Source organism: Tetrao urogallus (assembly GCF_951394365.1).
Source record: "Tetrao urogallus genome assembly, chromosome: 1".
Taxonomy (NCBI): domain Eukaryota; kingdom Metazoa; phylum Chordata; class Aves; order Galliformes; family Phasianidae; genus Tetrao; species Tetrao urogallus.
Genome location: NC_136813.1, coordinates 18519048 through 18663226, shown reverse-complemented (window position 1 = coordinate 18663226; position 144179 = coordinate 18519048). Strand labels below are relative to the sequence as shown.

Genomic DNA, 144179 nt, shown 5'->3' with positions numbered 1-144179 from the left:
GAAGATGAACATAGTTTTTCTATTATTATTGCTAGGGATTCACAATGATGAATAGCAAAATATATATTTTTGAATGCAATATTTATGAATATATAAAAATCAAATATATAGATTATATTTTATATACTTATACTATATCTCATACATTATTTCACTATTATTTATTATAGTAATAAATCTTTTCTCCGACTGCAGAATGGAGGCAGTGTGGGCTCACTGACAGTGCAGTCTGACTCTTGCTGCTAGTTTGTCTTCAAGACCCATTTTAATACCCTTCATTTCACACGCTGCTCTGTAGTGATCTCTGGAGAACAGGTGCAAGAGAGCTATCTGATTTTTATTTTTTTTTCCCCCCACAGGTTTACTTCTGTCTGTGGAGAAGTGTGGAAATTGTTACAGGTGGGTCATTTTATCTTTCTCTCCTGAGCCTATTTCCTTGGCATTTACATTGTGCCAAATAAGTATTAAACAGGACTCCGGAAGACTGTTGAAAATCTATGCTAGCTCATTCCTATCTTGCACTCTGTGTAATTCCATGTTTAAGAAGGTATTAAGTAGCACTAGAGGAAACATCCTCATGAAAGAAATACCTTTTTGTAAATAAAGCAAGACGGGATGTGTCACAGCTCTCAGATGATTGGTGAAGAACATTCTGCAAGTTTCACTCATTCTCCGTTTTTCAAACACTTCCACAAATCCCTGCTGTGGCAAACAAAGAAAATAAGCTCATACCAGGAAAAGCTGAATCATTATTTGCATTTCTGTTCACCACAAAAGACTTCATGCTGGCATCCTTCCAGACAGAAACTACACAGAGTGGCTAACTTAAAATGAAGAATGTAGAAAAGGTTAAAAAATGAATACATGAAATGAGGAGTAAGAGTTTAATGAGGCCAAATATCTCACCTGGGCATTTTCAGTGAGAAATTCATTAAAGGGCATGAGAATTAAATGCCTGAAAGATGTGACTCCCATCTCTAAGAATGATCATAAGGAGGATCTGAGGAACTACAGGCTCATCAGCCTGACCTCAGTGCAGGAAAGGTTATGGATCATCTTGTGTGAGATCACATAGCATGTGTGGGATAACCAGGGGGTCAGGCCCAACCAGCATGGGTTCATGAAAGTTTTCAATAGTTCATAAATGTCGTCAATGCAATTTGTGCCTCTCATACATAAACATAGAGCAGCAGCATATAAAGATATTGAAAATCCTATCTGTCCTATCTGTCCAGATTCCCAAAGCGATTTTTAGTTCCTCGCCAAAGGCTTTTAAGGAAATGTATATAGTTAGGGGTAAGACTGCATGGATAACAGGATATAGATAGTTGAAAATCAGAAAGTAGCAGTAAATAGTCAATATATGCTATATACATTAATACATATTGCAGCATATAGTATCTGTATGCATATATGTGAACTCTACCATGTTCCTAAGATGCAGTGCAGATACAATGCTAAGTTTTGCACTCTGCTGAGAACTGCAGTCCCACTGCCTGCTGTGACCTGGCTTCAGCCTCCGGTATGCAGCTGCTTCTGACAGTTCATGTGGCCACTTTCCCACTGAACCTGTGCTGAGCTAACTGACTTCCACGGCCTTTTTACACTTACTGTGACATTTTGCCCATCATTGTTGCCACTTTGAATAGCAGATAAAGCCTGTCTCCTGGATTTCAATACTTAGAGCCGAAACCAGCTCTTCAGTTCAGCTCTTCCCACCTATTTCCAGGACACAGAGAGGGCTGCGTGCATGTCAGTGTTAATGCATCAAGTGCCCTCTGTAATGGGGTCAGTCAGACTGCATGGCTCCATCCGGGCTGTGTGCCATGGGCTGACAGAGCTGGCTTTTGCATTTTAGTGAGAGAGTGAATGCATCGTGATCATTGTTTTAATTTCCCTGCCTGGAGTTCTTACTTGGTGATCCAGTCTTTTTATGACTCTTCCTATTCAGATGAGATATTAATTTTTCCATTGCTGTGGCGATCCAAACACACCAAGATTTTTTTTCATATGATTCCATGAATATGTGAAATATGCATGTATATGTTTCAATTATAAAAAGTATAGTGAATGAAAAAGAAGAAAAGAAACATGTCCAGATAATCTGAGCTTACAAATACCGAGGAGCTGTACAGTTCCACAGTGTTGGTGATATTGACACTAATAGCTTGGGCTGCCCACATGCTGATTGCAGTGGCTCCAGAAGATCAGATTGGTGTTTTAATCATCCAAATGCTGATAGCTCGCCTCCACTGACATTATAGTCATTGCATAAACTGCCTGGGCAAGATGGAGTTTTAATTATCCTGGATCACAGCCTAGAAATATTAATATTTATTATTTCTTGAATTTGTGAAGTCTACCAAGAATTCTACGTTAGATATTAGATCAATTGCAAAATACAGAAAGCACTACTTTAAGAGAGTATCAGACTTGAGAGCTTGGGAGTGTTTGCACTCACTCCATTGAACATTGTCTCTTTCCCATCATTCTCTCTCTCTCTTTCTTTTAATTAAAAATTTCTTCTCCCTTCTTCCCCTTTAAACCTCATGTGAGTCACTTGGACCACACTGTGACAAAATGTTGATCTAGGCATTACAATGTTGTGTGATTTTAGTACAACAACTAACACAGCCCCAGGTATTTAACTTCATATCACAGAATTACAGAATCAGAAGGGACCTCTAGTGACCTTCATGTCCAACCTCCCAGCTAAAGCAGATTTCCCACAGCAAGTCACACAGGTAAATATGTTAGAAAACCTCTTTTTTTCACGATTCTTTCAGAAATTAATTCAGAACATCACATTTATCATTACACATCTCTCATCAGTTATCTCTTAAACACTTATTTGCTTCAACAACTTCTTCGCTTCTGCACAGTGCACATCACTGGCAGATGGAATTAGCAGGAAGGTTTAAAAGCCAAGCCACATTCTTATCCAACTTTACTTTAGTCTGGTAATGCATGGCACTGGGAAGACTGATTAAGAAGAAATTGCCAGTTAGTTCTCCTGTGACAGCTGAGAAGTGTGATCTTTCAATGCCAGAAAATCTTAATCGAATAGTTTATGAATTTGAGGAATGTGGTTAGGATATTGAATTTTGCATCATATTTCTTGTAACAGCTAGGAACCTCTTCTGAGATTTTCCATAAAGTCAAAGAAGTTACAGCTACCTTGTAACAGCTGAACTGGGTCTATCACATAAGTTAAACACATTGTGATTTGAGGAGGATTTCAGCTTATCTCAGGTGCCTGGGCTCTGTGTGGTTAATGAAACTCTGTGCTCAGCATGGAGGGCTTTACAGTGGCACAGGGGCTGAGCATGGACATGTGGTTTAGAAATCCACCTCTTCCTAAGTCATTTAGGGAGGAGGAAAATGAAATGTGAGAAGCAGAGAAGAATGGTCCTGGCTGGGTACTTTTGTGAGCCATTAGCAATGTGGGCAGTCCCTGTGAGCAACTGCCTGCACTCCATCGATGTCCAAAGTTATGCCAGATGAAGTGGCATCAGTGAGCCTTCTAATCTGATTATGATTTTCACAGCTGGGATGGTGAATTCATCAATTAAATGTCTATTGTTGCCTTTGTTTCAAAATGTCCCTGGAGAGGAAATTCAACCTCCACCTGCTTCCCACCAGGAAGCCCAGCTGCTTCTCCAGCCCCAGCTTCTAGACAGAAGGCTGCCAACAGAAGGTTCACGCTCCTCTGTAGGAAGATTCCTGATAAGAATAACAGTTCTCAGATCTTGTTTTTTAATCGTTTTTTTTCTCTTCTGTAGAAAGTGACTTTTAAAGGAGGAATGTGATTCAGAAAGGATTTAAGCAATCTGTGAGAAAGTGTTTTCTAAACGTACTCTTCTCAATGTCTTTTTCCCCCATTGCCTCCTCTCACCATCATGCTTTCCTTGGCTCAGTTCCCAGCTCCACAAGGACTCTTTTTCCTTATGGGGTCTAACACTGATGCAATGATGCCTATGATGCCACCCCACTGCCCTATGTGGCTGATGCCATCACTGACCTGAATAGCTGTGGCCTAGGTGTGTGCCCTGCTTGTAGCCAGGCCGTATGCCCAGCATACCATCACAACAGAGGCAAGGCCCTGAGCAGCTAAACTTAGGATCGAGATGACAGCTGGGTGAGATCACTGTGCTGCAGGAGCTTATCCAGCAGCGTAATGCTTTGGAGGCTGGCATGGCATGTTTTCATGGCCAAACAGTCCAGTCTGCCTGGTTACAATGCCCTTTTGTTTACTTGAACTCTGAGAGGATTTCATACAGTGGTCAGGGCGAACTTTGGTACAGCTCAGATGTGATCGCAAGGAAAATATGTTTTTCCTCATCTCTGTGAGACAAAAAGCAACAGTGTAAGGCCAATTTTTGTGTTTACGTATGCTCAGCACCTCTTGACCTTTATACACACTGCTGTATCCATGAAGATGCTTGCCTGATAAGCTGCTTGTACGTAAACTCCATGCCTAATGATAACACACATAATTTTGCTTCCTATTGGTCATACTTTTACACAAAACATTAAGGAACAGGTTTCTGTTCCTTAAGAGACTGCTATCCTGCAATAAAACACTGCAGACACTCCTTAATGTTTGCAGCATTACTTTAACCTTCAACGTGATAGAAGTCAGCCTCAGCTTCTTGGCAGGAAAACAGGTCTTTTTTAAGCAAAAGCAGCAGAGTCATAGTAAAGTCCAAGAGTTCTTTAAGGAGGAGCCCTCTGCCTGTACAAAGCTGCAATACTGTTGTTTTTGTCCTCTCAGTGGTTGTTTTCTGCACCTTTGCAGATATTACCCAGAAGACAAATGAGTTCTGGTTTATCTTGATGTGGCCAAGGACTGCAGAGGGAGTTAGAGTACCAGCTCCCTAGAAATCCCCAATTTCATACTCTTGGTGAGTCCTGAAACATTTGTGATGTGCTACATTAGTATAATATTTTAAATGGAAATGGAGATTTCTGGCAGTTTGTTGGAGTAAATGGAGAGACTGTTTTGTGGCAGTGAGTTGCTGGACCATGGGCATGGATGGCACTCTGCACTGACATGTGGAACTCCAAACAGCAGGGCTGGCAAGATTAGGATAGCTCTCAGAGTTCTCTTTGTTTCCTTTGGAGGACAATCTGATACCTTAACATGGGTGACTGGCAAGTGAGAGAATAAAAAACCTTAGAAATGCCATAAATAGTACAAACTTCATTTCCATTCAAGCTTGTGTCTGAGATCTCAGATGCTTCTGAGGTCTGCTTTATGAATTGAATAGGAATAAGAATGCAAAATACGTCAGGAGCTAAGCTTTAAAATGTGTAAATGATTCAAAATGCCCCAACTTGAGAAAGAGAGAACAAACTCAGGACGCTGCTGGTAGTACACAGACTTCTGAATCTTGATGTAATGAACACTGAAGAAACCAAATTGGGGAGTCCTAAAGAGCACAAGCATTGCACACTTCTGTTGAATGAGGGAGTCCGAAGCAGAATAGCTATGGTATTTCCTAAAATTGCTCCACATACAAGAGGTTTTCAGAAGGACAAATCGTGACCATTTTAAGTATAAACATTCTCTAACACAGCAGGATAGATCAAACATGAAATCAATAGAGAATGTGGTATTTCTACCACATAAACTGAAAAATAAAAAAAAGCAGAAAGTGGAGAAATTGAGCAGCAAAATGGCAGAAAGTAGATTAGAATGGGACAAAGGAGAACAAAACCTCAAGTCAGATCTGTTACAGGAAGTATTTGCTTCAATTACGAGGTACGCCTCGAGTGTTGTCTCTTCAAAATATGGTTGGCCTTCTGTTTCAGCATTGTTCTGTGTTAGTCAACCACCCCACGCCTGCAGTTTGCATTGTGTTGCTGAAACAGGAGGTTGGATCATATCTCTTTAAAAAAAAAAAAAAAGAAAAGAAAAACCCGGGCTGGGAAGGGGGAGCCAGAGCTCTGCTGCATTGGGCTGCTCCCATACACAGAGGCTGCAGCAGTGGTCACGCATCCCTCCACAGCTTGCTGATTTTGCAAGAGAGGAGGAAGAAGGATCATTTTGCTGTCCAGATGCTGTCAAACACAAGCAACCAGTGGAAGAAATGGCACAATGAGCAGACAAGCATGTGGAAGCAGTTTATGAAGGAATAGTTAAACACAGAGCTTAGTCCCGGCCGATGCTGTAAGTACAAGCTCAATCTCACATCCAGCGGTCTCTGTATTTGTTTGTGGGAGATGTTTTACAGGCATCCCAATGCTTTGGGAGGTATTTTACAGATACTGTGTTGCTTTTAACACTCACATAATAGTGTACCGAGCCAAATAGCAGCACTGCCTGCATCTCGATGGTTTTTGGGTGACTCACGAGCTGCAGTACCTTGGCAGGGTGGGTGAAACACAGGGCTCTGCATAGGAACATGTTCTCTGTTCTGGATGGCTCACTTGGGCTCCCCGCTGCAGCCATGCAGTGCTGCAGTACCACCCTGCTTCTGCGCCGGCCTTTGGAGCTCAGGGCTGCCTTCAGGCACAGGGGAACACGGTACGTTATTTCATGCCACAGTGGCTGACCTAATTTTTAAAAATCCAACAATTATTCCTTATGCAACCTTACTTCACACCAAGTGCCCCGTTCTTAATTTTCCTTATGTATGCAGTTGTAGAAAGCATATGAAATTCCAAGGGCTTTGCGTGCTGCCTTTGGGAGGCTGGATCCTAACATAGCTCTGAGAGTGCGCCAAGTATGATTTATTACTCACAGGAACGAACATTTTCCTGCCTTTTGTTCTCTTTCTAGCTGAGGTAGATGTATGCATTTTTAAATGTAAACATTTGTTCTTATGGAAATGCAGTGTTTTGTATTCTGGCAGATGATTTGATGCCTTTTGTTCTCCATCTGCTCCGAGGATCTAAATCAAGCTTTAGATTTGGCTTTAGGGCCAGCTTTAAAACCAAATTCAGAAAGCAAAAACTGTCAGCAAGTTTATTGCACTGTGTTTCTGAGGAAATTGGTAACCAGGCATCATTGTTGTTGTTATTATTATTATTATTATTATTTTAATTACAGCTAAAATTATCTCTGCAGCAGAGTGAAAAACTAAGTCACAAGAAATTTCTTCACTCTTTATAAGAATATTGATTCTGCTTTAATCTACCTAAGTACATGTAAGGCTATGCTAATTTGTTCTGAAGCAAAGATTTCCATCTTTTTGATGGCCTCTGCAGCTGTAGGTTGGTAGTCACCAGCTGCTGCAGGATCCCCAGGGAGTTCTCACTCCGGCATCAGGGAGGTGGCAGCAGGGGGGCTGTGCTGAGCAGCCCTGCTGGCCTCTCAGGGAGGGTGAATAGGTGATGCAAGAAGTAATCATCTTCTGTGCATCTCTTCTGGGAGCTAGCAGAGCTGCTGATGCTGGCAAGTGAATACTCTCTTCTGACCCTGTCAAGCTGGGGACATGCCACCCATACACTGAGAAACCCACAGGGATCTTTTCTCATCGTCGCTCTTGGCATTGTCCTCACTTTGTGTTCTCAGAGGTATCACAGCTCTGTGACAGTTCATTTGCAAAGCAAATTTTTATTGCTTGCTATCCAAACTTGAATTATAAGAGGCCCAGTTTAGCCCTTAATTAGCTTACATCAAAACATCATTATCTAAAGGGGTGCCTAGAAGGGAATGTGAATACTGAGGCTGTGGCACTGCCAGTGTTTGCTCTTGTCTCTTTCACTCCTATGCAAGGATTGTCACCAACACTATGCAGAATCTCTGGTTAGAAACAGAATTTTAAAAGATTAAGAGAGCAATCGTTTGCTTTGTAATGGGAGGGTTGTATGAATACAAACAGAATACAAAAAGCCAATCCCATGTAGAGAATTTCTGTTCCCACAGAAAACGTGCAGGACCATGACATAATTTAATTAGATAGAATTGTTTTATAGGCTGCTTACTGCTGTGTGAAGGCAGTGGGAAAAGTTCAGCTCCTGTGTACTTCCATTGTTTTCAACAGAATTATGCTGGGGTGGATTTGGCATTTTTGGGGCCAACTGGAAAAGCATTTCTTTCTCTGAACCTTTCACTTAATTGTTTTCCTGATTCTCAGACATGAATCTTTATGGACTTGAGGGCAACAGGCCAAGATTCATACAAAAATAAAACGAAGGACCTCAAATGCCCAAGATTGTGCTTGCCTGAGGCTCCCTGTAAAGTCAGTGGAAGCTTCTCAGAAAACTGACAGACCACATACCTAAAATGAGCCAGAGGTCATTGCGCTCACAGTGACTGGGGCTTCAAAAATACTGCATTACATTTCACACTAAAATATATGGTACCGTAGGTTTTTGTAATCCAAAAGAACATTTTCTTGTAGAATTTAAACAGTGAGTGTCTAGCTGCCCATTTTGTTTAATCTCTTAGGATTATGCACAGAAATGGAAATGCACAGGAAAGCATGCATGTCACATTTCCAAGTATTTGACCTTCTGAAAGATTTAATCTTTGTAGAAGTAAGTATTAAATAGTTCAGCAATAATTTTTGATATTTATGCAGTCCAGCAATTACTTCTGCCTCAACTAAGAAATACAAGTTGCACATTAATTTGTTGCAGCATCTTTTTTTCAGTTCTTAATATTCCAGCTTTTCTCATCAGTGTGTAATTAATGGGTATACGCACTTTTTGGCAGTCTTGAACTAAATCTTTAAACAAAGTGGTCTAATTTATTAGCATTTTTGGCCATTTCAACAGTCATTCTTTGGAATTTTTAGCCAGCATGTTGTTGTGATGGAAGCACAACAGAGCTGTGTAAGGAAGATTTCAGTCTATCTATGAAGACCTAAGTGTATTCATGCACAAAAACCCCTACAGCTGTTAAGTTGGTCCAGAAATAAATGAGGCTTAACTGTTTTCCTTAAACTTACCTGTAGAAATATTCTCCACCCAAACAAAACCAAATCAGATGGGTGATGATTTTACTCAGGACAGAGTGGAACAGCTGTTAGCTTCTCTGGTGACCTCTCAGGAGGGCATGAATATGCATATGCTCCCCTTAGATGTAAGGTTCAGCTACTTTTTCCTTACAGAGAGTATATGTAGTTTCATAACACAGAATCACAGAATTGCAGGGGGTTGGAAGGGACCTCAGGAGATTATCGAGTCCAACCCCTGCTAAAGCAGCTTCCCTACAGTAAGTCACACAGGTTCAGATGGTCTTGAATGTCTCCATAGAAGGAGTCTCCAAAACCTTTCTGGGCAGCCTGTTCCACTGCTCCATCACCCTTACTGTAAAGAAGTTCTGCATGTTAGTATGGAACTTCTGTGTTCCAGTTTTAGGCCATATCTCCTTAGGCGATATCTCACCTATCTATAATGAGATAGTTGGCAGAAAATAGCTAAGACCCGAGCTTTACCTCTGGGCTTCCCCAAAGAAGGAAATAATAATGTTAGTATTTAAATTACCAGTTTTAGTTAAAGCTTTTATTGAAGTAGCTTTCATGTCACATAATTATTTTAGGACAGACTAATATACCTGGCTGCCTATTTGCTAATTATACATGGTACACACTGAAGCTTTGTAGCGTTAACATAAAAATCACATTCGTGTTTTAACCAATGTAAGCTGAGATCCTCCAAAACATGACAGCAGGTTCAGAGTGGTTTGGTATGCTTTACAAGCAGGCACCAGCTGTCACTGAGTCTTGTTGTATAAAATCATACTATGAAAAAGTTGCAAATGTCAGGAGATGTCTGGAAACCCCATGGGACAGGAGAAGGATTGCAGCCTTGTACTTTCAATCCTTTCTTATGGGGGACTTGCACTTCCCCCATTAACTGCCCCATCTGAATCTTTCCTTTCCTTTTCAAATTTCATATTCTTTTTCTCCCTCTCAGGCCGACTGCTGCATGATCTCTGTCATTAGTTTTTCTGTAACAGCATTATCCCTGTCCTGCCTCAGTTCCCAAACAGCATCTCACATTTCTCCTACTCCCTGAGGGTGGATTTGAAGCACTGACCATACCTGGGCTGCAAAATAAGAAAGACAGGGAAGAGGAACCTGCCCAAGCCCTTAGTTGTCTCCTTTGTGCTCGGTGGTGCAGTCAAGCTCATGCCTGAACTGGGACCAGCGCAAACATGTTGAGCCATAGTCTCTGGCAAGATCTGTTCATTGACAAGAGACAGAACAGGCTATGTGCTGTAGGGTGATCTTTGCACTGTACAGTGATGCAGACCCTTTCCAGGCACTGACAAGTAATTTTGACCTTGTTATGTTCATTATGTTAGTCTGGCACTGGAAACCTGTCTCCTGTACACGCTTCTGTTAGCCCAGCAATCCTGTACCACAACAGTGCTGATCCACTAGAGCAAAGTAGACTTCAGAGCTGAAGAACTTAAAGTGATTTTCAGTTTGCCCTGGCTATATCTGTCAATGTTAAACACGTCTCTTTAAATTATATTTAAAGTATGCGTGTATGTATGTACACATAGGGACTTCCTCCAAACAACAGTCAAGTCATCAGCTTGGGACATAAACAATTGTATGCAATAAACTATTTGGCTGTATATGTTACAGCACTCTACTGCAGAAAAATGGATTATTAGGCCTTAAAGGGCTTTTTCAACTTTCCTAAAAGCCACAGAAAGTGATTTATTTCATTTTCTCATGAGCTGTGACAAGGATGATGTCAGCCAAGTTGTACGTGCTCTGTGTTATAAATAATAAATGAGAATGACCACAACTCCTCTTTCTCTAATGCATGAGTGTTATAGTTGGATGTAAAGGGCAGCTGCCTGCTTTATATGGGAAATAATGGAATTGCTCTGATGTGACTGAAAGTATTGATCTTGGGGGCTCCTGCTTGCCACCTTATGTCTTAATATGTTATCTCTTATACCATGTTGTAAAATGCTGCCTTGTTTAAGTAGGATCTTGAAGTATAAAAACAACAACAACAACAAAAGCATATGGAAATAATAGAACAAAGTTCATGTTCTTTTTGGTCATTCTAAAATTTAGAATACACAAATCTTCCAAAAACCCTTTTAGTGGATCTTCATTCCTTAATTATTAATTTAACAACTCCAATCTGAAATACACTTCTCGTTTCCTTCTTCCTTTCTCCTGCAGTACTTGCAGAGAGAGCTTTGTTGTTATAAGCTTCTCATTAATCATAATTTTCACTAATAGGGTGCTACTTAGTCAAGTAGTTCAAACCACTCTGCAAACACTCATGGATGCTTCTTTATGATACCCCTGTAGCTTAATATAGTTGTTTGTGAATAGTGCTATTTCTGTTTCATATGCTAAAAGATCCATGTTCATTTCTGTCTTTCACCTTCCTAACATTTTTAATTAGGAAAAACTGCACTGAAATGACTGCTTAGAAAATTGAATATCTAACTGGGTGTGCTGTGAAGTAACAGGAGTAATGGAAGAGATGTCAAATCTTGTGCATACCAAATCTTGGCAGAGCTGTCCTAAGAATATTTTTAAACAACAGTTGTTGTCATGAATGACAGCTGCTAAACGTGCTATATTTCCATGCTTTCATACTGATTTGCAGCATCTGCAAAGGAGTTAACTATTTTCAGCTTTGAAAAAATTTTCTCCTCACCATCTAGACATCCTGAATCCAGCCAAGCCTGTGGGTTAATCTCCTTGCTTCTGCAACATTTGGCATTCCCAGACGTAAATTTTCAGCATAGTGTGTCTCAGTTTAGAGATGAACCCTCCTGCTTACAGAGGAGACATTCATATAGACAGTTATCTCCTTAAAAGCGTACTAGTCATAGACAGAAAATGCCATGCCATTTGTCTTCAGTTTTGGCTGGCAGATAGCACAGATGTCTGCCAAACTCTGTCCACACTTCTGTAAGTATGTCGTGATCTTAAGAGCCTCTTTCTGCTGCTTTTATTTAGGAGTCAGCTTGGAGGACCAGGAGAGAAGGCAGCAAGTGTTTACTTTTGATTAATATCAGCAACTGAAAATAAAATTCAGCCTTGCAACAATTCTTCAGGGGGATGCATCAGTTGGTGTAAAAAAGACTGTGTCAGGTGGATGAGCAGCACTTAGAGTCAGTGTCTTGGAATCATCATGGTTGGAAAAGACCTCCAAGGTCTTCTTGGTGTTTTTCTCACTACTGAGTCCATTGCTGAAGAAACTCTTTTTACTCTGCAGAAACATTTTCTTGCCTGTAATGTGGAATTGTTCTGTGGAAGTAATATCACCTGCAAGCCATTCCCTGTATTTTCTTAGTGATTTGTCTTTCTCCTTGACAGGAGTTGTGGAGATATACAGCGTTAAGTCTGTGAGAGTAACTTTATGCTACAAAAGTAGGGTTTTTTGTACAACTTCACTGTCATTATTTCAGACCTTTTTCACCCAAAAAGTGCCCTTCCCCAAACTTTTCAAGACCACAGGATTGCCACATGGGGCAGAGAAGAGACCTGGGACCAGGGTTGCACACTTGGTCTGTGACCCAGATCTGGCATGGTCCTAATTTGAACACACATGAGTGAATAAGCACCGTCTAGAGAATGGACTAAGTCCTGCTTTTGGGGTACAGGGCTGTAATGGTGTAGACACAGTCAGTATGTGCTATATATATTTCCAAGATGGAAAGAAAAACATTGTCCAGGTGGTCTAAAGGCTATGCACGTTTCAGAAAATATAAATGGCTTTTTATGAACGAGATGAGAACTTTTCCCAAGTCTTTTGCCTTGCCTTATTGCTGCTTCTGACTTCACCTTTTTGCAGAAAATTTTGTCTGTCTTGGATCTGAAAGGTAATACTATCTTTTTCTATGCCTTTGTCTTTTCCTGCTGGTACTGACACAGAAGCTGTTGTGCACGATTTTACTGATTTTCCACAGCAGTAAGGTTGCCCTACTCTACACTTTTCTTTTAAGCTTGTCCTTACCTTCAAAGCCTTTGCCACTCTAATGCATGTTGTTCTCCAACACTGTGAGGCTGACATTCCTCTACAATTGGCTAATAATAACATTCTGTAACGTTCCCATGTTATGTTTTTTCAGTTGAATCTCTCAGTATTTTCTCCCACAAAAAATTCGAAGGGTGCTACATACTAATATGAGTCAGAGGAGGAGGAGGATGATGATAGACTCTACAGTTTGTGCTTGAAACCACACTGTGCAGCATGGCCATGTGTCCCTACCAACTGGTGCTAATGGGTAGGAAATTTTAGATGGCTTCATTTTCTCCTTCCCTTTCTGCATTACTGTTCTGTCAAAAACATCCTAGAGAACTCTATTTAGGTAATAAAGTATTAAGTATTGGTCTTTTAGCCATTCAAGTGTTCTGGCAAGTCTGTAACTTGTAGCAAGTATTGTACTTGTTTCTGGAATGTTTCTAGATTAGGTACTAGGTATTGTGGCTCTTGTTATCAGGGAATTGTGAATGACTGTTCTAGGAATTTTCTGAGACAACAAATAAGTCTCTACAGTTCAAGAAGGCCAGGGAACATTTTACTCTAGTACTGTAACACCTAAATATCTAAATACCAACTACTGTCTACTTGTTCTGGTCAAGCATTAGGTATATGTTATGGTAAATCTCATGCTATGTGCTTGGCCTTGATGGTTTTGTCTCTGAGGCAGCCAGACTCCAGAGCACTTCAGAGAGGGAGGATGGCACTGAAGAGGGCTTCTCCCTTGTTTCCACAAGCAGCACTGGTTATCAGTGTAGTTTATATATACTTTCTGTAGGTCAGGACCAGTCTGGTCTGAAATAAAGGTCCTCATTTTGCAGCCAAGGCCTGTTCATTTAGATGGGTTTTATGTGTTTGCAGAGTGCTGCTGATTACTTGATTCCTTTTAACAGTTCCAGGAGAAGTATCTTTATCTTAGTTTTGATAATTTTATGCAACTATAACAAGCAAATACCCATTACAAAATATTTTGCTTCCTGAGCAAAATCAGGCAGTCCTGTGCTATGTCTGGACACAGGCAAACACAACAAAATCAACATCAACATTGGAATTCCCTGCCAGCTGACTGGACAAACTTATCTATATTAGGTTGCTAGATAATGTACTGAGCCTGCAATTTGTTCTTATCATCATTCTCTAAAAGCCAGATCATCATATTACACACTGCTGTGTGAGCGATCTTCTGTTTTAGACTACACTAAAATGTTTTTGACTTAATGCAAAAAAAGTGCATCCATTTTTGCTTTATACTCACACGCTGGTAAATCTGAGATGCACGAGTGAGCTCTCTTTTAAAATAAAACTTTGTTGCCACCACTAAGGCATTCCCAAACTGCAAATGGAAGATTATTTCATTTTATCCAATTCTGATGGATAAATTAGGTATGTTTTCAGTGACCCACAGGTAAATGAACTCAGTTACCACCGGAAAAGAGGGCGGATGTAAATTTCAAAGTTGAGAGCTTTTCTTCACGCTTTCCTAAATGCCAGTTTCCAGATATTCAAATTTAGATGCTGTCAGCTTGGATGTCCCAAGTGATTTCCAGCGCTTGGCTGTGCACTGCTGGATTGGAAAAGGTCTCCAGGAACGGAGCAGTGCTCTGATGTCACAGGCTGTGAGATCCATCTTTGGATAAAAGCTGATCAGTCTCCAAAGCCATTACTCTACTCATTTCTACTCTTGGAGGCCTGCCTGGGAACCTCACTGCTTTTTTGATTCATTCATATTCTGGGGAAATTTAAACTTATGTATTTTCATACCCATGTCCTCTAATATTTTAAATAGCTCTTCTCCACTTCCTATGCTCATCCATCTATTAGATTTAAAAAAAATAATCTTACCTTTTCTGTGCTATCTTCTCTATCGTTCTGCTTGGCTGAAGAGGACAGTTTCTCTGTCTGTGCTTAAAGGGTAGGATTTTGATCCCCTTAGCTGTCCTTGTGGTATCAGTCATGTCTTTGGGAAGTGTCATTAGCTTCTTGCTGCCACCCACCATGCAGCTGGTTCTTGTAATTCTTGTATTACATGACACAATGGACACAATGGAGTTCTTGTCTCCATTCTTGTAATATTTCAATCTTTTCCTGCTTAATGAATAGTTTTCAAAGTATTTGATGTTTCTAAACTTCAGAAGGTGAGATTTATGCAGATTCCTTTCTCTGCTAAATAATTTTTGAATGGAATATGTGAGGTAGACTTTGCATGATTTTTGTACTTTAATTCACTTTGTGTTTGTTTCCATGTTTTTAATTATTATTTCCTTTCAAAAGCTTTGCACACTATTGATGTTGCACAAAGGATGTGCAATTTCCCAAATCACATCTTCCGGTCATTAAGTGGTAACATCAGTTTGATTTGTTAAAAATATTTCCTACGAAAATGGCAATTTTGTGTTCCAGAGTTCTTAGATGGAGGTGATCTGGTTTCTTCCAAGTGGAGAGGGTTAACTTCAACTCCTACCATAGTTTTGGCAATTTTTTTTACAGCTCTTTTTTTTTTTTCTACTAGCCATGTCATCTTGGGTCCCAACACTGAACTCTAACATGAGATGTTTTGGATAATCTGTAGATTGTAGGTCTGAAATTTCCTCATCAGTCTTTTGTCAGTCAAATGCAGATTTCTGAATTGTAGGTCTGACAATTCCAATCTGTTTCAAACCTTAAGAAGAAGATGCTGCAAAACATATTCATACAGTAAATAAATCACATTGATACATACATGCTACAGATCAGTGTTTCATAATTACTGATTGTCCCTGAAACCAAATACCTGTAACAGAACGGAAAACTTCCATATAGTAAGGAATACTTATTTAATGAAAGAAATAAATGCATTCACCACTTGAAATAGCTCTTCTTCTCATGGCTTTCAAACCACTGTGGCAAGCCAATCTTTCCAATTTTCATTGTAACCATTGTAATAATTATGAAAAAGACTCTGAAACTGTACCAAAAGCAGGCTGATACCTTCCTTCCTGGGCTGCTGTGTTGTAGGGTGAACAAAAAGAAAGATGCTCAGCCAGAGAAGATAGCAAGGCCAGCTTGTATTGATAGTTGAGGTTACATGATGTTCAGGAAATGGCAACACTGAGGTCAGGCATGAATTCATTTTAGGAGGATTTGAGTATAGCTACTGCTTGTACTTGAAGATGAAATCAGATTTATTTTTAAAACTGTGAGGGGATATCTTTCCTTGCATACATTGCATGTTTGAAATTTGATTGTTTTTTTCCTGCTTTAGACATTTGAATATAGACAACAACTTAATTATTTGTGAACATCCAAAACAAACAATAATATAAATGCAACATTCTAAACCAGTATCTGAAAAATGCATGTCAGAGGCACCAACAGACTTAATGCATTTGTTATAACAATCTTTTGTGTACAACACAATAAAGTGCCTTTATGTGACCACAGAGGATATCTGCTTTCCCTTGTATTTCAGCTAGGAGTAATGTTGCAAAACAAGAGTCGAGGTGAGACTAACACTTGGTGCTGAGTTTTCTGGGTTACTCCTTAAGAAAAGTGCTTGTGAAATATAGTTCATGTAGCTAAAGGAATGATTTTACTAATCCAAAAAAACCATAGTTAAAATAAAGACAAACGGAAGGAAATCCCTGAGGATACTCACTCTGCTTTGGAGAACCATGTTATCGCGACACTTGACTGACCACTTCTTATCGTGTATTGCAGCTGGTGTATTTATTCTGAATTATATTTTCTGTACTAAAGCTTTGTTCCTATCCTGTCCTTAATGTGGTTTCTCACCAGGGCCTCATGAGAAATAACTCATTGCCAGGTATTTCACAAACTCTTGTATGAACAAACCTGCACAGATCGATGTGTTGCTGCAGTCAGTGGTGCAGACAAGCTCAGGTACCAGAAATTGCGTTGCTGCTTTTAGCCCAGCAAAGCTATGAGGCTAAATGCATCCTGCTTTACAGCAAGCAGAACTTATTGATTAAGCTGGGTATCTCTAAATGGCATCAAGTTGTACAGTCAAGCCATTATCCATTTATGCTATTTTTTTTCCCCTCTGCTTAATAACTCCATTGTTCATGTGTTTGTTTGCTAATGCAGAGCTCTTCTAATTTCTGCATTGTGGTTTACAGACAGTCTCAGTTTCCTGTTTCACTGGAAAACTCATCAAATGGTTGAAAACTAACTCTCACCAGGGCTAGTTCTCCTTCTTGTCCTCCTGTGTTCAGTTCAGAGGAAAGATCCTCACACCTTCGGGTTTCTGGAGAGCTGCAGTTCTGATGAGCTTTTAAATGCCTGGCCTATTTTTGGCCAAGTAGTTTTTTCTCCAGCTGTTGTGTGTTGCTCAATAGTCACTTTGAAACATCCACTTTGGGTATGATCACTTCATCAGAACTCAGTTAAGGGATTCTTTACACATAGTTCAGCACACAGTCCCAGACAGTTACTGTGAGATTCTTTGAATACCACAGAATCTGACTGCAAGTTGGTCAAATTATTACGAGCCATATCTAGAGCTTTAGATATTGATGTATGCAATCATACTTCCTGAGTCACCTCTCCTGTAAATGAAGTATTACAATTCATATGTTAAGCACACTTACTTGTTGAGGATTGCATTTCCCTCGTGCCTTTTGAGAAGAAACAGATGAAATTAGCACAGAATGTATATATATATTTAATTTCAATGAAATTTGTATTGTTCTTGAGAATATGTATTGCAGATTTTTTTTCTGGCCCTTGAGACACATTTCCTGTACTCCATGGTTCGGAGTAATGGTTATCACAGCCTGAAGTCATTGTGTGGTATTGAGCTGTGTGGAGGTACCAGCTTTGCAGTGAGAACATGCGGCTATCAGCTCTGCTTGCTCAGCAGCTGCACTGCTGGGTTCTTGTGCTCTGATCCATCTGGTTTTGGAGTTAGCAGCTTCTCTGTCTGATCAGGTCACTCTGAACTGTTTTCCAGTATGAGCTATAGATGCACCCAAATTTTCCTCTAGAGATCATTGCCCAAGTTCACTGTCTGCTGCTGGAGGCTGCTGTCCTTCTTTCAGTAGCAAAGAAGTTTTCACAAATATGGTGCAGCTTTTATTTTCTATTAAAATGTAATTCTGAAGTCTAAACCAGCTGCAATTGATTCCAAGATTCATAAGTCATGCTTTTCTGAACTTCTCAAGAAATCACCGAGGAAATGTGAGCGTTGAACTAAAATGTTTTGGTTTCAATCTATGAGAAAACTACATAAATTAAATCATTTATCCTGGTGATCACTTCCTTTTTGCAAACAGTTCTTGATGTACTTGTTTAGATAGACATCAATACAGAACTTTCTGTATTGTAGTCTGGCTTGCTATATGTGCTTGATTTAATGCATTACAAATACTCTCCTTGGAAGATGTGGGGAGATGGGGCCTAACAACTTTCAGAAACAGTCTGGATCATTGACTGAATTCATGGACTCACAGATCATTGCCACAATGTTATTTAAGCTGCTCCTCAAACATAGGCTCTTTGGAAAAAGCCTGCTGTTTGTAACAATTATCCTAGACAAATGTGGTCCTCTGATCTCTGTGGTTTATCTTCATAAATTTTTGGCATAAAACTGAAAGACATCCTATTTGATTGGAGGAAATGGTCTCAAGTTGTGCCAGAGGAGGTTTAGATTGGATTCCTGCTATACTACTAAACTATGGTTATAGGGTTGCAGGTCCCATAGTCCCATTTAGTACACTATGGGATCTAAGACAGATAATTGCTGCTCTCTGTTGCTTGTGTAGCCTTGCAAGGAATAGGCACAAACAAGAACATTTGGATCCAAAAATCATCGCGTTCTAGATACGGAATTGCTTTTTTTTTTTTTTTTTTTTTTTTTTAAGCTACTAATGATCTGTTGTCTTCATAAAAATCAACAACAGTGCAGCATTTTTATTCTTGATAGTATCATTAGAATCACAGAATTGCAGGGCTTGGAAAAGACCTCGAGAGATTATCAAGACCAGCCACACTGCTAAAGCAGGTTCCCTACAATAGGTTGCTCTGGTAGGCATCCAGACAGGTCTTGATTATCTCCACAGGAGACTCCACAACTTCTCTGGGCAGCCTTTTGCAATGCTCTGTCACCCCTTCTGTAAATAAGTTCTTCTGCATGTTAGTACAGAACTTCCTATGTTCAAGTTTTAGGCCTTTTCTCCTTGTCCTATTACTACACACCACCAAGAGCCTGGCCTTGTTCATTTGCGTCCTACCACCAATTAGATATTTAGAAGCATGTATCATATCACCTCTCAGTTTTCTTTTCCCCAAGCTGAACAGACCCAGGTTACTCAGCCTTTCCTCATAAAGGAGATGCTCCAGGCCCTTTACCATCTTTGTAGCCCTCTGCTGGATTCCTGCTAGGAGATCCCTGTTTTTTTTCAGATGAGGAGTCCAGAATTGGACACAGAATTCTAAACGTGGCCTCATCAGGGCAGAAAAATGGGAGAAGATCACCTCCCTAGACCTGCTGGCCATGTTCTTTTTAATGTAACCCAAGATCCCATTAGCTGCCTTGGCCACAAGGACACAGTGCTGGCTCACGGCCAATCTGTTGTCCACCAGAACATCCAGTTCCTTCCCTGAAGAGTTCCTCTCCAGCAGGCCATCCCCTAACCTATACCGATGCATGCAGTTTTCCCTCCCCGGGTGCAAGACTCTACACTTGCTGTTGTTAAACCTCATCAGGTTTCTCCCTGCTTGGTCTGCCCAGGTCCTGTTGAATGGCAGCACAGCACAGCCTTCTGGTGTGTCAGCCACTCCTCCCAGCTTTGTATCATCTGCAAACTTACGGAGGGTGGACTCTAGTCCTTTATTCAGGTCATTGATGAAGTTGTTGAACAAGACCAGACCCAGCACCAACACCCCTAGGGAACACCACTAATTAGAGGCCTCCAACTAGAGGCATTAATAATTAATTAGCATTAATAATATAATACCAGCATCTATGGTGTTGATGCCATTAATAGTACTAAAGTATTGGCATTTTGGAATGCTTTTCGTTTACACTTATCTTAAAATTATATGTGATAATGAAAGAATGAATGACCACATTGTGTACAGCAATATGAATACAGAAACGTATACTTGTGTGATGGCACTGATTTATATCTACTGATGGTCTGGACTGCACATTTCAGTTAATTGGCTACACCAAAGCTGTCAGACAATAAACATATTAAGGGCACATCTATTCTACTTCTAGCATTTCTAGTTTGATGATATACTATCATATTACACTGTATCAGGTCTGTCTCAAATTTCTACAGGACAGCTATTTTTGAGGAGCAACTTAGTATATTTGTGTCATACTTGCAGTTGTGTAGTAGCCTTGAATTTAGTTTAACCATTGATAGAAATGTATTTCAAACCCAGCTATTATACTATGCATAGACAGGAACAATTTGTATTTAAGACATGTCTGTTTTCTCAGATTTTTGGATGGTCTTTTTTTTTTTCTTCAAGTCTTATCTGCTTTCTCAGGAATGCAAGCTCTGTAATAATCTATTTCAGGTTGTCTTTAACGCTTTATGAGTGAAACACTGGAGTTCAAATTTTCTGAACTCCAATTTTCTGAACAGTTACATATGCCAGCTTTCATAAAGGCTTACTTCTATATGAAATTCTGTAGGCTGTTCCACATGTTTACCTTACTCTGTCCACAGTATGCAACAGCGAGGGTTCTGAAGTTCACATTAAAGTTCACATTTATGACACAGTGTGGAAGTTGAGTAGCTGCACAAAGAACTGCCAGCCCATTTTGTGCACCTGTGCTGCAGCTAGGGATCTGGGCTCATTCAGCCCTACTGCATAGAGTAGGATTAAAACTGTGAGAATTAAATCTGTCATATGCTCTTGCCTAATAAATCCAGGAAAAGGCAGAAATTTAGTGAAACAGTGGAGCCGTTCTGTATTTACAATGGCATGTGAGAGATTACAAATTAGCTCTAAGATGACCTCATAACACTTGAGATCGGAGATTAGACCTCAGGAAAACTTGGTTTTGCCTCTGCTAGCACTGAGCCTTCACTTTTGCCAGATATCTTTGCTTTTTTTCCTTTTAAAGTGATGCTTTTTATGCTCATGAGTTTAATACACAGGAGTGTGAGTTTTTAGTATGTGTAACAGTGCCTATCTCCCTGTATTTGCTGTTAAAACTATCCTTGGTAGAATCAAGCTGGATTTCATGTTCCTGAGATATGATTGAGTTGTACATTTTTCATTCAATTTACATTTCACTAGCGAAGCATTTTTGGAGGAGAATGAAATATACTAATAAAAAAAAAAAAAGTGTTTTTCTTGCACTTCCTTTGCACGTGGACTCTTTGTGTCTGTTATGCTGCAGGCAGTATTAAGCATTTGAATAGCAGCGTGCTAGGACCTTTACCTATGTCTTCTAATCTACAACTAATCACAGGCATCCACAAAACTGAAGGTTGTTTTTACAGATTGATTACTAAACATCTTCCCTTCACCAAAATTCAAATAAAGACAGAATTCTTCAGTAGAAGTTGTTTCCTTTGAAAAGCCAATAAATTCCATCATAGAAAACTGATGTAGGCAATGTTTGTAACTGTATCTTTTTTTCTAGGAGAGGGGCATGGTTATGCTTATACTAATGAATTAAATGAAAGACAGGAGGGATGAGTATGGTGTGAAGTTACAAGGTAGCCTGTATGGGCATGGCAACCTTAGGCAGTGAAGAATAAGGTCAGGAAGTCAGTGTGCCAGGGTCTTTAGGTGCCTGGTGTCAGACAGCCAATTTGTCTCTTTCCTACCATGTGAGACAACATGGAGATGACTTTGTCAGAATCTTTCTAGGATTGTAACATGATCTGGTAGCAAAACTGATAATACCAAGTAGTCACATCCATGCAGCCAAGGCCAAGTTCCTTCAAGGACTATCAGAATGATTTGCCAAGGTAGAGATGTCAGTTCACATGATCATTTAGCTTAATCTACTGCTAATTAATTAAGCCTAAGCTTCCTCTGAGTACTTTTAGACCTATCCAAGGTATCACCATCAAATATCCTACAAGGATTTTTTATTTTTCTAAGGATGTGTCAGTACAAGTAACATGTCAACAGCAAGTCATGTATGTACTCTTTGAAACAAAGGGATACTCAGTGTCCTATGATAAATACTCATGGCAATTACTGACACTGTGATAAGAGATTTAGCTAGAGTCTCATCAGCATGCAGGTCACGCACAGTTTGGTATGTGCAAAATCATGCACAAAATCACAATGAGTTAAAAACCTTCCCACAGCAACATAATAAAGGACAATCTTTGAAAGGCCAAATCTCAAAATAGAATACTGTCTGAGAAAATGTGTCAGTCACTAATTATGGAGAGGCTGTCTCTTAAATCATAATTAGCTCTCTGTTATAAATCTATTTTTTCTTTTTTCTTCCCCTAGAGAGTTGAAGTTGTTCAAACAACTTCTAATGCTTTTTATGTATTATTTTACTAATTTTTTTTAGTGGAAATAGTATAAGCTGGCCTTCCAGCAATTGCTGCACCAGAATGCCAGAATCCCCTTGGTCTCCACTGAAACCAAAATGTTTTTTCTTTGTGCTCTCCTGCTATTGACAACTCATTAATCAGCAGAGATGCACTGGTTTCATTCATTCCAGAGGGAGTCCTTCATACCTGTGGAAATGAGGCTGGATTTCATAGAATCATAGAATCACAAGGTTGGAAAGGACCTACAAGATCATCTAGTCCAACCATTCTCCTACTACCCTTGCTACCACAAGCACTAAGCCATACCTCGTAGCTCCTCATCCAGACACCTCTTGAACACTGCCAGGGACGGCGGCTCCACCACCTCCCTGGGCAGCCATTCCAGTGCCTGACCACTCTCTGAGATAAAAAGTTTCTCCTTATGTTTAATCTAAACCTCCTCTGGTACAACTTGTGGCCATTTCCTCAGGTCCTGTTTGTTGCCTGGGAGAAGAAGCCAAACTCATCACAACCTTCCCTTCAGGAAGTTGTGGAGTGCAATGAGGTCTCCCCTGAGCGTCCTCTTCTCCAGACGAAACCATCCCCGCTCCCTCAGCTGCTCCTCATAAGACTTGTGCTCCAGACCCCTCACCAGTTTTGTTGCCCTTCTCTGGACACGCTCCAGGGCCTCAATGTCTTTCATGTAGTGAGGGGCCCAAAACTGAACACAATACTCGAGGTGCAGCCTCACCAGTGCTGAGTAGAGGGGGATGATCACCTTCCTTCTCCTGCTGGCCACACTATTTCTAATGCAGGCCAGGATGCCATTGGCCCTCATGGCTACCTGGGCACAGTCGACTCATGTTCAGCTGAGCATCAACAACACACTCAGGTCCCTTTCCTCTTCACAGTCATTCAGCCCCAAGTGCTGCATGGGGTTGCTGTGGCCAAAGTGCAGGACCTGGCACTTGGCCTTGTTGAACCTCATCCCATTCACCTCAGCCCAGCGATCCAGCTTATCTAGATCCCTCTGAAGGGCCTCCCTACCCTCAGGCGGATCAACAGTACCTGGCAGCTTGGTGTCATCTGCAAACTTACTGAGGGTACACTCAATCCTATCATCTAGGTCATCAAAGATAATAAACAAGATGGGCCCCAGTACCGACCCCTGGGGGACACCACTTGAAACGTGCTGCCAGCTGGACTTAACTACATTAAGTACTACTGTTGAGCACAGCCCTCTAGCCAGTTCCTTACCCAAAGAAGGAGGTAGGAACCCTGTGTCCAAGCCATATGCAGCCAGTTTCCCCAGTAGAATACTGTGAGAGACTGTGTCAAAGGCTTTGCTGAAGTCTAGGTACCTCTCCAGATAACCAGGAGTGCTGGTAGATGGCAGAGAGCGGGTTGGCAATCACCCTGCTAGCTCCCTCAGCACCTGAGGGTGGAGCCCATCCAGTACTATTTGCATGACTGTTGCTTAAGTCTGTATCTCTTAATCATGGAACTTTTGTTTGCCTAGCATCTTTAGAAAGAAAAAATTATATTAAAGCCATTTAGTAGCATGTTATGTCAAGCTATGTTCTCTGTGATCATGCATTCAAAATTAGTTTTCAGTCCATATACTTTGATACTTATTTATTTACTGAAGAGAGAAATTTATAAATATTGGAAAAAAACCCTCAACTCACAAATTCTACCCTCCTTTTTCCTATACCATATGTATTTCAACATCATACTTACACAATAAACTAATTTACCTTTTGCAGTTTATCCTGCTGTTTCCCTTTCTGGGTCAGGAAAGAATGGCTCTCTGCATTATTGTTTGAAGAGGGTTATACACAACTGCACATTATATAAAGACTTGCAAATACTGTCAGAGGCTCAGAGAAGGTTTACATTTGCACAGATGCTGAACATTAATGGAATGCCAATGTCTTCCTCCCAACTCTCTCACACATACTTTCCTTTGGCAATAACTTTGTACATGTATTGAATGAAATGTTTTCCGCCATCTGACAGCACATGCTTTGCCTCATTTATAAACTCTCCTATTGCTACAAAAATTTTGTGTGTCAGCTTGAAGGAAATAGCTCCTGACAGTATGGGCATCATAGGGTGAATGTTGACGTATATAGCTGGGAAGGGGGGTTAGATGGGAGGACTCTGAATTCTCTCTATGGAAATTCATTGCAAGGTCGTTAATCTCTTCATTTAGTTGCAAGCCATTTGAGTAGAAGGGTAAACTCCTTCCCCATTACTGTTCTGCCCAGCCTGCTCCTTTTTTCAATGGAATAATCTTATGTCAAAGCTATAACATATTCTAGAGTCTTTTTTAGTAGAAACCAATGCAAGGAAGAAACTGAAAAATTTCATAGTTATTCTGTGTACTCGCAGCTACATATGTTAGTTATTGTGTTGACTGCACTTACTTGTATTGGAAGAAAAGCAGAAAATCTCATTGGTTTTTTTCAGCTCTCCACGTGCTTACGAGCACTGTAATGCAGAAGGCAGCTTATAATTAGTAACATGACTCACTTAATGCTATGCCCTCAGAGGAAATGACTCTCCATACTTTTCAGTTCAGTTCTCTGTTGTACTAATGGTCCACCTCTTTTCTCTTTTGTCTGTTCTTCCAGAACTGCTGAGCTGATGTTAAGAAGTGGCTTCTAGCAGGTGTGAAGGAGAAGACAAGTCAAGATTTTGGCCTTCACAAATAATCTTCCAACTTTGTTTCCAGAAGAAAGGAAGAAAAAGCAGAAAGAGCAGCTGTGACACTTCCACCCCTTCTCCAGAAAAATTATTAGAAATCAATCGCACAAAAGCATCATCTTGAATTCAGATAAGAAAAACTAAGCAAAACCTTGCTTAAGTCTGTTCCTGATTATGAGAAAGGCAAGGTCTGTGAACAATTAACACTGAGATTTAGAAGAAAACTGGAGAAGTAGCAGATGGTGAGACATAAAGCAGTCTTTTGGAATGAAGGGATGGAATGAAAACTAAGTTAGGGTTAAAACTGAGTTAGGGCTTTCCGATGTCCAGTGAAGAGGAGGTGATAAGCCACCAAGAAAAGAAGACTGAAAAATCATTTTCTAATTTATAAATCCAGAATCTGCTTCATGTTTCTATTGAGAAGATATCAAAAGAGAACAGACAATGGAGATCAAGGATAAGGACAGGTAAATAACTTAATTCCTCTAAGAACTTTTTTGTTAGGCTGACATATTCTTGCTCAAACCCCTATGGTCTTCAGTAAGATAAGCACTGGGTTTGAAACTACCTAGAATTTGTTTTTGAAAAGTACTACTTTAAAAAAAGAGATTCATTGCTTTAGTTACAAAATCATAAGTAGGTATCAGGTTCTGATGCATTTGCATGTGAATTTACCAATGAAAACTGCTTGAAAAAAAGGAAAGTTCCTGTGAGATTCATAGTCTGACCTTCAGTTTACATGTACACTTCACTTTCACTAATGCATTTTAAAAAAACAAGTGAAACTTTTCTTCTTTATGCACTTGCCCAGCAATGAATTCAACATATAACAATATGTTACTAGGAATAGTGGATAATCTTGCTCACAGCTGAAGAACAATATGAGTTCTTTGTGTAGACAGTATCTGAACAAAACCTAGGAGATAAAAGTTTACCTGGGTCTTAAACTATCACTGGAAATGTTATTGTTACTCAGAATCAGTGCATGAAGAGATGACAGCCTCCACCTCCAGAACTGTAATCTGCAGTATCCCCACTGACATGCAACTCTGTCAGACACAGCCTCTGTATGGGTTGTCCTAGATGGAAGTGCAGGGCCAATAAACAAGTTGAGTATTGGGTATTCAGAAAAGGTGGGATTGAATAAATCAGACTTTAGAGTTACAGCAAGGGAGAGGCTTTGATTTGACAGACACTGACTGTTACATACAAATGGCTCAATCTGTTCTGCCATAGGCAGATTTCTTGCAGTGAGCACTATTCCTTCTGCTAACAATTTAAAATTCTATATTCAATATTAACATCTCAGCTACTATTTAACGATGGGTTTTCTTCCACCCAGAAGGGGATACTCTTTGCTGTTCCTTCTCACAAGGCCTTCCTTGCATCTCATGTTTTTTTTTCCTTTGTGCCATACATCTATCTCCTGTGATCTGAAGGACAATTTGTTGTTTGTCTTAGTGTTTTAAAAACTGGTAGGAAGGAGGTAGAACTGATAGAGAACTAGCAGAATCTCTTAGAATAATTTTTTACTCAGGTGATGTGCTGGCACATGTTGCCCAAAGAAGTTGTGGATGCCCTATTTCTAGAGGTACTCAAGACCAGGCTGGATGGGATTCTGGGCAGCCTGGTCTGGTGGGGCAGGGAGGTTAGATCTAGATGATCTTTAAGGTTCCCTCCAACCTAAGCCATTCTATCATTACTGAGTGCCATCCACTTATTTGATGCACAGACATACACAGACACTCTCACAGGCCCTTGAAGTTGTGTGTTGTCATAATTTATGAAAACTACATGAATCTTCTTCTGTTTGGTATTTTATCCAGATACATAGGGTTCTGTTCAGTGATGCCTACTGAAACTCTGGAGCATAAATAGATGCAGAATTCAGAAGTGATCTCTAGAACAGAGATGAGAAATACTTCTTAGAACGTGAAATCTATGTGTGATCTGGGGCTCATTTTACTGTTATTGATTGGATTTTTCTCACTTTAAGTAGAAAGATAGAAGCTTCGTTAAGTATTCTGAAATGAAAACAGGAAAACTGTCAAAGCAGCATGGAAGAAATGCCCTTGATAAACTCATTACTGTGTGTCCCATATGGAGGCCTGGACTAGATTCATTATAGTACTTTGGAACATACTTTAGTCACTGAAATTAATATGCAAATTTAAGCTCTGGTTTTTGGTGTTGCAAAGTTAAAGTGGGTGTTCTAAATCCCGTCCTTTTGTTGTCACCAAAGGCTACAAGAAAACAACTACTACTAAAAAATGTGTGTCAACAGCAGTCCTTGCAACACTGCAAGGACTCTTAAGTCCCTCTTAAGGCAGTTATCTGAAGAGTAGTTGTTACTCTGCTGTAGTTAAAAGTAAAGTTAGGTCTTTTCGTAAAGAACATAATATGAAGTCACCTCCCAGAGGTAGATCTAAGAGGAAGTTTTACTTACACATTTGAGAAGATTTTGAAATTCTTCTGTTTATTAGTGCCTTCTTGCTCTGCTCTTTATTAGCAAAGAGTATACAAATTTCATGGACTCTTAAGCACTTCTCCGTGACATTTCCTCAGTGCCATCAAAGAAGTGGCTTGAACATTAAAAGAAGTAATTGGGAGAGTAAAACTACTATATGGAAATAAATGCTGTCCTTGGCCCCTCTGCACTTAACTCTTTTGTTTGTTAGTATTTCAGAAGTGTTCAATTCGTATAGTACTTGGCCCCTGGAATGTGTGTTTAGAAATACATCAGCTTGCAAAAGAAATAAGAACACTTTCCTCTAGTTCTTGCATATTTACTAGGCCATGATCATGCAGCTATTTGACTTAGAAGCTGGCTATGATAGTTTCATATGAAGACTGAAGAGTAGGAGAACTGATTCAAACGTACTGCACCAAACTATAGAAAGACAATTTCAGCAAAATACTTCAATTTTGTAACAGATTTTTGGGTAATTTTTTAATCAAGTTTACTTTGAAGGCCAAAGTGTCTTTTGTCAATTCTACAAGATTTAATTAATGCCTGTTTAGTGATTTCAGATAAGAAAAATATAAAAAGTTGTTTTCTGTTAATGAAGTTATTCAAATAAGTAGAAACTTCCCATTCTCCAGAAAGAGGTGATTTCCCAATGAGTAGTATATGTGTCATCAGCAAATGACATCAGCCAGTGATAGGTTTATACTCAAGCTTCTTGAAAAGGTAAGCAAGGATATAAAGCAAGCTCCTGGCAGTGACTGCAGACCAATGCAATCTATATTCTCTGGCTAATGGGAAATATTTATGATGTAATGTTGAAAACGTCTGTTAGAACCACTTAAAGAACTGGGTTAAGAATGAAGCTAAGTGCTTACTGTGTCAAAGAAATCTTTGGCTTTATGTTTCCTATGTGCTGTCTCAAATAAATGTGGCTGTTGAGTCACATCTACTTGCTTGCCAGCACTGCAGAAAATTTGCTGCACTGGATGATACTGTACTGCAGTGAATTTTCTCTTATATTAGAAAGTGTATACTATTTGTCTCTCAGTATTCCTCCATCTGAAGACTCCATTCTATCTTTTTGTGCACAGTTATAAGGAAATACTGGGCTTGAATCCATCTCTTTCTGCTGCTGCACACTTATTTTAAATTGTTGTGAATATAAGATCACATTGCAACACAGATTTTTCTGTGGTAAGGGACATATTACTATGAAAATGTATTTCACTTTGTTTGATAAAATACTTCAGCACTTCAGAGACTCTTTCCATTTTTTTCTATTGCATGTCTGTTCATATATAGGTTGTATGACCTTATTCTGAACCAAACAGAACTCTTGTTTATGGACATAGGAAAATTTCTGTATGTAGTTTCAAATCCAAATGCTGTTTTGCTTGGAAATGTTGTTATAAAGATGTTACATACCTTCCTAGTTCTATTATTCAAAGGGATAAGCAAGATAAAAAATAAGAATTAAAAAAGGGGTTTTTTTTTTTTGGTCCTCAAAGTCTACAAACCAGAAATAGTACTTCTTTTTCATCAAGTAGTGTAATTTCTAAGTCGTTTTTCTATGAGATTTTTATCTAGCCATCAGGAAAAAGTTAAGTTTCTCCAAGAGTTTTCTATTCAAATTGTAGTTTCTCTTCAGTTTAAGAAGAGCTTGTTTTTTCCCATTCTTTGGATGTGGTATCAGTTTTGGTTTTTTTTTTTCTTTTTTTTTTTTTTTTCTTTTTTTTTCTTTTTTTTTTCTTTTTCCTTTGTTACTAAAATCATTGCCTTCTCTTGCTAGAAGTTTGTCATAAAATTGGCTAACTTGAAATTTTGACACCACTGGAATCAATAGGATGCTTGTTCATCAACAGCAACATCTATTCAATAAAAAATAAAAATAACAAGGGAGCAAAGCTCTAAAGTAGGTGCCAGAACTCTAAAGGTAACTGTTGTAACACAGCTCATGTCTAAAAAATTCAGCGTCCACCTAAAACCAAATATTTCTCTCTGTCTGCACGTTAGAAGTTACCCCTGGTTTATGAGCTATGGCTGTAACAGCATTTAACCCATCAATTGCAACAATAGCCACATTTATACAAATGCAGTTATATACTAGCTGACCCATTACAGCAGCACTGTCACCTCACCAGTCACCAGGAGCTCAGCAAGGCAATACCAGTGGTGACAGAGGGTACCATACTGAAGATGGTGAACAACTAACACTGGTCTACAGAACTGCCACTACTGAGCATTCATATGTGAGGCTTCTCTGCTTCAGGCGTGTAGCAAAGATGGGACCCACCTCTTCTCTCTGCTCAAAAATTAAGTCCCCAAATAGGATCTCTTCTGAAGTTTCAGAACAACTTTCCCAAGCTTGATTTGTCAAAGCTTGTGCTTATGTTGGTGCTCACTGGGATAGGCATTGTAGGTATTTCATCATTCATCTTGCCATGATATTATCAAATCATCGTCAATCTCTTGCAAAGCATACCTCTTTACTGTCAGTTTTGGCTAATGCCTGCAAGGATGACAATTAATTTCCAATCTATTTGTTTATTTATTTATTTTTAATATACCAGTCATCATGCAGCACAACAGTTAATTCATTTCTGTATCAGTCATGTTTAAGCTTGTCTTTGATAAACCTTAGGTATCAAGAGAAGGCTCTGAATGCTCCTATATAAGTGCCTTCTACAAATTTGCTTGGTGCCAATGTTGTTTCCATCTAGGCTATTGTTGGAGATGTTGAACAATATCAGGTGGTCTACTCAGTTCTGCCTGCCCGGACACTGCTTTATACAAATTCTTAATCTTAGTAGGTAACATTTCAACTCACCTTTCCATTCCAGCTGATACTTCTTCAGATTCCAGACGTGAATATTGCTGCTGGCTACAGTTTCAAAAGTCACACTAAATTGAGGTGTATTTCACTAGTTTTGTTCCATCTACATACTTGTTCATCACATCATGCAGGGTATTTAAGAGTTGATTATATCCTTGCTAATTCATGCTTTGTCTTCATTATTACATTTTTATCCTTTGAGTATTTTACACTGATTCCAAGTTGATGTTCTTTGCAGTATCTCAGATCTGAGATGAGATTTAGTGGCCTTCAATTCCTTTCAGCATCCTTTTAGACCTTCACTAAGATGGGCCTTTTTTTTCCAGCCATAAAGCTGTTCTGGTCATTGTGCTTTCTCACAGATGGCACATTCCTCAGATAGCCTTGCAGTCACATTGGTCTGCATTTGAACACTGGTGAATCCCATCTGCCTGTATGGACCTGAGTAGATAGAACTACTCCAGGCAACCCTACATGCTGGGGGAGGAGTGGCTGGAAAGCTGCCTGATGGAAAGGGACCTTGGCTGGATGGTCAACTGAATATGAGCCAGCAGTGTGCCCAGGTAGCCAAGAAGGCCAATGGCATCCTGGCTTGGACCAGGATCAGGTGAGCAGGACTAGGGAAGTCATCCTGCCCCTGTACTCGGCCCTGGTGAGGCCTCACCTCGAGTGCTGTGTTCATTTTTGGGCACCTCAGTACAGAAAGGACATGGAGGTGCTGGAGCAGGTCCAAAGAAGGGCAACAAGGCTTGCGAAGGGCTTGGAAAATATGGCCTATGAGGAGAGACTGAAGGAACTGGGGCTGTTCAGTCTGGGGAAAAGGAGGCTGAGGGGAGGCCTTACTGCTCTCTTCCAATATCTGAAAGGTGCTTACAGCTAGAGCGGGGCTGGTCTCTTCTCACTGGTGACAGGTGGCAGGACAAGGGGAAATGGCCTCAAGTTGCACCAGGGTAAGTTTAGGTTGGACATCAGGAAAAACTTATTTACAGAAAGGGCTGTTAAGCACTGGCATAGGCTGCCCAGGGAGGTGGTTGAGTCACCATCCCTGGATGTGTTTAAAAACTGTTTGGATTTGGTGCACAGGGACATGATTTGATGGAGGGTTGTTAGAGTTAGGGTGGTATGGTTAGATTGAGGTTGGACTTGATGATCATTAAGGTCTTTTCCAACAAACTTTCTGACTGTAGTTCCAAATTGTTGCTTAGTTCTCATCACTGGCAGCTCCTCTCCTTCCCAAAATGTGTCAGAGATTGGAAACAGGCTTTGCCCTTAAAGACTCATGCAGTGAGTGCTTAAGCTGTTTCTGTGCAAATGGTCATTAAGTTGTTTCCTCCATCCATCAACATCCAGCTACAGAACTTTTGCAATGAGCATATTGCAATCCCTGAGCTTTGGTACAGGCTGAGTGAAAACAACCATTGCAGACTTTGCTTCTGTACCTTGAGAGATTGGAGTAAGCTCTTCCTACCTATTTTCAGGAAAGTGTGTTTTCCACAGGTTTTGTAAGGCACAAGCCCCACGGGATAAAGTGGATGATCAATACCAGTAAGTATTCATGATTAAGCAAGCGATTCACAGAAAAAAAATGAGGTTTCCTCCTGTGTTTCTTATTCTTCAGAAACGTGGGGTTTATTAACCCTAAGACCGCTGGGCCTGGATGCTGGGCATTGCGTGAGCGAGGATGAAGTAAGGGAGAAGTGAGGAGACGCTGCTGTTTAAGGCTGGAAGCAGCAGGACCAGAACGGACTTCCACGTCCCGACGCCTCCCTGCGCGGAGCTGGGCACCCTTACAGGGGCCGCGCTGCTCGCCCCTCCCCGGCAGCCACCGCTGCTTTTAGGGCGTCTTCCCCACCAGTCCCACTTTTTCCTCCTCCTTCTTCCTCTTCCTTCACGCCGCAGAGCTCAAGGCGAGCCCCTCCCGCCCGCCGCCGCGCGGTCCCTCCCCTTCCCCGTGTGGGGAGCGGCGGCGGCAGCTAACGGTCCTTTGTGCGCTGCGGCATGTGAGTGGCGGCGGGACGGGACGGGACGGGACGGGACGAGGTTACGGGTGCAGGCGCTGCCACAGCCTCTCCTCTCGGGACCGCCACCCCACCCCGCATCCCGGCCAGGAGCTCCAGCGGCCGCCTCGGGCCTCCAGGTCGTGAGGGGCTGCGGGTGGGCGCTGGGGCAGCGCTCCTCAGGCTGTGTTTTTGTGTTGGCGCAGGCTGGCCCGGGTCACCGTCCTCCATGGCTGCCTGGGCTGCAGGACGTTCGAGCTGCCTCCGTCCGCGGATGTGGGCGACGTGAAGGCGCGGATCGACGCGGAAGCCGGCTTCCCTGCTGCCCGACAGAGGCTGTGGCACTGCGGGAGAGAGGTGAGGGAGGGGCGGAATTCGAGATGTAGGCACGTGGGAGAGGGGGATGAGCGAATGACCTTGTGCTGTGGAAAGCATCGACGGGAGGTCCCCGGCTCGGCGCTGCTTGGTGAGCTCCATCCGTGCTGCCTGGAAGTGGGGTGGGGAGGGCAAGCTGGGAACTGGGCTTCGGTGTGGCACAGGAATGCTCAAAGCCGGGTGATCAAAGATGTACTGCTCAAGGAACGCCCTCTGTTACGTGCTTTGAATTTTGAAACCAATTACCCATGTAATACGTATTTTATTTTCTAGCTTGGTTTTTCTGTCCTTGATTTTGTGCTCTTCAGGCCTTCCTGTTTTGGGAGAAAGGGGCTCTGTGTATCACTTTCTAAAACCCATCTGGAAGCCAAGATACCAGTGCTGCTCTGACACTGCCCTCTGTGTTTTGGCAAGGAGCAGTCAGTAAGCAGGCAATAGTAACTGTTCTCAGATACATGTTTCAGGTTAATATTTAGAAATATCAATGTTAGCAGGCATTCTGTACTGTGGTAATCTCAAAACTCCTTCTGAAACTTTTAAGTGCTTGTTTATTTTATGTTTAATTCTTTATTTTGTTGCTGTGTCATTTTTTCCATCACAGCTGCTACCAGACGTTAAAAAATGTCCAGTATTTCTTTCTCACACAGTGCCTTATAGGGTCACATAATCATTAAGGTTGGAAAGACCACTAAGATCATGGAGTCCAACCATCAGCCCATGCCTGTGACTGCTCTGAGCCATGTCACTGAGTGTGACATTTTCTCTTCTCTTGAAAACCTCCAGGGTCAGTGACTTCACCACCTCCCTGGGCAGCCTGTTCCAATAATGTAGTGTTGATCTATTAATTTGAACAAGTTAATTATTCTAGTTTCAGCTGGTGTTTTGGGTACAGAAATACTACCTGAGAAAAGTTGGTTATTCTCTCCTTTTAATATTTGGTGATGGATTACATCGTTTTCTAGATTATTTTTTATTTTACTGAATTGTAAGCTATCCTATTCCCAGTCTAAGTGATTTTACATCTTGAGACACGCTCAGCTGAAGTACAGCGTTTATGTAGGATCTTACAGTAAGCGTACTGTTGCTGTGAAGACTTCTTAAAACTGATGCAATTGAAAAGAAACGTGTTTCTAATTAGTGTTTTAAAATTATGGCTAAGTGGTCTGGACTGGAATATTTTGCTTATTGAATGTATTTTGATTGTAAGCATCCCTGTGTGAGCACTGATGTCTTCCTTGTGATTTGTTTTTAGCCACTGAAAAGAGAAAGTAGACCTGAACTTTACTGTAAACTGAGGCTGATGTAATATTACAACTTCACATAATGAAATTGTTTGTTTACTATAAGCTGAGACTAATTTCAATTGCTTAGTTTTCAAATTAGCTCAGTACAACTTTACAGCAATTATACATTTGTTATCCCCTTGTATCTGTGCGCTGTGTCGTATGACTGGGACTCCCGTAGTAGACTAAAACTATAACAAAACCATGATGTTTTTCCCAATGGCTGCTGAGGAGTTTGTTGCTTAGTTTGCCCCTGTTTCTCTGGAGTGTTCCCAGTGACTCCCCTGGTTTGAGGTAAAAGTGCGATGAAATTGTCAAGTTTTTGTGGGATCTTTCAATGACATACTTTTCTCTACACTTTGTCTTCCTTACTCTGAGTGATATAGCTTAGTTTAAAATTACTTGTGTATATTAATTTTCTTTATGGGCATGCACATTAGCACGGTAACTGCATGCTTCAAGAAGTTCCCAGGTAGCTTCTCAAATACAAAAAGAGGCTGTAGTTTGCACTTAGTAGGCATCTGCAGACATTTTTCTACTTGATTTATTTGCAGCCGTTTGTTGGTCTTGTTACTGTCAGACCAGTGCATCACCTGAGCGCCACCAGACAGGCATTAGGAAAAAAAGCCATACTAGACCACGAATTCTGAAGTACTGCTTGAACTGAATACTAGCTGTTGCAGAGTATTTGTGTGCTTCTAGCTAAAGCCAGGCTTCATGGTATAAGTATGCATGGAATAGAACTAAACTAGAATATGTACATTGCAGAGTGTTTTGACCAAGATCTGTTTTTCTGTTTCAGTTGTCTGATGATACCAAGATTCTAGATCTTCAAAAGTCTCAAAGTCAGATTTTTCTAAATCTTCAGTCAGAAGCATTGAAAGGAGGAGGTATGAAAAAATATATGTCTCTGTTTATGAACTAGAAGGTCCAAACATTTTCTAATCTGGAATTTTCTAGTCTGGAATTAATAGAAATTATTTTATCTTTAAATGGGAAGCAGTATTTTTTCTTGTATGTTATAAGTATCCATTTGTTATTACAAGGGAATAAAGCATGCTTATGTATGAAGAAGGAAGTCCTTCTCATGCAGTTATTTTATTTGGTGTCACAAAAAAGCTACATTTCTTAGCTTAGTAAACCACAGATTTACTGACTGGTGGTTTTCTAGTGACAGAGGAAGGTAAGGTACTTGTGTATTAGCTACAAGTTCGTGTTTTCTTGCAGTAGAACTCGTAATGGTTCAAAAACACCTGTGAAAATGGACTCTGGTTCTATGGATGAAACATTTTTCTTATTTGGTATATGGCTGTGATAGACTTCAAATAAAGAGGTTTTTCCTCTTTCTAACCTGTTTTTTTTATTTTGGTCATACAAGTATATGGGAATACATTGTAAGTAGTCCTGTGAAATCCTTCATGAAAAGGAAAAACTGTTGCAGTTTTTTGTGCTTGAATATTTGGCTGTGAGATTTTCTAAAGAGACACTGCTGTAAGGATTCCATGTTTAGAGAAAGCACTTAACTTTTCCTAGCCCTGAACACTTATGTAAATCAGTTTGAAGGATCTGAAGGCTTTAACACCAGACTTCTGTGTGCATAACTTCTGAGATTTTTTTTCTTAGAACGGGTCATTTGCAGAAAGTAGATCTTGTAGCCATCACTTTTTTTCTGCATTGAGGAGGATGCTGTGGTGGTTTTTTTGTTCCATTGCTTTTTGTCGTGTTTTTTTCCCATAGTATATGTAATGTGTGTTTGCATATGTGTACTTGATAAACAAATATATGCAGGAGGGAGAGAGATATAACCATTACATTAGTAATTTTGAAGGGAAGTGATAGGTGAAGACATTAGTAGAGCCAGTTTTCCCTGTGGGTATTACATCTACTGTTCATCTCAAGTTTGGCTTTAGGAAACTGCTCTTTAGATTGGAGGTTGAACTGGAGAAATTTGATCCTTTCATTCTGTAATAGATTATTTTTCTTAGAGCAGGGGCTGACCGTGGAGTTTGTAGAGTGCTTATTCACCAGAACTTCAAAACTTGTTAGCAGCTTTCTGTGACTTTCCCTCCTGTGCTGAGCACAGGTAGCGCCCATGCTAACACCAGGCCAGCACCACAATGTGCTACAACAGGAAGTTTACACTAGACAGAGTATGCCGTGTGAGTGCGTGTCAGAAAGGATCATCTCAGCCAGTAAAATACTTAGAGTCCTAGAATGCTGTCCTGCAGTCTAAAAAATAGTTGTCCTTTAGAAGTTGCTGCATTTGAACTTTCAGTAGTTGGGAACTGGGATATAAATGACCTGAAGCCTTAGCTATCCAGTTTGTTTCACCCAGATAGGAAATTTCATACTAACATTAACATCAACTTTTTTTTTTTTTTTTTTTTTTTTTTAAGATGTTGTAGTATCAGGTCTTAATTTAATGTAAAACAAAATTTAAAGTAATTGTTTGGTATTTTTTCTTAAACCTGAAAGTAAATGCATAGTAGAATAATGCACAGATTTGCTTGTTTGTTTGTTTGTTTCTGCTTTAGGTCGTTTTGGACAAACAACTCCACCACTTGTTGATTTTCTTAAGGATATTTTAAGAAGATACCCGGAAGGAGGACAGATTCTTAAGGTATACAATAAATGGTATTTTTAGAAGGAAATTAATGTGCATGACACACTACTATTAGTTTAATGCTTTCCAGCAAATCTCTGTGGAAGAATTGAAGTATTGAAATCTGACTTCATCAGATAATCATTCTAGTACAGTAGATAAATATTTCTATTTCTATAAAGCAAAGTGAGATGTAATTTTTTTTTTTTTTTTTGGTTTAACATAGTCTCTGAGCTTGCTTGTCACCAATGCCATTATAATTAATAAAAAAGGTAAAATGCAGATGTTAATTTATGTCATGAAATCTTAGATTTAATTGTATGTGAGTGAGCTTTATAAAATATTTATTTTTCTTGCAATTTTTTTCGTTTCTGCTGTAAACTATGAAAAAAATACATAATAGTATATGCAGTTCTGTAGGACTTAGTTTAGTATAAGATTAGGGTGAACCTGAGAAGTTAGTATTAAATTGTGCTATAGAATTTCATATTAAATAAATACGTTTTTTTTTTTCAATGACTTACTATGGTATCATAGAGTCTCATAATTAGGTTAAGTACATTTATAAAAACATCTTTGAGTAACTTTTGGGAGACTGTTTTGAAGCAGCATAAATAATAAGCTCATTGGTTTTCTATGGGCATAAAAATATTTTTATTCTAGAAATAGGTTATCATATCAAATGAATACCAGATTTTCTTCTAAACTGAAGTTAGTGTTCATTACATGCTTTATAATTTGTCTAGGAGACCTTGAAGTGTGCTGGCTCTGTGTTTGAATGCTGAGTATTATGTGTGCAAGCCAAAGGTTGAACATCACAGCACTGACCTAAAAGATAAAATTTTGCAGTTAATAAGATGGAACTGGTAGGATGGGCTTTACCTCACTTTACTCTAGACTAATGAAAACACAGATAATTCGCAGAATCATAAAATGGCCTGGGTTGAAAGGGACCACAATGATAATCTAGTTTCAACTCCCATGTTATGTGCAAGGTTGTCAACCATTAGACCAGGCTGTCCAGTTCACTCTTATTTCAATAATTTTAGCAAGAGGAAAGAGGTCTTGTTTATTGTAGCTTTCTGTGCTAACGTGTTGAAGTGCCAGTTTTACTTTTGAAGGGCATTTCATGTGACTCTTTCATGTTTGATTATTGTACTTCTTGTCCAGAATGCCTCATGGATAGTAGGGGATTTATTTCTCTAGTATGTGGGAATTCTAGGTTCTGACTAGAATGGGATTTGGTGCAGATGCATATCTGTCTATAGAAAACGCACTGATAAAGCAGGTGACAAAAGAATCTTCCAAGATTTTGTCTTGGAAGGCTTTCTTTGCAGCCATGGGACAAGAAGTGAGTTACTTTTAGCATGAATACTGAAATTACAGATGTTTTCAGTTGTTTTGGCAGCTTGTATCACAGGTATATTTTTTGAGAGTACCCATCCTACGAATGGACGCCTACCATATTTACTGTGTATTCCTGAATGCTAGTTGAATCTATAAGATTCATTTGCATCATTAAGGGTTCATGATTTCTTAAAAAGTGAAGCTCAGTTTCTCATTGCAGCTTGAAAAAAAAAAAGTAGGATAATGTCCTCAGAAATCAGGCAGGTAGATCTAATATTATAAATGTTCATCTTTTCATGTTTTTACAGTTCAGAGTTAACTGACTGTTAAGGATGGCTTGTTACTAGGTATTTTGCTGGCCTGTTAAATTAGACTTCAGTGTTAATATTCTTCTTGTACCTTGCTGTTAAAGTCAGACGTAGCAGATCCAGTGTGTCACAGAATGAATGGAAGTCCTTGGCTACTTGGAAGTTTCCCTGCTAATTTCATTTTTCTAGAGACTTCTGCAGTTTCTTGCATGATTGTTTTAGTTCTTTTATAAGAATTTATTATTATTATTATTTTAATTAAGTGCTGCATGTAGCGATTGTGTTTAAAGCATATGCTAAACTGGGTGTTTTTTTCTTGCTATCTTGTCTTGATTTTAAATGATGTAGAACTGACAATATATTTCGATTAAATTGTAATGTACCTTTTGGATCGAATGTATTGTCATACAGTAAAAAACTGAGGGCTTATTGCTTTAAAGTAAAGCTCTATGCTAGATATCTATGAGTTTGTTACTTATTTATTACTATTCATTGCTGCCAACAATATATTAGAATCCAACCTGAACACTCACCTTGCTGGCAACCCTTTTATGGTTGTGAATTACTGAAGAATATTTACGTTGTATGTTATGTTTCGGTGTGATGTACCTACCTAGACAGCTTTTCAATTCAAATGAGGGATCTTCTTGTGCAAAACTTAATTACGTATTCTCCCACACACATAGGCACATATCTGGTACATTTTTGGAGTCCTGACATGCACTGGTGATCCAGTATAAATAGAGTATTTTGCAACTGTTCATAATTATTCTGATGAGTCTATGGTAAATGTTACTAGATGGACATATTTTATCAATATAGTTTATAATTAGCATAGTAAACAACTTTACTGACATTTCAGTTATGAGATTTTTCCATGGCTCTCACTGCTACTAATGCTATTTAACAAATATTCAGTCTTAATATAAGTCTCTCTCTACTCAATGGGCTTTGACTGGTGACCTCTCTTGATTTCATTGTTTATAGAGATGCAGTTCAGAAATGTCTTGCACCTCATTGCTGTGAAATGTTGATTTAAATTGAATTTAGCTAATGCAAAGAAGTGTGCTGTATATTACCCCTTCACAACTATTGGTATCTGTCTGACAGCTGTATGGTCTTAACAATAAACTTTGACTATTCTTTTTCAATCTTCTGCTATCTTGCATTATTTTGAGATTTGTCGTATAACTCTGATTTGGGAAAATAGTTCTATAGTTCTTATAGTAACAGTTTAGTAGTTTACTTCTGAACTGCATACATACTGGTTCTGTGTGATATTTGAGCTCCAAATTTGAATCGTGGTTATAGTATTTGTCTGAATGTTCCTTTTATAGTATCTGTTTTCATTCAGGTAAGCTGGATAAAATATTTTTGATTGAAAGGTATGACAGCAGTTATACTTGAGAATATTATAGTTATTTTCTACTGCTTCAGTTGGAAGCAATATGCATAAAATTATTGCATCACACCTTATTTTTGTTTCTTTTTTTTATTCTTGTTGTCAGGAACTGATTCAGAATGCAGAAGATGCTGGTGCCACAGAGGTTAGGTTTTTATACGATGAGACTCAATATGGAACAGAAACTCTGTGGTCCAAGGACATGGCACAATATCAGGGTGAATACACTTTGTACTGATTTTGTCCATTCTTTGGTACATATGTGGTTCTATGATTTTCTTTTTTTTTCTGTATGGAGTTGACTATATTGGGATGACTCAATTGCTGCTTCAACCTTGCTAAATGCTTTATCTAAGTTATAATGTAGATAATTCTTTTCCAAAGCAAATTTTTAGTATTGAAGGCCATACTGTCCTTTAGCAAGCTGTCAGTTGCAGTTTTCCAAGTGCTTCCAGATATTCTGTTTAAGAAAGTCTTCATGTTCTTCTTTATTCTAAGTCACTTTTCCTAGAGATATATGTCTATCTCTAGGTTTATTTCTCTGGGAAATAGTACCATATGCAGTGGTAACTCTTAACTCTTGCTTCTGTTTTTTGCTACTCCTCTATTCGTACCTCCATTTCATCACCAAGGATAATCTGAAGTCAGCTTGAGTCATTGCTTCCCCATTAAATTTGCAGGCACATACTTCAAAGAAATGTTTTCTCAGTTTTGTAAAGTTGTTCTCCAGAAATTTTCAGCAGTGAATAGTTTTCTTCAGTCATCTTTTTAATGCTTGCCTATTTATTTTAGGGCCAGCATTTTATGCATACAATGATGCAGTTTTCACGCCTGAGGACTGGCATGGTATACAGGAAATTGCTAGAAGCAGGAAGAAAGATGATCCCCTGAAAGTCGGAAGATTTGGGATTGGCTTTAATTCAGTTTATCACATAACAGGTACATTCAGTAGATATTTTAAAGTACTACCATTTAAAATTTTTTAATTATGTATTCATCAAGGGTATAATACTATCTGTATGGTATGTCTTAAGTAAGGTCCTTATCTAAGTTTCCCTAAAGAGTACTGATGTTTTTCTAAAACCCTAGAAAGGCATCTTTTTTGTTTTGAAGACTTGAAGATTTGCTTTTTCAACTAACGTTATTGTGTACTTATTCCCTTATATTGAAATGAACGTTCCTCTACGTGATTATTTCAGCTATGTGCTGCAGCTCAAATTATAGAAGGCTGTAATATAGGGTGGATATACAAGTGGAAGCATCTAGTCTAAATTGGTCACTAGACCAAAACTTTTATGCAAGTTCTTTATGTAACAAGCAGTGATGTTTATTTCGTTTTAAAAAGTAATGAAGAGTTTAATATGTGTTTACAGTTGAGAAAGATTTTCCAAAAAAATCTGTGCCACACCAAACCTAGACAAAAATAAAAATAAAAATAATGAAATATGGAAATCCATTATTCTTCTGGAATGTTTTATTAATGTGTAGTGAAAAAGTAGATAAAGTAAATAGTGCCTTCAGCCTTCGTAGTAGTTACAGTAATACAGGATAAAGACAAAATTTTGCTCAAAAAACATATTTCACTTGTACCTCTTATGAAGGGAATTAATAAGGCACAGGATTTTTTCTCATCATATTTTACTTAGTACAGCATGCATAAAGTCTTAGTTAAAGTTAATACATTCAGTGATTTGGTAGCTGGGATGTTATCATTTTAAATGTGCTGGCCCTTAAGATCTGCCAAGTATGAATATAATAGGATCTATTTTTAGCAAAGTACATTTTCTTAAAGTATTTTAAAGGTCAAAGTATACAGCTGGTATTTTGGTTTTCATTTATGCAGATGTTCCTAGCATTTTCAGTGGTGACCAGATTGGAATGCTGGATCCCCATCAAACCCTCTTTGGACCTCATGAATCAGGCCAGTGTTGGAATCTAAAAGAAGACAGCAAGGAAATCAATGAACTTACAGACCAATTTGCACCATTTATTGGTGTATTTGGCAGCACTAAGGAAACTTTTAAGAATGGAAACTTTCCTGGTACATTTTTTCGCTTCCCACTTCGATTACAGCCATCCCAACTGAGCAGCAATGTTTATGACAAACAGAAGGTTTTGGAACTGTTCGAATCCTTCAGGGCAGATGCTGACACAGTGTTGCTCTTCTTAAAGAGTGTTCAGGATGTTTCATTGCATGTTAGAGAGGCTGATGGAACAGAGAAGCTGATATTTAGAGTGACTGCTAGCGAGAACAAAGCCTTGAAACATGAAAGACCCAACTCTATCAAAATCTTAGGAACAGCAATAAATCAGTATTGTAAGGGAGTTCCAAGCAATAGCATTACGTGTGTGACATACCATGTAAATATTGCTCTAGAAGATGAGAGTGTTAAGGATGCACAGAAAACGTCTTGGTTGGTATGTAACTGTGTAGGTGGCCGAGGAATGTGTACTGACCTGGATTGCTTAGCAGATGACTTGAAATTTGTTCCTACTATTGGAATAGCCATGCCTTTATCATGTAATGAGAAGGATAAAGGAGCAGTAGCAGACTTCTCAGGAAGAGCATTTTGTTTCTTGCCTTTGCCTCCAGGTGAAGAAAGCAAAACTGGTCTGCCAGTCCATGTTAGTGGTTTCTTTGGTCTCACAGACAATAGAAGGAGTATCAAATGGCGAGAGCTGGATCAATGGAGAGATCCAGCAGCTTTGTGGAATGATCTTCTTGTGGTGAATATTGTGCCAAAGGCATATAGCACCCTTATTTTGGAAGCTATCAAACGAATGGAGACTGAGGAGAATTCGGATTTTCCATTGTCAGCTGAAAGAATTTATGGTTTATGGCCTGATGAGAACAAAATCAGGGTTCCCTGGAAACCAATTGTAGTACCTCTCTTTAAAGAGCTGCTTCAGCATACAGTTATTTACTCAGTGAGTAATCAGTGGATGAAAGTGGAACAGGTGTACTTTTCTGAAATGGATGAGAGTTTGGAGTACACACAATCTGTTCTCAACTACCTCCAGAATTCAGGGAAGCAGATTGCCAAGGTACCAGCAAATATTGCTAGTGCAGTGCATTTTACTACTTGTATTGTTAAAGCTGTGAAAAAAGTGACTCCTGCAGTTGTACGGCAAGTACTAAGGAAATCTGGGCACAGTGGACCTGCTGAAGAAAAGCTTCATCTCCTTCAGTTTGTGCTTTCTGATGGAGTGTACAGTGAACTCATTGGATTGGAGCTTTTGCCACTGCAGAACGGAAATTTTATTTCTTTTTCCTCATCTGTGTCAGAACAGGATATTGTTTACATAACCTCAGAAGATTTTCCCAGGTATACTTTATATTTTAAAAATTGCTTTTTAGTTTAAATGCTAAAGAACTTCGGACTGTTACATACTTATTAGCATATAAGATGATATGTAGCAGCCTATACTGTAATGAAATATTGCATAAACATATCTTGATGTCTGGATTAGTGTAAATGTTTGTATGCATGTGTCTCATCTGAAAAGTTTGAAAGCTACTTGCTTTTATAACTTTGTAAAGAATAATGTGATCTAGGCTTTAACAGAGTGCCACAGGATACATGTCAAATTAGGAAGTACATTACATTTAAAGGCTATATTGAAGTATGAGATAACTTAGGCTTTTTTTTTTTTTTTTTTTTTTTTTTTTTTTTTTTAACCTTTAGCTGCTCCTCCTTGTCTCCCATTTGTGTGTATGGACCCACCCCTCCTTTTCCTTTCATTGATTTTCAGATCCTTGTGGGTAAGCTGAGGAGTTGTGGGGTAGATGAATGGACAGAGAGGAGGACTGAGAACTGGATGACTGGCAGAGCTCAGAGGAGAGCCTCAAGTTGGAGGCTTGTGTCTAGTGGTGTTCCCCAGGGATTAGTGCTGGGTCTGGTCTTGTTCAATATATTCATCAGTGATCTGGATAAAGGGTTAGAAAGCACCCTCATGAAGTTTGCTGATGTCATGAAGATGGGAGGAGTAGCTGACAGACCAGAAGGCTGTGCTGCTTTTCAGGACAACCTGGACAGGCTGGAGAGTTGGGTGGAGAGTGAACTTATAAGTTTCAACAGAGGCAAGTGTAGAGTTGTACATGTGGGGTGGAATAACTGCATGCATCACTACAGATTAAGGGCTGGTATACTAGAACGGAGCTCTGTGGAGAAGGTCCTGAGTGTCCTGGTGAACAACAGGCTGACCATGAACCAACAACATGCCCTGGTGGCCAATGGTGCATTAAAAGAGCATGGCCAGCTGGTTGAGGGAGGTGATCTTCCCCCTCTGCTCTGCCCTGGTGAGGCCACATCTGGACTACTTCTGGTTACAATAGTCTTAACCAACGTCTGCACACAGACCAGTGTCTGAATACATGGATTTTTGTGAAGTCCTGGAATTACATGATGTGTTTTTTCTTCTTTCTAATAATCCTTAAGGGAAATAAAACATGATGTTTTATTTATTTTTTTCTTTCTTTAGAATACAAATAGATGAAAATAATATTATGTTATTTTTTTCTATCAAGAGAAGCTTTGCTTATACTTGCTTTGAAAAGAAGAGTAGTTGGAAAATTTAGTTTCTTACTGCTCTCTTTCCTAAGTTCTTATTTCCTTTTTTATAGGAAAATATCCACTGACAGCCCAATATACAAGTGACTATTTTGCATTCAACAATTACCATGATGATTACCATTCTGGTAATTTCTGCATTGAAGCATATGTGAATTAGATGCTTTGCTGAAAACATTTATTTATTTTTTTAAATGTTATGTTAGATCACTCTTTCCTGGCCTTGAAGGGAGGTTACTTTCTGATGACCTGAAGCCTGAGGTTCTAGCTGCTTTGAAAGAAGCTGCCAAAAGCAGAGGTAATGTCTTTTGTAAACTCATACAATGAAATAGATTGCTAATTGTTGAACAGACTAGTTCTAAACTCAAGTTTTCTTTGTTGTCTTTGAAATTGAGTTCACACTGGTAAGTTAATCATCTCAAAAAACAAACAAACAAACAAAAAAAAACAAATGAAAAGCTGTAGACTGAATGAAGTGGCATAAATAAAAATTATGAATGAATAAAAAGGGGAGATCTAAAGATAGATAAAAAGCCACAATTAAAGAATTAATAGGAAATATCTCTATGCAAGTTTTTTACATATAATATTCTTTCTCTTAACATTGTCTGAGTTCTATATTACATGTCTTAAGTTATCATTATATGCAATAGCCATGTCATGTTTTTTGTTTTTTTTTTAATTATTATGGATTGTCTTTTATCTCACAACTACAAGTGATTACATCCATGCTTTCTAAAGATGCATCTATAAAAAGCCAAACAAATGAAACCATCTTAATCATCTGGCTGGATGCATGCTGTAGACCATATCATTTCATTAAATATTTCCTGAGTCTTTATTTGTAACTTTTGGTTGTGTCAAAACAGACCTACTGAAATACTTCTGATCTTTATGCAAATAGTTTGTTTACCAGAAAACTTGCTGCTTTTGTAGATATAATGCTTCTGTGTTTAATTGCTTTCACTGTTAATTTTTTGCCTTTTTTCTGGACAGTGTTAGTTGAATTTACTTTTCTGCACTTGCATCTCATCACAAGACAGTTCAAACCTGTGCTTAAATAAAGAACAACAAAAAACATAAAATCACCTGAACAAGGTTTTGGTATACTGTAAGCTTAAATACATTGTAAACAGAAACTGGAGATTAAAACGAAAGAAAAAAAAATCCAACCTGTGTATTCATAACCCAGTCACTTTGAGAGTTCTTCTAGGACATTTCTTCACTTTCTGGGTTGGTCTGTGAATCTGGTTCCTAGAAAGATTCGGGTTGCATTTGAGGCCTGACTTCCTACTATCTTCATTTAACTGTTTCTTTGACCTGCATTCTTCCAGGGACTTGTTCTTGGTTGGTGATATGCTTTTTATTGATTAGAAGGACTTACTTGTCATATTTATGTAGAAATGTAATTTTCTAAATCTAGAAATGCCTGAGGACTTTCAGGTGACCTTTTGCGAGTTTTTGTGGCCTACTTTTTATTTCCACCTCCTCCTCAATTATGTGTATTCTAGGATTTTCCATAGTTGTAAGAATCACAGAATTTTAGGAGTTGGAAGGGACCTCTAGAGATCATTGAGTCCAACCCCCTGCCAAAGCAGACTCCCTAGACCAGGTTGCACAGGTAGACATCCAGGCAGGCCTTGAACATCTCCAGAGAATGAGACTCCACGACCTCTTTCTCTGGGCTGCCTGTTCCAGTGCTCTGGCACTTTTACTGTGAAGAAGTTTATACGCATGTTTGTGCAGAACTTCCTGTGCTTCAGATTGTGGCCATTTCCTCTTTTCTTATTGCCACGCACCACTGAAATGAGTCTGGCCTTGTCTGTTTGCCTCCCGCACCTTTGATATTTATATACCTTGATCAGATCTCCTCTCAGTCTTTTTCTCTCAAGACTGAACAGACCCAGGTTGCTCAGCCTTTCCTCATAAAAGAGATGCTCCAGGCCCTTTGTAATCTTAGTGGCCTTCCACTGGACTCTTTCCAGGAGATCCCTGTCTTTTTTGTACTGGGCTGCCCAGAACTGGACACAGTACTCCAGGTGAGGCCTCACCAGGGCAGAGTAGAGTAAGGCGTACCTACAGTACAGGTTTTAAGATCTTACCTCTCAGGGATTTTACTTGTATAACTAGAAACTATATCAGAGAGATTCCCAATACAGTTGCAGAATATACATGTTTTTGCACAATTTCTTTGGGATTATAGGTTATGGGTTGTTTTTTTTTTTTTGTGTTGCACAAAAATAACCAGATCTAATTTTTTTCTCTCCCAAGATACGTACTGTATTTTTGTAGTTAATAGTTGTTTAAATATTTTGTTCTGTATGTTAATATGTAATTGACTGGATGTTTTCTAAATAAATTTGATTATATTTTAGCCCAACAGCTTCTCTGGGGATTTTCAGGTATGGTTATTAACTAAAGGTGTACTGGTTTGTATTGAAGCTTGATCTTTGTGTGAATTTGATGATTAGCTATTCTCATTTCTTCCAGCTTTTTTCTAAACAAAATCTGCAAAACAATCTGCCAAAAGATAGCTATGAAAGATAATTATGAAAAGAGCTGTAAATACGATTTGTTCTCCTAGAACATGAGGTAGAATACATATCTTTTTGGAGTGCTGAGGTGAAAGGAAACTTTTTTTATTTTGAAGGATCTTACTACTCATCTCCTTGTAAACAACTGCGCTATTTAGAAGAGAGAAAGATGTGAAACTCAGATATATTGATTTCATTTTTGTCATTTATTTTGATATCATCGGAAAGGATTGATATTTTTGTATTCTATATTCTGTTCTTAGCCACAGACATTCTTTAGTTTTTTTAAGTATAAATTGTCTTAGTGATCATTAAGATGTGTTAACATTCATTTCATTTATTTAAAGTATAGACAATAAGAATAGAAGCATATACATCTAAACTTAGTTTCAGCACTCCTTGCACAACTGAGTTTTACTTGTCAGTTTTTAGCATAAGAGCATCTGGTTTGCAATACTTAATAAATAATCCTTAAAAACTATTGGACTCTTTGCAAGTATAGGAGGAAAAATAGTGGATTAGGTTCTTACCAATAGGCAAGTAAGTAGTGTAAAGAATCAACTACACAGGAAAATACGTGGAAAATACAAAGTTTCTACCTTGACAGTAAATTCATAGTTGCTTTGTATGCCTGAAGGCTTTTCTGTCAAACTAATAAGTGCAATAACTTATTAATAATTTTGAATTTGTTTTCATTTTTATACTAACATGGAATGTATTTGCTTTTAATTAACTCCTAAAAATGAGAGTAGCTGGTCTCTGCAGTTCTATTTAGCAGTTTTTCCCAAGAGAGAAGGTTTTTTTTCTAACTTACAAAAGCACTTTGTTATGTAACTCTGCTCTGATTCTCATGGTGTTTCCCTTTTGCTGTAATTTCAGGAAGGCCATGTACTCAGCTGCAGCTTCTGAACCCAGAAAGATTTACTCGGCTGATTAAAGAAGTTATGAATAGTGTGTGGCCTGGCAGAGACATGGTGGTACAGTGGTATCCAGGTTTGGAAGACAAAAATCACCCATCAATTTCTTGGCTTAAGATGGTCTGGAAGCACCTATATATGCATTTTTCTGATGACTTGAGTGCTTTTGATGACATGCCGCTTATCCCTAAGACTCTGCTGGAAGAAAACCAATCATTGTTAGAACTGGTTAGATTTAGGAATCCGTCACCTATCATTCTGGAAGATGAATCTGAGACTCAGCTCCCAGATTACATAGCTGATATTATTGAGAAAGTTGGTGGAGTTGTGCTTAAGAAGCTGGACGTTTCAATCCAACATCCACTTATAAAAAAATATGTGCATCCACCATTACCAAGTGCTGTTTTACAAATAATGGAAAAAGTGTCTCTGCAGAAACTATGCAATCAAGTTTTGTCATTACCGTCAACACATAAGGATGCTCTTAGGGCATTCCTAGCTAGTTTGAATGATGTAAGTGAAAAAGAAAGAAGAATTATTCAGGAATTGCTGATATTTAAAAAAATGGAGAAATCACCTGATGATGGTGTTCCTGTTTATGCTGGGCTAAATGGTAGTAAGGTATTACATCACACAGCCAAAATTCCGCCTGGTCTAAGATTTTCTGTTCCAATAATTGACAGCAGTGATGAAGCTACTATTCGCTTGGCTAACCTGCTAAAAATAGAACAGCTAAAGAGCACAGATTGCTTGAAGTTTATCATACAAGACATAAGAAGTAATTTCTATTCATACGATGAAACAGCACAGATAATGCAGTGGGTTCTTGAAAATCTGACTTTTCTGAAAAACGAGAATATAGATGTGATAGATTGGCTGGCAGCGTTGAAGTTTATTAGAATTACAGAGGAAAAGATAATGACAGCAAATGAGCTCTTTGATCCTGAGGTGGAACTGCTGCAAAACTTATTCTATTCTGAGGAGGAAATTTCCTTTCCTCCTGCTATTTTCACATCCTCAGATATTCTTCATTCTCTGAGACAAATAGGCTTAAAAAGTGAAGCCAATCTTGTGGAAAGTGATATTATGAGAGTAGCAAACAAAATTGAAAGTTTGCATGCTGACTCTAACACCGATCGTGATTTATTGATAAAGAAAGCTAGAACTCTCTTGATGATTTTGAACAAAAACCATATGCTGCTTCAGTCATCTGAAGCAAAAACTGCCCTGAAAAAAATAAAATGGATTCCGGCATGTAAGGAAAGACCTCCAAATTATCCAGGATCCTTAGTTTGGAAAGGAGATCATTGCAATCTGTGTTTACCACCAGAAATGTGTGATATATCTCATGCAATTTTAGTTGGATCCTCAGTTCCTCTTGTGGAAAATGTGCAGTTTGATATAGAAAAAGCACTTGGCATCTCCACAAAACCCAGCATAAAAGCGGTTTTAAAACATTTCAAAGTGGTGGTTGATTGGCACAGTTCTAAAACTTTCAGTGATGAGGACTATTATCAGTTTCAGCATATCTTGCTTGAAATCTATGGGTTTATGCATGATCATTTAGAAGAAGGCAAAGAAGCTTTTAAAGCCTTGAAATTTCCCTGGGTTTGGACAGGTAAAACATTTTGTTCCCTCACACAAGCAGTAATAAAAACAGTACCTGACCTGGACCTCCAGCCTTACCTGCATTATGTGCCAAAAACTATGGCGAAGTTTCACCAGTTGTTTAAATGTTGTGGTTCAATTGAACAGTTAACACCAGACCATGTTTCTATGGTCATTCAGAAAATATATCTAAAAAGTGAGCAGTGTCTCTCGGAACAAGAGAGTAAACAGAATCTTCACATTATGTTGAGCATTATAAGATGGCTGTACAGTAACCAGATTCCTGCAAGTCTTCATACACCCATGCCACTGTACAGTGGCAAGCTTCCCTATAAACTTGTGATGAGGCCAATTCACGAGTGTTGTTACTGTGATATCAAAGTTGATGACTTAAATGATTTGCTTGAAGATTCTGTTGAACCAATAATCTTGGTGCATGAAGATATACCAATGAAAACTGCTGAGTGGCTAAATGTTCCATGTCTTAGCACAAGATTGATTAATCCAGAAAATATGGGATTTGAGCAGTCTGGGCAAAGAGAGCCTCTGACTGTAAGAATTAAAAACATTCTGGAAGAGTACCCTTCAATTTCAGACATCTTTAAAGAACTTCTTCAAAATGCTGATGATGCTAATGCCACAGAATGTAATTTCCTGATTGACATGAGGAGAAATATGGATATAAGAGAAAATCTTCTGGATCCAGGAATGGCAGCATGTCACGGTCCAGCTTTGTGGTCATTCAATAACTCTGAATTTTCTGACTCTGATTTTCTAAATATAACTCGATTAGGAGAGTCTTTAAAAAGGAGTGAAGTTGACAAAGTTGGAAAGTTTGGACTGGGTTTCAATTCTGTTTATCATATCACTGATGTTCCAATTATTTTGAGCCGGGAATTCATGATCATGTTTGATCCAAATGTTAATCATATCAGTAAGCATATTAGAGATAAATCTAATCCTGGAATCAAAATTAACTGGAGTAAACAACAGAAGAGGCTGCGAAAATTTCCCAATCAGTTTAAGCCATTTATAGGAGTTTTTGGTTGCCAGCTGCCACTGACTGTAGAATCACCTTACAGCTACAAAGGAACACTTTTCAGACTCTCCTTCAGAACTCAGCAGGAAGCTAAAGTGAGTGAAGTCAGCAACACATGTTATAATACAGCAGACATTTATTCTCTTGTGGACGAATTTAGCATTTGTGGTCATAGGCTGATAATATTTGCTCAGAGTGTAAATTCAATGGTTTTGAAGTACTTGAAAATTGAGGAAGAAGATCCTGGAGTGGCACAAGATGTTGTCACCATTAAAAAAAGAGTTTGTTCTTCCAAAGCATTGACTGAACCAAATGTAAGTGTTTTAAAAGAAGCAGCTAAACTAATGAAGGTCTGCAGCAGCAGTAATAAAAAGCTTCCCACTGAAACACCAAAGTCCTCCTGTATCTTACAGATAGTAGTAGAAGAATTTCACCATGTATTTAGGCGGATTGCTGATTTACAGTCTCCCCTTTTCAGAGGTGCAGAAGATGATCCAGCTGCTTTCTTTGAAATGGCTAAATCAGGACAGATAAAAAGGTCAGCTGATGAACTGCCACAGAAGACAGTAGATTCAACAACATGGCTTATATGCTCTTGCATGGACACTGGTGATGCTTTAAAATTTTCGTTACATGAAAGTGGACGAAGACTAGGTCTTGTTCCCTGTGGTGGAGTAGCGGTGTTGCTGAATGAAACCCAGGATCAAAAGTGGATTGTGAAACCTAATTGCAACAACATAGGTGAAGTATTCTGCTACTTACCTCTACGAATAAAAACAGGCTTACCTCTTCATATAAACGGCTGCTTTGCAGTTACTTCAAACCGTAAAGAGATCTGGAAAACAGACACAAAAGGGAGATGGAACACAGTATTCATGAGGCATGTTATTGTAAAAGCCTACATAGAAGCGCTTTGTGTTCTCCGTGATATGGCAATCAGTGGTGAGCTCATTGACTACAGTTACTGTGCTGTATGGCCAGATCCTGATTCAGTTCACGATGATTTTTCTATTATCTGTCAAGGGTTCTATGAAGACATAGCTCATATGAAAAGCAAAGAAGGGATAAAAGTGTTTTCTGATGGTATCTCTTGGGTTTCCATGAAGAACGTAAGGTTTCTAGATGACTCAATTCTGAAGCGGCCAGATGTTGGACCATCAGCTTTTAAGATCTTTTTGAAGTACCTTAAAAAAACTGGTTCCAAAAATCTGTGTGCTGTGGATCTCCCTTCCTGGGTTAAGACAGGATTTGAAGAAGCAGGATGCAAATATGTATTATTGGAGAACACTTTCTCTGAAAAACAGTTTTTTTCTGAGGTGTTTTTCCCTAATGTTCAAGAGATTGCTGCAGAGCTGCGAGATCCTTTGATGCGTTATGTTCTTAATGAAAAACTTGAGGAGTTTTCAGGAATTCTTCGTGTTACTCCATGTATTCCTTGTTCTTTAGACGGGCACCCATTAGTTACACCATCAAGACTGATCCATCCAGAAGGAAGAGTTGCAAAGTTATATGATGCTGAAGATGGAAGATTTCCTTATGGCACCACTCAGGATTACCTTAATCCAGTTATTTTGATTAAACTTGTTCAGTTAGGAATGGCTAAAGATGATATTTTATGGGAAGACCTGATAGAACGTGCAGAGTCAGTAGCTGAAATTAACAAGGTAGACCATGCAGCAGCTTGTCTCAGAAGCAGTATTATATTAAGTCTTATTGATGAGAAACTGAAGTGTAGGGACCCTAGAGCTAAAGAATTTGCTGAAAAATGTCAAACCATCCCTTTTCTTCCTTTCCTTAGCAAGCCAGCAGGCTTCTCACTGCACTGGAAAGGCAATGATTTTCTGCCTGATGCAATGTTTTCAGCAACTGATCTTTTCACTGCTGATCATCAAGATATAGTTTGCCTGATACAACCAATTCTTAATGAAAATTCCCATTCCTTTAAAGGTTGTGGTGCTTTGTCATTAGCTGTAAAAGAATTTCTGGGTTTGCTAAAGAAACCAGCTGTTAATTTGGTCATTAATCAGTTAGAAGAAGTTGCAAAGTCTTTTGATGGCATTACATTATATCAGGAAAATATCACCAATGCTTGCTACAAACACCTACATGAAGCAATGTTGCAAAATGAATCAACAAAAGTTATGATAATTGAACAACTGACAAATTGTAGTTTTATTCTTGTTGAGAATGTATATGTTGATCCAACAAAAGTGTCTTTTCACTTGAATTTTGAAGCAGCACCATATCTCTATCAGTTGCCTAACAAATACAAAAATAGTTTTCGTGAGCTATTTGAAAGCATGGGTGTCAGGCAGTCTTTCACAGTTGAAGACTTTGCTCTTGTTCTGGAATTAATAAATCAGGAAAGAGGGACCAAACAACTAACAGAAGAGAATTTTCAGCTTTGCAGGAGAATAATTAGTGAAGGAATATGGAGCCTCATTAGAGAGAAAAAGCAGGAATTTTGTGTGAAAAAGTATGGAGAGATTTTGTTGCCCGATACTCGTCTTGCACTTCTGCCTGCAAAATCTTTGTGTTACAATGACTGTCCATGGATTAAAGTTAAAGACACAACAGTTAAGTATTGTCATGCTGATATTCCTAGGGAAGTTGCAGTAAAGCTAGGAGCAATACCCAAACGCCATAAAGCTTTAGAAAGATACGCGTCCAACATCTGTTTTACTACCCTAGGAACAGAATTTGGCCAGAAAGAAAAATTGACAAGTAGAATTAAAAGTATTCTTAATGCCTACCCTTCAGAGAAAGAAATGCTGAAAGAGCTCCTTCAGAATGCAGATGACGCAAAAGCTACAGAGATCTGTTTTGTGTTTGATCCTAGACAGCATCCAGCTGATAGAATATTTGATGAGAAATGGGCACCACTTCAAGGGCCAGCCCTGTGTGTTTACAACAACCAGCCGTTTACAGAAGATGATATTAGAGGAATTCAGAACCTTGGAAAAGGTACTAAAGTAGGAAACCCCTGTAAAACCGGGCAATACGGTATAGGCTTCAATTCTGTTTATCACATTACTGATTGCCCTTCTTTCATATCTGGCAATGATATTCTTTGTATTTTTGATCCTCATGCTAGATACGCACCAGGTGCAACATCAACAAGTCCTGGCCGCATGTTTAGAGATTTAGATGCAGATTTCAGAACTCAGTTCTCAGATGTCCTGGACCTCTACTTAGGAGATCACTTTAAACTGGATAATTGCACAATGTTTCGGTTTCCTCTTCGAAACGGAGAAATGGCAAAAGTATCAGAAATTTCCACAGTTCCATGCTCAGATAGAATGGTCCAAAATCTTCTAGATAAACTGCGTACAGATGGAGCAGAACTCTTAATGTTTTTGAACCATATGGAAAAAATTTCTATTTGTGAGATAGAGAAAGCAACAGGAGCATTGAATGTGTTGTATTCTGTACAAGGAAAAATCACTGATGGAGACAGGCTGAAAAGAAAGCAATTCCATGCATCTGTAATTGAGAGCGTGACTAAAAAAAAGCAGTTAAGTGAAATACCTGTGCAACAGATTACTTACACAATGGATACTGAGGACTCTGAAGGAAATCTTACAACTTGGTTAATTTGTAACAGGTCAGGCTTTTCTGCTATGGAAAAGGTATCCAAAAGCGTTGTTTCAGCCCACAAGAATGAGGACATCACTCTTTTTCCTCGTGGTGGGGTAGCAGCTTGCATTACTCATAATTACAAAAAACCCCACAGAGCATTCTGTTTTCTACCTTTGTCTTTAGAAACTGGGCTACCTTTTCATGTGAATGGACACTTTGCTCTGGATTCTGCAAGAAGGAATCTGTGGCGTGATGATAATGGAGTCGGAGTAAGAAGTGACTGGAATAACAGTCTGATGACAGCGCTGATAGCACCAGCTTATGTTGAACTGCTGATTCAACTGAAGAAACGTTATTTTCCAGGCACTGATCCTACGGTGTCTGTGCTGCAAAACACGCCAGTTCATGCTGTGAAAGACACTTTAAAAAAGTTCTTATCTTTTTTTCCAGTTAATAGACTTGATGTTCAGCCAGATTGGTATTGTTTAGTGAAAGCAGTTTACAGTTGCATTTATGAGGATTTGAAGCGTCTTTTACCTGTTATGCGAGCTCCAAATGTTGATGGTTCTGATCTGCATTCTGCTGTTATCATCACATGGGTTAACATGTCTACTGTGAATAAAGGCCGGCCATTCTTTGACAATCTGCTACAAGATGAATTGCAGCATCTCAAGAACACAGAATACAACATCACAACACGGAAGTCAGTAGCTGAAAATGTTTATAGATTAAAACATTTACTCTTAGAAATAGGTTTTAATTTGGTGTACAACTGTGATGAAACTGCAAATCTTTACCACTGTTTGGTAGATGCAGATATTCCTGTCACCTATGTCACACCTGCTGATGTCCGATTATTTTTGATGACATTTTCATTTCCAGACTCGAATTGCCACATTGGAAAGTTACCCTGTCGTCTTCAGCAGACAAATTTGAAACTCTTCCATAGCCTCAAACTTCTGGTGGACTATTGTTTTAAGGATGCAGAAGAAAATGAAATCCAAATTGAGGGCTTGCCACTTCTTATTACCCTTGACAATGTTTTGCAAATTTTTGATTCAAAACGACCAAAGTTCTTAACAACTTACCATGAACTTATCCCATCTCGCAAGGACCTCTTTATGAACACTTTATATTTGAGGTACAACAATATTTTACTTAGCAGTGATGTAGCAAAAGTCTTCGATATTGCAAGTTTTGCTGAGTTGTTATCTTCTGTGCTGCCCAGAGAATATAAAACTAAAAGTTGTATGAAATGGAAAGAAAACTTTGCAAGTGAGTCTTGGCTTAAAAATGCCTGGCATTTTATTAGTGAATCTATAGCTGTTAAGGAAGAACAAGAGGATATCCAAGCAAAATTTGATGGTGTTATTGAAACTTTGAAGGACTGGACTTTGCTTCCAGGTGTAAAGTTTACTGTCTCAGCTAATCATCTTGTTGTGCCTGAGTGTGATGTTCTGCTGCCTCTCAGCATTATGCATATTGCTGTTTTTCCAAATGCCCAGAGTGATAAAGTCTTTCATGCTTTGATGAAAACAGGTTGTATTCAGCTGGCATTGAACAAAATATGCTCCAAAGATAGTGCTTTAGTGCCTTTGCTGTCAGCTTCCACAGCAAATATAGATAATCCTTCAAGCATTCTGAAAGCCATACAGTATATGGTACAAACATCATCTTTTAGAACTGAAAAGTTAGCAGAAAGTGACTTTGAGGCTCTCTTAATGTACTTCAACTGCAATTTATGTCATTTGACATCTCAAGATGACATTAAAATTTTAAAGTCTCTCCCATGTTATAAATCCATTAGTGGTCGATACATAAGCATTTCAAAATATGGGACGTGTTATGTACTCACAAAAAGCATCCCATCAGTGGAAGTGGACAGATGGACACAGTCAACGTCATCAGCTTTTCTTGAAGAGAAAATACATTTAAAAGATTTGTATACTGTGCTTGGCTGTGTCTCTGTGGATGATCTTGAAGTGTACTTGAAACATCTTCTGCCAAAAATTGAAAGTTTGTCTTATGATGCAAAGTTAGAACATTTGATCTACTTAAAGAATAGGCTAACTAGCATTGAAGAAACATCAGAAATGAAAGAACAGCTCTTTGAAAAGCTTGAAAGCATATTGATCATTCACGATGCAAGCAATAGATTAAAACCTGCAAAATATTTTTATGACAGGACTGTGAAAGTCTTTGAAGTTATGCTTCCTGAAAAATTGTTTATACCTCAAGATTTTTTTAAGAAACTAGAACAAATTACGAAACCGAAAAGCCAGGCTGCATTCCTTCCATCATGGGTAACTTTTCTACGGCATATCGGACTAAAATACATCATTTCACAGCAACAGTTAATACAGTTTGCTAAGGAGATCAGCATGCGAGCTAATACAGAAAATTGGTCTAAAGAAACATTGCAGAATGCTGTTGATGTCCTCCTTCATCACATTTTTCAGGAAAGAACTGATCTTTTGTCAGGAAACTTTCTGAAGGAATTGTCGTTAATTCCTTTTCTTTGCCCTGAACGAGCTCCAGCAGAATTTGTTAGATTTCATCCACAGTACCAAGAAGTTAATGGAACACTCCCTCTTATACGATTCAATGGGGCACAAGTGAATCCTAAATTCAAGCAGACTGATGTATTACAGTTGCTGTGGACTTCATGTCCCATTCTTCCTGAGAAAGCGACACCTTTAAGCATCAAAGAGCAAGAAGGAAGTACTCTTGATGTGCAGGAACAACTTGAGCAAGTTTTAACTATGCTGAATGTTAATCTAGACCCTCCTCTGGACAAAGTTATCAATAACTGCAGGAACATATGCAATATAACAACTGTGGATGAAGAAATGGTGAAAACTCGGGCCAAGATCCTGAGAAGCATTTATGAGTTTCTTAGTACAGAGAAAAGGGAATTTCGCTTTCAGCTTCGAGGAGTTTCTTTTGTAATGGTGGAAGAAGGCTGGAAGCTCCTGAAGCCTGAGGAGGTGGTAATAAACCTTGAGTATGAATCTGATTTTAAGCCTTATCTTTACAAACTTCCTTTAGAACTCGGTACTTTCCATCAGTTATTTAAACATTTGGGTACTGAAGATGTTATTTCAACAAAACAGTATGTTGAAGTTCTAGGACGTATATTCAAGAACTCAGAAGGAAAGCAACTGGATCCTAATGAAATGCGCACAGTTAAAAGAGTAGTTTCTGGCCTGTTCAAAAGTCTTCAGAATGATTCTGTCAAGGTTAGGAATGACCTTGACAACATGCGGGATTTTGCCCTTTACCTTCCCAGTCAAGATGGTAGGTTAGTTAAGTCAAGTATCTTAGTTTTTGATGATGCACCCCATTACAAAAGTAGAATCCAGGGTAACATTGGTGTACAAATGCTTGTTGATCTTAGCCAGTGTTACTTAGGCAAAGACCATGGTTTTCATACAAAATTGATAATGCTATTCCCTCAGAAATTGAGGCCTCGCTTGCTTAGCAGTATTCTTGAAGAGCAGTTAGATGAAGAGTCTCCCAGAACTTGTCAGTTTGGAGCTTTATGTTCTTTGCAGGGAAGATTACAATTACTGTTGTCTTCAGAACAATTCATCACAGGGCTTATTAGGATTATGAAGCATGAAAACGACAATGCTTTTTTAGCGAATGAAGAGAAAGCAATAAGGCTTTGCAAAGCTTTACGAGAAGGTTTGAAAGTTTCCTGTTTTGAGAAGTTGCAAACAACATTACGAGTTAAAGGCTTTGCTCCTATTCCACACAGTAAAAGTGAAACATTTGCTTTTCTAAAGAGATATGGAAATGCAGTAATATTGCTTTATATACAGCACTCTGACAGCAAAGACATAAATTTCCTGCTAGCATTAGCAATGTCCTTAAAATCTGCAACTGACAACCTTATTTCTGATACCTCATATTTAATTGCCATGCTGGGTTGTAATGATATTTACCGGATCAGTGAGAAGCTTGACAGTTTAGGGGTGAAGTATGACTCATCTGAGCCATCAAAACTTGAACTACCAACACCTGGCACTCCTATACCAGCTGAAATTCATTACACACTTCTTATGGATCCGATGAATGTCTTTTACCCTGGTGAATACGTTGGTTACCTTGTTGATGCTGAAGGTGGTGATATCTATGGATCATATCAACCAACTTACACGTATGCAATAATTGTACAAGAAGTAGAACGAGAAGATGGTGAAAGTCCCAGTTTCCTAGGAAAGATTTACCAGATTGATATTGGATATAGTGAGTATAAAATAGTGAGCTCTCTTGACTTGTACAGATTCTCAAGACCTGAGGAAAGTTCTCAAGGTAGGGATAGCACACCCTCTACCCCAACTAGTCCTACAGAATTTCCAGCTCATGGACTGAGAACAATTCCACCTCTCTTCACTGGTAGAGACAGCCACAAAACAACATCCTCAAAACATCACTCTCCAAAAAAGCTAAAGCCAAGCTCCTTGCCAGAAATATTAAGAGAAGTGACATCTGTGATTGAACAGGCTTGGAAGCTTCCAGAATCTGAAAGAAAGAAGATTATTAGAAGGCTTTATCTTAAATGGCATCCAGATAAAAATGCAGATAATCTTGACATAGCTAATGAAGTTTTCAAACATTTGCAGAATGAGATTAACAGGCTAGAAAAGCAGGCCTTTATGGATCAAAACACAGACAGAGCCTCAAGAAGAACGTTTTCATCCTCAGCTTCTCGATTTCAGTCAGATAAATTTTCTTTCCAAAGGTTTTATACTTCATGGAATCAAGAAGCAACAAGCCACAAATCTGAAAGGCAGCAGTATAAAGAGAAGTGTCCATCTTCCACAGGGCCATCTTTCTCACAACGCTTTTTTGTCCCACCCACATTCAGGTCTGTTGGCAATCCTGTCGAAGCACGTCGATGGCTTAGACAGGCCCGAGCTAACTTTTCAGCTGCAAGAAATGATCTTCATAAAAATGCCAATGAATGGGTGTGCTTTAAGTGTTACCTTTCTACTAAGCTAGCCTTGATTGCTGCTGACTATGCTGTGAAGGGAAAATCAGACAAAGATGTAAAACCAGCAGCCCTTGCACAGAAAATAGAAGAATATAGTCAACAACTTGAAGGGCTTGCCAACGATGTTCAAACTTTGGAAGCTTATGGAGTAGATAGCTTAAAAACTAGATATCCTGACTTGCTTCCTTTTCCACAGATTCCAAATGATAGGTTTACTTCAGAAGTTGCTATGAGAGTGATGGAATGTACTGCTTGTATCATAATAAAACTTGAAAACTTTATACAACAAAAAGTATAAGGGATTTGAAGACTATTGTCAGAGCTTAGGTATTTTATGTGATAAGACACAAATGTGATCGAGTTGATTACTAAACATCCAAGGGGTTAAATATTGCAAAGCAGTTTAGAAATATGGTGCACAGAAGTGGATGGTAGTGAAATGTTTAGAATTTAAATTTATTTAAACAAGATTTTTTTTTAAACTGAGCCTGCTGTACAAGCAAACTGTAAATCATATTTTTTAAAATTTCCAAGGAAACAGTGCAAAAATCAACTGTATGTACATTATTGTGATTAATCGGCATATTACTGAACTGCACTTTATATAACCAAAGCTTAGCTTTCTGTTAGATGGTTCTGTAGTTGTAACTCCTTATTAGATTTTATTTCATTTAATGCTGTGTTTCCAAGAAGGTAATATCGTTATTCAATGTACTAATCCCAAGACTGGACGTACTAGGGAATGTGAGGTGGGATGAAAACTAAAAAACTTTGGAGATAACGCTCCAAATCATTTCTGTTTTCTTTTGTGTTCTGTGGACATTCATGTCAGCTATAGTAATACTTTTATCAGCTGGATCTGATTATAGGTTTGCTGCAGCATCACCTTGTAAACATATAAAGAATTGTCTAGTACCTGTGAATTGGTACGCTGTTATAATCCTGAATGATGATACTTGACTTAACGTGAAACTCCATGTCATGCATTGATTGCATTTACTTTATTGTAAAATAATTATTTAATTTACATTTTTTTTTTCTAGAATCTGTCATCTTTTGTTTAATGAAAAAAAATGCATGTGGCTGATACAACATTGTGGCCATTATTATACACTGTTGTTTTATGATTATTATTATTATTATTTTTTTTCAAAACCACACACCAAACTCAGTTTTCTGATGTTGAAATGCTTGGGTTTCATTCTTTCCTGTATATGCCTTTGTGTGTGTACATATATACATATATTTTTCCACAAACATTGATAATAGTATAATTCAGTACCACATTTTTGGTGTACAGTGAACACTGATTTTTGTTTGTTTGTTTTGGTTACATATTTAAAGGTACTGAAATGTAATGCTTTCATTTTGTAGTTCACTACAGCTGTAAAAAAGCCTAGTGTTTAGTTCACACTCTTTCTTTTATGGTTTATACTACTTCTGGTAATACCATGCAGTACGTTCAGCATTAGCTATTTGTAAAAAAAGAAAAAAAGAAAAAAGAAAGAAAAAAAAAGTTAATGTTAAAATGAAGGATAACGCTAAAAAGAAGGCTTTTTCTTTGCTGGATCGGCAATATTTAACATGTTCATCACTTTCCAGTGACCTGCTGTTAGTACTGTTCACTTGGCAGCACAGTGAAACTGTAATTTAACTTAGAGAATGCAAAGAAAAATAGACAAGCGAGCTTGCAGGGCTGAGACAGCTGTTTGTTGGCAATGTTTTAAGTCAAAAGAAAAAGCCACAACAAAAGCTTCATTGCTTTTTTTTTTTTGCAAATTAAAAAGGGCTTCTTCTCTGAAAATTATGAAAAACTTGCAATTAATGGTAGCGGGAAGAAATTGGATGTTTGGAAAACGATGCTGCTTCTGGTTGGAAAGCCCTGTCATTATTTTTGCTATTCAATATTAAGTGCCGTAATTTTAATAAAAATGCAAACATACTTCAGTCTGATGTGTCTTGGTTTTATAAAGTAAATTTGCCTATTGTTTCAAGCTTTGTATTATATAATACACCATCTCTTTTAAACTAATTCTAAACAACTGTACAAATACTAATATTAAAAAGGAAAGATGCATTTTTTCTTGCAATGGCTTTAATAATTTCTCAAGAAATTGTACATTTTGCCTTTTTTCCCCCCAATAAATAGCATGTAAGTGAACCACAGACTTTTGTGTGCCGTGAAATAAATCAATCTAGTTTATACCCTACATTTTAAAAAACATTCCTTTGTGCCTTTTGTTACTTGGTATATTGAGTCGGATGAATAATTTTCAGGATAAATTTAATAATAACAAGAGGAAACAGTTCTCAGTGTGTTTTCCAGTTTACATGGACATAAAACATAAGACGGCAGAATGGTTTGGAAAAAAAAAACAACAGATGAGCTGCGTGAACACCTTTTCCATTTTTAGGTCAAGCTTTGAGAAAGGAAACCTTTAAGGTACAGGACTGTGTTTTGTAAGCTCTACCAATATTATGAGCCTTTAAAATGGCTGTGCAGAACCGCTAAGCTACTGTGTTAGTTACATTGGGTGTGTTAAGGTGCTGAAGCTGTTACAAAGAAAATCATCTCAGATCTTAGCAATCTAACTGGTCTGAATTAAGTTTAAATGTTGAAAGAAGATGAGCAAGAAAAGCTGAATAGCAGAAAAATTATTTTATTGATGGTTTGATGCCATCTGTAAGTTTCAACAAAATTTTCATATGGAAATTCATCCAGAAAGATGTGGAAGAGAGGATGACTGAATTGGAAGTTTCCAATTTCATTTGCTTTACTCATTGTGACAGCTAGTCTAAATAAAAGGGCCTTATGGAAACCCTAATGTGATAGAAGTGGGTCTCTTCAGAGCATTTTAAAAGGCAAAACAACAACCAAAAAAATTATGCTTCCTTTTGGTTCTACTGGGGAACATTGAGAAATGTGCAATAACATGCCTAAGGTTGGCTTGGATGCCTTATGCAGTATTGTGTGGTGATTCTTAGTAAGGATAGAATTAAATGTTAGCAGATATGTACATTACCCTAAGAGTAATGCTTCCTGCTTATTTTGATGGAAACCACAACAGATACAAAGAACACAAAAACACCGTTTCATAGAGCAAGTGCTCAAATACAAAACACTATTTTTCAACATAATCACCACCACGAGCTGTGCTTTTGTGCTAGTGATGAACAAGAGCCTGCATGCTGTACCATTGGCAGTGACCTGCTGTCACCACTGCTGAAATGGCACACACACAACCTCACTGTGCTCACATCCACCACTTGGTCTCCATAAATGTTCACCAAGCATCAATGAATGTCAGTGGGTGACGTTTCTAGGTGGAGGAACATCAATGACACACCTTCTCTTCATCAGAACTTCCATGTCAGATGCCATTCTGACAGACCGTCCCTTGCTGCCATCTGTCACACAGCAAATGTAATGGAATATTGGTGGGAAGGTTCAACCTGTACTGCCACACCACCAATATCCGCCTCTGATGTTGGGGGCCAACATGATACAATGAGCCATTACTTTAATGACTTTAGTATTTAAAGGGTGCTATAAGAAGGAAGCACAGACCCTTTAGCAGGGTCTTTTGTGGTAGGACCAGGGGAAATGGTTTCCAACTAAAGGAGGGGAGGTTTAGACTGGATATAAAACAAATTTTTTTACACTAAGGGTGGTGAGGCACTGGCACAGGCTGCCCAGAGAGGTGGTGGATGCCCCATCCCAGGAGACACCCTGACATAGTGGTAGGTGTCTGTGTTCATTGCAGGGGAGTTGTAATAGAAGATCTTCAATAGTCCCTTCTAACTCAAAACAATTTTCTGATTCTATGACTTTTGGAACAGCCTGTGTAGGTTTCACAAAAAATATATTCTACAAGTAATTCTGGAGGTTACACAAACTCACATGAGCCGAAAGCTATTTTCAGCCAAGTGTACACCCACATGCACCTTGTGGGCTTTTTAAAGCAGCTATAGTAGTCCTGTACTACAGGATTACAGTTTTGAGGAATAGGAAGGGTACCTTGCTACAGGAAACCAATTGAACTGTCAATCAGTAGCTTAAATCCAAGGAACTTTGGTGGTAGATTCTTGACAGATATGTTGCTATATATCTTTGTGTGAAAGTTTCAGAAATTTCTTCTCAACAGCATTAGCACCTGTTTGAAAAAGGATTTTACACTTGCATCAGTGACAAGAAAAACACTTTTAAATAAACAGATTTTTGAATATTAGTGTTCAAATCGTTATCAAAATAAAACTGCAGTGTTGCTTTGAAAAGTAGGATTTATTTAAGAAATACTTATATATTGTCTGCATTCAGTTGGTACTTGAGTTGCTTTAAGTGATATTTTAATGAAATAAATTGTAATTGTTACATTTAAAGTAAAAAAGGGCAGTACCAACTTTAAGATTTCGTATTACTGAATACTTTGAGGATGGCTGGATTGCTACTTTGGCACACTGTCAAAAGTAATAGTTTAAAAATAAACTTGACAGCCAAAGTGGATGTTTTCATTTCAGGAAGATGTTTTTGTGACTGAGTTGTTATTTTTTACCAAACCTGTTTGCCTTTCTTTGCTTTGCTTTCAAGGTGTTTTAATTCAGTAGAACTGGCACAGTATTTTGCTTACTTTTACCACTTACAGATGAAGACAAAGAAACTCCAGGTTAGGCTCAGTGAAGCCTCACTGTAAAGCATAGCCTAAATGCTGGGAAGTTGTGGTCAAGAATCACTATTCCTATTTTCAAATAGTACATTTCACATTCTTGGAGTCTTGAGAAGATAATTGTGTTTCAAAAATGCTAGCATCCATTTAAGGTGAGTTTCATCTAAACACAAAAGGAGCAGCAGATTTTTCAAAATGTATAAAGTTTATTCAAGAACTCAGTTTTCAGTTTAATGTCGCCATTTCCTTTTGCATAAAGCTTTATAAAAAGATAGACAAATGTAAATAATAAAGAATTGAAATGGAAACAAAGAGGGCTGGGTCTGGACAATTATCGGTAAGTATTCACTATCATTTGACCTTTTTAATTTTCCAACATGCAGTAATCTCAACCAGCTACAAGAACCTTCATAATTAATTCTTTTTTTCTGGGGGGTGGAAGGAAGGGGGAGGTAAGTATGGAACAATACAGTTCACGATGCTGAGTGGTATTTTTTTTTTTCTCCATTTGTTCAACACTTTTGAAAATAAATCAGAGAACTGACTAATCTTGATTTCCTGTGCTGTAATTTTCTGTTATTTACTGCAGTTTGATTCAGGTACATACAGTAATCTTGAAGTATTTAAAATTGATAGTAAGTTGTCCATATGGAGATGTGACAAATGATGATTTAGTGATGTATGAATGACACTGACTTAACAATTCAGATGATACTGTTAACCGATTACACTGCCATAGTTAGCATAAGCTTAATTTCTTCACTAACTGGAATTAGAAGAAAAAAAACCAACATGTTCTTCAGTGACAAAAAAATTGCTATCCACGCTTAAAAAAAAAACAGTAGTTTTTCTGCTTACAATTTAAAAATTGCTGTTATGTTTTCAATGTCCATTTTGTAGCTCAACAAAAAGAAGAATGAAGTCTAAAATAATGGAGAGAGACAAACATGATTTGGATAATCGCCCAGCTCAGGACACAGCAGATCTCTGCACTACTCAGAATTCACCTCTGGACTTGGGCAAGTCAGAAAGTCACAGAAAGGCATACACAGAAATACTTCAATGTTTAACTGAGGTGTCATAATGTTCATGAGTGCTATTTAGCCAGGGAATGGCATGCCAGTTTTCCTGGGTGTACACCACAGCTTTGTAAGTGTTAACTTAGAACAACTTCAATGGACAAAGTTGCAACAGAAATTGCTTCCAAACACCCAGCATTTTAGGCATTAGGTTACTGTTGTGAAACATGGAAAGGCTGGATTCAGTCCCTTCCTCTGCATTAAGTGGCAATTCATGTTTGAAAACGTGCCCACAAAGCAGAAGCTTAAAATGAATATCTCAAATTGCTATGTTTTCATGGGCAGCAGAATATGTAGATTGTGAACAACACATTTAATTTCAGTCTCTGGCTACAATTTAGAGATTAAGACTGGTAGATCAGTAGTTTGGTACCACACAGAAATGGATATATGGTCCTTACTTTAAGAATCATAGGTATGGAGAAAACTCGGATGTCTGAAACCAGATGGTGACTGAACTCTCTGAGGACTTTAGTCTCTGTTTCACTGTTGGGCTATTTACAGATATTACAGTCCTCCAATTTTTTTTCTAGCAATGGATTGCTGTCCTTTACTTATACAGATTTTCCATTCAACGGATAAACAAAGGCTACTCTTAATTTGGTCTGAAAGAACTTGTAAGTGGAGCTGTAACCACTTAAACTGACTTTAAAGAAATGCCAAAGACATGTTTCTGTTAAAGCCTGTTTCAGTTGAGGATTTAGTTGCATTATTCAGTAGTAGGGAAATATTTCCCTCTTTAGAGACAAGAGCCCTGGGCTCAATCCTGGAGACAGATCCCTGAGCCTGGGCAAAAGGAATTTCAGGCATGGAAGCTGTGTGTGGTTTCTTGCTTTGCCCTTAGGCATGATGTTAGCAGTCAGAGCACTCCCCACAGAATATGGGAGACCTTAATTCAATTGCCTTCTTGGCCCGAATGGACCCAAAATTTCAGCTCTCATGTCTCCTATCTTTTCCCATTGAAGCTCTCCTAGTTTGCATGAATTGCTGAGGATTCCACCCTGCTAATGAAAGGTAATTTTAGCACTGTACATTGCCATCATTGGACAAATGATAAAGGCAGCCCTTGAGGCAGGGACTACCCAAAGTTTTACTACAGAATGAGTGGATACTGTTAACTGAGGGCTTTTTTTTTTCAACTCAGTCTTTTCTAAGTGTCTAGGATCCTAGATCAGCATTGATTTCTCCAACTCTCCAGAAGAGCCGAAGCACCAAGTGTAAAAAATGGCACAGTTTTGGTCATTCTTTTGTTCTGATTCTCTAGCCTTAAAGATGAAGCTTCTTTTCTGTGAAGGATGGGTATTATGTGGTTTAATAATTATTATGGTTTAAAATATTTCTGTAAATAGACTCCAAGGCACTATGTGATAGCAGCTCCTTCTTGGGAGAATATTAAGTGTATACAAAACAGCATCAATGGCATTGACATACCATGAGATTATTAAATACAAATTCTGCTATCTGGAGGTGTGCAAACAATTTATTAGTGTTCAGTGCAACACTGTACAGGGGAATGAGTCTGCAGTCTCGTTTATCTCCAAGGTCAATAAATGGTTTCTCGACTCTGGTGAGCATTCACTTGATACCTAAAGTCCTAATATAAAAAAAAAAAAGAATGAAAAGTAGTTTTACTCTCCCCATTTGTGGTGGAGTCCCACTCTGACAGCATCAGAGATATCAGTCAACAGCTGCAGATGGAAATGGAATAGTCCTCATAACTGAATCCCATGGGCTGCAAAAGGATTTTTTCCCCCACCGCCCAAACGATTCCCTGCAGCAGACAACCTGGAGCCACATTAAGAATTATTTCTGTCAAGCTGGCCATTTGCCTTGTTGAATTAGCATGTGCTAAAATTAAAAAGGAGTTTTAAAAGAGTGTGATGGTACAGGCAGTACAACTATTGCTATTATAAAATATACTGACATACTTCAGTGAGAAACTTTGAAGATACGGGAAGGTAAATAACTCCTGGAACTTTTGCACTGGTTAGTGAATCTTAGTGATAAGCAAATCAGCATGTATGTTGCCAAATTAAAATAGAAAGCTATCAACAAATTAACACCCTTTACACAAGACTTATACAAATAGCACATCTTTCATATTTTGTGTTATTGCAAGAACAAAATTGCATAGACCTTTTGTTGGCACTGCCTGAATTCCCCCAAATAATGCTTTGTCTTATCAAATAGTTCAAGTAGTTCACTCAATTTAATGTAACCCACTAATGCAGTATTTACATGTAGTGAGAGAAAAAACCCACAGAGCTCAAAAATATTAGCAATTACATAGACATCCGACTGAATAATAGTTCAGCAAGAAAACACTCCTTTTATTATTCCTTACGCTGTCTGTCAGGCTGTTTTGAAAGTGTGACTGCCAGAATGTATCGTCAGGGTCAAGCTACTCCTCTGAAGCTGAAATGCCAATTGTGCTCTTCTTCCCCCATCACCCTGAAATCCAGAGTTGCAGACACAGGTTTGTTTCTTCAGTAGCAGGTTTTTTTTTTGTTTTTAAAATGCTGAAAATTCCACTGTCAATGATTCCATCAGTCGATGATCTTTAGCATTAATATAAAACTGGGAATTGCGAGGGCGTGCGCTGCCTGTTGTGGTGCTTCATTGGCAGACCCGGCTGTACTCCTGGCATGTGGAGCCCAAGCCAGCCACCGACAAGTAAAGTTTTCCATCTGGGCAAACGCAGATTTCATACAGTCCCTGGGACACACCAGGTCCTCCTCTTGTACCCTCGGGCAGCTTAGGCAGTCTCACTGTTTCTGCATCGAGCAAAAGCTGCAAGGGAGCAAGCAGGACAAATGAGTTTGTTAAAGATAAGGATGCACTAAAGCGTGCCATAAAAAGAAACTGATTTGCTGAGCCAGTCCCATGGTATCATAGAACCATTTGAGTTGGAAGGGACCCTTAAAGGCCATCTAGTCCAATACCCTGCTATGAACAGGGACAACTACAGCTATGTCAGGTGCTCAGAGCCCCATCCAGCCTGATCTTGAGTGTCTCCAGGGATGTGGCATCCACCACCTCTCTGGGCAACCTGTGCCAATGCCTTACCACCCTTATTGTAAACAACTTTGAGGAGTATACCTGAATACCTTCTGCAGAGCCTTGTACCTTGTTCAGTGGGACTGGGGCTCTGCTCTGGCCGAGAACCTCTTGGATTGCTACATCCAGGCACTATGGAGCAGCTGAGTGCAAGCAGGATCTTATTAAAAGAAATTTCTCTAATTTAATACAATATTATGCCAATTGATAGTATTATTTAATCTCAACCATCCTCTCTCCCAACACGTCGGAAACTTAATTAGCAGAACTTGAGAAAAGATTTGAAGTTATCCATTATTGCTAACCACAGCTGTAGAAACAGAAGGGCTTGCACTCACCACACCATCACTGCTGTGCAGTTTGATGTCCATCTGGGAAAGAGCTTCAATATTCCCCGCTTGTGCTTTGATGTTAATGCCTCTTGGAGCATCCATGCTCAGAGACCGAGTTGGTGACTCCAGCCTGAAAGCAGAAGGAAATCCAAAGTAGTGCATTCTCATACATCCCTTTAGCTTGAGAAGTAAGTAAGCTTTGAGCAAGCACCTCACAGATCTCATTGAGAATCACAATGAAGATGCAGCTGCTTTCTTCTTCAGGCAGACTTCAAAAAGTAGATGATTTAAAAATACTGAAGTGCTCCAAACGAAAAACATAGCTGAATTCATAATGCAGATGTAAGGCACTATTTCAGACCTCGCTTCAGATTGTTTCAGTATCATTAATTTATTAAAACTCAAACTCATTTTTACATTGAATTTGTTTTCTTTTGTGAATATAGAAAACAGTACAATTAGTGCAGCCTTTAATCAATGAGAGCTTTGACACTGCTGCCAGTCACTGATTTCACTCCTTCTGTACGTGTTACTTAACTAGATGACACCTGAAACTTAAAAAACAACAGCTTAGCTTGAAATAAGAATTACACACTGTAGAAGTTGTACCCCTCGACGCCAGCAGATGGCAGGAAAGCATCGTGTGAGCTCAGCCCTCACCTTGGCAGGGCGGCTGTGAAGGATCAGCGACAGCTGCTTGCCAAATAGCTAAGGCCTTGTTTCTTCAGAATTCTGATGTCATTTCCACAGTAGGTAGCAGGGATAGGAATAGTTATTGAAAATCATCACGAGGAAAGAAAAAGCCCAAGCTCAGCAATGAGCTGGTGACGTTGAGTGTTATGGGAATACTGTGGTGGCCCGAGTTTCCTTTACGCCTCTATTATCCCTTCTGTTCATTCCTTGCACAAATACAGAATAAGAGGAGCTGGGATGTCACAATACCTCCGTTGTGATTTGTGTACAAGAGCATGAGCACAGGTCTGTTCTGCATCAGAATTCTGTTACACAACTAGTTATGTCTATTAAGATTTGTCTTTGTGATTTAGCAAATTTTCCATGACTTCTTGCTCTAGATCCTTACATTTATACGTTTGTGAAAAGGGAACTTGGTGCATATTTTTCTGCACTGTACAATTGACTCCGTATTTTCAATATTTAAAATTTAATACATTTTCATAAATTAATGTCAAGGTAGTTGTGTACAGGAAATGTTTTCTCAGTTCCTGCATAATGCAACTATTTTCTTAGCTTGTTTTAGGAAAAAGCTCTAAACACTGACATTTCTTATGTTTTTTTGTAAAGAATTTCACCTACATAAATAGTCTATATGTAGGCATGCATTTTTCTATTTAAGCTCTGTTACATATTAGAAGGAGGTGGATTGGGATAGATTTTTGAAGAGCTTGTCAGATCAGGAAAAGCAATCAAGTGTCAGAGAAATAGATTGGCCTGCTATCAAACATAATGCTGGCAAGAAGCCTCCAGACTACAGAAGCAGTTACGGATTTATGACTTACACATCATTTAAATTACATAGCAGGCTTACATGTGGCATGTTAATCACAATCCCGGATGTCTGCTGCTTATATGGGACTTATTTCTAACTGCCTAATTAAGAAAGTCATTGGAGCTTCTTGGCAATGGAAGCTACAGTGCAACTCGAACAGCAAAGAGGAGGCTCAGGGGGATATTATCACTCTCTACAACTGCCTGGAAGGAGGTTGTGATGAGGTGGGGGTCAGTCTCTTCTCCCCAGTAACAGTGGTAGGAATGGCCTTAAGTTGCACCAGAGGACATTCAGGTTGAATGTTAGGAATGATTTCTTGTCAGAGTGGTGAGGCAGTGGCACAGGCTGCCTGGGGAGGTGGTGGAGTCACCATCCCTGGAGATGTTCAAGGAAAAGGGAGATGTCACTCTGAGTGAGTGACTGAGCTGACTTTGAATATCCCTTCGCAATGAAGGGCACAAGACTTCATCAGCCCTTAGACCTCAACTTAAAGTCACTTAAAATGGTTAGTTGGTCACAGCCTTGAGGTTCAGTGGTGCACAGGATCAGACTTCTGCTGTGAGCTTCAGGGTCTGGGGAGTGCAGCAGTGTAGGAACCCACATCGTCTTGGAAAGAGATGCTTCAATAAGCAAATATGTGAATAGAGCACTGGTAGTGTTTTAAATGGCCATTAATGGGGCAAAATGGACTTATTATTAGTAACCTTAAAACTGTTGGCAGTTGCTCTGCACTGTGTACAGTTTGGGTCAGTCAGGAAGCAGATACATAACTGTATACAGATAATGGCTGATAATAACATGTCCAGATTCTTCTCCTAGAAAATAAAAGGAAGAAGAGTGTAGAAAAGGTTGAGCAAGAGGCAGATGCGCATCCTTCAACGTTCTTGGCAAAACAGAAATTCACCTTGTTTGAAAATGTGAGAAGATGCATAGAGACTTGCAGGGCAGATGGAAGTCCTGGAGTTTGTGATCCATTGGTAGTGTTTGAATTCATGTGGCAAAATGATGAGGGAATGTATTTTTATCAATCACTTCATACTTTTTACTATTACCTTTTTATCACAGGCATATAAATCACATTTAACAGAATGGAGTGAGGATCTTTTTCATCTAGAGGAATTAATCTGTGTAATGCGCTGCTCTAAATGAGACATCTGTCACATCTGTGTCTCTTTTGGGATGACAGAATCAGGATTTAGGAGTAGCTGCTGGGAGCCACAGTAGCTGTCACAGGTACATTAGCACCCAGTGCAGTGCAGGAGAAATTGATTGGGACCATACATTATTTGATGCCAAGGACCTGATACACACTGTGTGTGTTCTGGGGTGTGCCATGGACTCGCTGTAGCCTGGCTCTGTAGTCTGAAATCCCAGAAGAATGGCTTTCAGGCTGATTTCTAAAAACCATCCTGTTCATTTGCTCCAATGAGTTCCATGATGAGGACAAAGATGTAAGGACTGTGGGCAGCTGGAAGATTTCCCTCAGAACTATCTTCCTAATTTGAGTTGAAATCCTCACGTAGATTTCGGTTTGAAGTGTGAAACAATGGGAAAAAAAGGGAGATCTTTGAATTATTAAGAAACTAACATCTCTAGGGTCAAAAAAGTAACCTACAGAGGATTCTGTGGGCTTAGTTGGCAATGGTTCTCTGCACGTGTCTGCGTTCAGCTTTGCTCTTTGATTAGTCTGAAGGCAGTCTAATTCATCAGCATTGCAGCCAGACTGTATCCAGAGCATACACTAATTACACAGGAAAAAGAAAATGTTCATATTTTCTAATGGAATTTTAAACCTTTTTCTCTTTAGGAGGAAGCAGGATTTCCATTGACATGAGCTGGGGGAAAATATTTTCTAAACTGTAGCTGGAAAGGTGGATAGCAAGCAGCACACACACACACACTAATGCCTGATGCCGAGTTCCAGCCCATTTTCACTTATCCCCTAGCAAAGTGATGTTTCAAGATCAGGCACGTGAAGAAGGCAATAAGAATGTAGGAAGAATATGACTGCCCACAGCTATGGATCTTGGTGTCCTGCCCCGTGGCTTTTGGTTGTCTGCCAGCAGGTCCAAAGGCAAAGAAGGACAAGACAGCAGGATTGAGCTCTCAGTCTCAGTGTATGCCTCACTTCTGTCTTGTTCTGTTTTGTAGAATTATTTTTGTTGGAATCCCTCCTAAAATTTCATCTCTGTGCAAACAGGAAAGATGACTTTCACAGCATCTTCCAAAAATTGCATATATAGTAAGGACATTCAACAAAAAACAGTTAGCTCTTACTGAATGTCAAAAAATACAAAATATTAATGACTCGTTAAATCTTCCCTGATCATTTTCCACACAGTAATGGAATCACAGTTGTTATTCTGTCAGGCCTTGGCACAAAATTCTGATTTGACATAACTACTGTAAATCTTTCAAATGTGGACTGACTTTTTTTTTCCCCCAAATACTCCTCACATCACATATATTGAATTTCTTCATTTAAAGGTGGAACGATTGCTTCCTACCTGAATGATGCTGTATTCCATATTGTTCCATTCACTTTGATGCTCAAAGTCTTAGTGTCACTGATTTAAACTAAATGAACTGTAATGAACAAAATTTGACTGAAAAACAGCATCCATTTTCTCCAATCAAACCCATTACTTGGTCAGTGGTTATACTGTATCATCCCAATTCTTGTAACTTAGTTCAAAGAACCCATTTTCCAAGAGTTATTGCTGCTGGGAGTTGTCTGCATTAGCACATAGATTTGTTTCAATCAGACTAATGTCAGTATCTACAGGTCCCTCATACTATATCCCAAGTTAGCCTGTCATTTACACCGCAATAAAATGTAATGTGAAAGATCAGTATGAAAATATAATTACAATTATTTAAAATAAAAAAAAAGAATTTTTGCATTGTTTTTTTTTTTTTTTTTCTTCCAGCTTCTTCCAAGTACACCTGGTTGTTTCATTTCACACTAATTCACAGGAAACATTAAGAATGCACAAAATGCAGCCTAATAGTAGGAAAACATTTCCAACTCTAGAACGCCAAAGTTAATTCTCCTCCATAAGAACATTACTGTGCACGTCATAAAAAATGGAATCACCAGTACCTTGGGAAAATACAGAAAGGATGACTGATAACATGAGCAGAAAAGGAATAGGATACAACTGGATTCCGATCAAGATACTATGAAGGTGCCTGTTTAGAGTTGTGCATTACATACACAGGAAATGTGTTAATGAAAAAATTGGCTGGAATGAATGAGCTGTACATAAATCAATTTTTTCTAGTAATTATGAAACTTTTTTTTTTTTTTTTTAAACTTCAAAATCATGGAAAAAATTGTTCTAATTTGTTTTTAAGAGTTTCTTTTTAAGAGTTTCTCTTTTCTCAAGTCTCTTCTGCTAACTGATTAAGTACATTAATGAAAACATCGTTTTGGGAGGTGCTACCATTTTATCTGCATCTACTTGGGAAAATCTCAGAACATACCAGGCTTTGCTGGCAGTTTGTAGCATCTCTAACCTGCAGAACATAAACACAAACGCACACTGTAATGCACTGAAACATCTCACATACTTTAGTTAGAGCAGGGCTACCCTGTAGTAATTACACAAGGATATAGTATGTTCTGCTCTGTCCAGAAGCTTTCTTCCTTAGGATGGCAACGTTATTATTACTTACACACACACAAACACACACACATATATTAAGAGTCCAAATGTGTGGAACATGAGCAGTTTTTGGATAATATTACTCAAGATAAGCTGTTAATAGTATAACACAGGACTTTTGCGTGGCACATGTAAAATTGCTGCAGGATTATCACTTAAAATTTGTTCAAGTTGTTGAAAATAAAACCGTCAGGTATTTATCTAAAATCAACAAGGTGTGAAAGTATGGTTACTAAGCTTAGAAATAGCCCGTTAAAGAAAAAGCAAAAACAAAAAACCCCACAACTCTCTATGTTTTTTCACCAGGTTAGAAAGAAAAGGTACTTCTTTTAGGTAAATATGATGGTGTCATAAAATTTCCCCAAAAGACAAAGTTCTAGCATGGTCAGGGCATCCTGTTGCTAATATCAAACAAGAGTCAGTAATTGGCAGCATTTACTAGTCCTAATTACAAGGCTATGTAAAAATGATTAATAATTTCAATGAGTTCCAGGAATATAGGGGTTACAAGTGGAAAAAGCTTCACTCTGGGATTTGAATATAGCCCAGGGTGGCTTGTGGTCTTGTTACATCATTGTTTCTCATGATGAATTTTCACTTCTTCAGAAGTTAACCAGACAGAGCAAGTTGGTTAAGTGCATGATACCTCTTGACAAATGCAGCTGCCTCTAGTAACAAGGACAGGCCTTCCCTTCTGCATCCTTCAAAATAAATAGAGAGAAATTGGCACTTTAGAGTTTAATTCATCAGATCTATTTTAGGTTTCTCTCTTGGGATAAAATGTGTAATTCCCTAATAATACTTGTTGCTTTCCACAAGGAGGTGATGAGATCCGGTGTCTGAAGATGCACTCAAGATATAAGAATGAGTTGAGATCAATTCAACCTGAACTATCTATCCAAGCAGTTGTAAACCACTGGAGTCATAATCCAGGAATATTAGCCCCTTTGAGAAAAGAATTTATGTGGGTTGTTCATATGTAAACCTACTGATACAAAACTATCAGAGAGCATCCAAAGGAGGGCTAAAGAGATGGGGAAAGATCTGGAGGGGAAGGGGTGTGAGGAGAAGCTGAGGACCCTTGTTTACTCAGCCCAGAGCAGAGCAGGCTGAGTGGAGGTGGCTGCAGCTGGAGTTGCAGCATGGTGGCTGCAGCTGGAGTTGAACTCTGTGGTCCTTGTGGGTCCCTTCCAACCTGGCGTATCCTGTGATAAGAACCCTTCCCACTTCAGTGAATGAACTGTGAATGAGTCTTTCTGCTTGCAGAGAGGGGAGAATTTTAAATCTGGATGAGCACCTGTGACACACCTCTTTATACTGGGCAAACAGGTTCTTTATGTTTGGATTCTGTTGTGTGAATGCAGCTTGAATATATAAATTGAACGGTAACCAGAAGCATGTGCTGAACAAACTGCATCACACAAATGAGGTATACACTTAGGATCATCCAAAGTGTTAACCAGATGCAGGTTTTTTTGTTGTTGTCGTTTTTAAATCTATTCCATACATAGAGGAAGTGTGTTCACTTTGCAAATAAATACCCATATTGATTTTTAGTTTATGTTGCTTTATGCTAAAAATTATCAAGGATAAAGGGCAGATCCCTGAGATGCTCCATTCCTTTTGGATGGCATTTTTAAATGTTGCGATTATTTGCTGTTCTTTAAGATGTCAGCTGGTATCCGGTCAGTTTCTCAGCATATTTTCCATTCCTTTAATCTAAGTGAAATTTTCCTCATGTTTTTATTTCTTGAAGTAGCTTGCGTTCCAAATTTATAATCTAAATCTGAAAGGAAAGGTGACAGATGATTCCAGCAAAGTTCAATATGAAATTTTGGATTCAAGGGAATTGTGAAGCATAAGCACAGCAGGCACCAACACTGCTTACAGCTTAGAGAGGATTTTTGTGCACAATTAGAATTACAAAGCCAGACTTGAATAACAGATGTTCCCAGTTCCTAAGGTTTTGGTTAACAGAACTTATTTTATGTAAGCAATATGAAAGAAATATTCCAGGTTTTGGAAAACGTGCACTTACGGATTTTCTTTAAAAGGGGATAAAACATTGCCAGGTTTTAATAATACTTTTAAAGCCTATAAAAGCAAGATTTTTATATTTAAATGTTTAAAACAATATTTTTAACCTACTCAAGAACATAGCAGGTGTGATTATTACAGTGTGGTTATTTCTTTATTAGTGCTCCATCCATCTTACATTCTGAGATGCGTTATTCCTATTTGTCCACTGTCACTCAATCCAGAGATATAGAAGGAATGAGAACTACAGAACTGAGATATGATTAAAATAGAAGCTTCTCTCAAGACGGACAGTTATGATAAAGAGTGGTAAGCAGGGCTAATTCAAAGAAGGTTTTCAGGATGACCTCAATTTTATGATGTGCTGACTCTCTAGGTAATTAAAGATGACCAAGACCTCAGTGAACATGATTGAATCTGGCACACCACAGAGGTTTCCAGCATGATCTTTCTCACATAACTACAACGACTTTAACTTATTCTAAAATTTTACTTTGATATAATAAGACTATTTGTATTACTGTTGTAAAAATCTGGTTAGTATTTTCATAAAATTGTCTTCCAGGCTGAAATGTGCCATGCCTTTCACTTTATATACTTCAGCTAATGTATTCTTTGCTATCTAGAAGAATAGAAAGATTTCCACTCACTTGAATTCTTCACTATGTGCTGTTCATAATGTCCACGTGTTCTTCTCAAGTGAAGAGGTCTTTGCTGACAAACTGGTCATGCCCTTTCCCTCTTCTAATTCATTAGCACGGTGACAGAATGTGCCACACTCTATATCTTCCTCACCACAAAGCCGTTGGGATAGGGGAAAGAACCTGAGTAGTGGCTGTGCACATGCACACTGTATCATGGAGATCCACTGTTGTGGAAATGCTCCCCTTTCTTCTTTCACATTTGCCACAGGCACTTACTTATGGTGGAAGACTCCTGCTTCATGCTTCCTCCAGCTCCCTTGTGTTGGCAGCTATGTAAGTGAAAAATAAGATAAGGCACTCCACCCAGTTCAGTGTTACATCTAAGACCAGTGACAGCACGATCACAGACTTAGAAATAAAGCTCCAGGTGGGCATCTGCAAGGCATCAATAACTGTGACAATTATAATGAAGTTTCTGAGGTAGCTTGCGCTCAGGTGGGGTATTCTGTAATCACTGACAGCAAGTTCCCTTTTAGCAATCTTACAGAATCATCTGACATCATCAGGCATGCAGTTCCACAGGGCAGGGGCAGAAATAGTTATACCTTTGGTCTTCGCACTACTGACATAAGCAGTCAGAACATGCAAATGGCCTTGTTTCCTACAAGCAGCAGAAGCCACTCCTATGGATTTAAATATGTTAAGTGAAATCTCTGACAAGCTGAGGCCTCAGGAAGAACATCAACCACCCCACTGGCACAAGTGAAAGTCTGTTAAAACAGCAGGTAGAAACCTGGCATCTGTTCCTAGGTAAATCTTTTCTACCAAAAGTTTACTAACACTGGTGTGTGGATCTCCTCTATTCCTTTTACTGAGGTATCACTGAAGAGTTTCAGAGGGGTTCCCAATGGTCATCCAAGGATTCTCCCACCCCAGGAGGGAAGCATCTTCTGTGAGAGCAGGAGAGAGTCCCTCTGCAGACTCAGCATTAACGGACTATGATCTGATGAGCAGAGGTAAGTCTATCTCCTATGGTCGGATGGTTCATTTGTCCTTCATCAATTTATTTTGTAAGATTTCAAAAAGCTCTTAAATCAATCAGTTGTGGGTGAAATGATGAGTGACCCAGTTTTATCTGTGTGTATTTTGAATGGAGGCTCAAACTGTTCCTGCTAGCAACGGATGGCTCTCATGAAGTGCTGAATTTAAACAGAAGTGTGTTCAAAGTGAAGCAAGACCTCTCAGCAATCAAGGCCAAACCCTCAGCTTGGAATCAGCAGATGACAGTACAGAAGAACAGGCCTGGGGGGCTTTCAGCAGAAAAGCAGCAAGGACATTATTCTGCTGCCAGCTCTGATATGTTATGCTACTACAAGCTAATCAAATTATGGTCAGATCTAATAAAAAAACAGAATCAGAAGAACAGTGAGAGAGCATGAATAACCTCATTAGGAAAGAGAGCACACTGAATAGACCACTCCCACAAGCACCAAATGAGACCATTCTGCCTGCTGTAAAACTCACCAGAAGGAATTTGAGATAACAACTATGTTGAGGTGAATGGTTAATGGCTGTGTTCTCTGGGTTGATTACTGTATGTGTATTACTGCATGTGTATTGTTTGTAGTCCATGCATATGTATGCGGGTAGCTCCAAAAGCTATGCTTCCTATTTGTTATGCTGACCCACAGCGTCAGAAACAGATGCCGGTGGTACAGCAGTGGAGGCTGAACGTTCCCACCAATATTCTCTTACATTGTGTGGCGGTGTGACAGATGGCAGCAGAGGGGCGACCTAATAGAATGGCATCTGTCATGGAAGTGACTACAAGGAAAAGGTGTGTCAATGAACTCCTTCATATATACAAAATGTCACTCACTGAAATTCATCAGTGCTTGCTGAATGTTTACAGAGACCAAAAAGGGAATGTGAGCACAGTGAGATGGTGGATAGTGCATTTCAGCAGTGATGTCAGTGGTGTGAAAGACAAATTATGTTTTAGGGAGCTATGGAGAGATTTGGGAGCATGGCATGCAGGATCTTGCTCATTGGTGGTGAAAATGCATAGCTAATAGTGGTGGCTATGCTGAAAAATAGTGTTTTTCAGCTGAGAATTTGCTCTATCAAGTGGTGTTATTGTGCTCTCTGTAGCTTTTGTAGCTTCCATGGAAATAAGTAAAAGGCATTACTTTTGGAGCAACTTACATACATGCTTACTGGAAATATGTGCTCACATATAACACAGTAAAGATGGAGTAATTAAATACTGGGGAAAGGTCACACTGACAGATGAAAACTTCAGGGTATGTGAAAAAGGGTGAATGCTTTGAAGTACATTTCCTTGAGTTCCAAGTTTGAACAGTATGTTGATACTTCTCCTGAAGGGAACACAGCTCAACAGATCACTCTTTTACTTGAAGAAAAATCAGTATGTGGGCTCTCTTTTCCCAATTATTAACTTTTTAATAACACACTAGGGACATATGACTAACATATTCAAGTAGACATTAAGTACAAATCTAAGACGTTACAAATGCAATGTCTGAAAAATAAGAAAAAATCAAACATGACCTAAACTGGCTTATAAAGAAAGGTCTCTGAAATACTGACAAAGTTTATGAGAAATGATATGAAGAACTATTGAAATTAAGGAAAAAAAAAAAAAGCACTGTAATTTGTAAACTCAATCCCAAGATGTTTCAAGAGCATGGGTCCAAAAAATAGCTTGTAAACTATGATGCAGAAAAGATATTTCACCTGGAAAATTATTTTCACTGCAAGATTCACATTTTCAAGAAAAGTCAATGTTTAAAAGATCAGATACAAAGTACTACCCAGGTCTATGCTAATGAAGTATTTTATAATATCTGAGTCAGAAATGTTTCTGAAAAGGCAATAAATATGATGTCCTGTACAATCCCATCTTTTAAACTAGTCTTTTCATAGATTTGAGTTCATCAACTGAATGAAAAAATAATCTTTTATGCTACCAAAAGAAGTATTTGACAGTGTTTTCAGTTAATGTGAATACAGCATAACATATGAATGTAAAAGGATAACTAGTAAAATAATGCCAGGGCTCATAAAATTATATTGGAATAGAAACATCTCACTAGTCAAGGAGCAGAGATGCTTTACTGACTCATAATTGTAGATTCACTTTTCCATTATGTGATTCACTCTCTTCTGATTGATTGGGCTTTTGATTTGCATAATGAATGCAAATAAAATCTCTGTTCTTCAATTAGTCAAATGCTACTTTTAGTCAATTAGCATGTGAGCATTAGTATTACAAATATGATTAAGCAATTATTTTGTGAACATTTTTACCCTGATTGGCTTTTATACATCTCCTTTTAGATTTTCTTCCTAGATCTTCCTAACAAAACCCCACAGAGTCAGTTTACACTTTTCTGTCTTTCTATCTGCTTTACCCGTAGCAAATGTATCCTTTGAGTGCAAAAGGAAACATGTTATGAATGATGAAAAGATAAAAGTAAATCTTTGTAGAGTCAAAGAGAAGCAGAAGCCATCAGAATAGTAGAACTATTGGCTGCCACAAGACATAAGTTAAAATTAAAAGGGATGTATTGATCATATTTTATTTGAATATAGATGTGAAGGTTTAGTGGCAACCAACCAGTACAGCAACTTGCCTTAACTAAATACTGAGAAGTATCTATATAAGTGAGCTGTCAAACTGTCAGTATTCTACAACATGAATATCAAAAGCTAATAAATATATGTTTTGGTGCTTTTTAAGCTTTGAACAGAGGTACTTCATCAAAATATGAAGCAACACTTTTTAAATTATTCATTTCTTTATTTTGTTATGAATATCACTATAATATATTTGTTTTAAATGAGGCCATTTCCCTAGGAAATATTGAAATGTTCTCAGAAGATTTCAGCTCATAAGCTGTTAAATACAGCCATATTCTGATAACATTATATATACATTTATAACCATGCTCTGACAAAAGCTGACTCTCACTCTCTGGAACAGTGACATCATTCCTGCTATAGTGCTTTTCAGATTCAAGAAGTGTGGAATGATGTGGGTCCTTTTCGACTTGGATGTAAAACCTCAGTTGTAGAACTGGCAAAATACCACAGATTGACTATAATAACAGTGATTTCCCATAGGACTTGTGCTCAGAATGCACAGTTGCTTGCTGTCAGACATCCATATGTGGCAAATATGTGAATAAAGCTGGTACTCATCCTTGAGCATTGTATTTATTAGGCACAGTATATGATTGGTTAATAAATGGTATCTTATCTAGACATAAAAACTTTATGGCAGCAACTAAAAAGTAGGCAATGTTATACCTAGGGATGCTTCAATTGTGAAAAGCAGAGTTTGTTACTTTATACCATTTGGAAGTAAGGGCAAGCACATCCTTTTTTCTTTACAAGTGAGTCATGAATTCAATCTATAAGACTGAAAAAGGTTTAGTGCTTCCTTTCAACTACAGAATGAAAGGACAGTTACTGACCACAGTATAATCGCATTGCTCTGTCTCCACTACTTAGCTATAAAAAGATATGTTCTAACACTTATCACTGTGTTTCCAGAAAAGCAGTCTATCTTGAAATTTGACATTTGGACTGTAAAGCCAGCAGAATGTGTAATTCAAGAAGGCCATTTGTGTCAGTGTTGTTGGTGATACTGTTCTAAATCAGAACAATAGAGAATGTGGTCCCTGTTCATACGATGCCAGCTGAAATGTTACAATCAATCACGGCTTTCCTGTCAGCACCTTGAAACGCATAACTACATCCAAAGTGGATGGGATTTCTTGAAGCAATATTCTCTGTTCCCAAAGCTGCGTGTTGTGGCCCTTGATATCACATTCATCAGTGACATGACAACGGGATCAAACGCACCCTCAGCAAGTTTATGGATGAGACCAAGATGCGGGGTGTGGCTAACGCCCAAGGGATGGGATGCCATACAGACAGACTCAGACCAGCTTGAGCAGTGGGCCCAGGAGAACCTCATGAGGTTCAATAAATGGAAGTGCAGGTCTAGCACCTGGGACCCAGCAACCCCCATTATCAATACAAGCTGGGGGATGTAATCATGGAGCACAGCCCTGCCAAAAAGTACCTGGGGGTACTGGTGGATGGGAATCTGGACATGAAGCAGCAATGTGCCCTTGCAGCCCAGAAAACCAGCCATATGGTGGGCTGCATCCAAAGCAGTGTGGCGAGCAGGGCAACAGAGTGATCCTGCTCCTCTGCTCTGTGCTGGTGAGGCCTCACCTGGAGTACTGCATCCAGATGTGGAGTCTTCAGTCTCTTCACAAGAGAGATATGGACCTGTTGGAGTGCATCCAGAAGAGGGCCACAAAAATGATCAAAGGTATGGAACATGTCTCCTGTGAAGACAGACTGAGAGAGCTGGGGCTGTTCAGCTTGGAGAAAAGAAAGCGCAAGAGAGACCTGAGAGCAGCCTTTTGGTGTATGAAGGGGGGCTGTAAGGAAGAAGGGGACAGACTCTTTATCAGGGTCTGTTGTGATAGGACAAAGAGAAAAGGTTTCCGACTAAAGGAGGGAAGTTTGGGCATAAGGAAGAAGATTTTTACAATAGGGGTGGTGAAGCAATGGAACAAGTTGCCTGGAGATGTGGTGGTCCTTGGTGACATTCAAGGTCAGGCAGGACAGGGCTCTGAGCAGCCTGATTGAGCTGTAGGTGTCCACGTTCATTGCAGGGGATTTGGACCAGATTACCTTTTAGAGTTCCTTCTTACTCAAAGATTCAGTGATTTTATGAAAATAGCAGAAGATTAATAGACGGTGAAAGTACGAAGATAGGACTTCAGATGAGCAAATAGGCTCTATTGCCTGTAACTACATAGTCACTACCTTAAACTGGAAAAGAAGCATTTTTTTCAAAATAAAAATAGAAAAGTATTACTTAAAACTACTTTGAAAAAAATCACATAGAAGTGCCTATCAATTGGCATTTAATCTATAATTAACCAACAGAATATTTACAAAGTATTACAGAATTCCTATTTACTGGATAACTTGTCTCAGCTTCTTCACAATGGAATGCATGGATCTTGTTAACACTGACATTTAAGGTTGTCCTTGAAAATAACATTTTTCCAGCATTACCTTTATCTGTCAATATCTTAGCATCTGCACTGCAGACAAATGCATTTGTTTCTTGATCCTTTTAAGGATCCCTTCACAGAATCACTGCCATTTCTGCTCTCAGACTTGACACCAGTTATGGGTGGTAGAGACAGCAACACAATTAAAAGATAGAGGCATTTAGAACTGCTTTGAGTTAGCTTCATGGTCTGCCAAAACATCAGTGAGTGTTGCATACATTACAGAGCTTTATGCTCTGATATCTGGCACTCTTCTTTGGGTTGAACTAACTTGGTTTCTAGCACAGGTGGTTAGTAGCTTTAAGGCAGACATCAGTGTTGATGCTACCATGTAGATACAACTGGTCACAGTGGTGTTCCCCACAGGTTGCTACAGGGGCTTGTCTATTTAATATTTTTATTGATGACTTGGACAAGGGGATTGAGTGCATCCTTAGTAAGTTTGTAGATGGCACCCCACTGGGAGGAAGTGTCAAACTGCTGGAGGATATGAAGGTCCTTCAGAGGGATCTGGACAGGCTGGATCACTGAGATGAGCCCAGTGGGAAGAATGGGACCAAATGCTGCATCCTGCACTTCGGCCACAACAACCCCAGGCAATGCTACAGGCTTGGGGCAGAGTGTCTGGATGACTGTGTGGAAGCAACAGACCTGGGGGTGTTGGTTGCTTGGCTGAACATAAGCCTCAAGTGCTGTGTTCAGTTTTGAGCCCCTCACTACAAGAAAGACACTTGAGGCCTTGGAGCATGTGTAGAGAAGGGCAACAAAGCTGTTGAAGAGTCTGGAACACAAGCCTTACGGAAGATGGCTAAGGGAACTGGGGTTGTTCAGTTTGGAGAAGAGGAAGATCAGGGGAGACTGTATCACTTTCTCTTTGTTAGGAAAAATTTGGAGGAAAATTTGGAAAATAGGGTGGTCAGGCACTGGAATGGGCTGCCCAGATGGGTGGTTGAGTCACCATCCCTGGAGGTCTTCAAGAAATATTTAGTTGTTTTATTGAGGGTCATGGTTTAGTGAGGATATATCTGTGGTAGGTGTATGGTTGGACTGGATGATCTTGGAGATCTTTTCCTTGGTTATTCTATGATTCCTTGACATTATAACAATTCGTGTTATATACTGTAAATATATACTGTAAATTCTGAAAGAATCAGTATTTCCAACTATTTTAAGTCAACTGAGCACAGAACTGAATGGGATTTTAACTATTAGAGTTAAGCCCTGTCAACACATAGCAACACTATAGCCCAAAATGTTCTTATCATTGACGTGTTAATATCATTGAACAGATAAGCTGCCAAACAAACTCATCCAAGAAGTAGAACATTATGAATATTTTGAATTAACCTCAATTTTTTGTTTCAAATTATACATCAAAAACACATGAGCCATTGTTAAATGTAGCTTACAACAGCGTAATTGTTTTCAAATTACATTCAAAGAAGAATTCATACTTTAAAAGTAACACAGCACAATGGCTATTGAATAAAACTATTAGCTTTAAGCCTATTGAAATATTGTTAATTGATAATCTATTTAAAGCAAAGTAACAACCACATAAAATAACCAATATGTATCCAATTAAATTTACAGAGAGCTTCTTGACGTGTAATTAAAAATTTCCATGTCAGAAGTGCTCATAAATACTTCATCAAAACAGACAATCATAGGAAATTAAAAATTTACAACATAATCCGACCACTCCCTCCAAAACCAATGTTCCTTATAATGTAGAACTCTAAATATTGGCCAAAGTCTCTCATCCAAATTCTACTACAGTAGAAGAAAGTGGAGATAAACATGCAAAAAAATTAATATCAAAGCCCATTCTGTCTCAAATGCAAGCACATGATATCTCACTGTAAATTAATGTTATATATCAAGAAGAAAATTAGAAGTGTCTTAACAAATTTTCCCTCTCATTTGCAATTCTCAATCTGAAAATTCAGTCAATAAGATATAGACAGTGCTCTTGATAGTTTAAATAATCTGCTACTCTCTAATAGTTTTTCCTATTGGAGAAAGAACTAAGAAGAGAAATCATGACAGAAAGTAGTAGACTGCCAAGGTACAAAAGGACAGAAATAAAATTACAAAGAACATTTCTTCATTTGATTTTTCTTTGAACCAACTTATAAAGTGAAATAGAAGATTTTCATGAACTGAATGTAGATTAAGTTGAGCTCATAATCAACATATTATAAACTAATTTGAGATCCTCCAAATTACACAGAGTAATGCACAAAGAAATGCCATCCCAGGATTAAGGAGTGCTGAATCATAAAAGATACTTTAGAGAGATTTTCTCACCCCAAATCATTTTTTAATTATACAGAGTTTTGCACCTTTCTAAATGTTTCTACTAATCTGGTTCCTGAGACTGATAGAAGTTTCTAGAAATCTTTATTCATCATAAGTCCACGACTGATTTCCGAAAAGCAACATTTATTTCAATATGCAGAGAAAGTCACTTATATGTTCTGAAATTGTAAAATCAAGGTATATAGAAAAAAATATATTCAGTATATTACGTAGCTTTAAATATTCACCACTGATAATAAATCATCTCATATTATACTTCAAAATTGCAGACCAATGTAATATTTTATCGAAAAGCATCAATTTGTCATATAAAATGGAATTTAGTAGGGGTTCTATACATTTTGTTAAAAATCCCTTGATATGAAAAATGTGAGCACATACAGCAAACGTGCTTATTAGACTTCTGTTTTGATGCATAAGTTCTTACCTTAGCTGTTTAAAAGCTTCTGCTTTCACGAGTGGTGTTTCTACAGAGTGTTCAAAAAGTGCTCCTTCAGGCCCTGGAAAGGAAAAACCCACTTGTACTGTAAAAGTTCAACTATTACAAATAGTGACAGGGAATTACAGCTACTTTGAGAACAGAAAAAAATACAAAAATATCTATTAACAACTGATGAAATAATTATTATATAGATACTGTTTTGCTATTACTGTATTGGCTGGAACTACAGAATACAGAGTTAATGTTAAAGTACAGGTGTAAAGAATTAAAATGATATTTAATGAGTCTGAAGACAGACAAATGTTCTACTACTTCCGACAAAAAAATGTAAATAGGATTTTTACAATGCAACTTCCATTAGAATTAATAGAGATAAGTAAAACTCTACAAAACCTTTGCAAATATGACAGACTTACATAATCACATTAATTTTAGACTATAGCTAAGGATAAAAGGTCAATTTCCATCTTGTTTTAAGCTCTATAGGAAAGGCTGGGCATTTGATACCACTGGTACTCCGGAGAGAAAGACTTATCAACTGGCTTCTTCAGTTGTCAGGAGAAGGCCTCCTCAGCTTCTTCTTAAACAGGCTTTCTGCAGTACACACCACAGTGAGGCCCAAGTTGATCTGCCCTTTAATCCTGACCCATAAGTTCCCAGCTTCTTCCTCATCCGAAGTAAAGCACCACGAATTCCCGCTGCTCTCACAAGTAAAAAGGCAGCTCCCCCCTTGCCGGGCTGTCTTTCTTGGAGAACCTTTATTCCAGTGAAGTATCAGAGTGGCACATTTGACAACAGAATCAACTAAACCACAACAGCACCTTATCTGTATTTTGTAGCATCTCATTGCTGTAGATACAATTCTCTGAAACTGCCAGAAAGCCAGTGCATATTGGAACATCTCCATGGAACCTAATGATGTGACACTGTTTCAGTGCCATTAAATATCTAGTATTCCAATTGTATTTTTATAGATTTTCCTGTTATATACATGTGCAAAAAAATCCCAAATTTCAAAAATCCCATATTCATTTGCAATAAACCAGATAGATTACATTATTATAAAAATGTACTAAGAATACAATCACTTCCATTAATATTTTGCAAAAGTACTAATAATAGGTATTCACAGAAATATGAAATAACGTATCTAGATATCAAAGTAATTATCAGGTAATAAAAGGTAAGTGGAGTTCAGCAGTTTCTTTATATGAACACGCTCTACTATGTTATGCTGACAAATTCACAGAATGACAGAATGGTAGGGGTTGGAAGGGAACTTTGGAGATCATCCAGTTCAAGTCCCTGCTAAAGCAGGTTTCCTACAGTAAGCTGCACAGGAAAGCATCCAGGTGGATTTTGAATATCTCCAGAGTAGGAGACTCTGAAGCCTCTCTGGGTAACTTGCTCAAGCACCCTGTCTCACTCAATAAATAATGACATCAAAAGGAAAATAAATGTATCTATATCTTGTGAGTTTTATTTCCACATTAGACATCACCAGCATGGATAGAGTCTGTGTTCTGCCTGCTTTACATTTAATTCATCTGTCATCTTTAGAATGCCATACAATAGCTATAGCTCATCACCAACTACCTGTAGTTTTGAAACTGATTCAAGTGGATCTAAAGGTTAAATGTATGGATGTTTCTATCACTGGCTTTGTGGAATAATATGAGAAATTCAGTTTTACTCTTTCTCATACATTCATGTGAAAGTCAAGAAGCTGAGGTACCGGAGTATGAAAAGTGAGTATGAAATACTAAGGTCCCCTAGAAGATTAATTAAACATCATCATCTGCACTCTTCTTGCACCTTTTTTGTATTCAGAAAAGCACTGGTTATGACATTATTAAATACATCCATATCTTTAAATTGCAAATGAGATGACAAGCTTGGTTGATAAAGGTAAAAGTATGGGCGTAATAAATTTCCATAGGCATTTACTTTGATGCTACATCACATTTTGATTAAGAGATTACAGCAACACAAATCAGCCTGGAATGCATTACATGGATTAAAATTGGCTGATGGGCCTTAAACGTAATTGCAAACAGAGAACCACGAGTGAAGGAATGTGTTACTAGTGGGGCCAAATGTGATGTAACATTTATTCATGGATTTATATTTTTAAAATGATGAATTCAGGTGATAAAGATACTGTATGTGTAAGAGGGAATTAGAAGATTTATTTATATATTCTAGAGCGTGCACCTCTAAGAAAAATTAAGACCTTGCCTTCCTGTGAGGAAACGTCTTCATTAAATAACAGCATTAAGTACAGCACACATACTGAAGAAAATCACCTCACAGTAATACTTTTTGGAAGATGACCTGAATTGATTTCTTGTGTGCTTTATAACTACTTTATTTATACAAAGGAAAAATTAAGCTTTAAGATATGATATGAATATTACTATATTTGGTATTTTATAGAATATAAGATCAAGATTTTTTTTAATGAGAGGATTGAAGCCAACATGTTTCATTAACACCCCCAGTACACACATGCCATCAAGCGAATGCTATCTGCCTATTTAAAGACTGACAGAATTTTTTTTTTGTCACATACTTAGCTTCTGAGCAGAAGCATTTAAATTTAACAAGAATCTTCATATCATGTTTCAGTATAGCTGTTTACACTGAAAATCCTCCCACACAGCACTAGGAAACAGAATGGTTTAAGTGTGTTAACTCGGCCACTGTATCAAAGTGACCTAAATGAGCCACTGAGCTCATCCTAAAGACCTCATTGTGGCCTTCCACCAACAGAGAGCTAATAAACAGAAGAAAGGCAGACTTTTTACATGGGCAGATTGTGATAAGACAAGGAGGAGTGTATTTAAACTAAAAGAGGGGAGATTTAGATTAGATTACTCGGCAGAGATACGCCAGCACAGGCTGCCCAGAGAGGTTGCGGATGCCTCATCTCTGGAGACATTCAAGAACAGATGGATGAGAAGGGCTTGGAACTGGGTAGGATTTAAGGTTCCTTCCAACCCCAGCCCTTCTACGATTCTATGAAGACAACTGTACTTCATCAGCAGAAGAGATATCTGCCTAGGTATCCCCTACAGATGTGAGCCAAATCATACTGCAGGTTACACTGGCTGTTGAGTGAGGGTCCAGTTCAATTGTCTGAACACATACATCTGGATCTCTGGGGTATCCAAAACCCTTTGCTGATCATCACTTTTCCCATAAAAAAAAAACTTCCCTCTTGGAAGAAATGGGAGAAACACTGCTACAATTTCATTCTACTACATGTAACAGAAAATGACTGGACTGAAATAGCACGAGGTCAAGCATACCAAACTGCTGGAAAATGACGGTTCCGGAGGTGCTGGGTTGGATTTGCTTTTTCTTAGACTTTCATTTTTTTCCCGAAATCACTGACATTGGTTCTCTGCTACACTGTATTTTAGTTTAAAACCGCAATGTTTTCTTATAATTACCGACATTTTCACAATTCACATAAATCACAGAATCATGGAATCACAGAATGGTTTGGGTTGGAAGGCTCCTTTAAGATCATCTAGTTCTAACCCCCTGCTATAGGCAGGAACAGCTCCCAATAGACCAGGTTGCTGAAAGCCCCATCCAGCCTGGCCTTGAACACCTGAGAAGTAAAACCAAACAGTTCCCCATATTGCATATAAAAAACTGCAAAATGTTCTTTGTGTATTTTAAGCCTTATAGAGTCTGTTTCTGCATAAATTTTCCAATTGATCTTCCTCTCTATCAAAAAATGTTTCAAAAAATTATCTCAGTGCACCAAGTATTACTAATTTATCCTTCATGGTAATAGTATCATTTAAATCACAATTTTAATAAATAAGTTTGAAGCATAGTAGGCATGAATCTTTCCTCACTAATGTTAATTTTACACTGAAATAATCTCACTGACTTTAATGGATTTATTTTTTACTTGTACTACAGTGTAGAAAAGAAACGAGCAATGTGTGTTTCTGCAGCATCTACTAAAGAAAACAGTTATCCTTGTAAGATTCATATTGACAAGTCAGAATACATGTTTAAGCATAACAATCTCTATTCATGTACAAATGATTTTACTTTGAGCAGAGAGAGATCTTTTCTAAATCAGTTAACAATTATGCAGTTTTTCATATCTTTGTTAAACATGTTTTTCTATTAAAGTTTAGCATCCATTGGGCAAACAATAATCATTTGATATGGTTTCCTGGTTAAACAAAGTTGTATTTTCAATTAGGTTAAAAAGTAAAAAAAAAAAAGAAAAAAAAAAGATAAAACCTTCAGGCATAAACAAAATTTATTAACACATTTATTATAACTCAACCTTTGCTTTGAAACATGAATCATGTGCTTAATATCACATCTGTGGTTCTGCACAGGGAAATAATATGAATCGATCCATCAAAATTAAGACCTCAAGATTTCAGAGGATCAATAATTAGCAAAAACGATAGTTGCAATAAAGTTAAAAATATTAAAAATGTAACTGAAAGCAAGTTACAGGATTATTTCCGTATTTTCTTTGACAGAGTCCTCCAGATAAAGGGAAATCACACACTGATGTATTTGTTTTAATGCACCCTTAATCCTGGAAAATGAAGGTTGATTTTATCAGGTCATATAAGAGGAAACAGCTTTTTGTGTGACAATTTTGACATCGTACTTTGTAAATGAGTACTTCAGTGATTTGCAGAAATAGCCCAAAGCAAACCTGTCTTTTGACAGATGACATTATAAATACACTATAAATACTATAGTGAGACATATATACTACACATAGAGCTGAAATACAGTGGCTTTTGCCTTGAAAGAAAAAACATATAAAAATGCCAGAGTCTAAAACATTTTAAGAAAAAATACAGCTGATTTTTCAAATTGAAATGTGCAAGATTTTCTTCATCGTCATTTAAAAGTATGCTCTGAAAATGTTAAATAATTTAGAAAAAATATGCAAGTACAGTTCCAATCACTAACTATGCTTGAACATGACATTAAATTAAATTGAAATACATATGTAGGCATATATGCATTCTTATATACACATATTGGTTTTCCCTTAAAGCTTTTGATTATTTATTGGAAAAGTTAGAATACTTCCAGATATGTAGTTTCCAGTAAGTTAAACCCAGTATTTTTAAACATTTTTAACATTTTTAACATGGCTCATTTTAAAATTATTTCATTATTCTCATGGTTATTAGTTGGGCATTTCTTAAGCTGCTACAAACCTGTGACTCGAAGTTTATCTGTTCCAATGACAACCTCATTTTCATCTACTGTAAAAAGTGGCTTGCCATCCTTTGAGTTGATCTGAAATTGCTGGCCGTGGAATTCTACCATTTTAGGACCTGCAAAACACAGTAGAATAATGAAATAATTACATCAGCTTTCTTCAACTTCTTATATAAGTTGCTAACCACGTTGTGGTCTTAATTTTGTGACTTATTTAACAATTAATGATCATGAAGCATTCAGATAGTGGCCCTAGAAGTACCGAAACTGAATGCGCATATTCACATTTTCCAACCTGTTGTTCAAAACTGTGCCTGGAGTCATGTTATCAAGTTGGGTTTCAAGACAAAATTTAGGAAATCCCTCTCAAATTGGTCAGGACAAACAATGCCTCATTGAACCATTTGTATTCTTGGTGTTGAAGCTGCTTTGATCTGTGTGAGCATAGCAGTTTTTCTTTTTTTTAACATAGAAAATAATTAACAAAGTAATCCCTTTTGATTAGGGAAGCTCAAATGCTTTAAAATCCAATAAAAGGGCAGGACCCTCAGCTGCCAGTATAGCTCTGTGTATTTAACAAATATTATCCCGTCATGTTCTTAGAGGATTTTCAAAAAGCTGGGAGTATTGTCAGTTGGATTTTGTGTGCAAGAGTCTTTACGTATCACAAGATCCTAAGTCCAGTAAAACATTTTGTTCTACATTTTTTTCTTGGTGAGTAAGTATAGACTTGGGCCTTTATATTTCTCATTTTAAACAATTAGATCAATTAAAAATTCACATCACATAAGTTTGAGTATCTGTTTAATAGAGTCATCATCAAATTCTATGTTCAGAATGTAAATTGTAGATAATTGTAGATAACGCTCTTCTCTAAAGCTCCTTCCAAAGCACATGCCTTCATTTCTGAAATTGCAAAAAGAGCTCAGAAAATACCAGAGCATACCAGAAAATATCAGAGAAAAGGTGTTACTCACAGGCAGGTAGGTAAATGAAACAAACATGGTTCCATATTAATGCTTTAGTAGAGAATTGCGGTTGATTTATTATTTCCGTTCCTGTCCAGAAGCAGTAAAGAGCGTGATCTTTTGTTTATCCAAACAAATAAAAAACTGGCTGTTACTGTCTTTAACTGCTACTGCAGTGGCAGTCTTTTCTTTCCTGCCTTTCATCCACCAACCATAATTACACTGTACAGCATGACTTTGGGATACACAAACCTAAGCCCCTCCTATCTGACATGACAGAGGTCAGAATGATTCAAGTATGCTGAGGATACAGTTGATTTAGGAGTGATTTTCTGTCTCTTTTATTAAAGAAGGTATATTTGGAGGTATAGAAAGGAAGGTATTATTTGGAGCTTTTATATCCTAAATAGGAATGAAACCCAAGAGACCAGCTTCCACGGTCCATAGCCAGCTGTAGAACTAATGGAGAAAAGCTGTGCTTGCCACCATGTCTTCTGATCCTGGTTATCACTGGAGCTCGTTCTAAAAATCATGCAGTAGATGAGATAGAAATGTGAATGCTAATTTCTTTCTCATGCGAAGGTTAGACATTTTTGTTTTCAGGATTCTAAGTCTTTTGGTAGGTCTGGAATGCCTAAAACAATTTTTGTTGTTGTTGTTATCTAAGAATATTTACTGTTTAAAAGAATTTATAAGGAAGCAAGGATCCTGAAGATTGACATTTCGGTCATAAGTACTTTAGAGCAAATTAGGTGTCCAAGACCTTTGACAGGCTCAGTTCTAAGTTGTGAACTCTTATAGTATGTGAAATCTTTAAAATACAAATTGGAAGCTGACATAAGTGTATCTCAATTACTGTGAAAGCTTGCAAACGATATGGAGCATTATATCTAAAATGCAACTCAGAAATGTCTATCATTAATATATATTTCATTTTTATTTATTTGTACATGATCACAGAAAAATTCTTGATAATGATGAAGACTCTGTATGTTTAGGGGGAATCTACTGATTTCTTTGGTACAAAGGGAATCAGCTTTGAAAATAAATTGCTGGGCCTAAATAGCAGAATCTCTGCTCTTTCCTTCTCAACACCTTGGTAGATACAGAAGTTTTCACTGATTATAAATCACTTGAGAAAGAAAAAAGTAAATTTGAAAGAACTGAAGAAGTGTGGCATGAGTTGCACCAGGCCTAACTTGATCTTGTCTATGAGTACATTTATCTTATTGATTTCCTAATTTGCTAAATCTATTTCACAAGCAATCTTGTCAAAAGAAGATTTTTCATGCCTCTCCTTGCAGGAAATGGAAAGAACTACCTCCAACAGAATGAATTGAATAATGTAATTCGTACACTTGCATATTGCTAGAAAATTGACATTTTTAAAAAATTAGATTATTATGGAATGTAGACTAATTCACTCTGCTTGTATATGCAGATATGCATATACATATGCTGTATAGCTTTTGCTCAAATCTTTTGCCCGAATAAACTTGGCCCAAATTCCATTTTCTTTCATCTAACCAAAGCAAATAGGAACAGCCAACACAAACACGTGTTGTGCAGACTGACTTTCTCAGCCATCCTGTCTATTTAATACCAATTCTGGCATAAAGAACATCATACTGATACAACCAGAGCTGATGTATGTATTAGTTTAATTAATCTAGCCCATGTATACACACTCAGATCTAACAGTAATTGGAGCAAGGCTGAGATTCACTCTTTCTACTCCCAGCTAATTGTTCTTAACATTAGACCACATAATCATATTTTTGGTCCCTTCTCTATTCTACTCTATTAATACCTGATTATTCCAGTCAAAGCAGTATACCTTTAACAGTAGAAATGGAAGGTGTCCTACTCTAAAATAATGAGATACAGGAAGAAAAATATACTCAGATAGAAGAGAAACACAAGGCAAAATGGTATTTATAGATAAGTGCTCATTGTAGATGAGCTCCAAGTTCTAACAAGATAATATCTATACTAATAAATTAGAGAGAGCCAAGGCAGAGGAGACAAATGCATCGCCAATTTCTATTACTCTATGTTCCTTGGCACAGCCTAGACCTGTACTACACTGAGACCTCCAGACAATGTATGGCTGGGTGCTGCTCTTCCCAGACGGGATAAATGAAGTTCTCCAGCTCTGGAGGAAAGAGGGTTTAGCTGTACAAAGAAAGTTATGATATGCCATCTGCCTCTGCAGCAAACAGTGTGTCCTGGCCTGTTCCGTTTGATGCCTTAATTTTTTTCCTCTGAGCAAGCTACAGGAATCTAAATGCTGAATTTAAGCACGCAGAGGGGCAGTTACCCAGCATCTAAGATGGGTGCATAGTGAACTACACACATTATATTTTAAAGCTATATGTAAATAAGAAAAAATGTGACAAGCAATGAAAACATTCATTCTCCACTACATGCATTCCTAAAGACTCTAGAGTGGAGGCTGTTTGAAAAACACCAACCAATGGCCTTGCTTATGGTGGATTTGCATCCAGATTTTTCTTCTGGTCCTTGCAAACTTGATTAAATCTTTAACAAAAGCCATGTTCCATAGCTTTCTCAACACAAATGCACCAGTAAAGTGGAACGAGGACTGTCCATTAGATAATCCTCATTATGAAAGAATGATATGGATAACATATTACTTACTTTAAATCTTTGAATAGTATGCTAGAGTAAGCCAAACTAAAACATACGTTTCAATCTTAGGGAAGAGACAGCTTAGTACATGTGGAACAAATTTCCCAAACCCAAAAATAGACTTTTAAAGAAATGGAAATATATTTCTTAAATTGAAAGTAGCACTGGATATATTCCAATACCATTGATTGTATTGTGATCCCCAAAGGATTAATTTTCAGCTCAAAACCAGCAACCTAATTCAACATCTGAAAGATTAATCTCTAATTTTCTAAACGTATTTTGTTTAGCAGCCTAGTATATAAACCCTAGTATGCATGTACCCTACCTGTAAGTAAAATAATGCTATTTAATTATGCTTCCTATTAAAATACTACAGTTAAAACTGTTACATGACTGAGCATAGGTTGTAGAAAGCGGTTGAACTATTTTGCCATTTCTGCCAAAGGTGCCACACGAATTTTCAGGTGAATGGGTTATTGCTGTTTAGGATGACTAATAATTGCCCGTTGTTACTTTACATTTCCTTCTTTAACACAAGCAGCTCTGATGCAGACCTCAAGTGATCATCACATCATCACGTACCTCCTGACACTGAGGATGCCAGTGCAAATGATGAAAAATGGCCCTTTAATAAATGTGTTTATTCAAAGGCATGTGACCTTCCAGTTTTTCCAGTAGTGCATTGCCATAAATCTCTGCAAATGGGCACACTGCTAAGCTGTCTTCCTTTCTGTTTCTTCTCCTCACTCCTGACCCCCCTGGCTGGTTTTCCAAAGAAGGAAAGTCTTACGCTTCATGATTCCATTTTGGTATAAAAGCATTTGAAGTACTTCCCTTTTGTTGCTACCAAACCTTTGAGTTCCAGTGCAATATAAATGTAGAAGGATCTTTTATCAAAAACAAGGCCTGCCTGCTAATACTTACTCACAAAGACTTAACATCAACAAAATTGGTAGTATGTAGGTAAATTCTTCAAAACCAGTTAGCTCTGCCTAGCATTAAGCACTTCTAGTGCATCTTCAGATTTCATGGAAGAAGAGGCTTTCAAGCACTGAGTTTTTCTAATATCAGATCTTTTCTTAGTCTCATACCATGTATAACTTTGATAATTTATGCCTGTCACCTGCTCTGTGTGCTTCATTTCCCTCCTACCACCCAGAATCATAGAAGTTTTGAACATAAGACAAAATCCCAAGTGCTTTGGGGTATTGCTATGCAATTGAATTTTTTAGTTGATTATTATATTAAAACACCTTATTTAAAATAAGATCTCATTAAAAGTGCATTAAAAATGTAATACTCCTACAGATTCAGTTCTAGTTCTGTAAGTAATAAAGTACCAATAAATGCAAAGCCATTACATTTAGAGCCATAAAATTAATCAAATTTTCATATGGAATGGTATGGAAGTGCCTGGTGATCTCTTATTGGAACAAATACATTATTACAGAGCACATGCAGCATATTGGGTATATACATTTTATCTCCGTATCGTATATCTCTTATCACCTTAGAAGCATCTCCTACAAAGGATATAAGCACACCTTACTGCTAGCACTTCTTACACTTTGTTATTCCCTACAGTTGAACAAAAGCCTTTGAAAAGATCTTTGAAAATCTGGTTCTGAATGATCAATGCAAACACTAATCATATATACACTTGCAACCCAATCTAGTATAATTTAGGTGGCAATATTTCTCCTTGTCAGTATGAGGTAACTGAATGTCTTTATACATCTGAACATTTTCATTGCTCTGTTTAAATATAAAGAAAAATAAAAACATGAAATACGTGATTGTAAAATTGATTACTGCATGTAGAAACAATGGCAGGAACAGATTACAGTGACTTGATTAAAAATATATGATGCCATCATTTCTGTTGTCATTCCTCAGCAAATCCTTGAAGTTTCTTGATAAAGATTATAGTTTAATTCTACAAAGTTCTTTATCCTTTAATACTATTAAAGAATACTTTATCTTCTGCATAATGAATAATTGCATTACCTTTTTTCCTCCAATTATACTTTTTTTTAAAAAGAAGCTGTGGGTTAATTTTCATAAGATCAACCCAATATTGTTCTTTAAGATTACTGCCTGTGTACGCCTGCTGGATCTGGGCATAAGACTCAAGGTGAGAGGACCAGTTAAACAGAAGGAGAATGACTCAGTTGCCAAAGCACAGCTGTTTAGTGCCATTATGTGTACTCTGGTATTCCCTGACCAGTTTTCAGCATATTATAGATGCCCCTGAGCACCTAAGACGAGGGCTAGGTCTGACCTGGGGTCTGTAAGTGTTCTCAGCCCTTGCAGAGTGCCAGATGAAGACAGAACCATAGATGGATGCAAGTCAGAAAGCACCTGTGCAGTTTGCTTCACCCAACTGCCAATGCACAGCAGTACCAGCTTGGCTGGAAATTAGCTCAGGGTGCTCAGGAGGAATGTTAACACCTCTAAGTAAAGGCTGTCCTCCCTGGGCAACCTGCTCCAGTGCTTAGCCATTTTAATGGTGATGTTTTCCCACACTTATGTCCAGTTATACTTTGTCTGACTGCAGCTATTGCCTCTTGCCACTGTTCAGTTCATTTTTCTGTGTGAAGAGTCTGGCTCCATCTTGCTTTTAGCCCTTCCCTGAGCAGCAGCAGGTAGCAATTAGAAGGCCATCTTCTCTGCAGATTAAAGTAAACATCACCTTCTTCAGCTTCTTATTTTTCATGTGCTCCCAGTCCCTGACCATATTAGTTATGCCCTGTGAGAGTCTCCCCAGTTTGCTGATAGCTGTGCCATGCTGGAGGAGGTGAAGTAAAACAGTATTCCAGCTGTAACCGCAGGAGGGGGATAATGCAGCCCAGAATGCTATTAGACCTCGTTGCCACAAGGGTACACTGCAGATACATGTTCAACAGTTCACTAAGGTGGGGGCTCTTCTGCAGAAGGGCTCTAGCAACTTTTTTTTTAGCTGCTAACTGCCATCCAGAGTTGAGTCACCTTTAAAAAGAAAGCACTGTTACACTTTATACCAGCGTTTCAGATATACTTAATTATCCAAATTCCATAAAAGATTTTAGTCACAATAAATTTCAGCTATTTTAAGTTAACCTTTATGAAGTCATCTAGCCTTAAACAGTGCCAATAATTCAATCTTCTTATTACTTTAAAGGAAGAAAGTACCAATTCGTCATATTTAGCATTAACTTCTATCCTGAAATTCTCCCCCAGTGACTTACATTAATGCTTACTATATGATATGAAGCAAAATATGTTGTTTGGGATTGTAACTTTATTGAAGACAGCAAAAGTGGAGAAAGATATAAAGTATTTAATAATTTGATTTTCTTCACCTATTTTGAATTCCTTATTCCCATGAAAATAAAGGAGGTAGGGAAGGAATTACTCAGTTGAGTAATTGCTCTCTGACAAGAGCTAGGTATGCACAATCTGGTTCTTTTTCCATATAATAATTCACAAAAACACAATTTCCCAAATGTTAACTTCTTTACAGAGCTAAACTGTCTTGACTTACACACAAGTTGTTTTTAATTCTTCAAGACACAAAAGAAGGGACAACACAGGACTCAAATCCCCTTGGACAGGTTAAACTTCCCCTTAACTGTGATGCTTACATATTTAAGCAACTACCTGATTGATTAACTTTTAGATCATTTTAAAGTTTGGTTTAAGTTAGCTTTGCTGACCCTGAAGATCATCACTTATTTCATCATAGAGATTATCACATTTGGGACCCAACAATCTGCTATGTTAAGCACCTTACTGCACATAGGATGTAAACACCCATGAATGATAACCTTTTTCCAGAAGGGAATATCACTGAAGCCTAGATATTAAACTGGTTGTAATGACTACATCACTATTTATATAAGTAAGCTTTTGTGGAGAAATACTTATCTAGCTTTAACTTAAATGCACACTGATTACCACTTAGTATTTTCCATGATTTCTTTTAACATTTTCCAAAATTATAACCATTTAAATAAACAGTGGTCTCACAAAAGTTTAAGAGTGTATGCATTTAATATAGAACAGAGACACATCTGTCACAAATCAAAACAGGAAATTAGGAAAAAAATTAGCAGCCACCTGCTATTCTCTAAATTTTGCCTGATCTGAGTCAACTAAGCTTTCCTTTTAAATAAAGCTAGAATGTATGCCTTTATATGATCAGATTCATTGGCAGCTAAAAGCATTATACCCTGGAGGTAAAAGTCCCTGCTTTCATCCTCTTGGAACAAATAATGTAAGCTCTTGATCATAGGAAGACTTAATCACCTCAAAAATACTTCAGTGAAGTTTGCAATTTATCTTTCTATTAATTACTCCTACGTTGTATCTTTCCTTCTTATAACCCAGCTGGACAGCAATTAAAGTTGTGCAAATAATAATCTTGCTGCAGTACAAAGATCTTCAAGAAATATTTTCTGGCTTTTATCTTAAAGATAAGAAAGAACTTATTTGGACAAGAATTAAGTTTTTAATGAAAACCTTCTGGGAAAAGTAAAGAAGGAAAAGCTAAATGATTTTACAATGCTATTAATTAAGTCAAGTTTATAAAACTGGCTTCAGGGTTTTCCCTATAAAAACACCATCAAATTCCTCTTCCACACATCATGCTTCATTAACACTGTTTTCTTCCTATTATGTCTCTAATGAAGAAAAATACCATTACTTGAGAATGAAATACCAAAACGCTGATAAGAAAAACAGTAATGATTTGACATTGGGGAGTAGCAGTTTACAGATGGCAATTAACACCAATGAAAACATATCTTAGGTACTGACAAACATCTGCTTCCTCAGAATGTTGTTCCTGCCTGAAAGAAGAGGGTGGAATGGCTAAGATTGATGTGATGTATCTGAAAAGACTCTCTAGGCAGAATTTTGACTGTAATTCTGTTTTCAGACTGTATAAACCGTTTTGAATTTTACCATATTCACATATGGTAACCACATATTTCACCACATATTTCACAGTGGTGCTGATTTCATGTTTTAAAGTGCGTAACAGCTTCATCACATAGTTATCTAAATCAATTCCCTCTAGTTTTAATAATTTAAACTGAACTCATGGCCTGAAGATACTGACATCACTGTTTCTTGGTGCACTATTTGATAGAGCAGATTCTCAGCTACAAAACACTAGTTTTGAACACAATTACCACCATTTGCTGTGCATTTTCATCAGTGATGAACAAAAGCCTCCATGATGCATTCCAAAAAATCTGCACCAGTGGAGGTAACCCACTTTTGCCAAAGCTGTCCACCATGTAACTGGGCTCACATCCACTGCTTGGTCTCCATAACCGTTCAACAAGCTTTGATGAATGTCAGCAGGCGACAGGTTTTCTGTATGAAGGAACTCAGTATTTGGTTGCTATTTATTTGTTTGTTTGTTTGTTTTTCTGACAGGCTGTCGAAAGTATTTGCATTCACTGAGGCTTCTGAAAGCAGTGTAATTACGGAACAAAGTCCAAAACATAGCAAAGTATGCAGCATTTATAAAGAGTCACAATGTCCAAATAATTTCTGCTAGAGGTATGCCATGCAGGTAAATTTAGGAGAATGTAAAAGTTTTCAAACAAGTGCTCTAAGGATAAAAGCTGCTCACATTTGAAGTGATTCATGACAGAAACCTTGTTCGTTCTAGGATAATACATGTCTATTATTTCCATGTGAAGAGTTCCATAGAAACTCTTCAAGATTAGTTTCACATCATTCTTGCGACTTCTACTGAAGACACTATTAAAATGACATTTAGTAAGTCTTTAGAATATTGAGTAGATCATCTGAATCACAATCTTCTGTAAGTTAAAAGGTATTTTTGTTATGATTTTACAGTGATATTAGATTATATTGTCATCTTTGGAATGTTCTGAAACTTATGTATAAAACTGCTTCTCTGTGGTAACTGTTCATACTGACGAGATGAAAGGAGTATTAAGAGGCAATTTCAGTATGCAGGCAATTGTTAAAGGCATTGATTCTTTAGCAAAGGCTTGTGCATATGAATTGAATTAGCTACACAACTATTTTTCAGAATTCTTATAAGGGAACATCAACTTATATACAGACATTTTGACTGGCTATGAAGAACAGCTCAAAATATCAAGCTATTTGTAGATGGTCATTTACTCTGGTAGACTGTTGCTTGCACAAGTCACTGCTGCTTGACCACATCTTTAGATACTGAGATTTCTTTACAGTATTAACTTTTTATTGGCCATCCAACACTTTTCTATCAGTCTAAAATTAGTATTATTTAATAGTAGTAATATTTGATGTCAGTATTTACAATGGTACCAATTACCCCAGTTATAATTATTTAAGACTATTTAATTAAGATTATTTAAGACTAATGAATTTGATGAATAGAATTGCTAGTAAAAAAGAGATTACTTTGACATGAATGAATTTGAAGTAATATGTAAATACATTTTCAGAACTTTCTTTAGGTATATTTTGATTTTCTCTGGTTCAGTTTGTTATTCTACTCTCTAACCTAAATATATACTGTAGCAGCTCTCAAAAGAGCAGGCCAAAGTGATGTCAGAAGTTCCCTGCTTCACTGTTGAACCTGAGATGCTTTAATAGTCAGACTTCCTTTAAGATATTTGAAATGTATGTATTGTAGCTTAAACTCTACTTTTTCCTACTTGTTGTCTAAGCCAAATACAGCATGTCTGGACAGCACCAACTATTGGGCATTCCCTTGGGAACAGGTTAAGAGGCAGAAGATCGTAAGTGAAAACAACATGACTTGTACATTACTGAGAATGTGGACAGAAGGATCAAGTAATACAAAGCAAAAAAACAGAATTAAACTATCAGTGAAGAAAGAAAATACTAAATAGAAATGGCACTTGCTATAAAATAAGTCACTCTGGCCAAGACTGCTTCTGTTCAGCAGAAGATGCCCCTCTAAATACCACAATCCCAGTATGAACATATTGACCCCTCCCAGCCTATTGGGTATTCAGCTTGTAAGCCTTCTTTGATTCAGGTATCTCTGGATATCTACTGAGCAACTAGTTTTAATTCTTCAGGTATTTAAGAAAGCACATATCCATGTTTTTTCCATCGTGCACTTTTTTAATGCTCTCAGAAGAAGCTTATGTGGTGACTTAGAAGGGAGAAAGAGGAAATGAAAACAGAAAGGTCTGAAATTAATTGTTTTCTTTGCAAAGCTTTGTTTTCTAAAGGTATGATTCATACTCAGTGGCCAGCACAATAATAAAAACACCTTTCTTTTCAGTAAAATACATCATGTATGCTACATTCAGCACTGCAGCTCTCTTTGCTAATTAGAATTATACACTACAGGTGACTATTTCAGACTGCTCACTTAAGGACTTCAATTATAGTACATATCAGTGCCTGCATTTTTTCCCCGCATTGCTTCTTAATTCTTCATGCAGAAATATCTCCATGAGAAGTGATGGATCTTCTTCCTACCAGTGGTAAGTCATGTTTTCGGATTGAAATATGGAGGAGCATTATCTCCATAGGGGCATCGTTCCCTAAGTGCATTGTGAGTATATTAAAATATGGTAACAGAACTGAGTCTGGCAGAAATCAGAGCAGCTTTTTTCACTTTTATGGAAAAGAACCTACTAATGATGGGGTCACACATTTCCCAAGTGCCTACACTCAGGTCACAATATCCACACACATATTTACAGCACAACATTTCTACCAGCAGTTACAGGTCATGCAGGCTGGACACAGCCTGTCAAAAAATTCATCAGGCTTTTGGGTTACTGTATGACAAGATTTTAATAGCAAGTTTTGCAAACTGGGCAGGGATGAAGTTGGACAAATTAGTGTGGTGTTAAATGATCTGCTCTGCAGTCAGCCCTTCCCAAAGGGCACCCTGAGAACTTCTCATCAGGCAGGCTGGGAGCCGGATCTCAGCACAGGAGAATAGCCAGTCCCATGATGTGAATCCACAAGCAGAATGGAGCAGACAAATCACCTGCATATGTTCCATATCACTGAAATTTTGACCATGTGATATGTAAAGTTTTGGTCATGAAGTCACTGTTGTTATTTATTAAGTGGTAATCAGATTATTCAAATATAGCCAAAACAATAATTAAAAAAAAAAAAGTCATGTTTAACTTTTTGTATTGTCCAAGATCCTTAGAAGTATTTATTAAAATATTTCTAAAAGTAATGATAGTAAGACTTACCCACGTTTAATCTGCCTGTGACTTCTCCATTGGAATTGCGAGCATTCACAGTCACATTGTGAGTAGACTGGAGAAGCAGTGATGAGTCCTAAAGCATGGAGAAAAAACTGTAGATTCAGCAGAATGCTTAGAAAAAGTAAGCAATTCTCAAAATACATAGTCTCATATTCATATTACAGCCATCACTGAAAGTGCTTTGCAGTTACAAAACCATCCACAAATGTTATCAAATAATTTGGACAAATATTTTTGATTATTTTAATGATATCAGATTTAAAATAAGAAAGCAATTACAGAGAATGTTTCCAGTGGCCAAAAACTACAATACTGGGCTGATGAACATGAATGCTAACGTATTATTTTTTGGAAAAAAAATTGTTTGAGTATTAAATTTACTACTTTTCCATACACGATTGAGACTTCCTGTAACATCGTGAACATTAGGGACAAAGAGGGTATTAGCAAGCTGCCTGTTTGTGACTTCAAAGGGGGTCCTCATTCCCAAATGAACAGGTGAGTTTCTAACTGCTGGAATATCGTAAACCATAGAGCATCTAGGTTGGAAGAGACCTCTAAGATCATGAAGTCCAACAGCCTCTTTCACATGTACGGTGTCTGGCAGTTCTGACTCAAGCCGGTGTCTTGAAAGGTGAATCCTTCAGTACCACTCCCAAGTCATGTTCCTGTTGTAATCTACTGCCTAGAGCATGAGTTAACCTGATAATTTTGTACACATTTTATGTGAAGTATTTTGCTATAAAAACTTACCCAGTAACACTGGTAAAAGCAATGCGTGATTTGGAGTGCAACTTAGATATTTTTATTAAAATGGATGTAGGATGATAGGCTATCTCAAAAGAAATTACTAAATGAAATATGCTTTATAAATTGTATCAGATAGCAGTTATAAATCATTATTGTTAGTTCATGAGTTATATCAGTCAACAAAGATCAGGTAAATATATTACGTTTAAGTACTGATGCTAAATCACCCAGAGTTGGTCATCTCTGTTAAACTTATCCGACTGCTGTTCATTTAAAAAACGAATTACTCATCTGTGATATTGACTTTAAGTATGAATAAAGTATACTGTAGACCTGCTACTTCCACATGTTGTTGACTAATTAAAATTTAGTAACATATTTCTAAATGCATATCTTTCATCCTGCTATGAATATGTATAAGATAAAATGAAATGCTATTGCCCACAACTCTGTGTTGCCGTAATGAAGGCATAAAGTTGTAATAGGCTCCAGAGATGATGCATAGCAAGTTGATTTTCTGCAACATATTTTCTTAGCACTTTGGAGGCCTCATTAGGTGAGAAAAGCTGTTAGAAAACTGCAAAGAGAAAACACTTAAGGCAAGAGAGAAAGCTGCTATGATAGCCCAATTCTCTAACAGATGAACTTAGTAAAAGAAGCCATAACAAATAAGCAACTTTATGATAATAAATATATAGAGTGACACTCAGGAGAGCAAGCTACAGGCAATTAAGCCTCTCTGGAGGCTTATGCTCAATTGAGTTTAAATGTTTTAAAAACAAGGAAGCAAGCTAACAAGCAAGCAAACAAACAAAATCCTGATGAACGATCAGTTCATAGGGGGCAGAGACATCCAGTAGCCTCCAGGCTATAATTAATACATGCTACTAATGATCACAATGGGTCATTAGACAGCTAAGCATATATTAGATGCTGCCACACCTCTTGCTTTCTATATTGTACTAAATCTACTAAAAGATGGAAGGAATATTAAAAGAGCACAAAGGACATCTGAACATTGCACAGCTATTTTTCTGGGCAGAGGAAATAAAGTACTAGCTATGTTGGTTTTAAAAAGTTATGTGTCTTATTGGATAAACAACCTCCGGGGAAATTCATGTAAGCACATAAGCAGTGTTCCCACTGCTTCTGAGACAGAAGAGAACACAATATAAGAAACAAAGTGAAAATACAGATTTAGTAATAGGATCTCTATGTCTAAATGAACTGTTCTTCCTACTGGAAATATTTATTGCAGAAAGAGAGAAAAAAGAAGGCTAAATAGACATAAAGTACATTGGTACCGCTGGAATTTCAGTCATGGAGCATTTCAACCAACTCATTCTAAATTCAGCATTAACCATGTTATCTGATAAATTCATTTAATTTTTCTCTTGCTGTAGTGATTCCAATGCTTTCCCCTTAGTTTCAGAAGTCTCATATCTGAATGAGACTCATACTATTTCTTTCAATGACCTGATGAGGATGGTTATGTGTCTGATGGAATAAAAGAGTCAAATTTGGCTTTTAATCTCATTGAGGAAGACTTTATTCTGTGAAACATGCCACTGGTTGATTATATTGCTCATAACTGTTTGGTGAGTTTGGATGACAGAAGATATTTCCAAAAAGTATTTCTTTTTGTTGTCAAGAAACCAATATTGCTCTCTCAGAATACCAATATACCTGTGTAAGTTTCAGTATTCATGTAAATAACTCAAAATTAATTCAGGTTCTTTCTTCTTAATCAAAATTAATTACTCCAATTGAAATCTGCCATACTACACTCAGTGTTTTAAAGTCAATCTGCTTAATAAATGCCTTCTTCGACCAAGTATGCTATTCATATTTTTCCCCAATAATAATACATTTTTCAGTCTATGTAAACAAAATGAAATCTTTCAGTTTAGTCATGTAAATTTTATAAATGTACTTATTTGAAGTGTCATACTTCTAATACTGCAGTGCAAGAATTGGCAAAAATTGAGTTTAGTAGAGAAATAATAGTTTTTCCTACGAGATCTTCTGATTTTATAGATATTTAAAGAGTTTTATGAGCTTTTAATGAATGAGTAAACAAAACATGCAGTTTCATGGGGTAGCATTTGTGAAAAATAGTCTCAGTAAAAATAATAAATTTTCTATGCACTTCTAAAATTTTAGCATCACTTGTGTGCATTGACCTTCCTAATTCATTACTGACCACTTTTTAAGCATGTACCCCCAATGATCATGCTTGCAAAATATTTATCGTATTCTTGTATCATACATTCAATACAATGTTCATATATTTCTAAAAGACTCTTATAAGCACGGAAAAATGTGTGTATATAGTATGTATTTCATAAAATGTATATATATTTTTTTAGACATTATTTTTTTCCCTGACAGGTACCTAGACTTAGCATAAATTCAACTGTTCATTACTGCATTAATTTTATTCCAGCACTATATAGAACAATTATTTGCTTACCACTCGAGAATGGATTTCTTTGGCATAAAGTGGGAATAAGAATTCAGATTCCCCTTCCAGACGAAGACCTTCTTTTGTAACACGTAGATGTCCCATTCCTGTCTGAGGAGTAGAAGGAACAATTATATGCATTTTAATATTGTTGCTCTATTTATTCATTTCTTTTCTTTTCATAAACTGAACATTTCCAGAGCTTATATCTTATATCTTTTTATATCTTTTGTATCTTCCTTCTGAACATATTGTGAACAATGAAGTTTTACACAAAAAAGCTCAAAACCAAATCGTATGGTCAGTCATAACTCATCATCTATCAGTGGTATACTTCACACAGGATGCAATACTTTTAAGCCTATTGAAAAGACAAAGGGAGATTTTTATTTGCAACTATTTTCGATAACGACTTTTTTTTTAAATTCATTTTTCTTTCTCAGATCTGTTTTTTCTCCTGTGACTGTAGGCTAAGGCTCCACCTCTCACACTATTACATTTCTTCCTGTTGCTTGCGAGTTCTTCTACCTTCCTCTTTCTCACCTAATCCCTCCCTCTCAATTTTAGCCCAGTTCCACTTTCTGCCCTTTTCAACCAATTTAAAACTTTTCTCTTTTCTCCACCATTACCACAGAATTGATAACATGAAAAATGAAGACTTCCAGATATCCCAAGGTATTTAGCTAATTTATAAAGGATTTGCCCCCTGCCCCACCAATATAAAAACTGGGAAAAATGTTGACAAAAAGTACTTCAGCCTTTACAACTCAGCCACACATAAAATTATTCCAAGTACAAATGGCCTAAATATACAAGAAGTTGGTGGGAGAGCTAGATTAAAACAAAAAATCCCAAAACAATTTCCATTCCAAAACATTTTTCTATTCCAAATATTTTATTTTATTTTATCCATTCCAAATACTTTTCTCTCCATGTAAGGAGAGATAAGGCAATATATGATAGGCCACTTAGGATATATCAGTGACCTATTAGATGATTAATTAAAAAATACTGTTTTTCATCACAAAAAAAGGCTTTAGAAGACTGTGGTTATTTTCTAGTTTTGCATGTTCTCACTGATGAAATTAATTATTTCATATGCAAAACGTTAAGTAACATAACTAACCATCATTTGGTGAAAAATATTTTGTAATTATTCCTTTATAGGCTTGAAGAGAGATGAATAGAAACAAGAATGGCTCAAACTTTGTAAGGTACGAAATGTTTGTGTTAGTAGTACATTCCACAGAAGAATACAATTGAGATTCCTATTCAGCATGGATTTATTTAAAGAAAGAGGCTTTTAAAATAGCTATTTATGGAATCTGTTATTTAGTTTCAAGTATTTTACTGCTTTGAAATACACGATGTACTGACTTTTCTCAATGGCACTAGATTCAATTTCTAAATTCTAGCCATTGCAGAGATTTTAAAGAGTAGCTAGTATAAACTAACAGATCTCATGAGACAAAACTGAAATAATATCTATGATGAGCCACCTATGGCTTTTGTAATCAATTCCTAGGCACCACTGAGTGATATAGGGATATGTTTTTCTGACTTGTAATGCAGAACAGAGATAATTTCAACACTATAAAACACAGAGGTATTAAGACAAACAATTTTGAAAAATGTGATAAGAACATATTAGAATTTTTAAAAGAAATAACATTAACAAAAGCCTTTAATTTAATGAAGTAAAGGTAGGATCTGATTATCTGCTCTCATCTCATGCCTTTTCACATTAGGTGAATGGAGATTATAATAAACTTCATAAGGTTTAAACACCGTTGCTTATTTTTCCTGGAATATAAAGAACTAAATATGCAATATTAACACAGAATCATAGTGTGATAGAATGGTTTGAGTTGGAAGGGACCTCAAAGATCATCTAATTCCAAACCCCTGCAGTGGGAAGGACTGCCAACCACTAGGTCAGACTGTCCAGGAACCCATCAAGCCTGGCTGCCCAGGGATGGGGCAGCCACAGCTTCTCTAGGCAGCCTGTGCCTGTGCCTCACCACACTGAGTAACAAATTTTTTCAAAAACAGCAAACATTTTCTAATGGCTTTAAATTTTGCTGTAATTATTATTCTAAAAATGCTATATTGGCAAAATAATGCATTTGACATAAAAAATTATATACCACGTGGCAAAATATAACATTTTAACTTACATTCAAGCTCTTTTGTTTTTCATTCAGTCACATCACTCAGGATTACTTTGTTTAGGTACTTCATGTAAGTCCTCAAGTATGTCTCTTTTTCACCAGATATTCTACTGAACCACTGTCACAATACTCATGTTCTGAAATATTTGAGTAAGAGCCTCATCACCCATTCTCATCAATTGACCATGGGAAAATTCTATTATTCCCCACTGATAACAAACTGGAGTTACACGGAATGACAAGAGAGGGATTTAGGATAAACAGCCACCCTAATGCACTGATATCCAATGATTAGTTCCATAAAAAGAAAGAATAGCAACACATCATGTTATTTCAACAACCATTCTGCTTCTCACGTGACGACTTAAGATAAGTCAGTTATTATTTACTGAGTATTGAGACTTCCTTGGTGATAAATAATCTTGCTGGTTTTGATTTCAAAGATTTGATCATGTTCTTATTCAAGTCCTTGAATGAAAATATTTCTATTGACCTGAGGAAAGAGTCCAAAGGTAAGTTAGATGCAGTCTTTAATGCAGTTATATCATATGAGAGAGAAAAAAAGAGAATGTTTCATTAAACACAGCAGATGTATGGCAAGCCTGGACTTCTGTTATCCTGATGGTGGTGACTGTCAATACCTGAGTGTGCCAGTCCTGATCTCTAATACACCACTGTGCATATCCTCCTGAGACTCCTATGTTGTTTGTTTACCCAAAGCTCTCAGCAAAGCACGTACTAAGCTATATAGGAGAATAAAATGGTATCTCTCTGTAGACACTGAGCAGATTTTGCAGTTGCTGCAAGCTTACTGATATGGGAACTGCTAGCAGCTACTAAAACCTTATACAGTAAAGACGCAGTTCAGCATTAATGTTTGCAATGGTGGAATCAGTTATTCATTTCAAAACTGGCAGATACTAACTGAAGTAACAGGATGCCTTCCAGCACAGTAGAAAACTTTTTTATTGCTTGGAAATGCTCCTGAGTACGTAAAGACTTGTAGAAAGAGAGACAAGTGATTCTATAATAAATGCAAGCTCTGAGAGTATTCAAGCCCCATAAAAGCTCCAAAGAGACCAAAAGTCTATTTGATTCAGAATCTTGGTCTAGGATATTTGACTGCTATTCAATCAATTACCTCCATAGAGGTACTCCAAGCTGTCTAAAATAAGTAGCGACCACTACTAACATCTTAGCTAAGGCCATTACACTATGGAGTATTTGCATGGGAAGACCATCTTGGATGGACTGTCATTCTCTTAGACTCTGGAACATGACCAATGTGAAATATTTTTCATCTGAAATCATAGGGAAGCAGTTGTGTGCTCCACGAGGCCAATAGAGATGTCCAGTATGTCCACAAGATGTGGAAAAGTCCTTCCATTTCTTCCAAAGGATGGTAAAGGACTGAGTCCCTCAAGACCAAAAAGATCCAAAAGACTCCTGATGGGCCTGGTGGTATGTCCCTCTTCTGCCAACAGATGTCTGCCTTTACGAAAGTGCAGAAATGACTTAATAAGGTAAATTTGGCTGGATTGGTATGGCTGGCACAAATAGGACTGTCTTCTCAAAGCATGATGCAGTCACCTTCTCTCTTTGAGTTGCTGTCATGGTAGAACCTGTTGCTCTAGCTGATGGTCACTGGTGGGTAAGGAAAGAGCAACTGATGTCCTCTACTTGGAGTTGTGCAAAGTATTTGATGCTGTCCCACATGACATCCTTATCTCTAAAATAATGAAACATGCATTTGACAGATGTATAACTTGATGAGTAAGGAATTGCAGGAGGTTGCACTCAAAGGTCTGTGGTCAATAGCTTGATGTCCAGGGAGAGATCAATTATGTGTGGTGCTCCCCATGAGTTGGTGTTGGGACCAACCCTATTTGCATCTTCCTTAGTGACGTGGACTGTGGAATTGAGTGCACCCATTTTCCACATTGAGTGGAATTGAGTGAAAACAAATCTGCAAATAATACCAAGCTGTGTATCCAGTACTCAGCATACTGGAGGGGGAGGATGCCAATCAGAGGGAACTTGACAGGTTCAAGAGGTTCAACGCCTATGTGAACCTCACGTAGCCCAATGTGCAAGGGTATATGGGTCAGGGCAATCCTAATACATGAATACAGGCTGAAAGATGAGTGGATAAAGAGCAGTCCAGTGGAGAAGGGCTTGGAGATACTGGTGGCGCAAAAGCTTGACATGAAGCAGCATTGTGCCCTTGCAGCTAGAAAGTCAGAGCTGCATCAAAAGAAGCATGACTAGCAAGGCGAGGGAGGTAATTCTCCCATATCTGCTCTGGTTTTGTGAAGACCCACCTGCAGAACTGCATCCACATCTGGGGCCTGAAGGATAATAAAGAAATCGATGTGTTAGAGTGTGTCCAGAGGAGGGTCACAAAGATGATCAAGAGGACTGCAGCACTTCTCCTATGAAGAAAGGCGGAGAAACTTGGATTTGTTTAGCTTAGAGTAGAGAAGTCTTTGGGGTGACATTTATACCCAGCTTTCGATACTGAAGGGGGCTAGAGGAAGTATGGGGAGAGACTCTATCAGGCAGTGTAGTACCAGTAGAAAGGTAATGGCTTTAAACTAAAGGAGGGTAAATTCAGATTAGACATCAGGAAGGAATTCTTCACTATGAGGATGGTGAGACACTGGAACAGGCTGCCTGGAGAAGCTGTGGATGTTCCATCCCTGGAGGTGTTCAAAGTCAGGCTTTGGATAACCTGATCTAGTAGATGTCCCTGCATATTGCTGGGGGTTGGATCTTTAAGGTTCCTTCCAACCCAAAGCATTTTATGATTCTATGACCAAGAAAGTCACTTGTAAAGAGATGCATGTAACTTTGGGAGTATCAAAAGTAGAAACAAGCAACTGTAACTCCAGGGCTCTTGCACTCATAATGACTTGCTCAGCTGAGAATCATGCAGACTATTGCTTAAAGATTCAGAAGAGAATCAAATGTACATTCAGGATTTATTTTCCAAGCCAATGTAATAATATAGAAATCTCCTACTGTAGGCACGCAGCCTTTAGAAATGAGATGAGGGATAAGGAACTTTCATTCATTCAGTTTATCGTGTTTCTAGACATCTAAATTCAATCAGTAACTTTAACCTGCATTTTCCTTCCAACATACAAACTGATATACGTGTACTCACTATATTGGAATAACCACTACTCTAATTGTATCATATCAACACAGCTTCTGCACCTTCTCAGTCTGTTACTCTCACACTCTTCTAAGTAAAGGAAAATGAACTTGTGGTCTATCTATCAGTTAAGAGACGTACAAAAAAAAAATAAAAAGCAAAAAAAAAAAGCATGTTTTCCAATTTTGGGAAAAAATTGAATACTGGAAAGAAAAGCACATCCACATTTTAGGATGGCTGAAACAGTAAAATCTTTAAATCAAACATTTGTTTTAACATACACTCATCTCAAATGTAAGTATTTCCTGTCTCAGGATTCAGTTCAGCTTCCTGAGTATTCCACATTTTCTGAACAAAAAGTCCACACATACTTTAGTTGCCAATAATAATATTCACTCCAGAGTAGATTGGATGCAGTATTTCCATGCAGGTAAATACTTTTTCTTACTTACTGAATACTTATATTGTATGTTTAGGTCAACCTAGGGAAAGACCTTGGCAAGTTCAAACTGAAACACCGTTTGTTGTGCCCCAAAGGTAGCTCAATTAATGGCTTTATAGATCCAGCTTTCACTGCAGTATTTCTTGCAGCTATTACTATTTAGAGAACTTGTTTTGCAAACAAGAGTGCACTGTTTCATTGAGATAATAGGGCTGTGGGTAGAGATTGTTAAAGAGCAATCAGCAAAAACAGGATTGGTAATGAATCTGATGAAACTCTCTGTTTGACTTACAATATCTATTTTCGTGCTAAGTACGTGCTTGGTATAATAACATTACTGATGCCTCATCTCATTTTCTTTTGCAAGGACTCTGTTTCCTGAGCTCAGATGGAAAAGGTTATCCAACTTTTGTTCTCAGACAATAATGGAACCTTTTCTGTCAAGAATATTGGTCAAATCAGAGCAGTTAGCAACAGCAAGCATTCCTGGTACAGAAGTTAATCCCACCTGAACCACAAAGAGTTGGATAAAGCTTGAAACACAACTTTCAGATGTGCTTAGAATAAGAGCTGGTAACATTCCACAATCTAGAAAAGTAGATGGCCATTCAGAGCTCAAGAATTTTGTGAGGAAATGGCTATGGAAGATGCCGGAAACAATTTTTTTTACCTTTGATGAGATTCCTTTTATAAAATACAGTTAATATTTATGATGCAGAGTTTCAAGGTACTTTCAGGTAATTTTCTGTCATGACATACAGAATAGCAGTCCTTCTGAAATCAATGTTTTAACTATAACAAGTACTGCTCAAGAGGAAAAAAACAGCTTCTCAAAACAGTTTCAGGTCCAGCTTCATTTTCTTTTTTAGCGAGGACCAAGCTCTTTCTCTACTTCAGATAGATAGTTCAAAGCTGGATAATTGCTAATAAAAATCCCATTACATTTGGCATTATATTCTCTGTGACTGGTTTACTCAACTTTAGAAATACATGCTGCTGTTATGCATATTTATTCAGGAATGCAGTTTGTTATAAATCGTCTAATTAATCTGTAATTGTAACATTTACAATCATGCAGCTTAGCCAAAGAAAAGGAATTAGATTTCTCCTATTCGTAAAGCTTGTCAAAAGGATTTTTTTTTTTCTGAATAATACATTTCTTGAGTATCTCTGGTGAATAAGAGATATTTGCATGGTGTATGTGATTACAGAGACTCTGGATTTATTCAATAATGTAATCCTATCATTTGTACTAGGGGACAAATCATCTTTGGGTCTCAGCACCTTCTGTAAGTACACAGTGTCAGACATCTCCAGCCTGACAGAATTTGCTGTCTAAATAGTCAGGATGACAAAAATGTGAGATGAGAACAGGACAAAGACACATCTCTCAAGAAGCCCTGCTGAAGAAGTCTGCGTGAAATGAATGAATTACATATTTTCTCATGCTTTGTCTTCCAGCTATAATGAAGATTTTAAAATTATATACTCATATTAAATGGTAATGACTGCAATTATAAATAATAAATCTCTAATAACAACCCAACCCATATAGGTATTTTTGATATAAAAATAAAATCACCTTCTATAATGGTTCTCCAATGACATTATTGATAAGAAAATTGCTGTCGTTCCTACAGAGCACAACGGGAATCTACTTCTTTTTCAATTTTCCATACAGTGCATCATAGTAAATCCTGGTGTGGAACTGACAATAATACTTCCTTTACCATAGTGGCATTAATACAGCTAAATGCTATGAATTAATAACACGATAGCTTAATATGTATATTGTATACATTAATTATACCATACGTCTAATAAATAATAGTAATGACGAAGAAATTAAGTATGAAGACGAAAATGATGAGAGCTTTTTGCAATTCTCTTTTAGTTATATTTAGAATTTTTTTCCACAAGTGGTACAAATCCTTGCCCTACTCTGTAGCTATGATCTGATCACACATTTTCAAAGATATGACACCTTTTTTTTTCAATTTTGGATAGAGATGAATTAAGAAAACTTTGAAAAGCACATGAATGTTTTGTACTTGCGAAGCCAACGTTTTAAAATAGAAAGTAAAGGGAAAGTTTCATGACATATTAACACAGTTAATGAGAACTTTGTTTACATCCTAACTCTATATTAATTAAATTATATTCATACATTATTGAATACATTTTCCCTACAACCACATATATAAAGAAATAAATATTTAGAAAAGTGTAGTAAACAGGCACATATGAGGCTATTTTAAGAGTGGAGAAATATGAATTCTCAGAATCATTTTGTTTGAGCAGGCAATGAAGGACAGACCAGCTTTTCAACTGGAAGAAATTTTAAAAGCTAATTTCTTTCAAATATATGAGAACATTGCAAGATGTACACAGCTTATGTACAGAGATGTTATCTGTACTAAAAGTGGAGGACAACTAATCAGGCTTTGAAAAAATGGATGAAACGGGTAATGTAAATGTTAGTTAATTAATGAAGAACAAGGTGTGAAGATCTCGTACTGAACTTTGAAAAGCCAAGAACATAAAGGTTTTTCATTTATTTCTGTGGACATGACAGGTACATTTCGTAAAGCAAGCAAACAAGTAATTGGAAAGCTTGAGTGGAACAAACTGGAGGAGTGGTGGATTTGGGAATTTGTAAAAACAGTAGTAAGGCTACTAGTAAAATCTTTATTACACTCAAAACATCTTCAAAGACATGTAAAGGTATCATGGAAACCACTGGTTTTCTTTTTAATTTAAATCAGGGAAAAATAAAGTACAATTTAGCCAAAGGCTACTGTATGATTCTGAAGAATGATACATTCTGTTCTTTGGTTCCTACATACTCATCCTCTTAAAAAAACACCTGTAAATTATAGAGATTCTATTGAGAATAAGAGAGAGAATCAATGGAATCCCAGAAGTATGGTTCATTATTAATACTCCTGAAATTGTCCCGCAGGCAGATCTCTACAGTTAGGTAAATGGATTTCTAATTCTAACCTTACCAAATGGGAATACTTATGTGGAAAACTGATTGTTAGATAATATCCATTTCTCTTTTCTAATCTTTTGGTGCAAAAAGGTCCCAGTCTTGATGGAGGCCCCCCTGTGCCAAGCACTGCAGAAACGCAGTGCATGTATTAGCTGTGAAGACCAGTAAGACAGACAACACATAAAGAGGAACACGACATATAAACAACATAAATAAACACTGGGAGCCATCAGTAATGTAAACAAACAGAGAGAGCCACTATTTGAGAACAGTAATTACTTTCCTGTCTTACCAATTTCCACTGGAGCTGAGTAGGCTGAGGTCATTTTAGTGTTTGACTCAAAACTGACACTTCCCACATTGAAAAGCAGCAACTGAGAATCCGCATGTTTCTGATCTGATGGCAGGATTTCGTGCATGAAATCATTTGTATGCAGAGCACAGAAATTTAACAGTTTGTCCAATTTCTCCACCTCACAGCTATTTCAGTATGTTGGGCTTGACACTTTGGGTTGAGTGGAGAGTAGATGTGTGCTGCTATGTGCTTCAATGGCTTTATTCCAATGGAGGTTCTCTGGAAGTCCCTGATCCAATATTTTGTTTTCATCAGTGTCTTCTACCTCAATCATTCTGCATAATCTCTCGTTATTCTGAGAAATGTTACTGTAAATCTTCACTGATTCTGTGAATCTCTGTAACAGCGTAGTTGAGTATATGACTATCTAAAGATACATAAGAAGACTTCAAGAAAGGTGACCTCTGTAATGAAGTCAGCTGACAGAACTAGAAAAAAAAACCCACATATAAAGTTCCATGGACTTATGTCACTCGTGAGCTCCATGAATTCTAAGTGCCATCAGGCCTATTGCTCATCATTACTATTTCCTACAGCAGAATATCTCCAATTGCTCTTGGGAGCAAATATACATGTAAGAAAAAAGTAGTTGCATGTTAGAAGTTACTAATTGCATCATGACACAGCAAAGAAAATATGCCAGGCCAAGAGAACAGAACCTCTGCTCTTCCTTTGGCAGAGGGTTTGTCAAAATGTCATTTAAATTTGTAACGTAAAATTAGCAAAGCATCATCAGCATTTGAAATAAAGCTCTCATGATTTCACTTGCTTGTAAACTTGCACGTACACTAAAATCAGCATTTTAAAAAATCTTAATCAGTATTATGAATTAATCCAATAACTGTAAACTTAGATTTATTTTTATTTAGCAACTATTCTTCCATACATTTTACATACTAGCGATCTGATTCGTAATATAATTTATATTAATCAAAACCACAGATCACACTACAGAGAAGTTCAAATTTCTTGGATAACTGATTTTCTGGAGTATGGAGTTCCCATATATTTTTCAGCTATTATTTTTTCCATAAAACAATTAGATATTCACTATCTGATAAAGACAATGAGAATAACTGTGATCCAGTTGGAGCAAATTATATCTAACTTAATCGAAAAATGGAAAAATAGAACTCTTCAGGACGTTTCAGAGTGGAAACTACAGAATATTGGTGTTCTGATATGAGAAGTCTTCAGTAAAAAATAGGATTAGGATTGGTGAATAATTAAATATTTTTTATTTTACTTGACTATTAAAAATGTAGCATCTTCAAAATGGCAACTAATTCAGTGAAGCATACATTTTTAATGATGAAGTGCATAGGAAAGCTGTACAGGTTCATTAGCAGATGTCTTTTTAGTGAAGGAAAACTCTTGCTGTGAAAGACTGTTCTTTATCATACACTTTTATTGCTGTCTAGTCTGGTTTTAAATGTTCCAAATGATTGGTCACCTACAATTTAATAGGACATGCTATTGTACAGTCTAGTAAGTCACGCTGTCAGAGAGTGTTATTTGATTTCCAGTTGAAAAAAATCACCTTTCTTCATCACATTCTTAGTTTCATATTTTTCAAATTTCCTTAAGCAATCTTTTCCTTCTTTAGTGCCTGAACTTATAAAGTGGTTAAATAGTTGTTCAAATAATTATTTAATTACATAGTAAGTTAATGTCTTTCAAACTACGACTGCTACTACTCAAAATAGTCATAGACAGTGAGAGTGTGAAATCACAGTAGACACACCAGAGGAGAATTACTGCATCTTTCAATGTTAAAAATGTTATACGAATGTTATACAAATATATATATAAATACATATACAAATATATATAAAAGGTTGGTGGCCCTGCCTGTGGCAGAGCAGTTAGAACTTGATGATCTTTTGGGTCCCTTCTAAGCCAAACCATTCTATGATTCTATGATCCTGTGATCTAGACCTGTATCGTTATCTACCAACTAATGTATATATAAAGCTAGTTAACTTGCTTGGTATAAAGTTACTTCTTCAATATTTCCTCATACAAATGAATGTAAATAAATTGACATTGCCTTATGGAAAACTTCACAAAATAATTTAAAAGATCAAATTTAATACTTTGTCTACAGGGAATATTAATTGCACATGAGAACTAAAAAAGATTAGCAAAGTGGAAGACCACTCTCTAGTCAACAAATACAGAGATCTTCCCAATTCCCACTGTCTATGTCATTATGTCTACCTGAAGTGAAGATACAAGAGCAGGTTAAAATTTAGAATCATAGAATCATAGTCGTTTGAGTTGCAAGGAACCTTTAAAGATCATCTGGTTCAAATCCCCTGCAATAAACAGGGCAAGAGCCACGATCAGAATACATCTTGATGAACTGCATCTTGAGTGCTTGGCATCCATATACAGTTTGCTCCTGTCATAAGGTGATCACAGATTAATGTAAGGCTTAGTATTCGGTCTTGACTTTCTCCTCATTAGCGACCCAGACTCAGGTCATGTTTAACATGGATGGCAGAAGAACATTATATTGAGTGCAGATTCAGGTCACGTTTAACTCACAGTGAAGATAAAGCTCTGAAGACCTGTCTGCCTGATTTCATAATTGAATTAATGTGCGGTTTCTGAAAAAGATGTTCTGTTACATTATAGATGGTGATCCTCTGCTCAGGTGTATTTTTCATACTTGAGTTTGAGAGCAGTATGATAACAATCTATAAATTCAACAGTGATAACTATTAAAGGTGAAGTTCTGAGGAACTGACTAACAATTCTATATGTTACAATAGGGTAGGGCAGCTGAAGATGATTATATTCAGGAGAAAATATGAAATCAGCCTCATGAGCGTTGTTTTACCTAAGGAATATAAAGATAATGGAGAGCAAAATGTGAAAAGATAAAAACAAAAACAAAAACACCCACCACAGAAATCACAGGTCTGCAGCAATGCAAGCAAAAGATTATAAAAGATTATAAAAAGATTATAGCTATTAAATCATATCAGTTACGTAACAAACTAAGAAGCCAAATAGTTCTTGTTAATACCTCCTGTTAAGCAGCTAATCTCTATAAAGCTACAAGTATTGTATACAATGTTATTCAGATTAGCTCAACACTGTCCAAATTTCCAAACTGTTTCCCAGTCACGCAGCCTTCTGGAGTCAAGTCAACACAGAACTGGTATGTTGGTCAGTTATTATTAATTAATTAATTATCTTCAAGCTACGGCAGGGGAGATTCAGGCTGGACATGAAGAAGTATTACTTTTCAGAAAGGGTGGTCAGGCACTGGAATGGACTGCCAAGGGAGGTGGTGGAGTCACCGAGCCTGGGGGTGTTCAAGGAAAGGCTGGACGTTGTGCTGAGGGACATGGTTTAGTGGGAGCTATTGGGAATAGGTGAACGGTTGGACTGGATGATCTTGAAGGTCTTTTCCAACCTTGGTGATTCTATGATTCTATGATTATTATTAATATGTAGATATTCATATAATTTGAGAATCTAATTTCAAGTAATAGACCCTCAAAAGTCTTACTCATTTGTGCAACAGATCTAGACATCTTAATATCCTTGCAATTAAATCTGGCCATCACTGAAAATGATCATCTTAGGAGTAAAGTCTCTAGGGATAAAGAGTGGCAGTGATGACTGTTTACATAAGAACATGTGGTTGCAGAACTTAACTGGGATGTTACTCTTCCAGATTTTCTCTTTTCCCTGGGAAAATCTGTTCTCATATCTTCTTCCAGAGATCTATATCATCTAACCTAAAGTTTTAGTACATTTAATCTCATGTTTCATTTTCTAGATGGTTCTTCTTCATACAAATTCATTAAATATTAACTAGAGCAGAAGCTACAACACAAATCTGTCTCCAAAGTGAGTAACATAATCATCTGATTAACTGTGTGTTATCTCTAGTCCAATAAAAATGCAATGATTCCCTATAAATTAAAAACTTTAATTAGAAAGACTGAAAGATGCCCAGTCCTACAGGCTATACCACAGTAAGGACTTGGAAAAGAGCTAGGAGAGTATAAAATATTCTTACATGTCATATATTCAGTATTTTTCTAGTTTTAAGCATTTTATGATTTGATAGTGTTTACAAGGATGAACTTTAATCTCATATGACAGCATCTAGTGATGCTTTAAAATTAGCATATTACAAACTGAAAGTTGGTGAATCATTTTTTAAAACTACACAGTCATTTTTATCAATTAAAATAAACAGCGTGGAAGAGGAAACTAAAATACATTTTCCAGTGAAGCACTTATTTATTGTTCTTCAGAAGCATAAGAAAGGTTAATGGCAACATCAGATAAGACACAAGACAAAACTTCTAAAAAAAATCACAGTTTGTCAATAGCACTCAAAACAGGAGGGGCACTATTATATGTCTGCTGTAATTAGTGCTAAGTAAAGGTGGATAACCACTTTACTTGGTCTCTCCCTCTGTCCCTGTTCACACAGCCTGGGACCCGTTGGCTTTGTTGCTATGGTGGTTGCTGGCTCACGCTCAGCTTGTGGCCCACCAACCCCCAGGGCCTTCCTCATGGAGCTGCCTCAGGCTGGGACTCATTCTTTCCAAGATCAGAACTTTCTGTTTGTTGTTCCTGAACGTTATAATGTTGAACCATTCCCCCTAGAAGTAATCCCTCTAGGCTCCTCTGGACATCACCCCTAGTTCTGAAAGCACTGATTGGAATCTACAACTTGGTGTAATCTGCCAACTTGATGAGTATACATTCTTTTACCTCTTCTAAGTCATGATAAAGATGTTAAATAGGAACAGTCTCAGGATAGATCCTTGCAACATTCATTATAGGCCTCCATGTAGGTTTCCATGTAGAATACAATGGAGTAATAACTACTGCATAGGCCTTACTGTGCAGCCAATTTTTTTACCCATCTGGTTGCCCAGCCATCATGTGGACAACTAGGGCACAATAACATTGTGGGAGAATGCCAAAAGCCTCGCTGAAGTCAGGTAAAGGACATCCAGTGCCCTCTCCTCACCTATACTATAAACCCAGACGTTTTATCGTAGATTGTAATGACATTGAATAGTCAGCATTAACCCTAAGTAAATCCATGTTGACTGTCCTCAGTTACCCACTTCTCCTTCATGGACCTTGAAATGTCTTCCAAGCACATGTGCTCCATTATTTTCCAAGGAACTGAAGTGGGACTGAGCAACTTGTAATTCCTCAAACTGCCCTGTTGGCTTTTGTTTTTTTTGGCAGACAAGTACAACACTTGCTTTTGCCCAATCAGCAAACATCTCCCCAGTTTCCTTAACACTTCAAACATGACAGAGAGTGATTTTGCAAGGGATCATACAGTTCTCTCTGAATCCAATTGGACCTTCTGGTCCCACTGAGTTGCGTAGGCCAAGCTCTGAGAGCTAAAGGGGAAGTCCTGGAAGAACTTGGTGAAGACTGAGGTAAAGAAAGCAAGGAATACCTCAGCCTTGTCTGTGTCTATGGTCACTAATTTACCTGTCTCATTTGGTAGTGGACACACAGTTTACCTATTCAGCCTTCTACTACTAAAGTAAGAAAACAAGCTCTTAATGTCCCTTTTAAGTCTCAACTAAAGCCAAGCTTTGTCTTTGCTGACACAGGAAGCCTGACACATTTCCTTGCCCAGACAACATTTCTAAATTTCCTCTTGGAAGCCTGTCCCTTCTGTCAGTTCTTCCATACTGCTTTTTGCATTGGAATACCATCACAGCTACACTCTGTAGATAAGCCAGGCAGCTTATCTTCTTGAGTGTCAGGACAGATTGTTCCTGCATACTGTCCTTAGCCACCAGTAAGTTTTCATGAGTAATTTTATCCTTCAAATCCTCTACCCTAGGGATTCCATATGTCAGGTCCAAAGATAAACCAGATCAGCACAACTGAAGTCCAGAATCTGTATTCTGCTATACTCCTTCCTCGTTCCCTTCAGGATCTTAAATTCCACCATTTAAAAAACACTCCTACTGATTACCACATCCCCATACATCTACCTTGTTCATGAGCAGCAGACTACTGTGTGTCACCTTTAGTTGACTCAGCCAGTATCTATATTCAGAAATTATCCTGGACACCATCTAGAAATCCTGACTGCTTTCATCTGGCCATGTTCATCCCTGTGAGGGCTGTTAGTATTCCTCCTTTTCAGAACTATCATACACTTCAGAATTTCTCACAGGGCTCCTAACACCTTAGTTCCTGCTGCAGTCCCAAATTCCTTCGGATTTTTCATCTCTAAGCTTTTTGGATAGCATTCCCCTTTAGCTCTCAGAAAGCCTCAAAACATAAAAAGTGGAATCTGAAATTTCTATTTCATGCACCATTTTGATCTATTATATACAGGGGGCAAAAAACTCCAAAATAACAACAAAGAAATCTCTCAATTGTTTTCAAGCGTTCTAAGTTTCATGCAGAATGATTTTTTATTTCACTTTATTCACCATACTCTAGAAATAATTATTCAGTCTTGAATTCTCTAAAACTACTGAATCAATACTTTTCTTCCCTTATTCCCCTGAATAACTTGAGGTCCTGTCCACCCAAAGTCCACAAGAGCAAATGAAAACGTGCATGAGTCATATCTGATACTTGCAAATATGGAGATGCTCATATACTATGTAAATGGAGCACTACAAGAAAAGGGTTACGTTCTATCTTCAGGTAGTTCCTTTTCAGCATAGATTTCATCAAATGGAATGTAATTCAGTTCAGTCATGCTTACTTAACTCTGAAGGTCTCTCAAACAATGAAGCTCAGAAAAATCTCAGTCTTTCATCATTGTTCTGAATTTCTACAGGGAAATTAAGATCTATTAATCCTGCAACACATCTGTGTCTAATTCATGTTCACCCTTATCAGCTTAGCTTGTTTGGTAGTACTTACAGGAGAGTCAGTATGGCTTCACCAAGGGCAAATCCTGCTTGACCAATCTAATGTCCTTTTGTGATGGTGTAACTGCATCATTGGACAAGGGAAGAGTCACTGATGTCATCTATCTGGACTTCAGTAAGGCCTTTGACATGGTACCCCACAACATCCTTCTCTCCATATTGGAAATATATGGATTTGATAGGTGGACTGTTCAGTGGACAAAGAATTGGCTACAGGATTGAGCCCAGAAAATGGTGGCCAATGTCTCAGTGTCAGGATGGAGATCAGTGATGAGTGGTTACCCTCAGGGGTCAGTGCTGGGACCAATACTCTTTAGTATCTTCATCAGTGACACTGACAGTGGGGTCGAGTGCACCCTCAACAAATTTGCTGATGACACCAAGCTGTGGGGTGTGGTTCACACACCAGAGGTATGGAATGCCATCCAAAGAGACCTAGACAGGCTCAAGCAGTAGGCCCAACAGAATTTCAGGAGGTTCAATAAATCCAAGTGCAAGGTCTTGCTCCTCGGTCAAGGCAACATCCATTACCAATACAAGCTGGAGGATGAAAGGATTGAGTGCAGCCCTGCCAAAAAAATACCTGGGAGTACTGCTGGATGGGAAACTGGATATGGGCCAGCAACGTGCTCTCACAGCCCAAAGCCTGTTGAAATTCTGTTCACAATTATTGTTTTTTTTTAATCAGTATATACATAGCACCTTGTTTCTCTAAATCTAAAGTATATTATAAAATATATATTTTTATATACTCACTATGCTTTTTTTCCTAAATATGTTTATCAACCTGAGAAAGAATATTGCTTTTTTTTTCTCCCATTATTTTACAGAGAAGCAGCTGTTAAAATTTTACTAATAATTAATATTCTGATATTTTTAATGGAGATGACATCTGTGTGCATTTTTAAAAATTAGGACTGAGTAATTCTAAAGTATTTGCTAAAAATAAAATTCCTATTATTATAATAAAGCATAATAAATAGTATAGTCTCTACATAGTATACTTGTAATACGTAATTAACAAATATACAAGTTATCACCAGATCTAAGAGATGAATGTTTGCCAAATAACTGATGACTACATAGGAATAATATTTCACAGTTACATTCTACCTCTTCACAATAATGGAAATGTTTAAACGGATAAGGAGGGTATTTATTAATCAACTGATTTCCTAATGGTAAATAGTTTACAAGGGTGGAACTCAAGAACCACAAAAATCATATTCTGACAATATACTGTTACCTCTCTTTTTCAAACAGTTAACCAAAACTTGGAGCCCTAATATTTATTTCCACCAGAAAAAACATTTGATCATTGTATTGTTAACTTCTGTGGTTGTCACCCTCGATTTTTATAAACAGTATTTCCTTAGACATAGCGGAAAGGACTATGATAATTCCATCACACTTCTAGGCTTTGAGCATGTTGTTATCCAAATTCTCTTTTTTAGATGCTAACAGCACTTCTTTGGATGCTATTTCTGGTATCTTATAAGTTATTTCTCACATCAACAGATAAATCCTATTAAAATAACTTCCAAGTTCTTAATGACAACATACATACTTTTCTCGAGGGTTGTAGCATCTATATGCACTTTGCACAGTCTTGTTCTAGAGCTAAGTTTGATATTTCCATAGAATTATCGCACGCAAAGGAGGGCAGTGCTGTTAAGTCACTGTTTCACAAGTTGTATGCCAGGATTACAGATTCTTAAATGGAGAATTAGGAAGAACTTTGTAGCCATGGCATGCATAGTCCATCCATCAGATGAATGTAAACCTGCCCTACTTGAGCTGTTATTAACTGCTCTTGTTCCCATGGCATAAGAACATTCAAAAGTTTGACACATTTCGTGCCTTCTTCTGTGAAGAAGTACCTAGGTACCTAGTAGGTACCTAGAAGGTACCTAGTAGGAAATAGTGGTTCCTGTAAGTGGGGCTTCTGATGCTGTTCTGTTAGTCCTGACTATGCTAGAGAATACCCAGTTTCAGATAAAGAATCCAAAGCAACAGAAAATAAATTTAAAATCTGATTAAAAATATAAATCTCAGCCACATAGAAAACTATTTTAACAATTATTCATGTACTTTGTGATTCACGATGTGCAGGCACTAAGTGCTCATCTTCCATATGAACTGCCTAACAGAAAAATTATATGTGACCTAAGATGTTCCACACTGTAATCTGTATGGCAGTAACAGAGCTGAAAAGAATTTATGTGGGAGAAGACACTAGAGGGGAACTCAAGCAGCAGTAACGGGTCCATAAGTAGCACTTAAAATTAACCTACTTTCTTTATAGCAAGAGAATGTAGAGTATAGAAATGCTTCTAAGAAGATAAAATGCCCTTCATTTAGAGACAGAGGCGTAATAATGATAGATAATGGAAATTTTCTTCACAACACTCTTTCTTCAACAGCAGGGGCAGAGCTGGAAGGATTCACTATTATTGTTTTTCTTGTATCAGATCTATTCATATCATCTGTGCATCATAACTGCATGTTAGGGACAAATCAGCTCAGCTTCAATATTCACTGATGCATTTTATTGCATTCTGACTAAAGCTACATCTTGCAGACTTTCGAAAGTTACTCTTCAATCGACTACACACAAAATTACATTTTAAATATTAAAACATATATGACAGAGGAAAAATATTACAGTTATTCCTGAATAACACATCTGCTTAGCCTCAGGCATGAAGTAGTATTAATTACCTCTGAGCTTTATTTAATTGGTCAAATAAATTGCCAAATGTTGGATGCTGATAAATAGGAGAAGGAAATTAAGAAATAACCAGCAACTATAAGCAATCTTTTAGCACTAGTGAATTCCAGCATATGAGAGAAAATTTATAGCTCATGTATTAATAAAATATAAACTAAACAGAGACTGTGAGACAACAGTAAAATATGTTCTTTTTCATAGTGCTAGAACCTGCTTCAATATAAGTTACCAACAACCTCAATAATTTAAGTGGTTATTACTAATACAGACATTACGGATACGTATACTTAAAGACAGAATGTAAGTATGCATTCATATGTATATATCAGCCAAATACAAATTACACTTGGGAAGGAAGAAAGAAGAACCACGTATTGCACACAGAGAAGCCAATGTGCATGTGAAATAAGGGGAGTGATGAGGCAGGAGAAAAAGGAGAATATGAAAACAATGGAAAATTAATAAGGACACTTACTGGAGAAAACCACATCACTTTAAGAATCCAAATTGTCAAAGAAAAATTCACAACTAGGATGATTAGCAGGAGTAGAACAAACAGGTAGAGGCAACGCTTTCTCCAACCATAAATTCCAATTTTGTAGACATATTCATTCTTTGGCCTCTCTAGGCTAGTGCCTGGTGTTGTTGTAGTGTATTGTTCACGTACCATCTGCTATGTAAAGAAAAAAGAAGAGACTGCTTAGTTATTAGAGTTAAATAAAATATATGTGTGTAAAAAACAAGGAAAATATAAATATTTAATTGTACTATAAACTCTTACGATTTTAGCTGGAAAATATTTTCATCATATCTCATTCAAATTACAGTCATAACTTTTTGGTATAGTCAATGTAGTGCTTCAATACATGAACTGTGTCAATTATTATTTTCAGGAGGCTCAAGTTTATTTTATCCTATATAGTATGTTAACAATTCCCTCCAATTTTTCGTAATAGTCTGATTCTTCCTGCACAAAAATTTTAATACGGTCACATCTACAGCACATAGAACAAAATTACTACAGTGTAAAAATACTTCCAGACTTGATAGAGGTGCCTTGCCAAGTGCAGCTTCAAGAATTCTACATATTCTTTCCTCTATTCGGTGAAAAATAAAGCATTCCTTCTGTTGCAAAACTTAGCTGTATAACAGTGGAATGACAGAATTCATAATCTGTATGTAAAGAAACAAAATGGTTCTTTATAATAGAAAGGAAACAATTATTAATATTTCATATACTCATACAGATATATCATCAGTAAAAATGTTACTTACGGTACTTACACAATTTCCACTTTATATTACAAGTCTAAAAGAAGCATTTCCTGAATTTAAATAAATCTTACCAAATTGTACTTCTTTAAAACATAGGGATATTCAATAATTTCCAATTCTCCAGCACAGAGATCACCAAGAATTCAAACCATTCCTTAAAACTTGCACTTCAGACACAAGAAAAAAAATCTCAGCAGCTGAAGCTGCTTATCAAGAACAGTAATGGGTAACATCTGTCTCATTTCCACTGCTATAAAATGAAGAAAAAAAAACAAAACAGAAAAACTCACAACAAACAACCATGCATATCAAAAAGAAAATAAGTATTTTAAGTACTTCCTATGAGCTATGTATATCCACAAGTATTATACGTCCAAAAGTAGTCAAGCAATGTTCCCAGATGAGAGTGCCTTCAAAAGATAGGCTCCACACGAGGTCTCCTCTCTAGTCAGAACTTCCCCCTGGGAATTAGATCATTTTGCTCTGCACAGAGTTTTCAGAATGTGATTAAATTACATCCTGTTCTGCTGCTGAATTTCTCTAAGTCACGGAAAGGGCTCCTTCAGGTCTCCTGTAGAATCATCCTGTGTCTGTGACAAGCAAGTAGCTCTTAATACTGACCCCCATCCTTGGAAACACATCATTTTTTTGTTTGTTTGTTTCTGTAGCTTCCTATCAAGCTACAAACCAGAGAAAATAAGTTTACAAGTAAACAGAAGCCTACGCTCTGTATGTACAAATGCAGCATTCATCTTATTTCTGCATTTACATTCAAAAATATTTCAAAAGTTATAATTTGCTGTTTATTCATAACAAAAATGAGATTTGATCATCAGCAATTCATAATGTAACTATGCTAAAGCAATGGTCTCCTTAATTTGTTGCTGTTATCAGTCCCAGTTGCTCATGATACTGTGGAGGCGAATATTTTCTTGTGTGGAAAATACTGAAGATGGCATAATGACTTATTAGTGGAGAATAACAGATTCTGAAATAATTTATGCTAACATTACTGCACAACAATGCAGATTTACAAGATGGCATTCATACCCACTGTGTGAACTACATTTGCTTAAAACTACCAGATTATATATATATATATATATATATATATATATATATATATTTTTTTTTTTTGCTGTTGTCCAGCTAACCACTATATAACATATCAAGTCACTAACACAGAAGTAGTTTCCAATTATAAGTCTAATTTACAATTCTCTGTCAACCGAGACAAACTGGGACAATTACGCATATGATAGACTTCACAAAATACTTAGAAAAGCTTTTTCCCCCGTGTTCAAGTAAATCTCTCTTGAAAATTGTAACTTACACCATAGGATGCACTAACTGCTAACTTCTGACAAAAACAGATGTACTCAGAGAAATAACTTGTACAGTTTTTGCTCAGATACAGTATCATGCAACAGTCCAATATCCTAACACTGGGGATCCTCTGAGTTTCTTATTGTTTCCTTTAGTCCACACATGGTAAATGTCAGTATAACAAGAAACAAGACAGAAGAAAGCTACAGAAATTGTGTAGTAACAGAAATTTCCTTCACAAGACAGACTGCTTGTTGTTTTAAGAAGGAAAAAAAAAATCACCTTCCAAGAATACTTAAAGGTTTATTTCAATAGGGCTGTAGGAAAAGCAATCTCTCTTCAGAAACTGCACCATCTCATGAAGTTAGCTGAGCTTTCAAAAAGTCCTTAGGTGGAGCACTTAAGCTTTTCCTTGTGTGCCTGTTTCCTACATCCTCAGGATAAATTTCTCAGTAGAAACAAAATCTGATAAAGAATAAATTAATTCTCAGATCTTCATGTTCTTACGTCAGTCTCACCACAGTGGTCTCGGATGTTGAGATTCATTTCACCATGAAATACCAACAATTTAGACTTCACTATCTGAGCCAGACAACTTGGATTCTTTTTATGGTCAATAAGATAAATCCACTCCTGCTAGGAATTATGTATCTGAATTATTTTAGATGTATATGTTAGACATGCAATGAACTGCACCTGAAATGTGATTATCTTTTCTGCATAAAAAGAGGAATAAAGAGTGCCTGGGATAACTTGCACCTCCTCACACCTACACAATTTAGACATAAGCATTTGGTCAAATTAATTACAGGAATGATTTCCAGAAGCATTTAACAGGAAGATGGGATTTTCTTGATTCCTGTTTTCCTCAATTCTGTTTTCACCCTGTCGTAAAATGTATATTGTGTGAGTGGAGGGTTTTATGCATAATCTATTATGTACTGGTGTTTAATGAGGCAAGGTTAAAATCTATTATGCATTTCACCAAAAAACTATGAGTTTTGTGATTGCTTTCAGCCCTTCAGAAATTCCACTGGGGACATCTCCCAGTGCAGTTTTGGTCCCTGCACAAATTATTTTTTCTTGACAAAAAATGGTTCAATTGTTCCCAAGCATTAGTACTGCTGGAAAATGCTTTAGTCCTAACGAAAGGACAGTGCTGGCCTAGCTGCTCTGAAATACATACAACTTTTCTAATTAATATAATGTTTCATGATTTCTAAGAGAATTAGTGGCCTAGTAACAAGCAATTAAAGGTGAAATGCTATAAGAATTTATACTGTTGGATGTCCTTTTCTGGAGGAATCAACAACTCTGAGTTTTATAACGGATGGTATTACTGACTTTCAAGAGACAAAATTATGTAGAATAACCTTAGGTTTGTTTGTAGAAATCAAAGAGAAATTCCTTTATGGCCTAGAGCTGTTTTAAGAAGCTGGACTGAAAGGAAAAAGCCCTACATGGGGAGATCTCTTGGGTGTCTGTGGAAGTCTGATACTTGAAAGCACTGCACGTAGCACACAAAATTCATACCTGTTGGAGCACATGTTTAAGCTGCTGTTGAAATAGCTGTGAATTCTTTACACTTTGATACTAGGACTGCTTTCTGGAAATGTGTAGCCATGAAAGAACATCACCGTGGACCTATTCCATTTTTTTATGAAGCTAAGATTTGGAGACTAGTCTCTGTGATTTCCATGATAGGGGCCCAGGAATCCAGGATTTTTTTAATATTAGCTTCTAAATATTGAAAGACTGTCCATCACTAATGTTACTGTTGCCTTTAGGTCAGTTTGGGCCTTAAGTTCAAAAGTTATTCTGCTAGCTCAGGGATATTTAATGAAGATAGTGTTTCGAATTTGCAGGCTTACCAGAAGCCTGCTTGGGAGAGCAATCATGAGTTAATCACGTTATTTTCAGGAATTAGTTATGTATATGATTACTGAAGACAAAACATTATTTTAATTGAAATAAGTGTTTTTGATTTTGTTTTTTTGTTTTTTTTTAAATTGAATTGGAAAAAAGTAAAAATACGTTTTCAGTAGTTTTGGTCACAAAAATCTGTTTTCTTCATGAACATTAAGTGCTTAGGGGGAGGGCATTCTGCTCCTTTACTCTGCTTTCCTGAGATTCCACTTGGAGTACTGTGCTGAGTTCTGGTGCTCTCAGCACAAGAACATGGAGCTGGTGGAGCGGGTCCAAAGGAGTGGTGATCAGAGGGCTGGAGCACCACCCTTACAGGGCAGGCTGAGAGAGTTAGGGCTCTTCAGCATGAAGAAAAGGCTCCAGGATCTTACAGTGGCCTTCCAGTACCTGAAGAGGGCCTACAGGAAAGCTGGGGAGGGATTTTTTATAAAGGCATATCAGCATACAGTGATATACTATAAAGGCATGTCACTATACAGGACAAGGGGAAATGGCTTTAAACTGGAAGAGGGTAAATTTAGACTAGATATTAAGAAGAAATTCTTCACTGTGAGGGGTGGTGAGACACTAGAACAGGCTGACCAATGAGGCTGTGGATGCCCCCACTCTGGAGGCATTGCAGGCCAGGCTGGATGGGGATGTGAGCAACCTGGTGTGGAGGGAGGTGTCCCTGCCCATAGCAGGGGGTTGGAACCAGATGACCTCTAGCATTCCTTCTGACCCAAACCATTCTATGATTAGATAATTATGATTATTCTGTATTAATAAAGTACTTTGTCTTTCTGTTATATAGCAATCAATAATAACAAGCAATTGGAAAGCAAAATTTTAAATATAAAACTGCTTTAGTTCGCTAATACAATAAACAACTATAATTCTATTGACAATTATACAATTACTATCATTTTATATCTTTGGACTGTTTGTAACTATACTGGGACTTTCAGCAGAGAGGAAAAGCTTAGCATTCAAAATTCCTTTTCAAGTCAAAGTTAAGAAGAACTGCTGAAGTCTTGTGAACAAATTTGCACCACTGATGCTCATACAATACACATTTTTTTTGAAAAAAAATCAGACCACATCAGTCATTGGAACTTCTCTTTCTGCATAAAGGATATTTATTTACATGCAAGAAGATTATGTGTGTGAGGCTGAAGAGGGGATAGAGTGCAAAACTATAATAGTTAGTAGAAAGACCATCTGCATCATTTTAACCTTCCCTAAATTCTTTTGTCATTATAAATAAACTGTAAAGTGAAATAAAATTACATGTCAACTCAGGCAAGTGAGAACTATTTTACAGTTTGCATACAGTACCTTCATGGAACATTATCTTCAGTAAAGCTTTTATATAACAGGGATTTGGCCTCTTCTCCCAGGCAACAAGCAGGACAAGGGGCAATGGCCGCAAGTTGTATCAGAGGAGATTTAGGTTGGATATAAGGAAGAACTATTTCTCTCAGAGAGTGGCCAGGCACTGGAATGGCTGCCCAGGGAGGTGGTGGAGTCGCCATCCCTGGCAGTGTTCAAGAGGCGTCTGGATGACGTGCTGCGTGATATGGCTTAGTGCTTGTGGTGGCAGTGGTGATGAGGAGACAGTTGGACTAGATGATCTTATAGGTTGTTTCCAACCTTGTGATTCTATGATTCTATATTGGTCTGGATGTGTATTATTATATAGTATGAACACCACAAGTACATTAAGACTGACTTCACAATTTGTTGGCATTCAGGCATGCAATAAAAGGCACACTACACACACACTATCTGGGCACTGAAGAGTTCAATGATGAAGAAAAGAAATAGCTTAGCACTGCTGTGGCATTCTTCTGCCAGAGGAAAAACTGGTTGTTGATAGAAAAAGTAGGAGTGATCAGGAAGCTTTGGAACCCATAGGGAAATGCTTCCTATTCAAATTCAAACAGACAGGGAAGTTCAAACTCTTATGACCAGATGAAAAGTTTCTAATTCCTTTCAAACTTCTCTAACATCATATATTTAAATCTTACCTGGCTTTGATTTGCTATGATTATATATATGTATTATTACATGGTATATTAGTTTCAACTGTAAACTAATGTCATCAACTTAAAAGTGCAGGATCCCTGCTGCATAATCTGTGGAAGCAGGCAGAGAAATTCACGTGGCCTAGCTGATTGTTTGCATACCTTGCAGTGAAAATGTATGTAATAATCTTGAGATTATTATAATTAATATGTTTATACTGATGTAACAGATGAAAAATAGCCACTGACAGCATGGAATGATGGGCTATATTAGAAATTATTATTTGTTGAATATCTGTGTGCTTTTGAATCTCACTGACAGTAAAAATATTTTTCAAATGTTTTCCATTTTTCCATTTGATTTATTTTTCCTCCCTTAATATAGTTTCCAAACATTAAGTAAATCAGAAAAAATCATTGTCATGATATTTCATTCAGATTCAGAAGACCAAGGAAGACTAGACAGATGTAACTTAAGATTTATTTTTTTCTTTTCAAGTTCTAAAATACTGTTTGGACACCTTTACTGTGTTTTTGCATTTGACCAGATGGAGTTTTTATCTTTGTTTTTCCCATGTGATAGAACTAGTGTGTTATTACTTCTAATAACTTCTCTTGCACTTATATATTCTGGTTTACCTTCTTGGTTCATCCAAACAACTTTTTAGTATCTATTTACCATGAGAATTCAACACAATATTTTGAAATAGTCACCATGCAAAATTTTGTTTCCTTTTGATAGAGTGCTTCCTCTTTATGTAACGTCCCTTTTTATAGTTAAGAACAATGGTTAAGATTCTTTGGCTACAGCTGCATCATCAAAGATATCTGCTCTAACATCAATATTGCCATTGTTTCAAAACACCCCTTGATAACAATATGAAAGAAACTCTGTGCACTGACCAGAATTAAGTCAGGAGATGACTCTGCTTCTTGAGATACTGCTCCTGAAAGCAGTCATTGATGGGATTGTAAACTGTAGTCTTATTACTGGATGTACTTACGACATTTACGCCATGAACGTAAAAGAAAAAAATACGGTTTTTCTGATGTTGTTTCTGATCTACTACAGCAAACTCAGGTAAAGTCGTTGGCAGCGTAGTCTTTATTATTTAGTCTCCATTAATTTATTATTTAATTATAATTAAATATCATTAATAACCACATTGCTATATCAAAATAATACAACATGAATATTATATTCATATTATTAATGATACAATTATTATTCTGTTCCGCTTGCATAATTCAGTAATTGAGGAATCAGTCTAATTGATATAATTGCTTCATCAGTCTGTGTTATAGTAAACTTCTGTGAATACACTACCCTTGCTTGTTTTTCCCATATGCTTTTATCTTAGTGTCACCCCCTGACATTTTTTTTCAGTTACGCTTTTAATATGACTATTAAACTTCATTTAGTTTCTTATCTTCCTTAAAGCAAAGCATTTTATTTATTCTATCTTATTTTAAAGCTACAGAAAGATGTATAGTTTTCCTTCATTTCCATTCTTCCACATATTTTCATACTGCCAGCTTATGTTTTACTCCACAGATGGAGATATGTGGTTTTTATGACTTCTTCATAGCACACCAAAATCTGCTCCCCTGCATTTTTCACCTTTCTCTCAGTCTTGTTTAAAAAGCTTTAACCTTTCTGAAGTATCAGACACCTGGTTTCATTTCTGTTAAAATGAATATGCCATTTCTGTTACTCATACACTCTGTTCTGCCTTAATCATGTTCTTTCTGCATGGCCTTGCACAGAGGAGTAAAAATATTTAAAAGATTGTTACCATGGAAGCCCTGGTCTTCAATTATCCATTTCTTAGTCTAAACTTTGCTCACAGAACCTATTAGCTAGCTTTCTAGACTCAGTAAATTCAGTCTTTCCCTCAATTTCAAGGTCATGGACTTGCACATTCTCCTGGGCCTAGCCGACTGAATCAGCAGTTTTCCACAATACACTACTGCCTTCCTTTACCTATCAGACAAATACATAAATAAGGTTTCTTAAACATTGACAGAAGGTACAAATTATCATATAGGTCCTCAACTTGCCTACCAGTTACTTGCTGAACAGTAGGTGGAACTACTTTTGATGAAGCTTCCCCAGTCTTGCACACAGCACTGGAATTACTGGTGTTATAGATACATTCACAGTCAAGAAATGCTTTACCTTATCACATCCTTGTAAAAATTTTTGGATATATGACTCCAACATATCTTCAATCTAACTGCAGTAGTGGTAAGAAAGTGTTCGGAAAGTGGTAAGAAAGTATTTGGTAAGAAAGAAAAAACAAAATGATCAATTAACTAGCTATTATGGAGCTATTTTAAAATGCTCTGTTGCATAGGAATATTTTACTGCTACGTACTTAACCAAGGTTTTATGCTTAATGAGATGTTCTGCCTCTAGCATATACATACTGCATTTCCTGGGTGAGCAGGAAGTTTCATTCTACTTAAATGTTGCTAACACACATGGATGAGAAAATGGTGATTTCCAGTTTAATATAACAATTTTTTTTCAACATGATAAAATTCCTACAACTTTCCCAACAGACACACTTTAGCACTTTAATAGTGAAGTCTCTTGTCTATCCCAAGATGCAGCTTAGTTTAACATATTTGATGACATGCTTACCAGAGTTTTTGTAGGGAGGCGACTTGTTTCTGTGAATGCTGACTCTATTACCAACCTGTCTAGGATGTTAAGAGATTAGAAAAATGAAGAGGTTAGCTAAGATGGCATATGCAGAACTTCCATCACACCACCCTCTTTCTTTGTCCAGTCCTAATAGGGAACTACTTAAAATTTCTTCTACTCTCTTGCAAATTGATCGGGAAGATTAAGGATTAAGTCACTCCAGTTCTCAGTAACTGATAAGCATGCAGAAAAATTGCAGAGGAGACTCTGGTCTCAGTAATAGGTGTTAAGCCTTGTGGGGCTTCTTAGTGTAACCTTCCCTTCCTCTTAAATGAAGGAGAGGGAAATAAGAGATCCACGCTTGCTTGCCTAAGATGCATGAACATTGGCACTGTCCCACCGTTGGGAATTCTCCACCTGTGCAGATTCCACAAAAATACACTCTTTTACAACTTGTTGTCCACTCCATGATTTATTTTAGTAGTATTTGTAAATGACTGTTTACATGGGTTGATAGTGATAGGATAAGACAGAATGGTCTTAAACTGAGATGGGAGGTTTAGGCTAGATATTAGGAGGAAGTTTTTCACCCAGAGGGTGGTGACGCATTGGAACAGGCTGCCCAAGGAGGTTGAGGATGCACCATCCCTGAAGGCATTCAAGGCCAGGCTGGATGTGGCTCTGGGCAGCCTGGTCTGGTGGCTGGTGACATAGCAGGGGGTTGAAATTAGATGATCATTGTGGTCCTTTTCAACTCAGGCCATTCTATGATTCTATTTTAGGGAAATACTGTTCATCGGTCATCTACCTGAAAAAACATCAAGATAGATAAACGGAGCAAATTTTAGACAACTGAAATTAAGAACACTTGTCTTAATGTACCAGTATGTGAGAAACTGATGAGAATTACAGCTGTCCTTTGAGGGAATGGGAGAGAAATTGAGGATCATAATCAAGCCCAAATCCTAAAAAGCTACTCAGCTCAGGATACAACAGTAATTCAACTGGAAATGAATTCCAGTGAACTTACAAACTTGAAATTGCTTTCAGATCTTCCAGTCACATACAGCTGCATATGTTGGGTTCAGAAGTCATCCAAAGGCTGTTAGTGGCGAGCACATAAACACTGTCAATTCCAATACCATAACATTCAACCTTTACCTCCTGACTTGGTGCATTGCCACTCCTTCCCACATCCCTTTCCTATAACTGTTATTGAAAATGATGAACAAGTCAAAAGAGAAGGAAAGAAAAGTTACTATTTACGAATTCTGCTGGAGGACAAGGAAGTACAGCAAGAGGAGTATGCTGCACAGCTTATAGTATAAGAGGAAAAGGCAACTCCCACTGCTATTGCTGGGAAGGCTGAATCACTGTAGGGATATTTCCTTCATAGTGGAGATGCACCTCAGGAATATCAGCCTGAAAATAAAACACAGCATTTCACTCAAATTTATTATTTTAGATGATGGCACTTGTAGGGTTCTGCACCTTAGTGCCTGACAAATACAAGAGTGAATCAAAGGGGAACGATTATCCATTCCCTTTTCATTCCTTTTTCTCATCAATGAAGGAAAATAATAAACAGAAAAACTAAGAATTAAATATGGATGCAGAAAACATTACTATTAAGAAAACTTCCTTGGTAGCAGTAATAATTCTATCTTCAGTAATTAAAACATCAGTTGTACTCTTGAATAATAAATAATACATTATAGGCTCTTAAAAATCCTTCAATAATAAAATCTCCTTCTTAATCAATAAACAAGATATTCTGTGATAACTTACAAAATAAAAACAATGAAAAAGAAAACAACTAAATGAATTGAAAGAGCAAATAACACCACAGTTAAATCCAACTCTGATGCTAAGAGAAACAGACAAGTCTTTAAATGATAAATTTAAGCTCTGCAGCACCTAGCTCAAAACAGGCAGATGAAAGGAAAAAGGCAAGGAATAGAGAGAGCTAACATGTCCTTAAGAAAAACAGCACACACAGGCAGCCACTGAGGCTGGCAGAATCTTTCTTCTCCCTCCTCTTAGAAGTTAATAAAAAAATCCTGTCTTTATGGAAAATAAGAATGGTGCGCATTTAGTCTTCTGGGTAAATGGCTTTCTCACTAAAAAGGACAAAACAAAATTAAAAGCCCAAGGATGACTTGAGGATATCATACATTTTCCATCTATAAATAACAAAATGATAGTCCTTACAGGATTATAAATTACACTGAGAACTGAACACTGCATGCTCTCTTATTCTGATCATTTGATCTTTCCAGGTATCACAGAGCTTTTCTTTGGGCCCTCTGGGGTGTTATTCTTTGTAAGTAATACAGCTTTACAGTGTGATCTGGGTATTAGCTGACACACCGAGAAACAGACAGGAGATGGCTGCAAAATTACCAAACTTTTACTATAATCTCACTGAGGTCGTCTTTGTTCACTAGGATTTTAGTTATTTTAGTCAGCAACAGCTAAATTATTCTCTTATTCAGAAGAGACATGCACACTACACAATGCAGATAAGTCCTTTCTGTTCAGCCTTATTATGGTAACTCGTTGGAAAAGACCGACATTGAATTCTTAGATTAGTTTGCAAGTAACTTAGCGGACAACATTCTGAATAATATAATGAATTCTAGAATTTTCTGTAACTTTAGATATGTAAAATCAAACAACTGCTTTAATTATCAGAAAGAAGTGTGATATTTGCAATCTACAGTATCTAATTTATGTTCTTATCACATCTGACACATCCCAGGCATCCAATTTAAATCATTAAAACTCAAAATCCTGCATGCTGCACTAGTAAAATCTGCACCAGTGGAGGTAGCAATCTGTTGCTGCCATTACTGCAATTGTATGATGTTGGCCCATGACGTCAGAGGCAAATGGTGGTGGTATGGCAGAAGAGGTTGAATCTTCCCATTAATATTCTGATACATGTTGTTGCTGTGCGACAGATGGCAGCAAAGGGGCAGTGTGACACAATGGTGTTTGACATGGAAGTGTGTATGGAGCGAAAAAGTGTGTCATAGCGTTCCTCCATGCAGACAAAAAGCCACCCATCGACATTCAACTTGCTGAACGTTTGTGGAGACCAAACAGTGGATATGAGCACAGTGAGGTGGTGGGTGGTGCATTTTAGTAGTGGTGACAGCAGCTCATCTCTTCTGGTGAAGATCTTTCTGAGAAGAAAGATGTTTTCATAGCTGGTGAGAACGCATAGCCAATGATGGTGCCTGTGTTTAAAATTAATGTTTTGTAGCTGAGAAGTTGCTCTATCAAATCGTGTTCTTGAGCTCTTTTGTATTCCATGGAAATAAATAGGAGGCATTACTTGTGAAGCAACCTATGTATATTTCCTTTACTAGAGTTGAAGCTTTCTGGTATAGAATCATAGAATCACCAAGGTTGGAAAAGACCTTCAAGATCATCCAGTCCAACCGTTCATCTATTCCCAATAGCTCCCACTAAACCATGTCCCTCAGCACAACATCCAGCCTTTCCTTGAAACCCCCCAGGCTCGGTGACTCCACCACCTCCCTGGGCAGTCCATTCCAGTGCCTGACCACCCTTTCTGAAAAGTAATACTTCCTAATGTCCAGCCTGAATCTCCCCTGCCGTAGCTTGAAGCCATTCCCTCTGGTCCTATCACTAATGACACGAGAGAAGAGGCCGACCCCCAGCTCACTACAGCCTCCCTTCAGGAAGTTATAGAGAGCAATGAGGTCTCCCCTGAGCCTCCTCTTCTCCAGGCTGAACATTCCCAGCTCCTTCAGCCTCTCCTCATATGGCCTGTGTTCCAGACCCCTCACCAGCTTTGTTGCCCTCCTTTGAACACGTTCCAGGGCCTCAATATCTTTCTTGCAGTGAGGGGCCCCAAACTGGTCTCTGGTCTCTGAGACTATTAGTCTTGTATTTTGATACTGAAACTATTTACAAAATGAATAAAATTGTTTATAACAAGCCTTTAAGTGTAGAAGAGTCAATTCAGGCATTTTTCGTGTAACAAAAGCACTAAAGCCCGGGAACTTGCACTGAAACGCATGTGAACTTTGTAGTCCAACAGCCAGCAGTTTCTGAACTACTCACAATGAAATATTATTTGCCAAGAACAAAATTAACTCACAAGATCCCACTATCCTAGGAAAAATGATATTTAAAACTGAGTCATCTGATCAAGTGGTTCACAACAATGTTTATGGCAGGAGGCAGATGATCTTCAAGGTCCCTTCTAACCTAAGCCATTCCACAATTCAATGATTCAATGACATACTTACAAACCTAAGAAGCTGACAGTAGTAATTCTTTCCTTGCCAGTCTCCTGTTCTCTACTAGAAACAAACCATCATAACATCTATACAGAATGGAAAGGGCTTTCATAAACATTCTTAGCATATATTTAACATTGCAATTGCTTTATTATTAATTTATTTATTAATGAATGATAGTAAGGACGCAGCTACCCTGTTTAAGAGAATAAGAAAGCTTAATAGTATGGATGACAGACAACCCTTTGACTGTTCCAGAGTCATTTGTCAATTACTAGTACAGATCTAGCTATCAATTTGGATTTTACTTGACTTTCGTACCTTTAGAATGCCCTAGTCTTTCAATTTATGTTTTATGTAACTTCCTAGATCAATAAACAAACAACCAAACAACACCAAAAAAGAACAACAACAAATAATAATTCAACATACTATTCACATGAAACTGACTTATCTGCATAGTTCTACTCTTTGAATCTTTGTAAAACTGCTTGCAGTACTGGATCTTCGTCTTTCATGTGGATGAGGGATGAACCAGATATTGTGCCAGAATACTTCCTGTTTACTTTATTTACAGTTTGACAGTAATAATGTTAAAGAACCCCAGATTTCCTTTTGAGTATTAAGTAGGAGTGTCTTATATGTCCCAGAAACCAGATCAGCTCTTCTGCAGTAAAGCTATGCTTACTTTCTTTGTTTCCCTCATGCAATTATCTCAATTTTTTAATTATTTGAGACATTCTCCTTTGCAATCTACTGCACTACTCCCAGGTTTTGCTGAATTTCTTCTACTTACTGTCTTACCAACTTCCTTTCTTCTCTTAAACAATCTGAGTCTTCTATGGCTCTTTTTCTCCCTTGGTCCTGATTACTCAAAATAGCTGAACAACTACACCATATTTATCTTTAGTTCTTGTCTAATGTCTCCTCTGTTCCTTTAAAATTTAAATTTATTGATAATTCCAGCCTTTTGACACATCTATTCCCATCTATAATGTTTCTCCTAGACTCAATACTCTTGGATGACCAGAACCAGCCTTTGCTTCTTTGAGGAGCTTGTCCCTACATACATCTTTTCTCTCCTTGTTTGGCTTTTGCTCCCACTGCTTTTAAATCAAGTCTTCCTCCATCTTCCCTACAGACACCAGCAGAGGTATAGGAAAACATCTCACTGAGAGCATAGATTCTTATGGGTAAAAGGACCTCAGCTCTCACCTCCACTTACAGACCCAAACCTGATGCAGGGAAAATTGTGCTTCATCTCTGTGAGCAGAACTGACAAGACTTGCTGAAACATTTCTCTCATATATGCTGAACTGTGATCTTATGGGTTCAACGAAAGTTCAGAGAGATTTTCACAGGGTATAAAATGTGTATTTGCTTTGGTGCATATTGTTATTCATTTGCTGACATTTTTTTGTGCTAAGAATTCCCCTACCTTACATATAGAATAGTAAAACTGCCAGGGTTAAGGCATGCACTGTGGATATTGGCAGGTTCAGCTGACAGCAAAGCCTCAGAATGGCTCAGCCTTTGCCCCCTGATTCCCTGCCAGGCATGACCAGGGCCACTTTTTGACCACTTTATGGGAACAGTAGAGATGAGGGCTCCCAAAAGAGCACTGTGTTTTTCTGGAGATGAAAATTAGTTGCACAGATGCAAGCTGTGTTATGCCATTTGCCTTCAGAGCTGAGGATCAGTCTTTGCTAGCACATACATGACTTACTCCAAACAAATACAGATAAAATTCAGCTACAGACAAGTGAATATCATCCTTATTGTCCACTTCAGAAATTATTTCTCCCTCACTGGTTTGTGTTAACAAGAGTTTGTGATAACATTTAAGTGGTCTTAATTAAATACAATGAATTGAACAGTAAGAAGTTCCGAAACAGTAAGCAGAAACTATTCTCCTGTACAGAATAAATTCAACAGACATCTCACTAACTTTCTTTTGAGGAGATTACCAAGATTATGAAAGCTCTAAGTGGTGAACAAGAATGCCATCTGTTACACAGTTATAAAACTACTCCTCAGTAAAATGTTCCTGACTCTGTAAAAGGGAATAATCAATCATCTGAAATTGGAAAAGTTTTATCACCTTGTGACAGCTCAAAGGAAGTGAACTGTTGTGTGTGACGTGGTAGTTTCATCAGGCTGTGCAGCCTGGCAAACAATTTGACATTTCAGATGTTTCACGACATTCAGATTCATACTCTCCATATCGTATTTTCACACCACAATTTGTTGCACCTGCAAGAGCAACACATTCAGACCTGGAAGAAAGCGCCAGACACAAAAATAAGGAAATGTGAGTTCCCAGACAGCTCTATGGAACTATTTCTGTATTCTCACTTATCTATTAAAATCTCTGCTGTCCTCCAGAGAAAAATCTCTTGCAGTTATATTATCATTAGTAAGTCTTGAAACCTACAGCAAGTAAATTAGAGAAAATATTCTATTCTTAAGAAAATACATTTGTTCTTTAAGCAAGACTACGTGATTTCGAGTGACAATGGAATGAGCCCATAGTACCTCTAGAAGTTTAAAATGACTCTTAACCTGGGTGACTAATTAGAATTCTGTCTACTTTAGAGTGGCCTGCATGTCTTTGGGTATTGCTAACATTAAGGAACTTATTTGCATATCTGACAAAATAGATGCTTCCCATGTAAAGTCATACAGACAAGATCTGTAGTTTGTTTTTCTCAGCTGCAGTGAAGATAAGTTTTTCATGTACAATACAACATTATTTCTTAAGTACAAAGGCTATGATATGTTTTTGGGCTTTCAGTTTTCCTTTAATGGAAACACCACCAGGAATCTCAAAGAACTGGTAGGCACAAGTACTTTTACATCTTTTTCCCAGTCCCTTGTTATCCTTTTTCTGGTTACTTTTACACTGGAGTGAAGTGGGGCAGATGCACCAGAATGACAAAATAAACTCAGTGCCTGGGGTCCAGGGCTGCAGGAGGAATTGAGAGATCGTGGCTAAGGGTTGTGAATATCCTGAAAGGCTGGAAGTTCTTTACAGATGTGAAGAAAATGGAAGCAGTCCCTCTGCTGGAGACAAATTATTAAAGAATGTCTGCTGTCATCCTCTCATGCGGATCTATACCAATCACGAAAACTTCTGGAAACGTCAAAAAAAACTCTTTAAAAAAATCATTTACATGTTTTTAATTTCTAGGTGTGTGATCCTTTCTGTGACACAAGAGTAATCATCATCAAGGCCAAAATGAGTCTTGCAGAAATTCTTTTCTCACTATAATTTATGCTTTACAAGGAGCAGAGCTTTCAGGAAAAGTCCTTTAACATTATCTTCAATGTTGTTCTCTGGAAAAGTATTTCATGTCCTCTGTGCTGGAAGAGGCACTGTCTGTGACAGCCTAAAGAAGCAGCTCTATTTAAACACATAAAAGCATATGAATTGGCATAACTTTTTCTCTTTTTCCCGTGCTTGCTTCTACTTTTCTTAAAATACTAACTACTTCCAGGAGGAATGCTGCTGTCTCTTTACAGGCATACTCCCAGTTCACACAGTAGACTTAAGTACAATGACAAAACATACAAACACAGATAACCCCGTTCTCGAGTTGTCAACGGTTTATGGGCTGGTCTGGCCCAGTTCCGTGACCAGCAGGGCGGAGGGATCTGCGGATCCGCGCCTCTGGGAAAGGGGAAGCAGGGGACCCCAAAATACTTGAAAACAACAGCACTAATCTGAGGTGGAACAAATGATTTTACTAAATATAGTATTAGTAAAATACAATGAGAGAGAGAGAGAGAATCTGTTTGAATTGTATAGACCTCACCACAATGCTGGGGTGAGAAGTGCAGTCCAGTTGAGTGACTGAAGTACAGACGGCAAAGTGCAGATGGCGAAGCGCAGGCAGCGAAGCGCAGATAGCGAAGCGCAGACAGCGAAGCGCAGGCGAAGAAGAAGGATCAGGTGACCTTGCATGGAGTTATATCCCCTTGCTGACCGCAAAGCCTCCTGGGGAAATGCAGTTCTTCTCCGTCGGACGAACATTCGGCAGATATCAAACCCCACCCCCAGTGCATTACATGATGTTATGGTGTGGAATACTGATGACCAAAAATCATAAAACCATGACATTCCACCCCTTATTCTACATCACTACATCATGCTTAACACATGGGATTACAGACTGCACTCCCCCAACATCAAATTCCCTTGTGGTACACACTGAACATCCCCGTTTTTCTGCATCACCCACCAGGTGGACCCAGGTCCCTGGGCAAAGACAGTTCCGCGAAGAGGTTTGCCCTTCCCAGAAGCAGGAAAAACCCAAACTGCTTTTCCTAACATGTTCTTTACATGTACTACAGGGACCTTATCTCCCTCTACAATATGTAGGGAGCTGGATTGGGTAGGACCATCTCGACTGATTGATCCTCTGGTGTTAACCAGCCAGGTGGCTTCTGCCAAATGCTTCTCCCAGTGTTTAAATGTTCCGCCACCCATTGCTTTCAACATGGTTTTTAACAACCCGTTGTAGCGTTCGATCTTACCAGAGGCTGGTGCATGATAGGGGATATGATAAATCCACTCGATGCCATGTTCTCTGGCCCAAGTATCCACAAGTGAATTTTTGAAATGAGTCCCATTATCTGACTCAATTCTTTCCGGGGTGCCATGTCGCCACAGGATTTGCCTCTCCAGACCTAATATGGTGTTTCGGGCGGTAGCATGGGGTACTGCATATGTTTCGAGCCACCCGGTTGTTGCCTCCACCATGGTGAGCACATAATGCTTACCATTGTGAGATCGTGGCAAAGTGATATAATCAACCTGCCATGCCTCCCCATATTTGTACTTTTGCCATCGCCCTTCCTCCCAGAGAGGTTTCATCCTCTTAGCTTGTTTAATTGTGGCGCATGTATCACAGTCATGAATGATTTGTACAATGGCATCCATAGTTAAGTCCACCCCTCGGTCTCTGGCCCATTTGTATGTTGCGTCTCTCCCTTGATGACCTGAGGTCTCATGGGCCCACCGAGCTAAAAATAACTCACCCTTGTTCTGCCAGTCCAGGTCTATTTGAGCCACCTCAATTCTGGCAGCTTGGTCTACCTGATGGTTATTTCGCTGATCTTCTGTAGCTCTACTCTTGGGCACATGAGCATCTACATGACGCACCTTTATAACCATATTTTTTGTTCGGGTAGCAATATCTTTCCATAGGTCAGCAGCCCAAATAGGCTTGCCCTTTCTTTGCCAATTATTTTGCTCCCACTGCTGTAACCACCCCCATAAGGCATTTGCTACCATCCATGAATCAGTGTAGAGATAGAGCATTGGCCACCTCTCCCGTTCAGCGACATCTAAGGCCAGTTGGACAGCCTTTACCTCTGCAAATTGGCTTGATTCTCCTTTCCCTTCGGTGGCCTCTGCAACTTGTCGTGTGGGGCTCCACACAGCAGATTTCCATCTGCGATGCTTTCCCACAATACGACACGATCCATCTGTGAACAGGGCATATTTCTTTTCATTCTCTGGTAATTCATTGTATGGTGGGGCTTCTTTAGCACGAGATACATCTTCTGCTGGTGGTGTTCCAAACTTTTTACCTTCAGGCCAGTCCATGATGACTTCTAGGATTCCTGGACGGCTGAGGTTCCCCATCCGTGCTCGTTGTGTAATCAGTGCAACCCACTTACTCCAAGTGGCATCAGTAGCATGATGGGTGGAAGGAACCTTTCCCTTGAACATCCAGTTCAGCACTGGCAGTCGAGGTGCCAGAAGGAGCTGTGTTTCAGTACCGACTACTTCGGAAGCAGCCCGAACCCCTTCATACGCAGCTAAGATCTCCTTTTCAGTTGGAGTGTAGCCCTCCTCCGACCCCCTGTAGGCTCGACTCCAGAATCCCAAGGGTCGGCCTCGGGTCTCTCCTAAGGCTCTTTGCCACAAACTCCAAGTGGGGCCTTTCTCTCCAGCAGCAGTGTAGAGGATGTTCTTCACATCCTGTTCCATCCGTACTGGCCCCAGGGCCACAGCACGGGCTATCTCTTGTTTAATCTGCTCAAAAGCCTGCTGCTGCTCAGGACCCCACACAAAATCATTCTTCTTCCGTGTCACCTGATAAAGTGGGCTTACAATGAGGCTGTAGTTTGGAACATGCATTCTCCAAAAACCCACTACACCCAGAAACGATTGTGTCTCTTTCTTATTAGTGGGGGGAGACATGGCAGTGATTTTGTCGATCACATCTGTCGGGATGTGACGACGGCCATCTTGCCACTTTATGCCTAGGAACTGAATCTCCTGGGCAGGTCCTTTCACTTTGCTTCGCTTAATAGCAAAACCAGCACGGAGAAGGATCTGGATTATTTGCTCTCCTTTCTCAAAAACTTCCTTTGCTGTGTTGCCCCACACAATGATGTCATCAATGTACTGTAAGTGCTCAGGAGCACCTCCCTGTTCCAGTGCAGCTTGGATCAACCCATGGCAAATGGTTGGACTATGTTTCCACCCCTGGGGCAAACGGTTCCAGGTATACTGAATGCCCCTCCATGTGAAAGCAAACTGTGGCCTACATTCTTTGGCCAAAGGAATGGAGAAAAAGGCGTTAGCAATGTCAATGGTGGCATACCACTTAGCTGCTTTTGACTCCAGTTCGTATTGGAGTTCTAACATATCTGGCACAGCAGCACTCAATGAGGGTGTAACTTCATTCAGGCCACGGTAGTCCACCGTCAGCCTCCATTCTCCACTGGCTTTACGCACTGGCCATATGGGGCTGTTAAAAGGCGAGTGAGTTTTGCTGATCACTCCCTGATTCTCTAATTGATGAATTAACTTCTGAATGGGGAGCAAGGAATCCCTGTTGG

At 37.9% G+C, this 144179-nt stretch overlaps 2 protein-coding genes across 2 annotated transcripts; one reads left to right on the top strand and one right to left on the bottom strand.

The window, feature by feature from the left end:
• Positions 1-25538: 25538 nt before the first annotated feature.
• On the top strand, positions 25539-59253 carry SACS (sacsin molecular chaperone; the record flags this gene model as incomplete). The annotated part of the gene is made up of 9 exons (XM_079549538.1): positions 25539-25561; positions 32598-32748; positions 34852-34939; positions 36584-36669; positions 39815-39926; positions 40501-40647; positions 41552-43034; positions 44486-44577; positions 47693-59253. 9 exons carry the CDS (start codon positions 25539-25541, stop codon positions 59251-59253), a joined length of 13743 nt encoding a protein of 4580 aa, XP_079405664.1.
• An 8061-nt stretch (positions 59254-67314) lies between these two features.
• Positions 67315-124537, bottom strand: SGCG (sarcoglycan gamma; the record flags this gene model as incomplete). Its single annotated transcript, XM_079539384.1, has 7 exons — positions 67315-67488; positions 68094-68217; positions 84818-84890; positions 90055-90174; positions 101886-101973; positions 105124-105225; positions 124343-124537. 7 exons carry the CDS (start codon positions 124535-124537, stop codon positions 67315-67317), a joined length of 876 nt encoding a protein of 291 aa, XP_079395510.1.
• Between the last annotated feature and the right edge of the window lie 19642 nt (positions 124538-144179).